The sequence below is a fragment of the Pteropus medius genome, unplaced genomic scaffold, assembly GCF_902729225.1.
Source record: "Pteropus medius unplaced genomic scaffold, Ma_sr-lr_union100, whole genome shotgun sequence".
NCBI lineage: Eukaryota > Metazoa > Chordata > Mammalia > Chiroptera > Pteropodidae > Pteropus > Pteropus medius.
Genome location: NW_024349801.1, coordinates 20,457,575 through 20,579,620, shown reverse-complemented (window position 1 = coordinate 20,579,620; position 122,046 = coordinate 20,457,575). Strand labels below are relative to the sequence as shown.

Below are 122,046 nucleotides of genomic sequence, written 5' to 3'. Positions count from 1 at the left end.
TGTGAGAGAATATTTCATCATATGTTATTGAATACATGGGCCAGCCATGATTAAGTGTGAGAGAATATTTCTCAAGAGAGTGAATACCAGGAAATGAAAATCATCAGGCTGACTAGCATACCACAGAACTCAAGGATTTTATCTTCAAGCATCAAGGGGCACTGTTTAGGTCATTCTTGTTCTTACCTACAGAAGTAACTGGCATTTCTACTCATGAATCTATTGTACCATCATACTGATCTTTATTTTTCTGTTGTTATCAGTTCTTTATCAGTAAAATATATGTTTTAAATATTGACTTTCCCAAGTGAATCCATTAGTTCATTTAAGGAGTTTAATACCCATGTTTTTAAATATTTCCTCTAGCTATGGAGACCTTACAGTTTTCTCACAGATGCCTAACAACTTATGCTCTTTTCTTCAGTTGATAGCAATGAAAGCCCTGACTCCCTATTACCAGTTTATTTTGCAAAGTCTATTACACTAAGCCTGAAATTGATGTAATAGCAATGCCTTCATTGCTTTTGAGTTATAAGCTATTGTGCTAATAATGTATTTTAATCTAAAATATCGAGAGAATGACCCCATTTCATTTATGTATTGCTATGTAACAAACCACTCTGAAAACTAGTGGCTTAAAACAGCAATGATTTATTTCTTATGCTCTGTGGATTGGGTGGGGAGTTCCTCTGCTGGTTTCACTTGGGCTCACTCATGCAGCTGCATTCATCTAGAAGGGTTACCCAGGATAGAAGGTCCAAGATGGCCTCATGGCTGCCACTTGATGTTAACTGTGCACCGTGGTTCCCCCGCCATGTGGCTTCTCATCCTCCATAGCTTAGATTGGCTTTCATAGCAGTGTCAGGCCCAGTCTTGAAGGTTACACACAGAGTCACTTCTACTACAATGCCTTGGTCAAAACAAGTCACAGGATCAGAAAAGACTCAAAGCCTAGGGAAATAAATTCCATCCTTCAATGAACAGAAAAAGTCACCTTGCAAAGAGGTATAGGAGGAATTATAGCCATCTTTGCAAACAATCTTTATAACAGACCCAAACTCTACCTCTGATGATCACTATGACCTCGGATTTATTTTTGCTTTGTTTTAATTAAGAATACCATTTACAGGATGAAAAGTTGATATATTTTCTGAGATGTCTTTCTCTGCTAGAGGCAACATCAAATTACTAATTTCTTGATGACTACACCTCAGAATCTTAGCTATTTAATTCACCCCTTAAGCCTCAGCCTTTTTGTCTCTAATATAGATGCACTGAAAACAGGGCAATTTTTAAAAACTTTTGTCAGGGGCAAGGATGGATCTTTATGAATCTTATAAGCAGATGAATAAAGTAAGTTTTGATCTAGTTGGATTCTTGTTGCAGGCAAGGAAAGCAGCTACCAAAGTAACACTCTTGGACATGTTTGTGTCTTTCCACAATGCCAGGTTTATGGAGTGGAACATTCTCAGATAATCTAATCAAGTATCCATGCAGATTAACACACAACGCAAAGAGAGGGGAAGTACAGAGTCTTATGGGACAGAGCAAAGAGATGAAAGTCCTTAGCGTCTCCAAAGCCAGCAGATTGGTTTGCGTCCCAAGCCAACTACATACAACAGGCAGAGGGTCAGGGCTTCAGCTCTCACTGTACCTATTCATGATACTCTCCACCAAGCTTGAGCATTGTTTGTCTGAGGTGTTCAGCTTGTATGATCCTTATAAGATGGAATCCTTTTGTTTATCAGCTCCTGCAGTATGGCTTATGGACTGCAGTCTGGCTGACATGTCTGTGGTTTGGGGCGGTCCTGTCATACCCTAAGGGAGTTCCCATCATGTGAATTGGTTGTTTACCAGCTGACATTACTGTTATGACTCAAAATGAAATCTATTTTGTAAAGTCCAAAAAGTCCTCAATTCTTGATGCTTTATACAATTCTTTTGCTGCTAGGATCTGAGAAGACTGATCATCTTTGAGGAAATTGTAGCAAATGGTTCATATCTTTGCAGATACTATTTACGATTGTGCTATGAAAAGTAAGATATTCTACAAATATAACTGATTTCCTTAAATATCAATGTTTAGTGGTTTCATAAACCCATTTAAGTGAAAGGTTAAATAGGAAGTAATTTTTAAAAATATTTTGTCATTTAAATAATTATTACGTAGTAGACCAGATACAAGATGAACTGACACTTAATCTTTCCAACTTAATCTTTTGGTGTTTTTGACCTCTAAATATATGTTGTAACCACACTAAAGTGCTAGTAACTTCTTCGATCTTTCAAACCTCTGGAAATTCACTACTTCCCCTATACAGAAACTCCCTCCCCACCATCACAGCACCACCACCACACCCTTTGCCTGAATAATTTCTGCTCTTTCTTAAAAATTCAGTTCAGAAGACCCCATCTCTGGAGAGCTTCACCCAGTGTGAATTAGATCTCTTTGTTGTGCGCACCTACATGCATTCCCTTCTCTTTTTCTCTCTAGAAAGCCGGGACTGGGTCTTGACAATTGCCAATTGCCTTCTCTATTATCTGTTTTCTGCTCAATAAGATCTCCAGTTTTTAGCTGGTAAATAAATGCCTGAAATAAAGTCTACATTTCCCAGCTTACCATGTTGCTATTTGGTCATTGACTAAGTTCTGACAAATCAGATGTTAACCGAAGATGATATATACAGCAGTTTCTGGAAATTTTCCTCAAAAGATAACTATCATACCCTTTACGCTGTCAATGAAAAGAGACTGAATCTCTGAAAATTTCGAAAGCAGTTTTTTGGGTCTTGCTGAGTACTATAGTCTGAGAGCAGAGCTTCAAAAAGCCTTAAAACAAAGCTTTAACTCTGGGAAAATGAGGAGCACTTACACAGGCAAGTAACAGAGGGAAATACTCAGCCTCTCTGACTCCTTCTTGTCCAAGCCTGCTGTGTCTCAACGGACTTCAGGCTAAGACCTCCTGCTTTAGACATGGTAATCATTAGAGGAATTCTTCTTGGGGGCTTGAGGTTTTACAAAAGCAGCCCCTCTTGTTTTTCTTTCCCTTGACATAAAAGAAGCCTGAGCTCTGTACTTTCTTAAGATGAATTTGAGGATTAGGGCTCCCATTTTCTCCATTGGCCCCTTCTTGATCAATAAACTTTTCCTTATTCCAAATTCTGACATTTTGAGTTTAAGCATTTCTAAGAGTCCACTGGGCACACAAACTTTGGACCAGTAATAGGCAGAGGACTAAGTGAAGAAAAGTACATGTGATGCATCAAAAGTCTCAATTAGGGTACATACATTTCAATGATTAAGTTTTACATCAAATGAAAGAAATGTATAGGAAAGATAAAGTTGGGTCATTGTGCCCCCTGGCACCAGGAATTCTGGGGATAGGGTATGGAAACAATTATACTACTTTGAAACTCCTTCAGGTGAATTTTTATTAGGATGTAGAAAGAACAGGCACTGTTTTCTGTAATTATTGATCTTTAGTGTAGGCCATTTTGTGCCTGCGGTTTTCTCTTTAACAGTTACTAAAGCTAAATGTGGCCTGCTAAGTAAACAGACCATTCTGTGCCTCTGGAGAAATAAATTAGGTTTGCTGGCATAGTGCATAAGAAAAAATTTTAAATTGGGAGTAATAAATTAATCTGGTCCTTGACTTAGAGAATATAATGAATTTACTATTGTTAAAGAGAAAAACCACAGGCCCAAAATGGTGTCATTAACGTTACCGTTTGGGGTCGATTTGAATTCCTGTGCCCCCACCCCCCACCCCACCACCCCGGCAGCATGGAGGGAGTAACAATGCAGAAGTGCACTTAGCATTTTTCCTTGGTTCTTCACCGCTGATGCAGCTAAGAATTACAGGTCAGTGAGGTTTAGAAAAAGATTTATTAAAGGTAATTTTAAAAGGAGATGGGTCACGCTAAGGAAGGCTGTAGTCCTATGGAATTGGGGAGGTGAAGAGATACAAGAGTACACTCCAAGGTAGGAACAGGTTCTCAGAGAAGAGGGCTGTAACAGCTCAGAAATGGGAAGGGCTATATTATATTAGGGCTGAGATGGGTGGTTATGAAGGTGTTCGTAAGCGATTGACACATGAGGTCATTTTGATTGACATTTGGCTGCTGTATAACTCTTTGCCTAGTGTGCATGTGCTTACCTAGAATTCAGTCTGTTATCATTAGATTCACAAACTTCCAGGCATATACATGGTATTATGATGATGGTATTATGAGGTTGAGGTTGTGGGCAGGTTAGGCTAGTACGTTCTCCGTAGGTGTCTGTGACCAGATTAAATCAACTATAGGTTTATGGCCCTCCAGTCCTTTGTCTCCCAGGATGCAGGAAGGATTCTTTAACTACCAATGGGGTGTTCTTTGTTCAGTCTCTGGCTGGGCTTCCATTCCTTTGTTCTCCTGCTGCTCATGTCTGACTACCTAACAGTATCACTTGTGCTAAAAGCCCATGATACCAAACCTAGATGTATTACCTCATCTAATTGCAGTTTCAGTCTCTCCCAGACACATAATCTTAGTCAACCAGTCTGGAATTTTCAGTTTAAACACCAGTAAGGTAATTCGTTACTTGGGCCCTCTCTATCCCTCCTCCCAAACCTGTAGAAAGAAGAGGCATTCTGCACAATCCTTTCTTTTGTTAATAACTCCCTTGTCCCACCCTTCTTCCTCTGTGCAAAACCTTCCATTTTGCACAACCCCTTAGAGTACTTTTCTAGATTGCTAGAGAGGATGCTGCCTGATTTATGAATCGCTTAATAAAGCCAATTAAGTCTCCAAATTTACGACATTGAATTTTATTTTCTAACACTATGTTCTTCTGGTTGCTGAGAGAAAAATTAATTATGCAAATAACCAGGCACTATGGTATTGAGATTACCAAGTACTGTACAGTACTCTGGGCTAAGACTGTCAGAAGACTGGGCCCCATAACACCACACTCCTAAAGAGAAGTGAGAGGGGACAGGAATCAGCACTTCTTGATGGCATCCCCTCCTTTGTGAAAGAATTCGTATCTGGGTGCAGAAACAAGAAGGAAAGTTCAGGGCAGTTTGGATTCAATGGTGATGGTAGTGATGGTATGTAGTTGCCTGTGTGTGAGTAGGGAGGGTACAATGTGAATTAGGTATTAACAAAAAAAACCAAAGTTCTTACTTGACTTTCCTTCTGATCTAGTTCTAAATGTTTCAAGCACATTTGTGTGAGCATATTCCTGTGACCATGTATAAAGCAAGATTATAAAAACTGTTCATGGACAAATGCAAAATATATTAAGATTTGGTTGTGTTTTTTAAAGAGTAGATTGTAAAAAGAAATAACTGTCCTCCAACAGATGAATGGATAAATAGATTGTGGTATATACTGTTAAAATAAAAAGAAAAAGAAAGGAAACAAATAGACCAAAAGAGTCACTTGTTAAGCCATGTCACCAAACCTAAATTTAACAAATTAACCTAATTGTGGTTTCAGCTTTTCCCAGGAGTGGAATTTTAAACCAATCAATCTAGAATTTCTTGACCAACCCTTATGAAGTAATTTGCCTGATAAGACCTCCTGCCTTCCTCTAAGAGAAGGCATCCTTGCTTGAAATAATCCACACTTTTAATTTCTTAGTCTCACCTTCTTTCTGCCTATGAAACTATACATTTTTTACAACTCATCATAGTGCCCTTCTAGTTGCTAGATGGGATGCTGCCCAATTTATGAATCACTTAATAAGCCAATTAGATCTTCAAATTTACTCAGTGGAATTATGCTCTTTAACAATGCATACACTATATACAATGGAATATTATTCAGCCGGAATGAGAACTGAAATACTAATACATGCTATAACATGAATGAACTTCAAAAAAAAAAAAAAAAGCATGTTCTGTGAAAAAAATCAGACATAAAAAGTTGCATATTGCATGGTTCCATTTATATGAAATATCCAGAATAGGTAAATCCATAGACAGAAAAGAGATTGGTGGTTCCCAAGGGCTGGAGGGATTAGAGAATAGGGAGGGACTGGTTAATCGGTACTGGGTCTCCTTATGTGGTAATGGTAATGTTTGGAACTGGATGTACTTGCACTGGCTAGGAGTACTTTAAAATGGCCAAATTTATATTGTGAGAATTTCACCTCAATGAATTAAAAAAACTGTGTGTGTGTATAACAAAAAAGATCTGAAAGGTATATAACAGTTATATGTCTAATTGATATAATTATGAACAAGTTTAATTTTAATCTTTTTGCAGTTTCTAATTTTTCTACAATGACTATATACATATATATATATACATATTGCTTTTATATTGAGAAAACATAATGATTTTAAATTTTTAAACAGTATGGCCTTTAAGTTTATGAAGAGGTTTAATCAAGAAACTAGGAAACCATGCTCATGATTAATGTCATTTATGTCAGTCTTCCTATTGCAAAATTAAATTTTAAGTACAAATGGAATATATTTCACTATTTTTAAAATATAATAATTTTCACACACTTATATATAAAATTTCAAATATGAATGCAAATATCTTGTCTAAATTTATTTTAAAAATAAGCATTTCAGTGGGTTCTGTATTCTGAATAAGCCTACATAGAGTATTTGTTGAGATCTGTAAGGGGTCAGTTCTTTGATCTTAGAGTTGATTATGACTTCAATAACACTGTCCTACAACAGTGTCAGGCAACCTAACTGAGATCTCACTACCTTTGAAAAGTGGTTGGTACAGAGCCAGTGGTAGTTTTAAGTCTTATGCCTCTTAAGCAATAGAGGCCAAAAAAACAGACCCATCTCAATTCCAGTAGCTTTTGCCTGTAGTTCTTCTTTCTCTTTCATTTCTCCCCCAACTTCAGCTGTACGTCAATTCAACTCTTTCTTCTAAAACCCCAGCTTTAAAAGTTACCTCCTAAGTGAAATCATCCTTCCCACATAATGTCAAATAAATTGATCTCACCTGTGCTCCCATAAATCCTTATGCCTCCATTATAGAATTAATCACGCCATTTCCATTAAAGTATACTTTTTCAGAGTTAAAAGTACTACTCTCATGCAAATATAAAATGAAATTGTGCCACAGATTTTATTCCACTCACTCATTAATGAGGAAACCTGTAAGATGTTAAAACTAGTTTAAATGAGAATTTGACTTAGAGATTTGTATTTTCTACCTGACAAAGTTCGTTTGCATTGTTATGAACATAAATTATCAGTATTGCCATCGGTTTTCTAACATTCTACTCTCACAGGGTTTTAAAATAGCTTAGACATCATCAGATAGAATCAGATAATCCATAAATTTCCTAGTCAATGCCCAACACTCTACTGAAAGGATATGCAATCATTTATTTTGCCCATTTCCAAGTCTTGGACTATATTTCAGGACATTTTATAGCTTTAATATCTGTCTATTGCCCTGCTAGAATATGAGCTCAAAACTAGATCTTCAAATACTGGTTCAGTACTGAGTTCCTTTATGCCAGGCACCAAGTAAGACTCTAGGAATATAGAAATGATACTAAGGCAGAAAAATATCTTCTTTGACTTCAGGGATATATTAAAGCTATATAAACAAATAATTTATATACAATATAGAAGATCTGTGAATAAGATTAATCTGTGACATCCACAAATGGAACAGTGAGAGAATTGAGAGGGTGAGGGCATAATTAGAATTGTTCTTAGGAGAGAAGTGATTCCACGTATCTCCCTAAGGCAAAACCCACTCATGACTTACCTACTGAGAATTCAATTCAACCACATACACGAAAAGTTTTTTGAGAACCACTTATATTGGCATGTGGAGAACAAGGAGACTAAAGAAGTTACAAAGAAGATGTGATAACAATATTGACAACTAATATTTACTGAGCACATTATCTTTAAGGCTTGCAACTACCTAATGACCTAAATGCTTTTAAGAATTGCTTTCTATAGATGAGGAAACAGAGCACATTGAGGTTATACAATGCTAAATTTTACCCTCTAGGAGTTGAGAGTCTAATGAAGTAGGAAAAAATATAAAAAGTCGCATACACAATGATAATGGTATTAAGAACTACAGATTAATAATTAATTATGACAAATATAATAGACATATTTTGGGTTGCCAATCCAAATCATGCTTCCTTCTTTGAAATTGCCTCCACCTACCTTTTATGTTAAAAGGGGGAAACTAACTGATCATGTTTGTTCCATCTGACCTCCATTAAAGCTTGCAGCAACTGGTTGCATCAGGGATATACACTTATTCAAATGAGTACCAACAAATAGCCTAGCTGAACCAATCAGATTCTTCTCAGAGCTGGGAATGTAAAACTGGGACACAGAGACCCTCAATTGAATTATGGTGGGTGCCTCCATAATTCAATTACAGGCTACTTTGTTTTATGTCGCTTCACTTTATTGCACTTCACAGATATTGCATTTTTTTTACAAATTGAAGGCAAGACCCTCCACCAGCAGAAACATTACAACTTGTTTTATTACAGTAGTCTGGAACCAAACCTACAATCACTCCAAGGAATGCCTGTGTTATTTTTTACCTTCAACTTTCCCCTTCCCAGAGCCATCTCAACCAAATTGAAATTATGTGAAAGAAAGGAGTAGAGATGAAGGAATATTCTGGACTCTACTATCTAGTCCTCTGGGTTTACAACATTTCTTTTCATTTTGTAATTCACTGTTCTGGTTTCTTTCCAAGTGAGAATCCAAGTCTACTGAGAAGGAATTTAGATATCACATTCATTCATTAGGAACCAAAAGGTAATTCTAAAAGACTAGAGAAACTTCTTTGTATTTCATCTCATCTAAGATGCCACTGACTCTAAAACTACCATTATTTTATAGACTGTGAGGAAAGAACAAAACCCGCCAATTAAAGTATGATACATTGCTGTCTTATTATTAGAGATATTTAAATTTATTGAAAGATCTTTTGATTTTTATCTAATTTAGCTCTCTTGGGCATACATAGAAGAAGGAGAAGGAGGAGGAGGAGGAGGAAGAGGGAAGAGAAGGAGAGAAAGAGAAAGAGGAAGAAGAAGAAGAAGAAGGAAGCAAGAAGAAGAAGAAGAAGAAGAAGAAGAAGAAGAAAGTAAGCAAAATTAGTGGGTGAAATTTCCTAAAACTCACTCTTACTTAGACTTCAACCCTACCGAATCACTCTTCAACTCAGAATTGTCAGTGTTGGGTTTTTCCATACCATGTCATTCTCTACACCATCAAAAGCATTAGTGTTGTAGAATTTCTACAACAGTGTTTCGTTATTGCCTCTTGGATTTTATATAAGCTTCTGACACCCATTCTAAAGAATTGATGCACATGCATAGGCAACAACAACTCTGACATGATGGTTGCCTGAGCAACAGTGGCAATAGGAAGCAAGAAGAACTTAGAGCCCTGGTACCTTCATCTCAGTCAGTTAACTGATGCTGGGCTAATTGGAGAAGCATCACCTGGAAAGCCTGTTAAAATATAAGATCATGCGTCCTACTCCTAGAGATTCAGGCTGAGTAGGCCAACATAGGGTTCCCCTGGTGTTTCTAATGAATGAAATCCCAAGTGGGAGGCAATGTAGGACAAAGACTAGTGAAACATGCTAGGTTCAAATCCTAGATCTACCTTTTGCTAATTCCATGATCTTGAGCACATTACCATGCCACACCCTAGTTTACTAATCTATAAAATGGGGGTGATAGCAGCACCTATCTCATGAGTTGTTGTAAGAATTAAATAAATGAATGCATTTGAAACACCTGAGACACTACCCAGCACAGAATAAGTGCTATGTTTCAGACCAAATTTAATTATGTCATTTTAATAATAATACCAAAAATAATAATTATTAAATTTCACCTAACAAATATATCTGCGTCACTAAGGAGGCACTATAAAGCCTAGAGAGAGAGTACTGGTGAAAGTAATCAAAAGACCATTCATTGAACATTTATTTTGAACCAAGTGCTCAAAAAATGGCATCTCCCTTTTGCCTCGTGTGTTTGGAGAATTTAATAGAAATTTATAATAAAGCTATAATCTGGTTCCCGTCTTCTAATTATATCAGTAGCAGAAGTATCCATATCACTGCACCCTTTTAGGCAAATGCTGTGTATCTTTTATAATGATAGAGCTTCACTTACTAAAGCATGTGATTGGAATGCTTAATTTCAGTCTTCTTAAATGAGATCGGTCAGTCCCCAGTACTGGATCCAGTGCTGCTGGAGGGCAGGGACTTTGTTGTTGGCTTTGAATTGGAATTGTTTTGTTTTTTGCTCACTTCTAGGTTGTTTTATTTTCATTTTATCTTGTGGTCTTTCTTTTATTTCTCCTAAGTTTACCTCACAAATGTTAAAGAATACCCCTTGATTTTAGTTTGCCACGGTTGGGTAAATAAGCCTCTTTTCATTTTGTCTTGTGATTTTATAAGTGCTTTTTGTTCACTCGTTATATTTTTACTGCTAAGCAATACTCTGATGTATGAATATAGTAGTTCACATATTCTGTTGATGAAACTATATTTTGTTGGAACAGACATCATTTTATTAATTTTCAGTGAGGAATGTAGCAGGCTGGTGGCCCAGACAGTGGAGTCAATCTTACCAGCCTATTCTCTCCCTGTGGATTTATTATATGAGAATCTGAATCTTCGGGAAGTGTCTGTATGAGTCTGGAATCAGGTAGAAAAAAAGGGGTTTCTTAGATGATTCAAATAGCCAGCTCTCAACAGAGATATTCTATCAGGAAGTTTGACATAGGGCCGGGTGAATAACACTGATATTTGCCTCAAGGATTCGCCTTTGTTTCTCCACAGCTGATTCCAGACCCTTATGATTGACACATTCTCTCTTTTGACATATTAATACTAATCTTAGGCATTTCTCTCTTTAAAAATAAGCTTTGACTGTCTGAGCTATTGCCATTAAGTTGAATTATCTGAAGTCCTCACTTCTTTCCACTTCTTGTGTGAAAGACTTCTCTGTTACCCTAACCTAAAGGATCATATACAGGATATACACCACAAGGGTGGGTTAGTGGTGCTCCAGCCACCTGGAGGACTCATGTGGAGTCAGCCCCCTCTATGCTTTACTCTGAAAGAAAGACATTATAAAAGTTGTCAAATTTGTAAATGGCAAAGATAGCTGATGAAGGAGCTAACATAATCAAAATGCAAAAAATAAAATTTGAAAGATTTTTTGACATGAAAATTAATATGCAACTCAAAGGTCAGTGTCCAAAAATAAAGATTTATTGGAACACATCCACACCCATTCATTTATGTATTGTCTATGGTTGCTTTGGCACTATCACAAGAGGGTCGAGTACTTGCCACAGAGATGATATGGCCTGCAAAATCTAAAATATTTACTGTCTGGCCCTTTATGGAAAATATTGACCCTGAAATAAGGCAGCAAGACCTGCCAATATCTAAGGGGAAAATGTTCTGGCAAAGAGAATGGCAAGAGCAAAGACCAGGACAGTGGTTGGCTTGTGTTCAAAGAATTATGCAGAAGACAGTGTGGCTGAAGGGCAGTGAACAAGGCGAGTGGTAGGAAATGGTAGGAAATGAGATCAAGAAGGAAACTATGGCCAGGTCTTCTTAGAGTAAGGGTTTTAAGTGAGATAAGAAGACATTTAAGGGATTTGAAAAGAGAATGACATAATCTGACAGCTGGCTGGATAATAGACTGAAGGACAGGAATTTTTAACCTATATTTTATGGATAGGAAAAAAATATTTTTATTGTCACAAAGTTTTAGCTGCAATTTAACATTTACCCCAATAATGAACGTAGCCAATAAAACACAGTGACTTTGTCATCAACAGAAATCACAAATATTTTCATATCATATCACAGTAGTTGTAATTATATTGAAATATTTTAGTAATATCTCTACTTAGTAATTGCTACTACACCTTCTATTACATCTTATTTAATGCACTAACATAGTATGTAGATATATATTACTCTATTATATATCTATATTATATGTCTATAATATACATACATATTATTATATCACAAATTTGTTTTTTAGATATTTTAATAACTATATTTCAATGTAATTTTTCCTTAATGCAATGTGTTTTATTTTATGTATTTAAAAGCATCTTCCATATGCTTGACTAGCCTGCTAAAGAAGTCCAGGGCCCAAGAAAGGTTAGGAATGGAAGCAGAAGAAATCATTAGAAAAACCAAATTGGATAAGAGAGCGCTAGGTGTGTCCAAGATAACTATTTTAATCTTCCTGGCACATAGTAAGCACTAAATATATGTAAATTATTATTGTTATTAACATTTTGATGTATATCCTTATGGTGTTTTAGCTGTATATGATATAAGCTACTTTGTGATCTCCATTTTTCACTAAAAAAACACATTTTACCCTTGAATAGCCTGGGTTTGAACTGCTCAGGTCTATTTATATGTAGATTTTTTTTTCAATAAATATGCAGTCGGCCTACCTTGTTTCTGGGTTTCTCATCCACAAATTGAAACAGTATTCTCGATCCACAGTTGGGAATCCTTGGATGTGGAGGGCCCACTGCATGCATTGTTCTAGGCCTTTTTAAATAAGGGAGTTGAGCATCAGAAGGTTTGGGTATCAGCAGAGGGTCCTGTATCCAATTCCCACTGGATACCGAGGGATAACTACAGTTGAATCTTCGGGAAATCAAAAGTTACATGCAGATTTTCAACCACACAGGTCAGCACCCCTAAATCCTCGTTGTTCAAAGATCAACTGTATGTCGTAAACCTCATTCCTTGTCACTACACAGTTTTAATATCACTTTAATGGTCAACGAGTAGTTAATTGTAGAGACGTACCAATATCATTCAATCAATCCTCAATCATTGGACATTTACATTCTTGTTTTGATTGTTATGAAAAAAAAACATGATAAACAGCAGCATTAAAACTAGAACATTTATGATTATTTCCTTAGGATGGATTCTAAAATTGGAATCATAATGTATTATTCAGTGTACAAGATACACAATTTAGTCTCTTAAAGATTTCCATTCCAGCTTCCTTCCTAGTTGGCATTTCACCTTTCCTCTTTGGCTCACATATACATGAGCAACTCTCTGAGTTAACCCTCCTGGTTCAAACCAAGCCCCAGGAGTTTCCCCAAATGTACACACATACTCTCTGTCTGGTCTATTCTATTTTGACTTTCTGCATAGAATTAAATCAACAGTAACAAAAACTAAATTCTATTATCCACTGGGTGGCAGTATTTCCTAAATGTTGGTTAGACTATCCGGAAAGAAAGTACCTTCTGTTATTTCAAGAGTACTTTCCGTGTAAATCCAATCCCATAAAGTGATGTTCAAGTATCACATGAATGAGAAGAGGTAGGATTGTTTGAGCAAATACTTACTAGGTCAGTACAGTTATATGGTAATTCTAGAAGTTTTCGTTGGGGGTTGCTTCAACAAAAAACTTATGTTAGTTTTTAAGAGCATATGTTAATCTTTCTCATTAAAAAATATCAGATTGCAGAAATTTTCTGAAATAAAGAAAAGAAGTCACATATATTTTTACTATCATAACCTGTTATTATTATATTCCTTTCTAGTCCTTTTTTCTCGGAGCATATTTTTATAGTTATAATCAAGCTATACATAAAATTGACTTCTGCTTTCCTTCTAGCATTAGTCACATTGAAAAAAATTAATAGACTGAAATAAAATATATTAAAATGTTAAGAATACTAACTTAGGAGAGGTCGTTACAGGTGCTATCCCAGCTAGTTAAAGTCATTTTTCCTTATTCTCTATCAGATCACTTAATTTCCTTTGGGAGTTCATCTTTCTTCCTTTGCTCACATATACATGAGCAACTGTTTGAGTTAACCTTCCTGGTTCAACCAAGCTCTCAAATTTTCCCCAGACGTACATACACACTGAGTGAGTTTGTTCACATATCACAATCCATAGTTATTTAGCTTATATATTTTGTGTTAGTTCAAATTCTCTGAAAATAGGCTCTAGTGCAAAGGTTTATTTGGAGCTATAAAGAAGAAAAGAAGGCAGTATTGGGCAGAGGGAGAAGCTAGCTGCAGTCTGGCTGCTACTGAGGAGGCCTCAATGGAGCCTGTCAGAGCTCTGGAGCTGGAGTAGCTCTTAAGAGTTGTCTAAAATTGAGGTAAGGGGCCCAGGCTTCTGTAGGTCCACAAGAGCTAGCCATTGGACATGGGCCACCCCCTGAGAAGGCGTATAAACCTGGGTGAAGAAGTTCCTAGTGAAGGGGGTGGGTAATGTGGGAAGAGCACCGGTCTTCTCTATATTTACTGAGTTATTGTTTGTATTACCCCTAGAATGGGAGCATCATGCAGGCAGAAGCCTCATGTGTCTTGTTTAGTGTATTTCCAGTATTTGCTCATTAATATATAAAACTAAATACAAATATAAACAATCCTTTGTTAGAATATTGAATAAATGAAGGCATAGAGAGTTTAAGGTATCTGCCAATGGTTGCCCAGCTAGCGAGTCTCCCAATTTCTCACTCCAGTGCCCATGCTCCTAGCTCTTTACCAAAACACGCGGGGGTTTCTGTTCACATTTAAAGCTTTCAGAAGAAAGAAAGGCCTCTAAAAATAAGAGATCTTCAGAGAAATCTGAAATGCAAAGGACAAGAGTTAGACCCACTGAGCCCATTCAAGAGCCTCTACTGCCAACCTACAGATTGATCTTCTAATGTTCACCACTAGGGGTTCTGTGTTTCATTTTTAAAAGGAAGAAGTTCTGTGTTCTAAAAATGAGTTTTCTGTTTCCAAGATTGTCACTATTTTAAAAGCATGAAGATACAAAACCAACTTTGGGCAAATGAGAGAGAGGTAACATGAACCTACTCAACCAAGTATGAAAACAGAGGATGGATACAATATAATAAGAATTCTAGAAAGAGGCTCTGGGCATAACTTCAATAATTAGTGTGCAGCATTTCATATTTACAAGTCTATATAAAAGATTGAATATTTCTCAGAAGGGTTAGGTCAGAGATCCAGCCTCTTAGAATAATTATGCTGAACTCAATGCTCAGAATAATATGGCCTAATCAACTGTGAAAGCTGTTCAATTACATGTTTCAAATAAAATAAATGGTCTGACTTATTTCGTTTATTATCTACAGTTCATTCATAGGCATATGGGCAGGAAAGGAACCAGTTGTGGGGGGCGCTGAAGCTTATAAAATTGTTGAGACTCTTAAAAAAAGGAATAACAATACCAAATCATGGTATTGTTATAAAACAAAAAGATGAATATTTATTTGGTTGAGCAAAGAAATTATAACAAATTACATATTTTGAAAAGCTCACAAATACCGAAAACATAACAAAATTTTTTTTAAAAAACATAACATTTTCATTAACTCCCTGACATATCTATATATTATCTTTCTTCTCCATATTTTTGAGCTACAAATTTTCCACTTGACATTGATTTTATAGCATCAATTTCTATAGGGAGAATAGAAGGAAAAGTCGATCTTTTCTATAACACGATAATCAAAACCTTTTTTTATTTTTGATTATTTGGCTACTTAAAACATACAATTTCACACACATACACAGTTTGTAGTACTGCTACAGATTTATGCCTACAAACACAGGGATTTTGATAAAATTTATTGTGTGATTCTTATCAAAAAAAGAAAAAAGGTACATACTTAAAATTATTTATGCAGCATTATCAAGTACATTTCTGAAAATTTTAACTAGGCATGGAGAATTGAATCTTCCATTTATAATTTTCCATTTTTGATGATTGGAAAAATTTTCCACATACCAGCTCTGGTTCAGTATGGTTATATTTTTTTACTTTCAACCTTTCTATGTCTTTATATTTAGAGTATACATCTTGTGAGCGGCATGTAGTTGGGTTAGTTTTTTCACCCAGTCTAATCATCTTTGTCTTTCTATCGAAGTATTTATTCCATTTGCATGCTCTTCAGGTTGTTCTATGCAGCAGCATTAATCATCCCCCAGTTACTCTGTCATACCCTTGACTTTGTTTCTCCTCCACCATTGACATACTTTGGTGCCAGAAGCTGTAGGACACATTCATATTGAGATAGGACCTCTGGCCCTGCACCTTCATGCAGGAACACTAGATGAGTTGGCATAGCTGTCAGTAGGTATGTTTTTGGAATCCATTTCTATATCAAGCAGACTAGCAATACTGGAAGCAACTGAACTACTTAAATTATCCTACTACACCCAATTATCTCCAACTCAACTTTCCTTTATCTGGCCATTGACCTAACCATCAATGTGAGGGGAAGCTGGGTATGAAGTTGGGAGTATAAAGTCAAAGGTCTTAATCAATGTGTTTTTTTAATTTAGTTTCAAGTATATAGTACATTGATTAGACATCTATATAGTTCATAAAACGATCCCCACAGTTGCACCCTCCCTCCCCTGATCCTCCACCTAGCCAACGTATTAATGCTAACTGCATATCCTATGCCATGCTCCCCATCCCCATGACCATCCATCAGCTACTAATTTGTACTTCTTTAGCCCTTCACCCCATTCTCCCAGCCCTCACAAACTTCCCTCCCCTCTGTCCATCATCAAATTGTCCACTATATTTGTGAGTCTGTTTTTGACTCGTTTGTTCATTTTATTCCTTAGATTCCGATATAAGTAAAATCATATAGTGTTTGTCTTTCTCTGTCTGGCTTAAACACCTTCTAAGTCCATCAAAGCCATATCTTTTTCCTTCCCCTTCCTTTTCACATGTAGGGGTCTTGTTTTCTTATCCTTTCAGCCACTCTAACTTTTGGTTGGAGTACTTAATTGTTTTTCATTTAAGATATTTATTGATAGGAATGTAGTTGTTACCATTCTTTATTCCTGTTTTTGATACTTGTTTTTTTTTCTTAAAGAAGTCTCTCCAGCATTTTCTGTAATTCTGGTTTGGTGGTGATAAATTCCTTTAGTTTATTTTTGTCTAGGAAGCTCTTTATCTGTCCTTCAACTATTAATGATAGTTTTGCTGGATAAATTATTCTTGGTTGTATATGATGGGTCTTTATCCTGTTGAATATTTTTTGCCAAACCCTTCTGTGCTGCATAGTTTCTTTTGAGAAATCAGTTGCCAGTCTTATAGATGTTCCCTTTGTAGGTAATTATTTGTTTTTCTCTTGCTGCTTTTAATATTGTTTCTTTGTATTTAACCTTTGGCATTTTAATTATGATGTGTCTTGGTGTGAGCCTCTTTGGATCCCTGATTTTTGGACTCCTCTGAGCTTCCTGAGGCTTTATGTCCATTTCTTTCACCAGATTAGGGAAGTTTTCCATTATCATTTCTTCAAACAGCTGTTCAACATCTTGATTTTCTTCACTTATGCCGATCAGACGAATATTTGGAGCCTTAATAGTATCCCATATCCTCCTTAAATTATCTTTATAGTCTTGGCATCTTTTCTCTTGCCATTCTGATTGAGTGTCCTGATTGGCTGTTCTGTCTTCTTCTTTATTCACTTTGTTTATTCCTTTGTTTATTCCATTTAATATACTTATGATCTCAGATAATGTGTTCTTCATTCCAGACTAGTTCCCTTTTATAATTTCCACTTCCGTTTTTATGTTTTTTATCTCTTTGTTGAAGTTCTCACTGAATTTATCTTCACTTCCCAAAAGTTCATTGGGCATCTTTATAACCAGTGTTTTGAACTCTGCACCTGTTAGATTACTTGACTGCATTATATCTGGAACTCTGTTCTGTTCTGTCATATAGTTTCTGCTTCTTTGTCTTCCCCTTTTGGCTGCCTTTCTGTGTCTGTTTCTATGTACTAAGTCTCTTGGTCTTATTAGTGTGGATTTGTGAAGTAGGTGTCCAGTGGCACAGTCTTGAGAGAGGTTCAGCTGCAGACCAAACTTAGCCCAAACCTCTACCCCTCTGGGGCCACCTGTTAAGATTCAGTAAGCAATCCATAGATGCTGTACTTACAGTTGCCTCAAAAGGCCACACCAGAAACTGAGGCTGCCTCCAGTGTGAGTCTTAGCAAGGAGCACCTGACTCACTGAGGATACACCTGGATGTGGCTTAGGTGGGGACATGAGTTGGGGGAGGCAGGGTTTCAGGGAATCCTATGGGTTGAGTAACCTCTGTTATCCAGTTTGATGACATCACGGCTATGGTGGCACTGGGAGTGGGGAGGGCTCTACAGGGAACAATGGATACTGCTGGCACCTCTGTACAGAGCAAGTCTTGCTTCGGCCCTCACTTCAACACTGTCTCCCTATATAGGTATAGAAATTAAATATTTAATTATATATATTTTAAATTTCTTTTAAGAAGAACAAGATTCTATGAAATGTAATATAAAATTCACTAATATTTGGGTTATCATTTTGTCATACACATGTGTACTGCAGAAGTTGATAGCACCTGTACTCTTATATAGAACTCAGAATTGCTAAAATTTGTATTCCTTAATTTATTCAAATATCTCTTGGAAAAAATATTTCGAACCCCAGAATTACATTTTTAAAAGATCATTATGGTTGTTTTAAAGTATGAACCAGAGGAATGGAGGTTTCTGACAAAAGAAAGGGAGGCAGAGAGATTTGACAGTAAAAAAGTAAAAACTAGGACTGACTTTTAAAATCTCAAATGTGTGAACACTGAGAAACACAGGACTCTGAGCTCCACTTACTTATTCCACTTTTTCAATAACTATTTATGTACCTAATACTATTATAGACATGTGGGAGAGATAGATAAATAAATCATATATTTGAAAGAGGTAAGTGGTAAGGAATAATGAAAAAGTAAAGCAAGGTAATAGGGTTAGGAGTACAGGGTGGTAGAAGTGTGTGCAATTTTAAATAATTAATCACTAAGATGGTGACATTTGAGCTAAGGCTTGGAGAAGGTGAGGGAACAAACCATGGGGAGACCATTACAGGCAGTGGGGAGTAAAGGCGCCAATACAAGGGCATGTCTGGTCATGTCAGGAGCAGCAGAGGCCAGTGTAGCTCAGGGGCCTTGGGGCCAGTGAAAGGAAATGAAGTCAGAGCAGCCACAGAAGCCATATCATGTGGGGCCTTTCTTGGAATTTGGGGAAGAGGCAGCAGAGAAGTAGAAAACTGCTTCTCTCTTCTCTCTCCCCTACCCTATGGGTCAGCCTCCACTTTGGGGAGAGGTGACTCTCACACAGCCTCCTTTTACTCACGGTTCCATGACTGATGAAAAGGGAAATTCAGTAATCACTCTTAGTTTTTCAGAATGTATTGGTCTTGTCTAACTCTACCTATGCAGTGTCTAGCAAGAAATGCTGGCCTAATTCTGCAATGTCTGTAAAATATTGGCATCTTAGGAGAAGAGAGCTGAAATTGCACCACTAACCCTGCAGGGGCATTGGCAGCTAAGTTACTTGGGGTTCCCATGGCAGCGGCATGCCTACAGGGATGGCTGGAGAACAGGCATTGGAGCCCCAGAGCAAAGCTATTGATTTTCTGTTCCACTGAGGATAAGAAGATGTTTAATTGTATTTTCAGAATACCTTTGGGAGAAAAAGAGGAAAGAAAAATAGGCTCTCTTGTTATTTTCTTCACCTATGAGTAGTAAATTTAAAATAAATCTTTTTTTAAGCTTTCATTATGAAAAATTTCAAGCATATGCAAAATTTGAAAGGATAGTAGATTGAATCTCTGTGTACTCATTACCAAGATTCAATAATTATTGACTAATGGCCAATCTCATTTTTTTCTACTTATCTAACTATATATTTTTTTCTGGGGTATTTTAAAGCATATTCCAGGCATCAATATGTGTTGAGAACTTATTAGACACTATTCTAGATGCTCAAATACAGCAATGAAAAAAGTATATAGACAAAAATTCCTGTCCACAAAATTCTCACAGTCTAGTTAGGGGAGAGAGATAAAATCCAAAAATGAATTATATGATATGTTAGGTGATGAGTGCAACATAGAAATATAAGGCAGAGGAGCAGAGGGAGACAATAGAGGTTGGGGTTACAACTTTAAATAAGGGGATCAGGGTACATGTGATGAACGTTGAGATGCACTGCTCAGATCTCACTTCAGAACCAAAGAACTTACTCTCCCATCTGCTGAAAAGAACCTCCTCATCCAAGGTTATGACTCCTTCCTGGGAACACCTAATACCCAATGAGTAATCTATGCAGAAGTGTAAATGCCTACACTTCTTGCCCCAACTCAGGACAGCTCTGAAGGGTCATCTCATTGGCAAAAGTTCTTATAGAATTGGCTAAGTCTTCCATTGAAACTATGTTGCAGCTCAGCTTCCACCTCTGCTAAATCCTGCATCTTTCCCATTCTTTCTCTTCCATAGCTGCTGATTCAAAAGCATACACTAATAAACTTCCTAGCATGCAGGAAGTTTATTAGTGTATGCTTTTGAATCAGCAGCTAGCATGCAGGAAGTTTATTAGTGTATCAGTTCCCAGGGTCTGTTTCCCAGGGAACCCAACCTGAGACAGTAGATCTTCCTAAAAACATGACTTCTTAGTAAATATATGTATGTAAATGATTGAGCCTGAGAATAAGGCATTGCAGTGGAGGAGAATCACACTGACAGAGTGGCTAAGAGCTCTTTAAGGAACTGGCAGCTCCTGGTACTGCAAGACAGTCATGATCCTCCAGTGTGGGATAGTGATAATATTTTCAGCATTTGAAGACTAAAAGTAAACAGGTAACCCTCTGTTACTTCATTAATTTAAGCAAATGGATCCAGGTGCTGTAAGCAGGGCTGAGAAGTGAAAGATGAGTAAGACAAGATCCTTTCCCTGGAGGAGTTGACTGTTTAGTGGGATAGATAGCTAGTTATGTAAGCAGATAATTACAGTGAGACATACAATTTTATAAATATATATATAATATTTTCTTAGAAAGAACATGCACCAGGAAGACATATACCCAAAGTTAGCAGTGGTTATCTCTGATGATTTTTCCCCTTCTCATTTACCTGTATTTTCAGAATTTTTCCTTCAATGTATATTTATTATTTTTGAAATAGGAAGAAAAGAAGCATGTACAAAAACAGCACAATGAGATACACACAATATTGGAAGTATGTACAGTATTCTGAAGAAGCAACTAACTTCTCTGGAGAAGTCAAAGAAGACCTGGCAACATCTACCTTTTTGGTCTTACACCCATAAGGGTCTCTCACATGCCAACCAAATACAACACATGGCTTTGTTTGGATCCTGGTCCAAGCAAACCGAGTGTAAAAATATTTATGAAGCAAGTGGGGAAATTTGAACTCTGACTGGATATTTGATGATATTAAGGTAGTATTCTTATTATGAGGTATGATAAAGTTATTACAGTAATGTTGGGAAAAAAGAATACTTATCTTTTAGGTAAATATACTGACAAACTTATGGATGAAATTATATGAAGTCCAGGATTTTTATGGGTATATAATCCATTGGTGGTACAATGTGGTTGGGAATATAAAATAAAAAGAATGGTCATGAGTTAATGAGTATTGAAGTTGGATAATGAATTCATGGGAGTACATTTCAATGATTTTTTCCTACTTTTCTGTTTGTTTGAAATTTTCTATAATAAAATATACAATAATAATATAATAATACTTTCTATGCTAAATAAAAACATTCTTCAAATATATCTTCAAGTCTAAGTTCAAAAGGTATCTTCTCCACTAGCAAATGAATACACGACAATCAATCCATGGGCATGCTGATGCATACACAAGCAGCATTCAACTCATTGTACATTGTATGTTGTCAATTTCATGATCATCTGATCTGTGTCAGTGACACTTGTCCTATAATTTCAACATATATTTTTATATTATTTAATGTTTATAGTGCATTTACATACAATAATCAAATATTTTAATCTTTTTATTATTAACAAAAGAGGCATCTTCTCTTTGAAACCTTTCCTGATTATTCATTTCATTATTTGCATCCCACCTGAACTCCACACATACAACAGGGGACCCATAGCATACCTTTGTGCTTATTTATTCGCTTATATTTAAATGACGTCAATGTGTAGCACATGAAACCTATTCAGTAAATAGTTGTGGTTGTTATTCTAATTGTTGTTATAATCACAGTACTTTCTATTAGACTGTATGACCAGCAGGGATTATACCCAGAAATTATCTCAATACTTGGTACATTTCGAGTGCTCAATAAACGTGTGTTACATGAATGAGAGAATAAGTAAAACTTGGGATTACTCTATTCATAGACCTATACTAAGTTCAGCAAAAACATCCTTAAGACTGATGAATGTAAACTAATTTATGCCTTACTATTACTCAATGCTCCATAGCTCATTTGATTGGAAACATAACATGTTGCTAGATTTTGTGCCCATTTAACACAGTCACTTTGAATCCAGATGGCAGAGAAAAGTCAAATACCTGTCTTATTTTTGGCAAGTAATGCAATGTTCTCAATAACCATCCCTTACCTTTATTCCATTCTGTACCTCTCTTAATTGCAAACATATATTGAGGGGAGAGGTGAGTCAGGAACAAGACAAAGAATGGAGTGAGGCTGAGGAATGAGGTCAGCAATAGAGTGAGTCTCAGAATTGATGAATAGATATTTCACATAATACTCAGTAATGTTTTTTAAAAGCTGAAAACATTTCATGACTTATTTTTTTAGGTGGTGTCAAAATATTCCTAGCATCAAAATTACTTGATCGAAACATGTACCCATTTGATCTCATAATAACATTTTGAGGTAAACAGAGTCTGCTATCTCCATTTTGAAGAGGAGGAAACTAAGGAAATTTACACTTTACTAAGCTAGGATTTTAAATTGTGATTTAATTTTTTAAATTTAGGATAGTGGGATAATAATGCTATGTTATCTCCACCAAAAAACAATTATTTGTTTTGAAGTACCCGTTAGTTTAAAAAGCACTCTTTATGTTCCCCACTGTTCAGTTATAATCTGGTACCAGCAGGTTTTACAGGGAATAAGGAACTGTTCCAATTTTTTTAAAAAAATACTCTTTAGATTATTAAAGAAAGTGTTTGAGTGACTTCCAAACTCAAAAACCTCCAGAATGAGAGAGATTTGTCGGCTTGTTAAGTTAGTTTTTAGGTACTTGAATGACAAATTTGCTCCTTGAAAAACAGAGGTACAGAAATCAAAGGCTTGATTGTGCTGAATCCCTCTCTTTGGTTCCCAGCATGCCACAGTCCAAAGGAAAGGATCCAAGCTCTGTTAAAAAAAATCAGAGAGGAAAGGGCTTACTCAGCACCCTGCTCACATTAGTGTTGCTTGCTTTCATCATTTAAAAGTCTTTTGAAAATTCTTTTTATGCAATAATCTTAGGCTTTTGGGAATATTCTCAGAATATAGGAAGCACCTCCTTGGCCTATTTATGAAGAAAAATGCTTTTCATCACTATCCCCTCTCCAGGATCCCTGGAACAGCCAGGTTTTTAGGCATAATAGAATCCTAGAGAATTTTGTGAAAGCGCAGCTGTTTTTTTGTTTTTGTTTTTGAGTTGTTTTTGTTTTTGTGTTTGGTAATGGTGGTGATGAAGGGAGAGCTTTACCCTTGGTGGGTAAGGAAAAATTTTAGAATGAAAGTGGCCTTTACTGCTGACCTACCCAGGACCGATGAAGACGTTCACTGTTAGGGGTACAGGCAACGATTTTTTTAGGTCTGTTTCAGCATCCAGGAGAGTGATGGTGTGTTGCAGCAATCTATTTGAAAGAATGTTCCTTAAATTTCCCAATTCAAAAGACTTCATAGAACTGAGGCACAAATAAGAGCACCAAGGGACGCTCGGTATGTCAACTCAAATCACAAAAGGCAGGGCTTTTCTAAGGATTATATCTACCTTTTAGGTACGGAAGACGGAATGGAAAGGAGGGATTCTGGAGCAGATAACTCAGAATACTCCCAAAGCAGAACACTTCGCACAGGTTATCTAGCTTTCCTTGATGGGAGAACGAGTAGAGAAGGCATTTGGTCCTTGAGGTAATGTTTACTTGGAAAATTACGACAATGATGTCCAAGCTTACGGCAATCCAGGTGACCCTGAGAGCTGAAGCAGCCCTAGGACTGCGGCACAGAAAATACGCTAGCAGATCTGTTGCCCCTCCCCCTTCCATTCCCAGGGGATTGGAGTGGAGTTGGAGTCGCTGACGCCATCCATTCCCGCCTCTGGCTCGCAGGGAGCATGCGCTTCCTTCCTCACTTCCTCTCAAGGAGGGAGCGAGAGTAAGGCTACGCCCTAAAGCACTCGCGGCCGTCTTCACGTCATAGGAACTTCAGCACCCACAGGACGGACAGCGCTCTTCTCCACCTGAAGATCTGACTGCCCAGCGCCTAGAGCCTTTCTAATCCCTTTACTCAGGAGCCGCGTTGAGCTCCACCCGCAGCTGCGTCCCCACCACCCTTCCTCCCCTCGCCCGCCCTCCTAGCTCTTCCTGTTTTTACTCCTCTTTTTCATTCATAACAAAAGCTACAGCTCCGGGAGCCCGGCGCCAAGCTGTTTCTGAAGCCAAAAGTGGAAGAATGGGGTTCCTTTGGACCGGTGCTTGGATTCTGGTGTTGGTACTTCAAAGCAGCCCAATTCAAGCTTTCCCCAAACCAGGAGGCAGCCAAGGTACGTGAACACTTTCTTTGCCATCTCCCTTTTATTTCGCCGCGAAAAGGTAAGGCTTGGCATAACCGTGAGCTGTAAATCACCTTGCTTAATTTTCTGATTAGATCATATCCGTGCATATTGACAGAGAAATCAGTTCGTATTTAGAGACAGAGTCCCTCTCCCCCCTCACTTTTTACATGATAGAGCGATAACCTGGATTGTTTTGAAAGATCTTATTTTGAAATTGGCAGAGAGTGGCTTTTCCGTCTAATAAAGCAGCTTTTTCTCCCACAGTCTTAAAACCTTTCTCAGATACTCTATTCATAACATAGGCAATGTATGATAAAAGAGCTTTATTAGTGTGCTAATAATACCAATTCAAATCATGCTGTCTAGTTCAAAACAGCTGGCAGACCAAGTGTTAGAACTATATGTTAGATTTCTGGTCAGGAAAAAAACATATAATTCTATTACTCAGGAAATACAACAGGAAAATAAGCAAGGCAACATAATAATCATTGTTATTGTATAATCTTGATAATCTTTGTTAATATATATTTTTGTTTCACAGCCATCCAAAATTATTTCTCCTAATGTTTTTTTATGAAGAATTTATTTAATAAGAAATATGTTGTGTCTTTTGAATGCACAATTAAATTTATATTTGTGTGTTTGTTCTAGACAAACTCCTACATAATAGAGAATTAAGTGCAGAAAGACCTCTGAATGAACAGGTAGGTAAAAAATAAAATTATAAATGCTATTTCATTTTATTTTAGTTATTATAATTTAATGTAATTATGCTATGACATTTTAGCCATTTTGAATTCACAAACTTCAGGAGATTAATAAAAAATTGACAGAAATTAGGATGGGAAATATAATTTTGGTAATATCAATGTCCTGACAGTTATATAGAAAGAGTTCTGCATAATACATAAAACTGACTGTAAAATAACCCAGCAAGCTCCACATCGCATCCATTCTATTGTAAGACTGCTTAATTTATCAGAGATTTACCTTTCATTATACTATAGAAGAAAAAAATTAATAGACCATCTGCCCTTTATTTTATCTCATTTAATCCTTATGACAATGCTTTGAGATAGAAATTACTATCTACATTTTACAAACAAGAAAACTAAATCTCATGGAGATTAAATTATTTAGTTGTTATATTTGGTAAATGGTGGAGCAATGATTTAAAACTAGGTCTATCTCCTGTTTGTTTCACAGATTGCTGAAGCAGAAGCAGACAAGATTAAAAAAACATTCCTTCCAGGTAAAATAAACTATATGATATTAATTTAAATAATGTAAGCTATGAGAATCTTAACTAAAATAGATGTTTTGGGTTTGGGGGCTTTTCTTCCAGAAAACAAGCCAGGTGAAAGCAATTATTCCTTTGTTGATAACTTGAACCTGCTAAGGGCAATAACAGAAAAGGAAAAAATTGAGAAAGAAAGACAATCCATAACAAGATCTCCATATGATAATAAATTGAACGTGGAAGATGTTGACTCAACTAAGAATCGAAGACTGATTGATGATTATGATTCTACTAAGAGTGGACTAGATCATAAATTTCAAGGTAAATGAGGAAAAAAGTTTTGATACTCATTTTCTCTAATTTGTAGTTTCCCATTATGGGTTAGAAGAAAGTCCTATATTTAAAAATTATATCTCTTATACATTCTTAATCCTTTATTAGTCAGGTCCAAAACTGAGATAAAGCCCGAATTTACTTATAATGTGCAAAGCCCCAGCTCCACAGAAGCCCAGATTTTATTTTCTCTTTAAAAATACCTTTGCTGATGCTTTGAAAAACTTTTAAAATCTACTATCTATATTTTATGTTACTGAATTCATTTTAACATTCTAATTTTTAACTTTTAATACAAACGAAATATCATAATTCTCAAATAATTAAATTAACAAAATATCCCCCCCTTCCCAAAGGTGAAACATTATTCCCCTTTCAGTGTTCTCTTTCTAGCTATTGCCTTTTCCCCTAGGTTATTCCAACTTTTCCATGGCTTCAGTTACCATCTATATCCTGATGTCTCATATCACTAGCCCAGACTTTTCTGAACTATAGACAGATTTATACATATTGTCTACCTACTTAACATCTTGTCTTAGAAGTCTCAGAAGCATCTCAAACTTAATATGTTCAAGATTAATCTCATAATCTCTGTATAACTGACAATTTAGCCTCTTAATGTGCTCTTTCTCTAGGAAAGGCACTACTACTCATCTATTTTTTCAAAACAGAAATCTAGGATTCAAACTATTTCTCTTTTTCCTTACCTCTCAAATTCTAATCTACCAGTCTCATCAATTTTACCTCCTATATATCTCTAAATTTTTTTTCTATCTCTAATCACCACCATTCTTTTCCAAGCTCCAATCATGTCTCACTTGAATTTAACAAAACCTTCCAATAGATCTTCCAGCTTCCACTCTGTGCCTCTCCAACTCATTCTTCATGTAGCTGCCAGAGTGATCTTTTCAACATGTGAACATGAGCATGACACTCTTCTGCATAAAACCCATTAATAAATTCCCATTTCTTTTAGGATAAAAACCAAAGTTCTTAAAATGGTTTCCACATTCCTATAAGGACTGGTTCCTGTCTACTTTTCTAGGTTCATCCAGCACACAGGATGTGATGGAAATCTTGTTCCCTTCCTTCATGGCACTTAATGCAGTTTGTAATTTTACATTTCTAAATATGATGACTTCTGATTTAACTTTTTCTCCTAAACTAAACTGAAAAACTCATGAGAACAGAGACATTCTAGCTCCACTGTTTGGATGCTCATAAATTGATAAGTTGATAAGTGAATGAATGAACAAATAAGAGTACACAAGTGAATAAGTGAACTATTGTACCTGGGCATTGAGGAAGAGTGCATGTTTTCCTTTCGGAGGACAAGTGCTTAGGAGTGACTTCAGATTTTCTTATATGTCTTTATTATGGCCACAAGAGAATTATGCCGATTATCTCTGCCAGAAAACAACTGCCAATTAAATTTGACTTTTAAAGATATGGCCCAAGGAAATTTCATAAGTCTGCTGTGCATGTAATAGAGTAGGGGAGATGGTTTATATTTTGACACATGTCATATTCCTTACTACTCAGGGAATTTTTCTTTCTCGAATTCAACTTTTTAACCTATTTGTGCTAGATATAGACACTGGGCCTAGCTGCATACAAAATGAATTCAACCACTTTGACTGAAATGACCATTTGATTTAATAAAATAAAATTGTTTGTTTGTATTTTTTGGTCAAACTGGTTGTACTTTGCAGGTAGAGGCACAGATCTGTTTGCAGTCTGACCGCTGACTTGAACAACTTATTTTAAAATTATTTAAAATTTTATTACCATCCCAAGTGGAGTCCAACTACCAAGTGCTAGTCCTGAAGGCTCTAAGTTTCTCCTAGAAATCATTTTAAGTCCACTTGAGGTTATAGAGAAGATTCTTGGAGAGAAATTATTTATGAGTGAATTGCTGATCTCCTCTCAGACTCTAAGAGTCCTGGAACCAGAGCATTTGGTACCACCAAGGTGACTAGACTTCAGAGGCATGCAGATGGGAGAGTGAGGGAACCTAACTAACTTCTTCAGGGTGCTTTCATGCCTTTGGAAAACCTCCAAATGGGCTTGTGCTATAGGACCATCAATTCTCCTGTTTAGTGTTTTCTGCGGTAGGTGTGACTCAGGATTATTTTTAAGTTTCTTTTATGAAGTAGTGCTTTCAGGCTCTTATGTGCATTCACCAAACAAATATTCATTGAGCAATTACTATGTATCAGACTATGAACTAGACAATAAGTTCTGTGCATTTAGAGACCATGCTTAAATTATTCATCACTCTATTTCCAGTTCTGGTCCATATTAAGACCTTAATAAAAATATATTAACAAATGAATGTCAAGGGCCATGTTATACACGGGAGATTCAAAATATAACTAGGCAAAACATAATCGGCAGAACACATCCCTTTTACATTCAGTTAAAACGTTGTAGCTACTTTAAAAATGTTATAAATGTTGAACTACTGGCTTCCCCTTAGCGGTCTATATAAGATAGTGAAATACCCCTTCATGAGCATTAAGTAGGAGATTCTGAATAATATTCTGTCCATTTTAGAGGAGCCATGAGAAATCAGTGGAAGGTAAGGAGCAATGCCCAAATGCTCAATTATTAACCCCATTTAGTAAAGCTCTGCTAGGGGAGGCCTAAGTCCCTGGTTTAAGACAATATAGCAATACAGCAGAGGAAAGAGGCTATTTCTTCAGTATTGCTAATGTTCTCCTTGTTGTGAAGTAAATGATCTGAAAAACAGTCATCTCGGTTATTTATTTCCCTTCTCAATTATCCCTTAGGATCTGAAAAACGAAGAGTATTGGTAGCTCCAGCAAGCAACCAATAGTCTTCTTTTTTCAAATCCTGAGGGATAAGTGGGAAGGGAAGTAAATTCTTCCACCTCTGCATGGACCAGGGCAGTTTCTGCTTCACCTATTCTCAAGGGTCTGACTTGCAACCCACTAATGGAAAAATCAGACCTACATGATAGTGAGTTTCTGCTCCTTGGGGGGATGGGGGTGGGGACAGATGATAAACTCAATTTTCAGTCAGCTAGGAGAGGAACTGATTTAATGGGATTTTTTTTAGGGCTTTTGTGCTCATTGGTCACTCTGGTTCAAAGGGCTCACAGCTCATGGGTTGGCCAGAAGCTTAGCAATAATTTACTGTAAAAAAACTTCCAGTCCAGCTGGAGGAAAAAAAAAGGCATAGATGATAGAGGCTCTGTTCATCCTTCTGGTGACCAAATCAAAGTTGTGACAGAAAAAAGGAGCAGCAGCAAGGAAAAATAGCCTGGGATTTAGATGAACAAGCCATACAACTAGGGAGATATCCAATAAATCACCCTGCAACAGAAGGTAGGACAGGGTGAGGACGCGAGGCTGCCTAGTCTGATTGGCTGAGTGAGATGGAGGCAGCAACAGAGGCAGCAGCAGAAGCTTCTTAAAAGGGCTGCATCTGGGAGCAGATTTTCACAGTGACGGACCTGCTCACTCTGAGCACCAGTGCCTGTTCGGATGCACAGGAGGCACCAGAGACTTACAGGGAGGAATTGTCCGAGCGAGAGTCAAAGAGAGACTCACTCGATACAGAAGTGCCATGCGGTATCCATTGTTCCCTGTTGAGCCCTGCCCCTCTTAAAGAGCAGGACACAGCACCGCCATAGCTGTGAAGTCATCAAACTGGATAACAGAGTTCGCTCTGCCCAGAGGATTCCCTGAAATCCTGCCTACCCCAACTCGAGCCCCAACTCAAGCCACATCCAGGTATATCCTCAGTGAGTAAGGTGCTCCTTGCTGAGCAGCGCCTAGACTCACACTGGAGGCAGCTGGCCTCAGTTTCTGGTGTGGACTTTTGAGGCACCTATAAGCACAGCATCTGTGGATTGCTTGCTGAATCTTGACAGGTGGCCCCACAGGGGTAGAGGCTTGGGCTAAATTTGGCCTGCAGCTGAGCCCCTCTCAGGACTGTGCCACTGGGTTTGTGCCTACTTTACAAATCCACACTAATAAGACCAGGAGACTTAGGAGCTTTGCCTAGTACATAGAAACAGACACAGAAAGACAGCCAAAATGAGAAGATGAAGAAGCAGAAACCATACGAGAGAAGAGAACAGAGATCCAGATATAATGGAGTCAAGTAATTAACAGGTGCAGAGTTCAAAACACTAGTTATAAAGATGCTCAATGAACTTTTGGGAAATGTAGAGAACTCAACAAAGAGATAAAAATAGGGATGGAGATTATAAGAGAAAACCAGTCTGAAATGGAGAACACGTTATCTAAGATGAGAAGTATATTAAAGGGAATAAACAAGGGAATAAACCAAGAATAAAGAAGAGGATCGTGTGCTCTATCTAGAGGACAGGAAAGCCAATCAAGACATTCAATCAGAATGGCAAGAAAAAAGATGCCGAGACTATAAAGATGATTTAAGGAGGGTATAGGATACTATTAAGGCTCTAAATATTCGTCCGATAGGCATAAGTGAAGAAAATCAAGATGTTGCACAGCTGTTTGAAGAAATGATAATGGAAAACTTCCCTAATCTGGTGAAAGAAATGGACATAAAACCCCAGGAAACTCAGAGGATTCCAAAAATCAGGAATCCAAAGAGGCCCACACCAAGACACATCATAATTAAAATGCCAAAGATTAAATACAAAGAAAGAATTTTAAAAACTGCAAGGGAAAAACAAATAATTACATGTAAGGGAACACCCATACGACTGGCAGCTGATTTCTCAAGAGAGACTGCAGGACAGAAGGGCTTGGCAAAAAATATTCGATAGGTGAAGACTCAGGATCTACAACTGAGAATAATTTATCTAGCAAAGCTATCATTTAGAGTTAGTTGATGGACAGATAAAGAGATGGACAGACAAAAATAAACTAAAGGAATTTATCACCAACAAGCCAGAATTACAGGAAATGTTGGAGGGACTTCTTTAAGAAGAAAGAACATTTATCGAAAATAGGAATAAAGAATGATAACAACTACATTCCTATCAATAAGTACCTTAAATGAAAAAGAATTAAGTGCTCCAACCAAAAGATAGAGTGGCTGAAAGGATAAGAAAACAAGACCCCTACATATGAAAAGGAAGGGAATGGAAAAAGATATTGCTGTGATGAACCTAGAAGGTATTTAAGCCAGACAGAGAATGATAAACACTATATAGTTTCACTTAGCTTTATACATTGCTTTGGGCGGAATTTAAAGAATAAAAAGAACAAACGAGTCAAAAACAGACTCTCAAATATAGTGGTCAATTTGGTGACAGACAGAGAGGAATGAGGTTTGGGGGGCTAGGGAAATGGGGTGAAGGGTTAAAGAAGTACAAATTAGTAGCTGATAGATGGTCACAGGGATGGAAGCACGGCATAGGGAATGCAATTAGCATTAATACCATGGCTAGGTGGAGGGTCGGGGGAGGGAGGGAGCAATTGGAGGGGTCATTTTACTAACTATATAGATGTCTAACCAATGTACTGTATACTTGGAACTAATTAAAATTTTTAAAAATTTTAAAAAATTTGAAAACTATAAAAAAATAAAAATAAAAAAAAACTTCCAGTCCTCCTTGCATAATCACCCTACTCATTTTCCTCAGCTTCTTTCCAAACAACAAGAAAATAGTCTGCCTGAGGCTATATGTACTTCCATCTCCATAGAGTTTGGAAGAAAGACCATGGAAGAAAATTCTTGTTTGAATCCCCTGAACCTGTGGAAGAAAAGGACAGCCTCAGAATAGAAATAGCAGATTCTTCTTTCTTTGAGTGAATACGATCAAAATTATTGGAGCAGAATTTGGCCAAGGAGTCAATGTCTATTTTCTCTGGAAAATAATTGCAGTTCCTTTATTTCAGGTACAAATCCGCTGTCTGCTATATTAATACTACATTAACTTTCATATAATACTTTGCAATTTAAAAAGTGCTTTTAAATCTTATTTAATCTGATCCTGAGAATCCCTTAAAATAGGTACTCTTATTATCTTTCTTTATAGTGGTCCAAGGTTATATAGATAACAAGAGATGTCACAGGAGCTAAAATTCTGATCTCAGTCTGCCTAGACATGATAGGGTGAGTTAAGTGCCTTGTAAATATGCTCACATGAATATTCCACTCCATGTGGTATAGATTGGAAAAGACCAGTTGACTCCTGGGAGCTCTCCAAGGACAAGGTGCAATGCTTTCTTGCCACAAACCCTATTACCTTCTCCCTTTCTCTCAGAATGGGCCCATGCTCCAGTCTGAAGTAGTGCTGTTAGATGTACTCCCAGGAATGCCAAGGATACATATTTGCAATCTTCTCTGCAGAGAGTTAATAGCTTTATACATTGCTTTGTGCAAATCTGTTGTCACATTTTAAAAGTTTAAATTCCAAGCACATAAAATTAGGTCCCTATTCTCTGGTGGAGAAAGAGGCTTGTCACATTAAGCTGCCTTATATAAAGGCACTCTGACACATGTTCACTTAGAAGTAAACATTTATTCCAGGTAAGTCATAAAATCTTCAGTACATACTCTCTGATTCTGGGTGCGAGGTAGTTTCCCTTTCCCTCCACCCAGGAATTTGCCTGCAAAGGGAATACTTGTGTGGATACTACTAATCTCCTTGAGTGGAAATGGAATATCAAATTCTATGATATATAGAAGGGATTTTGAACAACATGTCACACTATACAAATATGGCATACTATAAAAAGCATAATATTTTTTGTATTATTAGTGATAATAAAAAATGAAGAGGGCTTTTGTGTTGACTTTAGATCTTCCTGCCTCTTACAATCACATAAGAAACTTCCAGAATTTCCATTATCATCCTAGGTTCTTAATTTGAAGTCAAATTTTATTTCAAACCAAGAGTTTGAATATATTCCAAACATATCTAGGTGTACAGGAGCAAGGTACATATTATAAATCTATAATATGATCCAAGAAATAGTTCTGTGTTTTCACCATGAAGTGAAATTGTGATTGCTCTGTCTAGATGATCCAGACGGCCTTCATCAACTAGATGGAACTCCTTTAACCGCTGAAGACATTGTCCAGAAAATTGCTACCAGGATTTATGAGGAAAATGACAGAGGAGTATTTGACAAGATCGTTTCTAAACTCCTGAATCTCGGCCTAGTGAGTTGTATGCATGAGAATAAAGCAAATTCTTAGTACAATTTGGAATATGCTAAGAAGCCAAGCCACTACATTCAAATAGCCAAATGTTTATAATGTATCTACTTTATACTAGCACCATAGGTTCCGAGGACAAATAAAGCACCATTCTTTCCCTCTAGAAATGTATAGTCCATAAGAGGAACTAGACAAGTACATGCGTGCATATAATGCAAGCTGTGTGAGAACCGTAACATCTGTTCAGTGTGCCAGAGGAAGGATTATATCCAGTTGAGCTATAAGGGAAAAGCTTCAAAGGAGGAGGTGTTTGAAGTGAGCTTAGAAGGATAATTAGAATTTAACCAGCAGAAGTAAAAAATGTGTGCGAGGCGAGAAAGAAATAACACGAGCAAAGGCATGCAATATTTGGGAGACTCTAAGCAGACCAGTTGGACCCTGCCTCAGCTTAGCTCCCCAGCCCTACGCAGCCCTGGCAGGCTTTAATAGAGTTCTAAATTCTCAAGTTTCAAAGGTTACCTGTCCATGACCTGAAGCTGAGGGTTGAGAAACAGTCCTCAAGATGTGTCTCAAAGTAAGTGTTCTGTGGATTCCAACAGATAGAAGTGACCACTTGCATGGTGAGCCCAAAGATACTTCTTCCCAGGAGTGCTGGTCAGTCACTATGATAGCCAGCATGTATGGAGGCATAAAGAAGTGTTGTCCAGAAGAGGGACCAAAAGAGTCTCTTGTCTTCTAAAAATATGTGTTCAACTACAGAGTTTATCTAGATTTTTTTTTATCATAAAAATGGGAATAACAGTTATATGTGTTTTGACTCTTTATAACAGATCACAGAAAGCCAGGCACATACACTGGAAGATGAAGTAGCAGATGTTTTACAAAAGTTGATCTCTAAGGAAGCCAATAATTATGAGGAGAAACTCAGTAAACCCACAAGCAGAACTGAAAGTCAGGCTGGAAAAATACCAGAGAAAGTGGTATGTATATGTGAATATATATGTGTATGCTATGGATGTGTGTGCATGGATGTGTGTATACTTTTATTTGTATATAATTAATATAATCGATGTATAATTAGTACCTCACTTGGTGCCAAAGAAAATATGGGGTATGTGACACTTTTAGCCCTCTTAAAAATATATCCGGAGGAGAGAAAGAGCAATTAGGGGGATCATTTTATAAACTATATACATGTCTAACCAATGTACTGTGTACTTGAAACTAATAAAATATATATATTAATGAAATAGCAATAAGTTAAAAGATATACATAAACTCTACTTTGAAAGTAATTTGATACATGTTATATCATATTGCATAGTAAAGGTTTCATAATACACCCCACAATATAACACAACATTATGTGAAATGGTTATTGCACATAATAACTATTTCTATGATCCCTGTGCATCGAAACCAAATATTTTACAACTCTTTTGGTATCCAACTTCTGTTCACCATATATGTCATCATCTGCCCCCAAAATCCAAAAAAGAAAAAGAAAAACTTAGTTGATTTGATCCTCTGCCACATCAGCTTTTATATTCCCCCAAAATAGTTACCTGATGCTGCCTCTCTGTTCTACCCTGTGTTCTTGCATTTGCTCCTTTCTCTTTTCATTGGTTCAGAGATCCATCTGTCATCCTTTATTTAGACAGTTATTCATTCTTCCTTCTTCTTGCTGAATTTCTTGCATCCTCATCTTTTCTTTAACCTCAGTCAAGTTGCTGAAATTTTTCTCTCTTCCTTGAATTTTCTTTAAAACTCTAGCTGGAGCTGACCATAGGAACATAGCAAACTCCTCATCTTTTCTTTGATTTTCTCCACCAGAGCACCCAGACCCCATGGCTTCTTATCCCCTTCTACATCCTATCTCAAATATAAGGGAAAAGAGTACATAGGCTTATATACTCTTGTTTTAGAGGAGGCTAGAAACAGAAATGGGGTCTGGATTTTCTTTACGACATAGCCTAAAAGTTCTCCTTTGTTCTCCCTACTTCTAATCCCCACCAGCTGCCATCTTTTTTGCACAGCTTTTAAAGATCTGCCCACTCTAAAAAAACTTTCTGGGTTTATCAAAGAACTCGTGACTTTCACTCAAACTTATCAGTCTGAACTGAAACTGACATAGCTATTTTAATGATACTTCACTCCAATTAATGTACACTTTGTTTCCCATATCTAAAATGTCCATATTCTCTACCTGTTCACTCATGTTACCTAAATGCATCAATGCAAATGAAATATCCTTTTGATAAATATTTATTGAGGTATCAGTTATGTACCAAGCACTGGAAACATAATGCTCATTTAAAAAGACATAATCCCTGCTCTCATCAAGCTTAAGGTCTAATGGAAGAGGTAGATGGTCTTTAAATAGTCATGTATTTTAATTATAACTGCATTAAGTGCTCTGAGGAAACGTACATGGTTCTATGAGCCCTTATAAAAAAAGGATCCTGTCTTCCTGGATGTAGGCTCAAGGAAGGCATCCCAGAGGAAGTAGCTTAAGCTGAAAACTGAAGGCTGAATAGGAGTTAACTTGAGATCATGAGAGACAGCAAGTAAAGAAGGATATATGGAGTATCCAAGTAACTGAAACAAGTTGAGAGAGAGAGAGAGAGAGAGAGAGAGAGAGAGAGAGAGAGAGAGAGAGAGAGAGAGAGAGAGAGAGAGAAATGAGATTGGCGAGGTGGACCCAGGCCAGACCAGTCAGGGCTTTATGAGCCATATTATGGATTCTGATCTTTGTTGTAATGATGGAAAAACAATGATGGACTATAAGTGAAGGAGTTACATGATCAGTTTTTTAAAAAAGATAATTCTGGCTGCAAATGTGGAAAATGCCATATTGAGAAGAGATTGGAGGTGGGTGGTATATCAGTTAAAAAGTAAGAGATGAAGGCAGCTTGGACCAGAGTGGGGTAGTAGAAAAGAGAGAAATGTACAAATTTGGGGTAAATTTTGAAAGTAGAGCCAAAAAGACTACTGATAGATTGAATAGAAGGAAAGGAAAGGGGAAAGGAAAAAAAAGCTTGTTGATTTCTGTGTAGTTCACTGAATGGAGAAAGGATCATTAAGATGAGGAACACTGGGCATAAATCAGGTCTGGGGAAGTCTTTTGTACCCTTCTAGACTACACTTAAAATATCACCAAGAAATCTCCAGATGTGACTGCTGTACTAGTGTAGATATTCTGGCAAGCTTTCTTATGCTTTGCATCATCTCTTTCAGTAGATTCTGTGAATGCAAAACTCCCCTCCTCCATAAAAGGCAGTTTAACAAGGAGACACTCATGAGAATTGATGGAGGGGAACTCTGTCAGAGCAGCAATCTAGAAATTCCCTGTGTATTCTCCCCTGAGCAGGATCCAGGGTCTTCAGGTCGAGCACCTGTCTCTAAGTCCCAGTGACTTACTCATGTGACTAGATGCCCACCCATGTGCCTAGAAAAGGGTTTGATCCTGCAGGAGCTAGCAAAGGAAGAGGTATTCTTGCACTTCACATTTAAGGACACCTCAGAGGAAAGAATCAAACTGGAGTATCATCAGTTCTAACAAAATTTTATTTTTTTATTGATTTTTCATTCCTACTGGAGACTTCAATGGCAGCAATTCAAGATGGTTTTACTAATGGAGAAAATGATGAAACAGTATCTAACACCTTAACCTTGACAAATGGCTTAGAAAGGAGAACTAAAACCTACAGTGAAGACAACTTTGAGGAACTCCAGTATTTCCCAAACTTCTATGCACTACTGAAAAGTATTGATTCAGGTAAAAACTGTGTTTTCTGACCATGTGGAACAGAAACAGTAATTCCAGGAAATGTGTGGGTGTTTTTTTTTCTTCCTGTTTTCAGTTTCCAAATGAAATCCTCGATGACATATATTGTGGCCTTAGGGAAGGTAGTTCACATCGATTTTTTTCAAAAGAAGTATACTAGTCATGGAAATATTTAGGAAAAGATAATCAGGAAGGGTGGAGTTTCTGGACAATTTAATCTTCTTGTTGCTAGAGGGTTCATTTATTTGTTCAACAAACAGTTATTGAACATGTGCTACATTCGTGGTACTAGAGTAAACCTTGTACAGGTGCAGAAATGAATCAGATAGTGTCCCCACTTGACCCAGTTCAGCCTCCACTCCTAGTGCAAATCTATATATATACATATAAGCTTTATTCATTTTCCTCTCCTAGCGGGAATAGTGTATGGAACATAATTTATTATTCTATAAATGATTCGGAATTTTGCTTTTTAGACATATCAGCTTCTGTTTTTAAATGTGTTAAAGTGGCATAAATATTGAACTAAAGGACGTCAGGAGCCCAAAATACACTTGGAAAATGATTTGTTTAAAAAAAAAAAAAAGTCCAGTACTCTGTCTTGCTCTTTTCTCTATATGTAGGCCAAAATAAATTTACTGAAGATTTCAATTCATGTTTATTTTTGGTTAATCTATCAGAAGGATAATAGTGGGCAAATTTTCTGTTATTGTTGTCCAGACAGATGCCCTGCACTGCCTTACTAGCTTTTCTTCTCCCCGTTCAAGGATTCAACCCCAGATTGAATGTTTGTAATAAAGATTTCTATAATTGTAAAAGTTACCCAAGAAATGACCTTAGGGTAAGCTTTCATTTCTGGAGAACATCCTTAGTCCTTCAATTCTAGACATTGGCCAGATGGCACCTCAGCCCCTCTGCTGAGGTCTGCAGGGCTTGTAATCTTAAGGTCTATTCTGAGCCATCTTGCTCCATTGGTTGGCAGATGCCCAGCTCATGACTTCTGTCATCCTGGTGAGTCACTTCTTGTTAGTGAAGAACATCAGCATGATACCAAATATTTATATAGATGTGATCTTGAGCAAATAATGGAGTGGCTGAAGATATTATTTACCAGTCCTTTTGCAGGATCTCTCCTCTACCTCTTCTCCTACCTTTCCTTTCCCTTCACCTTGTTACTTTCATGGTATTTTAAAGATTCTACTGTATGGAATGTTTCTTATTTGATTTGTTTTTAATCTTTCAGTTCCTCTGACCCCAACCCTTAATGCCTTTATTTTTATGGATTCTTAATTTAATACTCACACCGAGGTCTTTGACTGTACCTATCTTTCTCACCCAAGGTCTGAACCAATTGAGGAATAAAGCAGGTAGAAAATCAAAATATCTCTGAGACTGATAAAGACTGGGTTATAGAATGTAGTTTAGTATGAGAGCCAAGAGTAGGCTTGCTCGCTCTCAGTCTAGCTCTTCAAACAGCCAATTTCAGGGATAGTTTGAGTCTGCAGATCAGGCGCTTTTCTCAGGTCTCTGCCTTCCACTGTTCCAGGGGAGTGGAAAGAAGAAAGATTCCAAATCCTCAGTGGCAGAGAAATGTAGACAAATGTCTACTGCTTGCTAACCTCATGTCAGTGGGGAGGATGAAAAGATGAGGAAAAGCCTAGAAGTATGTAGAGAAAATCCTTCATAGTAGCTAAAAGACTAGGGAAAATGGGTTCTCCTTAGTTTTTTCTTCAAAAATGGAAATAGATTTTTTTTTCTGGTTTTAGAATTAATACATCTACTGAACTACTATGGAATCATTGGCCATCTTGTTCCATCAAGATACAGAACAGTATGTCAAATATAAAGAGTTCTCAAGGAACTGTTACTAATGGTTACCTACAGAGAGTAGGAATTGAGAGGAAGAAGAGAATGTTACTTTCACTATTATTTACTTCTGTACTGTTGGAACATTATTACTATATACATCCATTCTTTCATATGAACTGAAGTGTATAAAGTAATATATGCTACTGTTAAAAATCAACTTTACATTAAAAAAAAGATACATGTGTGTTCTTATTTAAAATATTAAGCTTAATTAATGAAACCAAGTCATTCTTACCCTCAAAAATGTACAGCCCGAGTAAAGAAAAGTTGTCAGGTCATCAATCTTCTAACTTTCCTTTTGTGTTCATATTATCTCAGGTCATAAACTATCTCTATTATTTACTCTATTAATAAAATACTTTAAAGTAAATCTTTTTGAAGAAGCTATAAATGTCCATTTCTGAAAAAGTATAGTATACCTGTACAATGTTCTGTATTCCCAATAAAGTCTTGGGATTCTTGTAACTTTTAGCTATAAATGTAGATAGAAATATTTCAATAAGATGCCATGCTTCATAAATTGACATTGAAAGATAAAGCTATGCTCCATTAATATTTAAAAAAATATTTTGTCTTTTTATATAGAAAAAGAGGCAAAAGAGAAAGAAACACTGATTACTATCATGAAAACACTGATTGATTTTGTGAAGATGATGGTAAAGTATGGCACAATATCTCCAGAAGAAGGTGTTTCCTATCTTGGTGAGAGTCCTATTTGTTTTGTTTTTACTGTTGTTAGTTTTCATTGTCCAAAGTGAATTAAAGATTTGGCAATAAATACTTTACTAATTAGATAACTTACACCAAAATAGCCAGAATCATCTGGGTAACCAGAATTGCCCCAGCTTGATAATGCAAGCAAGTCGAATTAACTGGAAGTTTTCAACTCTTTATCTTTACAGATCCAGTTTGAGTAGAAACATTTCACATTTGTTATATTTCGTCTTCCTGATATTCTCTAATAATCTTCGCAGAGACAATTTTATTAAAATTTGACATTTTTTTCTCAATCGTGTTGGAATGGTCAGGACTAAAAGGGTCTTGACTTTAATCAATAAGCTCTGTATATGATAAGAAGGAAAGAGCTCTAGACTTGGCATCAGAAATTCTGCCTCAGACCAGCTCTGCCTGAGTGCAGGAAGGCATTCACTATGCCTTGGTTTCTACATCTGTAAAATAAAAGACTTCATTATCTACAATAGGGGCCAGAAAACTATTGCCCATGGACCAAATCCAGCCTAGTACCTATTTTTGTATAGCACACAAGCTAAGCATGGCTTTTACATTTTTAAGTGGTTGGAAAAAAAAAATCTTAAGACAAATAGTATTTTATGACACAAGGAAGCTATATAAAATTCAAAGTTCAGTTCCATAAATGAAGTTTTATTGGAATACAGCCATGCTCATTTCTTTTAGTGTCTTTTATGCTGCAATTACAGAGTTGAGTAGTTGAGACAGATACCACATGGCCCAAAAAGCCAAAAATATTTACTATCTGTCACTTTATGGAAAAAATTTGCCAACCCTTGATTCTTGGAACTTTATAAATAAGCTTGGACATTCTTTGATCTTGCATGTAAATTTTTGTTGTTGTTTTAAAGCCTTTTGTTTTTCTGCTTGGTTGAGTTAATTAACAAATACCCTTCATCCCTGATGTCCTTTGGGCAAGATGACCTCATGGCCCCTTACTCTGTTATCTGATGGGGGAAGGGGAATTAGAAGAGAAAATCTCATAAGACAGTAAACTAGAATTATTCTTTATAAACTTTATATTTTCCCACATGAAAATAGTTTTACTGGTTTTTTATTATAAAAGAACATTTATTTTTAAAAACAAGTCAATGCAAAAAAGGAAGCAAAAAATCACTCATAATACCAACATCCAGGTAATATTTTGGTTTATATCTTTCCAGATATTTTTCTCTGTGTATGTGTGCACACACGTATACCTACATCATTTCTTTATCTTATTTATTTTATTTAACAAAAAATGGGCTCTCGTTATACACAGTGCTTCATGGCCCATTTTACTCAGTTAATAGTAGATCAAAGACGTTTAAAATTAGTCATTGTTTCATACCAATACTCTGTGACTCAGAACCACTACACTTAAGTACTTATCTTATGGTAATAAATTAGAGTTGTCACAAGGCTTATGTACAAGGTAGATATTTCCACTATTGTTTTTGGCTGTACTGTCCAACATGGTAGCCATTAATCACATGTTGCTATTAAAATAGAAAGTAACTAAAATTAAACAAAATTGAAAGTCTAGTTCCTCAGTTACACTAGGCACATTTTAAATGCTCAATTGTCTCACGTACCTGGTGGCTACCATATTGAACAGTACAGAAATGAATATTTCCATCATTGCAGAAAGTTCTATTGGACAGCACTGGTTTATAGGACAGAAAAATGGAAATAACCTAGATAGTTCACAAGAGAAAAATATCTAAAATTATTTAATCTTATGTTAGACTATTTCAATTTTATTTTGAAATGTTTGTATTTTAATAATTGTATATGTTTATTACATATACAATATAAGTATTATTTATAAGGATTAATGACAGGAAGAAATATTTATGATATACTGTTGAATACTTAAAGCCATTTAGAATGTGACCTGAATTTTGGTGGTAAAAATGGACATATGTATAAAAAGTTAAAAGGAAATATATCAAAATACTATCTGAAAGAAAACAGAATGCATCACACACAGAATATACTGGATTTTCTTCTTAAAAGAGGCATGGGGTAGGGTAGAAATAGGAATTTACTTGGGGAGAAAATAGTACAAAGTAATAACGGAATCTTATGGACTAATTGCAAAGAAATGCTTGTTTGCAAATAGCAAAAAAAAAAAAGCCTGCCTTATTAGTGAGATTGATATGTAGCTAGGTGAATAACTCAATAGAAAGAATGTGGATTCTAATGCATTGTCTACCTTGGGGTGTTTATAGGCTAGGTTTCTGTCTAGTCACACCTGTATGATGTTACTCCAAAAAGCCAAGTTAGGACAAAGATAAGGATACAGATTTCATCTTGATAAGAATAAGGAAATGCTCACCCTTAAGACCACCTAACGATAGAACTGGCTGCCTCATAAATTAATGAGGACCCTAAATGATGGAAATCCAACACTTAGGCTTGAGCGAAAAGGAAATTTAATTGCCTCATGTAATGAAAAGTTCAGGGTTCGCGGTGGTCTGGCTTCAGGTTTGTGAAGTCCACCTATTGTGTGAAGAGTCTATTCCTCTCCAACTTACAGCTCTGACTTTCCATGTATTGATTCATTGGAGATAATCTGCTCCCTTAGAGGAACAAGATGGCTAGCACAGCCCCCAACCTCACATCTCCATGGTACAATGATCTTAGTGGGAAGAGATCCTGTTTCTCCCAGTGGTTCTAGCATTGAATCTCATTGGCCTGGCTTGAGTCATGTTATTCTCTGTGAACCAATCACTATAGCCCAAGGATTGGAAGACCCTAAGGAGCCAGGCCTGGACTAACTGCAGCTCCCACTTGAGCCAACTGTGCTGAGAGTGGGAGCAGTCTGTGTTCTCCAAAACAAAATCAAGGTGTAGTTACCAGGTGCTGAGTAGGCCAAAACCACAGGTATCCATTGTAGGTTTCAACCTTGGATGTGTTCTAGCAGTGGCCACAAAAATATGGAAGGACTTCTGCAATTAATTGACCAGGAGGCTAAACTTGAGAATCTCAAATAGCATACCTTTCAATCCTGAGAGTCTATGATTTCTAGAAATAAAATCCATGTCAACATATTTTACTAGCAGTATTAATATTGTGAAATTGTTATTGTGATATTTCTGGTGAGATTTAAACATTTTTAGTAGAAGTTTGATATCATATTTTAAGAAATAAAATTATATTTCTTCTCTTCTTCCTTCCAGAAAACTTGGATGAAACAATTGCTCTTCAGACCAAGAACAAACTAGAAAAAAATATAACTGACAATAAAAGCAAACTTTTCCCAGGTATGATTAATTTAACTTTTTTTTTTTTTTTTTAGCTTTTATCACAAGAACTCTGTTGTGTGGTAAATAATAAACTTCAGTAAACACTGATAAAGAATTAATAGATTTCAAAAAGTTTTAACATCCAACCATGGGATTAAATAGCTGTACCCCTGGCTATTTTGTAGCCAGTCCCAGCACAGAAACCTGATCCCAAGAAGTACTGAAAAGGAATGCAGGTCTTTACTAAAGATTCTCAAGAGGTGGCTGGTGGGATAAGGAGAGGGCTACATCATAAAATTGAGCGATTTTCCTAAAATTTTCCTTTAGATATCTTTTTTTTTCCCCCCAGATCACCACTTTTCCAGATTATTGTCCCTGGTCATCTGTCCACTCTCTGCTGCCCCTTCCACTTGCTCTCCCCTCCCAGGTCTTCTCTTGCCTCTGGGATAGTCTCTGCCCCTATGTAGTATGATTTATCCCCCTCTCTTGGTTTCTTCATTTCTGTATCTCCACCCATCTCCCCACTGCGCAAGGCAAACCCTACAAAGCCAAGCTGTGCAAGGAGCCTCCTTTCAGAGGCGAGGGAGGAGCGAAAAGAGGAAAGTTCTTATACCTTAAGATTGTGTCCCTGCCACGGAAATTATGCACATATATTTGATGGCATAGTATACAGCCCTCTAAAATGATGTTTTGAAGTAGTTTTTAATAACCTATAAATATCTTTCCATAATGATGTTAATGAACGACAAAAGCAAGGAACAGAATATTACCACAAGTAGGAAAAATTTATGTATCGAAAAAAAAAAAATACAGACCACAGCACTAGTAGTGGATGTTTTACATGATGAGACAATGATTGATTTCTTTCTCTTTTTTTCTTATAGTAACAATCCTTTTATTAAAAGAAAAAAAGAAGAAAAACAGCTTATTATTGGGCTGCTTGAGTTTCCTTATTTTGTTGGCGACAGAAATGCATTACAATTGTTTTCAAGAGATTACTTACTTTAAGGTTTATGATTTTTTAATTCAATATAGGAGTACTAGAAGAAAATAGTTTTTTAAAAAATATATATAGTTATTTTTACATGAGACGTGAACAAGGGTTATCTTTTCTTGACAGCAAGGCTCCAACTCTCTTCCTTGCCTTGGGGTGAACAGGATAAGGGAGTATGAAAAATGAGACAGGAGAGAAGTCTTGCCATGGCTTCTGAATTCTTAGGTGCTACTCTGAGTAATAGAGTGTTCTTCAAAATGGGCAACTACAGAGTTATTTTCATTTGGAATCAAGACTCAAATTTATTTTGGGACCTGATATATCCCACTTGATTGCCTGTGTTAATTAAAGCGAGGAAAAAATTTTATGTTCTAATGATATAGTGCGGCAGAGGGAAAGAACACCAAACCAGAATCTGGAAAGCGGGGGCGTTGGCCCAGCTCTCCTCCTAACTCAGTAAGTGACCTTAGGCACATCTTTCCCCTCACAGTTTCCTCTTCCGTGAAATGGGGTGGGGCGAGGGAGTTACACTAGATAATCATTAAAATCCCTTTCAGCTCAAAAAATAACTTGACCTCAAACTGTACCTTTTCAATAACGTTTATTTCTATGTTAGGAATTAATTAATAAGTAGAAAGTAGGGTTATAATAACCATGCACAATCTGATTACAGCACCATCGGAAAAGAATCATGAAGAAACAGATAGTACCAAGGAAGAAGCGGCTAAGATGGAAAAGGAATATGGAACTTTGAAGGATTCCACAAAAGATGATAATCTAAGAGGAAAAACAGATGAGCCAAAAGGTATGGAATGGATAGCTCTAGGTTGGCAATGAAACTGAGGAAGCAAAACTTTCATCACACCTGGAAGGGTGATCTGAAAGTCAAATCCCACCAAACATGAGGAATTAACACTAGTGGTATAGAAAAGATTCAGCATGTGGTATCTCTATTTGAATAGCAATCTTTTTTTTAATGTTCTTGAGTTTCCTGGGATGGCAAATTGGTTTTATCTTTTTGATGGCCTTTAGTATACAATGGACTTTAGTGCTTGGGGGAGGAATACTTATAACCATTTGTGCATTGTTTAATGTCCAATTTATAACCCTAGGAATTTATTAAGCAATATTTCTTTAAACACAATTCACACTCCTCTAATAGTCACATACTACTTATTCAACAAAGTTATCAAAATGTATGGATTTAATAAAGCAAATTTCCTTAATCATTTACAGCGATTGCAACCTGACAAACACTTTTAAGGACTTGGTTAAAAATCATAAATCAAATATATCAAATTTCCTTAAATGACCTAAATACTTTTAAAAGCACATACTTAAAAAATCACATATTATTACAAAACATATGTTTTTATCTTTATTCTTACACATTCCTGTGGTCTGATTTTTACTCTACCTTAGTGAGTCTATGTGATATAAAATTTATAGGATTTTAGAAACTTTGTCATACTCTGAAAGAAAAAGACCCTGTGAGGTTGCAAGTTCTAAGTTGTTAATCCTTTGATTTTAAGCCAAGATGTAGGATTTGGTTGCATAGTCCTGTGGTTCAAGGCCCTTTTATTACAAAGTGTGCTAATTATGTCATGGAAAGTTAATATTCCTGTCTCTCAGACAGATAGTCTTTTACCGAAACTCAGTGTTTTTACCAGAAGTTGTGAACAGATGGCTTAAACCTACCTTATTTTTCTGTCATTAAGATACATTAGCCTCTCTGGTATAACTGGAACTTATGTCTTATCAGTGTCTTATCAGTGTCTTATCAGTGGGGTCATCTAGAGGATTTTTTTCCCCCTAGCAGCTGGGGGAGTGGGTCATTGCTCTCTCTTGGAGAGTGGGCATGACGTTCAGCTAATTTGTCATTTGAAAACACACCATCGGGTTCTCTTTTCAGTGTTTATTATGTAGAATTATTAATGGCAATGAACTGATAGACTTTGCTTATTCCTTACTATAGTACGATTGTGTTCACGGTTAATTTTGAAGGGACTGCTTGGCCCACTTGCAGATCCCCAATCTTTCCTGTTCAAACAGATAGAAACAGGTTCACATTATACTTGATAGACCCAAAATTAACATTAAGTAGAAAAGAAACAAACTAGCTTTGTACTCATGCTTTGTAACTTAATAACAGCAATAAAATTACAAATTATTTCCCTTTTATGTTACTACTACCTTTGATACTTTATATTAACTTTTTATATTTATGTATATTGTGCTGCTTGATGATGATGATGATGATGATGATGATGATGACGATTTTATGCTTACATGGGTATAGCTTGGGTATCCACCTAAGTTTCTCTTTTGTCCTTTCAGCAACATTCAGTGGTTTTTAAAAGCATCTTTGCTCTCTGGCAACAATAGGATATTCTAGAATCACTCTGAATTTTCCTGTCCCAAGACTTGAAATCAAATCCCCTTCAAAGAGTTCTGGTTCTTTTTTGTAGAAAATAGAGAGACCTGAACTTGGGTTATATGGGTTCAAATGAGTTGTGATGTTGGCCAATGGTTATGCTTCTGTGTCAGTTACTGGGACATTTTTGAGACAGAGCATTAAAAGAAAAATTTTTAAATACGTTGAGTTCATATTGATTTTTCTTATCTTATAAAGTTTCATGCTATTGTGCTCTTTCTTTCTCCAGCATGAATTGTAAAGACATTCACAATTTTCTCCTATGTTGACAGAGCTGACATATCAACTCTAATTTTTTTGGTAGTGGCCTATGTTAAGAAAGATTATGATGCTGCGTAGTGGAATGATTAATTAATAATGTTTGTCATGGGTATGAGAAGGGGGAATTGGTGATATACGTGCCGTGTTTGCTGACCCTATAGGCCAGTCACATGGCCTTGATACCTCCACTCAACCCTAAACCCGCTTTGGATAAGTGATAAATTTGTCTTTAATATCTTTGGGGAGGAAACTGTGGTAAAATACACATAACATAAAATTTACCATCTTAACCATCCTTAAATGTACAGTTCAGTGGCATTAAGTACAGTTCAGTGGCATTAAGTACATTCACAGTTTTGTGCTGCTACCACCACCACCTTCCATTTCAGAACTCTTTTCAGGCAAAACCAAAACGCTGTACTCATTAAATAATAACTCCCTATTCCCCCTCCTTCTCCAGTCCCTGGCAACCACCATTCCATCTTCTGTCTCTGAATTTGATAACTTTAGGTACTTCATTTAAGTGGAATCATACAGTATTTGTCCTTTTGCGGTTGGCTTTTTTCACTTAGCATAATATCCTCCAGGTTCATTTATGTTGTAACATATGTCAGAATTTCCTTCCTTTTTAAGTCTGAACAATATTCTGTTATATATATATACCACATTTCTTATCCGGCTATTTGCCTCTGGACTGTTGAGTTGCTGTTACCTTTTGGCTATTATGACTAATGCTGCTGTGAACATTGTGTTACAAATATCTCCTTGAGAGCTTGCATTCAATTTGTATGTGGGGGTGGTGTGGTGGGGAGAGATTCTCAGAAGTGAAATTTCTGGATCATATGGTAATTCTATTTTAAATTTTTTGAGGAAACCCTTACCGTTTCCATAGCAGCTGCACCCTTTTACTTTTACATTCCCATTAACAGGGTGCAAGTGTTCCAATTTGTCTACATCTTCACCAACACTTTTTATTTTCTGGTTTTGTTTTTTGTTTTTTGTTTCCCCTCCCCTTCCCCGCAAAAAACAGCCATCCTGATGGATGTGAGATGGAGGGTGAGGGGTAAACTTTTAAAAGATAGCTAGTCAGGAAAAGAATGGTCCTGTGACCTGAGACAGAGCCAGGAATTGGGCAGCACAAAGCACTGCACATCACCCCAACAGAAACCTGAATCATCTCCTTTGCAAGAAACCCATATATAATAAATCTATTTTTCTAGAAAACAACAAGCTAGCATCTAGGCCCTTTGACTTGCTGAGGTAGCATGCCCAGTGCTGAAAATGACACCTTATATCACTGTGCAACTATCCTTAAGAATGGGTGCTGACAGGTCTCTTTGTTTGTTTTAGGAAAGTATTATGTAAAAAAAAAAGAATAGAAGGAGTTGATTCTTGGTAGGTAGCCCACTATTGCCTATTTAGGATGTGAGTGGAAACTAAGGATGAAGTTAGATTTCTTTTCTCGTTAAGATTTCCATCATATAAGAATGGGGAGAGAAGAGAGTAAAACTCCATTTTTTGGTGGTACTCTTTGTAACAGCTCTCCTGAAACATTAGGAAAAAAGTAGAGATTTGGGGCTAAAATTAGTCCGCCCCCCTCATTATTTAGAGATTTAGTTAGAGGTAATAGCCCAGCTATCCCTGACCCCCAATTCTCTGAGATAAGGAAAACTGATTCTGGTACAGTTTAGAAAATATCAAACCGAGCTTAAGCCAAGGGTAAACATTTCTTTGGGGGAAAAAAAAATGTAGTTAATCCCCAAAAGGACATTATAACATATACCTTTGTGTTCACAGTTGCTTTATTTGTACTTTTTTCAAAGGCTGCTTTGCTTCTCTATTATAAAACCACTAAGGAAACACCTGTTGTCTCTAGGCAGAAAAATAAAGCATCCATGTGGATTAAGGTAGGATTGACTGGATTTTCTGAGACATTTATTCAGCAACAAATAAACATTTATTTTGATGACACATCTGGCACTGTGCTCAGGAAGGAGAGCTACAGAAGGAATATAAGAACCAATGTCTGGCTCTGAGGACTCAAGCAAGCTTTGAAATGACCTGAATATAATTCTTCTTTATTTTTATTATTATTTATGCCTATAGCACCTGGACTTCCTAGGTGGTCTCCCATCCCAGTACTAACCAGGCCCAACCCTGCTTAGCTTCCAAGATCAGACATCAGGCTTGTTCAGGATTGCATGGCCGTAGACCATGGACCATGGCTCCACTGGGGTATGAACCCAGGACCTTCTGCGTGTAAAGCAGATGTGCTAACCACTACACTATGGAACCACATCTGAAAATAATTCTTAATTTATGTGTGGGCAAGTGTAATACAAGCCATATACATGAATGTGTATCTCCTATATTGATGAATCAGGAGCGTGTAAAACAGGCTCCCTTCAGAGAGAAAGTTGGAGGATATTATGGAATAGAGCAAGGGACGAGATAATAGCCCAACTAAAACGACTTAAGGAATTAATTATAAGCAATATACATTGGCAGGATTATCTGTAGGGAGTATATTTCGGTCTTGCAACGTGAGATTGATGGCCCCATCCAAATACAGCAAATATTTCTTAATCATGCCAAGCATATGCTGGGTTCTTGGGGAATAGGAATAATAATAATAATAATAATAATATCTTACATTTATATTATTCTTTAACTTAACGGAGCTTTTTTACATGCATCTCATTTCAGGCAGACAATGTGAAAAAAAAAATCCAATTTAATTACCAATGAGGAAAAATGACACATTCACCTTTGACTATAGTTTAGTTAAACTATTTAAAATCTTGCTTTCTACAGGGACTCACATTAAGAATAATATTTTAAAATAGTGATTTTTAGTTGGTACAAGAATTTGAATGATTCAATAATTATTCCTAAATTTAGGAATGCGCCGATGAAATCAAACTTATTCTGATTTCAACCTTATCTATAAACTTGCTTAACTTTTCAAGTAAATTGCTCTCTGGAAACCAAAAAAAAAAGTACATTAAAACTTCATTCCATGATCTAAGTGTGGCTGTTTTTGCCAGTTTGATGTTTACTCACTGACTTCTGCTCTATGAGTCACTGAAAATCTTTTTTCAAAATCATCCAAGGGATGAGATAAGTACTATAATACCCATAAACTCACCCCCAATGCTATCATTTGTCAAGTTTATAGCCAGATAATGGAATTAGGTTTAAAAAAGTGATCTCTAAGATACCTTTTACCTAAATATCCTATCATTCTTGTATCTTCTTTATAGAAGCCAGAAAAGAGAAGATAGCCTATTTAAATAATAAATTGATAATAAATTGACTAACTCATATGGATGCTCTTATTTTCAAAGCAACATAAGAGGAGAAAATGCATGCCTTTATTCAAATCCCAAGGCATTCTTCTAGAAATGTCCAAATATAGTGAGTCCCGTCTTCTCCCCTGTGAGTCAGCAAGTGTGCCAGGAGCTAAGCGCAGCTATGGGAGACCTGCCATCAACACAGGTTTTTCGAGGACAGCAAAAGAGAATTTCTTCCTCTGTGTAGAAACTTTGACTCTTCTTTTTAGGATTCATACCTTAATTTACAAAAAATAAACCAAGGCTCAGAAAATAAAGCAACTAGCACAAGATCTCATAGCCAAAGAGTGGCAGAGCTGAGCCTTGAACTCGTGGCCCACCATTCAGTGCTCATCCCAATATTCCATGCTGCATTTTGGGCATGTAAAATGTCATCATTGGACAGATATTCTTGAACTGAATGGCTCTAGGGCCCATGTTGGCATCTATGGTATTGGTATCAGTTCCTTGGTTTTATGCAGTTCAAAGCTAATTACACAATCTTTACTACACAGAATTTAAGCATTATATCAAATTTAATTTTATAAGGTTTTAAGCACTATGGCAAACTAGTTTTTCTTTAGAAGATCTGATATCTTTAGTATATCTAGTATTCAATAGGTTAACTCTTGATTTCTAGTTGGTTTTTTGTTTGTTTGGTTTTTTAAGGGATCATGGATCAGGAAGGATAGCATATCAGGGTCAGGGCAAATTCATGTATAAAAAAAAGGATATTTCTTTTATAGTGCTGAAAACCAGAACAGCCAGAAAAGCAGGGCTGCCTCTCGACTCTGGCGCTCTTCCCATCTGCTTCAGCATATGTTTTAAGGCTTGTGCCATATTACCTCAGCCATAAGCTATTTTTTTCCAAAGGAAGCAGAAATATATTTGAATAAAATAGTCCAACTTTCCAAAGCAGACTTTCATGGGCTTTCAGTGTTCCCTGTGTAAATAAAAGATTTGCTTTATAGCTCCTGAGAAGAGAAAATGTAAATAGGAACCAGCTGTTTCTCTCCAAGAGCAGAGGAACACCTGATTTTATTCTTGTTGTTACCAGTGCTCCTATAGTTGTGTGCATGTTCCAATACCAGTGGCAGTGGTTCTCAAACTTTACTCCACATTGAAATTGCCTCAGGATTGTTTCGGGGGGTAGGGGGTGGAAATGGTACTTGGTTCCTACCCCCGGATATTCTGTTTTAATTGGTATTGGGAGTGTCCTGGGCATCAGGATTTTTAAAAGCTCTCTGAAGTGATTCTAATGTGCCTTATTAGCCAGTTAGGTAACAACACCAGGCACTAAAATCACTCCGATCTGAAAAGTGGATTTTACCCAGCTCCACTCATTGGAGGCTCCAGATTCATTCTGGTTCAAGACCAGGCTCTGACCCTTACTCAGTTGTGTCCCCACAGGCACATCACTTAACCTGTCTGAGCCTTAGTTCTCTCATGAGTAAAATGGAAATAATAACGCTTATTTTATAGAGCTCTGTGAAGATTAAATGACAGATAGATATAGTATATTTATAGATATTTAAAAGTGCTTCTGACATAGCCATCATTTAAATTCAGAATTTATTAAATTTCAAGTCTTTCAAATAAAGTTTTGTGGGTTTTTTTTTTTTTGTAAAAAAAGAAAAGAAATCTATACCATTTATACTTTAAAAATTCTATTTTCTCTAGATTTGAGTCCATGCTCACCAAGAAATCTTCTGATTATGATTTGGCTACTATATAAAAAGCTTTCATCCATTCACTCAGTTAGCTAATATCTATTGAAAGCCTAGAGTTAGGCTTTATTCTAGACATGAGAGTACACTGGCAAACAAGAAATACTTCTAAGGGAGGAAGTTGAACAATAAAGTTAAATTATATGATATAATTTAATAATTATATAAATTATATAATATAATAAGTATATATAATTTATAAATTATATAATATAATAAGTGCTACAGATAAAAATAAGGCAGAAAAGGGGGATGAGGATTGTTGAGGGGGTTCTATTTTAGAGAACTTGCTAATTACATATGTTATGATCCACAAGATAGTTTTTTAATGGATTGCAGTCTACTTTTCTTTAAGCTGCAGTAAAGTCATTCTCCATTGTGGGTTAATAATGTCAATATAGTAAATAAAATTACTTTTCATGCATTATACTTTTTAAAATTCAACACCATTTTTATAGGTAATTTGCTCCTGCACAATAAGCAACCTCGCAAGATGATGCTGTCTTAGGTTGGTTTCTCCCCAAAGCAGACTCTGTGAGAAGGATTTGAGGTCAAGTAGTTGAATAGGGACGTGACCCCAGGAAGCACTACTGGGAAGTTAAGTGCATGAGACAGGGAAGGGAAAGAAGCCAGTATAAGCTGTGTTAATGAGTGGGATTTAGCTATGGACAACTGGGGCTCAGTCCCACTAAGGACTCTTGGGAGACTGAGGAATAAGGAAGCTGGGGGTATTAAACTACCAATTTTGTCCATCATCAGTTGAGGGCCCCTCAATTAACATATTTGGAATAAGGGAGGAGTGAGTGTAGGGAATCAACATGTTTGCTACACTGTGGCAGAAACCTCATATTTCTTTTTTGATACAGTATTTAAACAGAGACTAAGCTCTGGTTTTCTTTTACTCAGATAAGCTCTCCACATATCATAGATGAGATTGTGGGAAGAATGCTTAAAACCATTTAAAGAACAAGACTTTTCACACATTCTCAAAAGTTTCAGAAGGCCTAATTACCTATTGTACTAATGATAAATTTTTATCTATTCATTAAAGCAAGCTTTACGAGAGCCAGTAATTTGGTTTAAACTCTTTAAAAATTATGAAATTGCATTCTTTAGAAATAGTCTGCACTAAGATTTCTTTTCTTGTTCAAAATGCCTTTTCTAACTGAATTAACTTGCAATAGAGAACACTGTTTTTACGTCACCAAATCCAGTTGACTTTCTCAGCAAAAAGGAAACAGACAATGAAAATCTCGATGTTTGTTGTGCTATAATTATATAACATCAGCCAGGGGAACATTGGCCTTTCACATGCTCTAACATTTTTAAAAACAAAGCATTGAAATCAAGGCCTTTTCTACACATGCAATTAAAGTGAAAGGATCTGAAAATTGTAGATCTCATCTCTTGTCCACTTTTTGCGCAAGAGCTTCTCTATGCTTCTTTGGGGACCAGATAACATGCAGTTCCAGTGATGAGGCCGGAGTGGGCTTATAAGATCAGGAAAAAAGATGCGCAGGAAGTCACTTAGGTAAATGCAATGGTGGAAATTGGAACATCGTCAAATCTTAAGGTAGTGTTATTATCCATGGACTGTAAGCAGATGTACCCAGCTGGGTTCAGACCTGGATCTACTACTTACTAGTCATGTGATCTTCAACAAATCACTTTATCTCTCTATGCCTCACTTTCTTCATCTGTAAAATGGGGATGAAATAGAGCTGCCTCAAAAAGTCATTGTGAAGATTACAAGCGATAACGCATTTTGGAGCACAAGCCACAGTCCCTGACACATTAAAAGTACACAGTACAGGTAGTTCAACCAAGAGGTCTGGGAAGTAGACTAGAGGTAATAGGATCAAAGGGGGCTCAGTGGTCACCACACTGAGCCTTGGCAGCTATTACTTTTACAGAGGGCCTGGACTTTGAAAGCCTCTTTTCTTAGGCCATCTTGTACTCTCCAGACTAGCTGTCCTCTTGAGGCAGACTCTGAGCATTGGAGACTTCACTCAGTTAAGGGAATGGTTGATATCTTTGAGACAAAACAAGGGTACATGAGCGTTCGTGTCTGAAGACAGTGTTATCTTTCAGATAGTACAGGTAGCAGCAAGTTGGCAAGACTAGAGTTCAAATTCCAGCTGTTATTTCCTGTGTGGCCTCAGGCAAGTCAGTTAGCTTCTCTGAGCCTTAGTTTCCTCATCTCTAAATTGATGATAATACCCACTTTTCAGGCAACAAGGTGTACAAAGGCCATCAAACAGCAGGTACTTCAGTGATGCCTAGTATTCTCTCATCACTCTTGAGGCCTATCGCAGAGTGTTTTACATCCAGGGGAATTTTACTAGAATGAGTTCTAAGGTGCACCATCTAACTTGAAATCTAAACCTTGAAAGAGGATCCCGGGTATCCTCCTCATTTGGGTTTTTATACACTCCCTACCAAAACAGGGCAGAAGACTTGCATAGCCACTTATATAAAGCCACAAATTTGGAGTTACTTAACTTCACTTATTTGGTGATGGATTCTTTTAAGAATCTGCCATTCTGATTCAGGTCTTGACCTAACAGGGTTTCTCAGTTTGGAAAACCATTCCTAACCAGAACTGTAAGGACCTACCTATCTAGTAAGTTGAATCAATACTCTGCTCTGCCAGGACATCAAACTAGTTGTTTGTATGGGGGTTTAATGGCTTTTGACACTTACCAGCTTGGTCCTTTCTCCTGGAATCTTATTAGGGATACCACCTGATATGTGCTTGATAATTCCAATATTTGTTTATTGTTTTAAAAATAAGTGTGGCCTTTAAAAAGAGATGCAATGATATTTTATGAGTTTCTGATATGGGTTCCCTGTCTTTTCCAGGAGAAACAGAAGCCTATTTGGAAGCCATCAGAAAAAATATTGAATGGTTGAAGAAACACAACAAAAAAGTAAATAAAGAAGGTAAGGCTTTAGTGTGGTTATAAATTGCAAGCTTCACTCATTTGGCAGGGGCTCTTATTAAGTAAAGATTCCCACAATCAAATGGGCCAAAGTCTTCTTTCTGAGCACAGAAAGACTCTAGCGCTTCTTGGATGCAGAAAAGAACAGAACCTCCATTTGTCTTATTTTTTCAAACCAGCCTTTCAAACAAAAGCCTTTTTTTTCTTTTCTTTGACATTTTATGATGCAAACATGTCAAACAAAAGTAAAGAGACTAGTATAATGAATTCTCATACATCCATTATCCACCTTCAATAATTATCAACATTTTGCCAATCTTATTTTGCCAACCCTCACCCCTTTTCTTGCGGGTAAAAAAAGGCATTTTCTGAGAGGTGCACCCTGCAGTCACAAAAGCAGCCTCCCTCTCACTTAAAACACAGAAGGATTTTCTGTTTTGAGTGCCAGAAATGTGAACCACAGTAAAATGCAGCCGGCCTCCAGTCCCCCCTCACCATCTCAAGTTGCTCACGGCATCAATAAAGCACTGTTGGCCCTGCTTGGTGCTATCATAGAGGGGTGTGGTGGTGCAAAGGAGGCAAGAGGAGAGGGCACATCTCCTTACAGAGACAGAGATCACTGGGAGAAAGGGCTGCGCAAAAGGTAAGAGAGGAGAGATGGAGGCAGAGGGAAGGCTGTGTGCCAAGACATAAAGGGACAAAAGAGAGTGCTACATTCTGAGAACTGGAGCAGCCACTCCATTTCCCAGGAAAACTAGGTGTCTGGGGAGGACTCGCAGACAGGGCCGGGAAGGTGGGCATAAGCCAGGTCAAGAAGAGGTTTGTGTACCCTGCAAAGGTTTGTTTTAGCCGGAGGAGCCTAAACGAGGGCTTACTTAAGCTCTGAGAACTCAGATAAGAACTGAGAAATCTATCTGGCAAGCAGTGTGGTTACATATTGAAAAAATAAGACCCCAGAAGGCTGAAGAGAGATAGGAAGTGAAGATCCAGAGCAGAAATGATGGGGCTTAAGCAAAGGCAAGCAGAAAAAAAATTTTAAAAGCAGGAAGAAACTCGAGAGCTACGTGGAGAAAAAGGAGTCTAGTATGATTCTCAGGTGTCTGGCCAGAGCGGTTGTAAAGTGATGCTTTTAAAATGAGACGAGCAGCGCTTCTCAAACTTTAAAGTGCATTCAAATCACATGCGGAGATTCTACATGTCCTGATGCCCAGGTGACACCACTAAATCAGAAACCTGAGAGGCAGAATTCAGGCATCAATATTCTTTAAACTCCCCACCTCTCTACTGTGCAGCCAAATTTGAGAACCACTGAGATACAGCACAGTGGGAAGAAGAGGTATTTTCAGCACCACGTTAGCCTGTGGCCTTGCAAGTTGAGCAAGATGGAAGTAATTATCAGATCTTCGCACATGTCCATTTTATTTCACTCAACATGAAATGAATTTCCAGGCTGTCAGTGCCATTAAAATTCACATGAACCATATTTCATCAAATCTGTCATTGATTGGGAAATGTACCATTGTTTCATGTACTACTAAGAAAGAAAAATTCTAACATGCCATCAATGACTGAAAGACTTTAAAATCAAAAAGATGTGTATCTTAAAATTAATGTAATACAATAGGTGCCAAAATGCTTTCTGAAACCAATGTAAATTGTATGGTTCAACAATATGGACTGTTTGTTATTTCTTTCACTGATGAACAGGTAAATCAGACTTCTGGTCATAACTAGCAACATCCTGCAATTCAATCTTTTACTTCCAGAAGTGATCGACCTAGTGAAGTGTGGGACTCTGGTGTTTGCTTATCCAAGGCTCTGTGAGCAAACCTCAGAGTGACAGGGTTGAGTTTGCTGCTCCCTTCTGCCTCCAGGAATTGAGGGTGACATGCAATACATCCTCCCGAAGGCAGGAGCAGAGAGCTCTTCCTCCACTGCCTTCACATGTGCTCTGGTAGACTCAAAGCCCGTGGGGATAAAGGTCCTAGGGCCATACAGTGGCTGCAGCTGTATGAGCAGAAAATCTTACTATTAGTTCTGATCTTTCTTAACCTCTGCTGATGCCCTTTGTTTTGCAGGAGACTAGGGTACTTGAATCTCCCTCCTAAATCCAGGAAACAAAAGTCTATGTGATGTGATAGAGAGGATGATGATAAAATCTTGTGCAGCCATAAAATAAAAACATCTGTACTTTTAAAGAAGTGAATCACAGCCCTTATCTCTTTTGAGCCTAGCAACCCTAAAACCTCTTTTGAGATTAACAAGGTGGTTACTGATGTATACTCTTACAATCAGCTAAAAGCCTTTCCTCTGCACCAACCTGGTTTCCCTTGTCACATGGTGTCATAAAGATGCAGTTTTTCCATTTCAGAAGAAAGCACAATATTTTCCTATTTGTCCATTCAAATCACCTGGACCTCTTTACATCTGTCCTTGGGAGTATGCCTTTTGTTCCACTAAAGATGTTGACCCTGCAACCAAGTCTGAAGGGAGATTATTAAATGTGAACCAGTGACAATCAAGTGGTGCCTCTTTGTGCTCTACTAGTCAGTCAGGAATCAGCTTGTAAGTTGAGCTTTGTTCTCTATTTTGTGCCAGAAGAAAGGGAGAGTCAAAAAACAACAAAAAACCCAAGCACTAACTGAACGTGTGTTCTGCACATGTTAGATGCTCCACGTGCACTACTTCAAGGCCACAGGGTAGTCAAAGCAATGACTGCGGACAGACTTGGGTTCAGAAGCGGACCCTACCATGACCTGAGCATGTGACTTATCTCCTCTGTCTTGTTTCTACATCTCCAAAATGGGGATACTTCATCTCTCATGAGGTTTTGTGAGGAGCAGAACAGATGACTGTTGTAAAGTGCTCAATGCCAAGAGTTCTCTCTTTAATCCTCATGGCTGTGCCCTAGTGGGGAGCAAACTCTCTCCTTGGCAGAGAGGAAACAGCTCTCTATAAGCCTCAGTTCACCTTCATATGATAAACACCTGGTGCTTCTGGAGAGTCCATCATACTTAGTATTTCTTTCATGCAGGGGCTTAAAGATTCCTAAGGGACCCAGATTAAGGTTATATTCAGGCTAACTAAAGGAGTCGTGGAATGTTATGGTTTGTACCCCACTCTCTCCTTTCTCTTCCCTTTACAAACTGATGGAAGGCAGGGCTCTGGTCCAGGGGCTGCTAACAGCCAAGACAGATGGCATTGTCCTCAAGGAACACAGCCTCAAGCAATTTGCAACCTGGAAAGTTCTCCCCAAGTACTCTGTGGTGTGGAAAACACACATTTCCAACCATGAAGGGGTGTGTCATCAATTTTGGTACTGCCATAGGATATATTGTATGTAGCCATTAAAATAATTTTTCTGAAGAATATTATTAATGCTCACTGTGTAAAGTTAAGTGAAAGGAGCTAGTTATAAGGTTGTTTACACACTGATCTCGATTCTGGGGTGAGATATATATTTGAAAAGCTAAAAGGATATAGAACAAAATACCAGCTGTGGTTATCTATGATTAATAGAATTCAAGTGATTTAAATTTTATTTTTATGTTTCTGTATTTTTCACTTAAAAAAATCATATAATACTTAAAAGAATCAAGGTAAGACGTGGGTTTCTTTTTAAGCCTTCAGAAAGATGCCACAGGCAGCTTCTTTTTTTAGGGATCTCTTTGTTTTGGGTAGGTGGTTTGATGGTTTACACAGACTTTTGTTTGTTCAAGTAGGACAGAGGAACCACAAAGAGGTTATGGTTTGGCTTTTCATTCCCTGTATATAATTCAGACAACGTGGAAATTAAGATAATTTTCAATTTGGAAAAAATTTTAAAAGTAGGTTGTCACTTCAACAGGGACTAACCAATTTAGAAAGTCAAAACATCTGGTTCTGATCATAACTTTTACTACCTGTGTGACCTTGAATAAGGTACTTAAGCTTTAGGATCTTCTTACCATAAGCATGATTCCTAGACCAGAAGCAGCAGCATCTCCTGGGAGCTTGTTTAAAATGCAGAACTTAAGGCACCACCTTGAACCTACTGAATGCAAATCTGCAGCTTCCCAAGAGCCCCAGGTGACTGGTATAAACAGTAAAGTTTGTGAAGCCATGGTCTCCGAGCCTGTTCCCTCCGTGGTCAGATGAGGGTGGTACTCCCATACTGAACAACTTGCAGGTATGATAATAGAGAGCAGATAAGCAAATAAAATACACATACAGGTGATTTTAAACGGCAAAGTACTACACAAATACCAAGACCTGAATGTCTTCCAGTGCAAAAGACGGGGGCTGGTTGTGGTAGTGGCATACAAAAGGCTTCTTAGTTCATGGTGGTCACTGTAATGGGATTGCTCTTTCCTCATCTTGCTCACAATACTCTAATGATGTTTTCCAGATTATGATCTTTCAAAGATGAGAGACTTCATTAACCAGCAAGCTGATGCTTATGTAGAGAAAGGCATCCTTGATAAAGAAGAAGCCAATGCCATCAAGCGTATTTACAGCAGCCTGTAAAAATGGCAAAAGATCCAGGATTCTTTCCACTGATTCAAAAAAACATAACATAGCTTAAAACTCTTCTAATTCTGTGATTAAAGTTATTTTGACTCAAGGATTATTAGAAAGTGCTAGATTTACAGAAATTAACCTTGAAAAGTGGTTAAAACATAGCTTTCTTGCCATAAAAACTATCTGAAAAGTTCTAAGCTGAGATTTTCATATATAGAATCCTTACTTCCTTGTAGATTGACATTTTATAATCGGAGCTATGTTGCTTTGGAAAAGCCTATAATTGACTGAACTTAAAACTGAACCTTTTCCCTACTGTGTCACATGTATAAGCACCCCCTGAAGAATTAGAGTTCTTTTGTCTAGGCATGCTGAGTACCAAAGCTCCTCATAGTATATGTCTGTTATAAGATGTCGTTTCCACTATCAGTTCCCTTTTGGTTAAAATAAATTTGTGTTTCACAAAGCCTCTATAGATTAAAGGAAGCTATTTGGTGTTTTGTGTTTGTTTTGTTTTGTTTTGTTTTTGGCTGCTCCTGCTGGCTCTTTATCAGGCCCAAGAGCACAAAAAGGAATCTGAAAAATGGGCATAAGATTTGCTGGATTTATTAACTTGGAGAGTACATATGGATCCCTCTTAACATTTTCTATTAGTGAGTTTTCCAACATTGAGTTTGTTCACTAAGAGGGATCCATATGTACTCTCCAAGAAGAAAAATGAGGTCATAAACACTACAAAAAGCAAGGTAAAAATATGTGCCCAATCTGAGTTATCTAAACTGGACTTGATCCAAGCCGAGTTTTCTCAACAGAAAACAAGAGGGCCAGGCAATATGGTAGAAACACAGATAAAGATCACTCAATAGAATATTATTCAGCCATAAGAAAAGATGAAATACTGCCATTTACAACAATATGAATGGATTATAAGAATATTGTGTTAAGCAAAATAAGTCTAATGGAAAAAGGGAAGAACCATATACATGATTTCACTCCTACGTGGGATACAAAACTGAAAGCAGCAAACGAACAAGACAAACCAAAACTCACAGACAACAGTATAGTGGTTATCAGCAGGAAAGGGAGGGAGCCAGGAAGTGGTAAAGGGGGTCAAATATACGGTAACAGAAGATTTGACTTTGGGTGGTAAACACAGATTGGAGAATACAGCCAATGTATTATAGAATTGTATACTTGAAACCTATATAATTTTGTTAACCAATGTCACCCCAATAAATTTAACAACAACAACAAAAAATCATTCTCTTCCTTATAAACCAAAGCTGGGAGATGAGCTTCCTTGGAAAAAAAGGTTAATGAACTGCAGGTCCCTGCAACTCGTCTTCCTCAGTCACCACCACAAACAGGGCCCTAGAAACAATAGTCACCCAGGGTCCTCCTGAAATGTTAATGGACAACATTCCCAAACCAAAGAATGCTTTAAATATGTGTTATTCAGTATAAATTCTTACTTATTTTTCTACATATTTCAGTTGAGAATCATAAAAATAATATAATGCTTTGCATTTTAGCTGTCACTATATAAAATGGCCTTCTGATACCTGTCTTAAATGCCCCTACTTGGTATTCGCTTTTTGGTGAGGACTGGGGAACTTACAGGGAAAATGTAAGAGGCTGTTTTTCATAAGTAAGTAGGAGACTACTGCTGCACCTTCCATCCCCAGAGTTGCAAAAATAAACTAAAACCAAAGCCTGACACTCAAAAAACTAAACTCTTAATATGTTCTCGAGAAGCCAGTACTCATTGGTGAGCGGTGAAGAAACTAAAAACACCTTTGCCCAAACTATACTTGCCAAAGCACGATGGATTGGAATTGTTTTAATCAGTCATCTTTGATAACATGTCCTGTAGTCCCAATGGGCTGCTTCTATATCAGAGAGAAAAAACTGGCTGTGACTAAAGCATTTTATTCATTTGCTATAATTTATCTCATATGTATGCAGAATTTTTAAAAATAAGAGATTTATTTAGTGAGTTTATTGTAGCTTTCTGAACACACTGACATTCTTTAGCTCCTATTGATAACCAAGACAAGAGAGAGATCATCAGTCCTGTTTTGTAAATGAGGAAACCGGTCACCAAAACAAAAAACAAAATGACACACACACACACACAAAAAACCAAGGGCACAAGATATGCTCAAACTCACATGACCCAGAAGTGTTAAAGCTGAAACTAGAACCCAGGATTCTTAACGCTTTGTCCATTCCTCCACAGTGATTCTACATGCAAGGCAAGGACTAAAGAACTCGAATCCAGGACAGTTTAACTGTAGGCACGATGAATTTAAAGTTTGGGCTAGAAACCGCTAAGAAAAACCTTAGGCAAAAATAAAATACTCAGAAAAATGTTTTTGAGATTGTGGTCTTAATTTCAATTTTCAGTTTATGTCTTTCGGATAGTGTTTTTAAATTCACATCTTTTGGATTACTCTGAAATTTCAGATTATTTATGTTAAACAGCATAACTTTACATTTTTTTTAAGTTCCTGGGCCTCCACAGAGGCCTGAGGCTTTTCTTATATACACAACTGTTTCCTTTCCTTTATTTTTTTCTTTTAGTTTTCTCTTCTTCCAACTAACTCCCCATAGTTCAGATAATAATAGATACAAGAAAGCAGCAGAGCATGATCAAGAGATCACCCTCTATCAAAGATGATAATAACATGAGAAAAAAAAAAAAACCGAGAAATAAGAACATGAGATGTTGTAATTATGAAAAAAAATGAGGAAAAAATAACAAGGAAAAACAAAACAAAACAAGGGATTAAATATATTATGAACAAACAGGAAATTCAAGACAGGGCAGACAGCTTCTGTTTCCCATTTACGCCTCAAGGGTTGGACATGTGCATTTCTGGTTTCTCAAGCTCTGCTGCATTAATACCTAAGGGCACTGTTTCCTGCTTAATGGAAGACCTGGAGGAACGAGGCAGAGAGAAGAAAATGAGGAAAGAGAAAAAAGGGAGAGAAAATGTGAAACAAAAGTCATTTTTGCCCCCATAGAAAGCAGACCCCTTTTGGGATGTTGGGGAGGAATAAATAAAACGAATTTTTGTGGAAGCATAAAGATTTAATCTGGCTCTTGAACGGAAGTTGAGACAAAAAATATTTAACTGTAAACAATATATTGCTTAAAGTTTCTTGCTGTAACATACATATAATAAAAGTAAGACCAATGAAATTAATGTGAATAAAAACCTAACACTCAATTCAAATAAACATAGTGACTACAAAACACTCTATAAAGTGACTTGTCAATGAAATCTAAACTATAATCCACCAGTGTGTCGTCAGATCATGGCATTATTTCTTCTTGTGATCAGATTCCATGTTTTCACTGTATTTGAAATGCATCAAGTCAAATATTATGAAAATGCAAACATTACTAGTAACTGCAATCGATTTACATTTAGATTACTGAAGCTTTTTCAAAATTGCAATTAAAATAATAAAAACCATTAAAGAGGAGGAGGTGCCACTATTTTAAAAATATAATTTAAAAATTCATTTTTTCTCATTTGTTGAAAAAAATTGAAGACTCGAATATAAAAACATAGTTTATTTTTTCATCCAGACTTTTGTAGTTTATTTTTTACAAAATAGCAGACAAAATTTGGTTCTTTATATTAATACAGAATATGTAGCACATATCGAAATATATATAGCACTTAAGTTATAAACACATAGCAAAATCAGCATCACTTAAACAGCAACCACGTTTTTCATATAATTAGGATTTCTCAAGAGATAAACGTTGCTTTTTGCTTGACTATGCAAATAGTCTTTGATGCTTTTGTCAACTAACATTCACAAAAGCAAGTCTAAAAACTACCACCACCTACAAAAGTGATGAGCTTTAGGATACAATTTTGTTATCATGCCATAATGCAGACTTAAAAATATAGAAAGCCAGAGCTAAATAATCACTTCAGTGCAATTGCAACAGGTGGGACTACTTAATTGTGATTTAAAGATGTACTATGAATCTTCAGTTGTTGGTTTCTTTATGATTCAACCATCTTTTAATCCAAGTGAGATTATGCCCCATGATTAGCTAACTGTGATAGAGTGAAGTTGCATAGGGACTTTCTTCATCTCTGAAAAAAAGAAATACGGCATAAACCAGTGTTTAAAAACTGTACTCAGACAACTAACACATACATTCATCATACAACTTACTATCCATTTGCCAAAGAAGTCCAGGAGTATACCAATTTATAATATCACACACTCCTTAAAAGTTGTATGAAATGCAAATATTCATTTGAATGTACTTTACTGACTCAGTTTTATTGGCATCTCAGTTACAGAAATAAAGAATGGTACTTGTTATGTGTATTGATATCTGTTTATATAACATTTAAATAAAGTATGTGAAATTTATATTAAGTTATAAATTAATTATATTCATATTTATATTTGTTTGTTTTTACTATTTTACCTCATAAGGATTTGAGGTGCCTACAACAAAGGGGATACATATAAGATGAAAAAAATAAAAATTAAAAATCAGGACTAAAGAAAAGAGAAGGATACAAATATATTAACCATAAGAAATATTATAGTAGTTGAACTGAGTATCAATTTTAGTTACAAGCTTTCTAGTAGCTGGGGCAAAAAAGGGAACACAGTAGGCTATGCCATTCTAAGAGTCATAAAGGAAGAAGGAAACCAATATTATAGGAGAGAGAAAGGTTTGCCCTAGTACCAAATTAAAGAACAAAGAAGAAAGCTCACTTGAGATCTTATATAGGAAACAGCCAGGAACAAATAATGGACAAACTCTTTGACAAATTTTATAAGGATCAGTATTTTACAAGTATTCTCTAGGACATTACTTCCTTTGAAGGTGTCAACTAGATGTCTCTATTTGGCTGTTTTCCGGAATTGCTAGTTGGACAGTTATACTATTAAAGCAGAGAAGCAAACTTTTTATAATAAATAACAGAGATAAAAGCATTGCAACAGATAAAGCCTTATATGGAGTGCAGTGGCTCTGTTTAGACTTCATATATTAAAAATGCCTTTCTGGAATTAAAATATAGTTTTTAAAGCAAAAAAAGAAAAGAAAATTTACCCAAGTCAAAACATCTTAACAGTAATCTATTCAGCCTCTGACATTTCACTAGCGTATTTTTACCTGCTCTCTTCTTTTAGTTTCTTGGCTGCCTGTGTTGATAACTTAATCTGCAAGTCTAGTCTCTGCAGGAAATCTCTGGCTGACACCTCCTCAGGTGGCACAGACTGAACATCAGATTCCTGAGGACTAGGAGGAGAGAGGTCTTCCCCAGCCGCTACCAGCTCTTCTTCATGAGAAAAACTGCTATCAACAGTTTCATTTTCTGGAGAATCAATTGAGTTAAGTCCATTAAACAGCAGAGGCTTCTCTGATATAACTGGGATGTTCAAAGTTTTCTTCAGAAATATACAATCATTGGTAAACAGTTTATTTGCCCTTTTAATCTGTTCCATCTAAAATACAAAAAAAGAAAACAGAGTTACATATAAATAAATCCAGAAGTAGGACTTATTACACAACACAGAACTAAAAATACTCATGAGCAAAATGCGTGTGATGATTTCTCTGGATTCAAGATTCTTAATTTGGGTTTTGTCACCTCCCCAGACGCCCTCAGTTATTTCAAGAGATGTCAGGTAATTAATTCTGTTTCCCAATTTTGAAAAAGAAAAAACTAATTTTTCTCCCCACTATAATGATGTACCCCCTACCAGGCAGCTTTTACTAAGCAGCCTTAAATCTCTAAAGTTAAAAATACATAGAATTTTTAGCAGTAATTTAATAAATTCCATTCTTATTTTAACATTTCTATTATTTGATTTTTTTAAAAACTTACTAGTGCTATTATTTTACTTATGTAGTGCTTCCTATACCTCTAGAATTGTGTTTGATAAATATAATGGATGCAGGAGGTGGTACAGAGATAAGCAGGATGAGAATTTGGAAGAATGGTATAGGCTGAGGCTGCAGTCATTAAGAAAGGCCTCACAGAGAAGGTGAAGTTCTGCTTTTGATTCTTTTAACTTTAGATGGACCTTGAAGAATGGGTAGAAGGGGGACATGTAAGGAAAGGAAGTGGGAAGCACTTTACCTAATGGATCTCATTTTTTCCTACTCAACAGAGTAGATATTTGAAGATTCACTTTACAAATAAAAGAAACAAAGTTCATAGAGATTATGTACCATATAACTGGCAGATTAGAAGCTAGAATTTATACAGGTTTCTGTAACCTTAAATTCTTTCATAGCCTGTGGATGCCTTCTCCAAACCACAGAGATGGGAATGAAAGGTAGAGGGGAAAGGGGAAATGGAATTTACATATGTTATTTAACTTCATTTAAACTTCATAACAGTTCTGTAAACTAGATATTAGCATCTCCTTCTTACCAATGAATCAGTCAAGAGAGTTAAGACGCATGCCTAAGTCCACAATGTTGGTATGTGCATGCAGGACTCAAACTATGCTGGCATCCAGCATGTTGGAGAAATGCCTACTCTTATGATCATCACGCCATATTACAATGTATCTTCAGACTTCTCCCCACAACTAGCCCAGGACTAGCACCATGCTAGGCTCTTTATGTTCACTGTACCATCTAATTTTAACCACAACTCTTTCTTGTGAGGTATGTAATTGAGACAGTTTGGTACCAATAGCTAAGCACACAGGCTTGGGAATCTGACAGACCTGGTTTCTAATCCCAGCTCCACCAACACCAACTACATGAATATGAGCTCATTACTTGTCTCATTGAGCCTGCTGCTTCATGTGCAAGACATTATCATCTACCCTTTCACAGGGTTGTTGGAAAGATTAAATTAGGTTTTATATACATACTTATATAGAGGAAATAAGTAGATAGGTAGATGACAGACAGATAGACAGACAGACAGACAATAGAGACAGAGGCTATTTAGCAGAGCACCTGACAGCAGATGGTATTTACTCTTCCAGATTTCCAATGAAAAAATTAAGGCACGCAAGAGATGACTGATTGGACCAAGTGCATGTAGTTCTTTAAATGTATGAGCTGGAATTTCTGTCTGACTCTAAAGTCCACATACCACCAGGATTAAAAGACATGACTAATGGGACCAAATTATGGTGATCCTTTAATGCCAGATTGATTGAGTGAAAGAAATTAGATTTCTACTTCAGAGAGCCTGAAAAAACAATAGTTAAATAGACTGTTCTTTCTGCTTTCTTACTATAAGCCGAATCCACACAAATAGTACATTTAAAGCTTTTTTTTTTCCCCTTTTAAAGACATTACATAAAAGTATCTTTTGTGTAGGGTGGAGTGGTCTTTTGTGCTCTAGTTTTAGTAAAGGAGAGAAGGCAAGGATAAGAAAGAAAGAACATGAATAGGCAGTGTATTTTAGAGACGAAGTTAAAATCTAAAAATACTAAGTATCTCTGGCTAGTTTAGGCTTAGATTTGGGAGAGTTAAATAACTTGAATACTTTATCCATAGCAAGTTCAGGTATATTCTAATCTGCCTTTAGTGTTCCTTGTGTTTATCACCTACCATCCTCCTCTATTTCTCTTAGTATGTGGGCTTCCAATGGCACTGAGCTCTCCTCTGGCTTGAAGGTGAGCATGTGAGTCATTCCTGTCCTTGAGTGCTTCACAGTGCCCTGGCTTTCATGATAGGTCACAGTCTCATTTAAGAACAATTCAGAGATGCAGGATCTGGAAAAAGAGAGGTCCTCATTTTTTCTGCTGGAAAGAGATGTGCCTAGAGCTGCTAGCAACCATCCTTCTACCTCATAGAACTTGACAACAAGGACACATTGGAGGAGAGCAATCAGACCTCTGAATCAAAGCCTCAAGTCAGAATACCCTAAGACCTTTCAGTTCCATGAACCAATAAACGCCATTTTTTGGTTTGGTTTTGTTGTTTCGATTTGTTTTTTTCCTTAGGCCAATTTGAGTTAGGTTTTCTGTCACTTATAAATAAAAGGCCTTAATTGATACAGTGCCTTTTGAAATGCTTATTGGCAGGGACCTACAATCGTTAATAATCATTGTTTTCTGAGAATAATCATGGAGGACAGAAACAAGCAGGAACACCAGAATCTGATTGCTGAAGCAGGGTTGGAATATCAACCATAAACTGAATTCCTTCAGGACAAGAACTGTTATTTCTATAGCTTCTCAGGGTCTAACAAAGATCTGACATACACTGAGTGCTTAGGATGGATGGACGGACAGGCAGATGGGTGGGTGGGTGGGTGATGGATGGGTGGGGTGGGTGGATGGATGGATGGATGGATGGATGGGTAGATGGGTGATGGGTGATTGGATAAGTAGGATGGGTGGATGGGTGATGGATGGATGATGGATGGATGGATGGGATGATGGATGGATGGATGGATGGATGGATGGATGAATTAATGTAAGTCAGAAGAAGAGGCATAAAAGATAAACCCAGAGCAGTAACCAGAAAGGGGTAGTAAGTTATCTGTTGTGTTGGCTATTCTCTAAACCCACTCTGATATCCCAATCCATCCCCCACTCTTCTTGAGCCTATTCTGAACCCCAAGAAGCCGACCTCTTAAGAACTTCACTACCCAAGTCCTTTTGTTCTTAGGATTCCAGTTGGTGTTCCACAGGAAGTCACCAGCAGAACGACTGCACCATGACTCTGGTGGTCGTGTCCCTCTGAGGCAGAGTTCTTGCCAGGCAGCCCTTGTCTATCGGTGTCTGGTACAGTGCTCCTTTCCCTGGCCCTTCAGGCCTAGGAGTAATATCTCCCTGATGTTGCCAGTCTTGGGTGCTTCACCATCCCTTGGTGGTTCCCTTAACCCTGCTCATATTTCTGTAAATGTCCCTTCATTAAACTCTCTTTGGCTACACCCTCTGAGCACACTATCTGTATCCTGCCAGGACCTTGACTGATAAATTTAACATTCAGAGCAAGACAGGCCATTACAACCAGGCAAGGGGCAAATGACAGGGAGCATGAGACAAGGTGACCGAGTCAAAAGCTAGGTATAGTCAGAGAGTCTACAAGGATTGAAAGGCAGGCCTCCCTAGCTCTTGTACATTCTGTTGTACAATTCACTGGTATAATTGCCTTTCCACAAGCTTCCTGATGTCAGAGACTGACCTGGCTCCATCTCAGTATTATCAGCAAGCATTTAAGTTGTATGTTGACCCTTATATCCAGAATCTAAGATAAGATGTGGGATGCCAGCATCAAGGACATCAGGGGTAGCCAGACATAGTTAGCATCAAGGTACTGACGAATCTAAGGATGGGCAGATCTGAGTCTGAAGTTGAAAACAGTAAATGAGTCTATTATAAGGTAGTAATTAGAAATGTGTGCTCTGGGGCCAAACTTTCTGGGTTCAATTCCTGGCTTTGCCACTGTCTATCCATTCTCTATGTCTGTTTTCTTTTCTGTAAAGCAAGAGTAATAATAGTACCTTCTATATAATATGATCATTTTGAAGATTAAATGATTCGATTCATGTAAAGCGTTTAAAACAAGGCATAGTTCACAGGAAGCAATCAAAAATATTAGCAACTCTTACCATCAGATTTGGTGAGAGCGAGAAAGCAACAGGTAAGAGCGGATCCTAACATGTATTCAGCAAATGAGAAGGAAGGAGGTAGGAATTTTTCTCAATAAAAAAATATTGTTTCCCATGAAGTAAGAATACACAAAGAAAAAACAAGCCCAGATGAATAATATTATATGTTGTCAATGCCCTGAGGTGTGAAATTTAATTTTGTATTCAAAGGTAATTAATTTGATCTTAACTTGTTCTCCTTTACAAGCAATGGCTTGAACTAATGACGTAGGCTCCAAACTCTGTTACCTACTCGATAAAGTTATAGAATAAAACCAGTCATGCATAAAGCCGGCGGTGGGGGCGGTGGGGGGTGGGGGGAGCATGGTTAGCATTCCATCCAGAAGGAGAAGCTGCAAATACCCGGGAACAAGGGAAAATGGTGTAGCTGAAATGCAGGGAGTAAAGAGCACATTCCAGACCATGCGAAGTATTGGGTGCTGAGGTAAAGAATTTGGATTTTATTTTTAAAGTGATGAGAAGCCAATGGAGGGTGAAGAAAGGGAGTGACACGATCTGATTACAGTTAAAGATTACTCTGGCAGCTTTGTGGAAAATGGATTGGCCAAAAAGTGGCATCAGTGGCAACAGGAAGCCCAGTTACGAAGAAAATAGCAGTAGCATAGAAAAGAGTCTACAAATAATCACTAACAGTGAAATGATGTTTTAGGAATGTTTTATCTTTTTATCTGAATTCAGATGGGTCTAATGTTCTGGGAAAAGTCATGATCCAATCCATGGAAGAGCCAGAAAACGCTAACGCTGCCCCACCTGCCCTCTGTTCAATATTTCCTAATGCCCAATTCACGCTGAGAATAGAAAGTGTGACCTTTTCAAGGTGACGCAGAATCACCCTCTGTTTATAGGGGGTGGATAAATAAGAGGGAGGTACAGCAATCAAACGCTTTCACTTCAAAACCTTTTTCTAATCAGGATTGAATAGCATGACTCAATAAATTGACTGTCAGGTCACTAAGAAACAGATTATAAAATAATTAAGTAAGAAGTAACAAGATGATCACAAGGTCCACCACAGTGATGAGTGCAATCAATAACTTAAAAAAAACTTATTTAAAGTGACTCCCCTGTAAATAAATACATTTTGTAGAGCTGAAGTCACTCTGGGGGAAATCACAAACTTATCCTCAAAAGGTATCTCAACAGCAGCTGCTGGTCACGGCCAAGAACTGTCCCCAAAGGCAACTCTGGTCAGCATCATCGGGCCACCTGCCTAACTGTGAATGTAACATTCAAATTTTTTCTCTTCATCTTGGAAACAATAATATAAATGGAGCCACTTTAAAATGGAGCTAGAGTTGCCGTGCCAAAGAAACTGCCTTGCATGTCTTACATCTCTAACCTTGGAACGTTAAAAATAGGGCCTAAGCAATCTCGTTTCCCAAAAAACTGTTTGCAAAGATAACAAAAAAGCAGTTATTATGGCTCTTGGACTCATGACTACTGGACTAAAAAATTAAAACATGGTTTAAAACTAACATCACTATGTTATGTTATCTGCACTAATAGAAATGCCTTCTTTGTACTGATGTGATTATTCCCCTTCCTTTTCTCATAAATATCCACTGCCTTGTCTCCTAATCAGAACATAATTTGGGCTTCTGCTTGAATTAATAATTTCTAAATGGTTATTCTTATTGGTCTCAATAAATGCTTGTTTTGAAAGGCCTTTCATTTTTAGGTTAACACTCTCCACTCCTTAAAAAAAGGCACACCCTTCCAAAAATATTTCAGGATACATAATAACTATCATTTGTACAGTACTGTGTGGCTTGCAGAATATTTTCACATACACACAACTCGCATTTGATGATCGTTTTACACAAAAGAAAACAGACTTAAATATGGGATTCTCTCAAGATTATTTTCTAGTATGTGCTGGATTCACAAACCCCCTGTCTCCTGATAAGTTCTAGGTTTGGGCGGCAATCAGACTCCTCCACTGTCATGTGCTAATGGGGAAAAGGATTTATTCCTTCTCCATGCTATTTCAGAAGAATACGTGAGATTCTATTTATAGAAAATGTCCAGAAAAGGCAAATCTATAGGTTAGAAAATCAATCTGTGGTCGCCTGGGGCTGGAGAGGTGAATAGGGAGTAACAGCAATAAGCACAGGGATTTTTTTCTGGGTGGTGGAACTGTTATAAAATTGGATTCTGGTGATGGTTATACAACTTTGTAAATTTACTAAAAGTTCTTGAATCGTACACTTAAGATGGGTGAATTTTGTGCTATATAAATTATTCCTCAATAAAGGTGTTTAAAAAAAAAAATACATGAGAATCTATTAAAACTCCCAACTACTAAAGGCTAGTTTACCATACCTCTCATTACAGAAGGTACTATTTATTTATGGTTCTCTTCCCTTTGACCTGCAAGGGTCAACAATTTCCATTAGCAGCGGGGGCTAAAGTTATCATCATGAAAGATTTACATACACTTAATTTCTAACTCCCAATACTGTTCCCACTAAAATGACAATCGTTTCACCTTTTCTCAGCAAGGTAACTTCTGATAGGGGAAGTGTAGAGAAGTGACTGGGCTTAGCAGCTCATTAGAGGAGAAAGAGAAGACCCTGGGAATAAAATGGGACAGGAAATGTCTGAGGGCACTGGAAACAATTTAGCCTCTAGAGAGGGGAGAGGACAGGCAAGTTGTCAGGGGGAAATAAAAAGATGAAGAAAGTTTATGCAAATAATAAGTAACATCACTGCCTCCTACTCACTTTTAGTTTCTATACTGTTCTCTAGATGTGTTTCCGGTTTCCAAAAAAAAGTTTACAGTGACTGTCTGAAGCTGGTTACTTTCCTCTAGAGGCATGCATCTAACTAAGAAGAACAGGATTACTGCAAAACCCATAACTAAATTAGAATACTAGGTTAGGTAAGGGACATACCTAATGACTTAATGTCTCAGTGGAGATAAGCATAGCCAGGGAAATTCCAGCCCAAGAAAGTACAACTCTGAGACCCGAACTGTTTTTAATAGTTACAATTTCAGTTTCAGTTTCCCAGACCTACTTCTTCAAATGCTTCTTACTCAGATAAAGATGCTCATATCTAAACCTATATTTAATTACATGTAAAGACCTATTGCTGGGGGAGGAAAAAAGGGCACCAAGTACCAACTGAAGCTGCAGTCTTCTTTCTGTAGGTTGGAGAGCTAGCCTCAAATCAAACTTTGTAATTCAAGTCAAGCAGGCTGCATCCTCTCATTCAAACTGTGCCCTGGGCCTCATTTTTAAGGGTCTGCTCAATTCCAGGGCCTAGTGACATCATACTAGCCAGGCTTTCCTGTGGATTGGATCCATACCTACGTGAGGGCCTATCATGTGCCCAACTCAGGCCTGGCTCAGAATATACAGAAATGAATCAATCACTCAAGCAGCTTGGCTTCTCAAGTAACTATAGGCTGGTGGAAAGCAGTAGCTGATAAATTCACCATGAATAAAAGAGGACAGCATGCATTATCTTGTAGCCCCAGCATTATGGGGCCTCAAATAAACCAGGCTCAACAAAAAAGTAGGTAAAAAAAAATAATGAATGCCAGATATTAATAACTATGAATGACTAAAAGGCATGGTGGGAAGAGTCATTAAGATATTTTCTAAGTCACTGGCAGAAGAACTAGGTCCATCGGGTGTCAGACCTGGCCAGGTTCTTGAACGTACACATTTTTCTTTCCCATGGAGAAGCTTCCTGAATCCCAGGGCCCATCTCTAAGGCAGAGATACTCAAACAAAACAGTAAACAGGTAAGCAGAAAATGTATAGCATATCAATAAATCATCTAGAATCCAACCATTCTCACCACTTCCTTCTCAACTGCTTTGGTCCAAGCTACTATCCTCTCACCTACATTACTGCAAAGCCTGCATCCTATCTGGTCTCCCTGCCGTGGCACTCACCCATCTATCTGCACCACCCTCACCCCACCCACCACCCCACACGAGCCTATTCTCAAAGCAGTGGCCAGAGTGGCCCTTTTAATGTATAAGTCAGATCATGTCACACTTCTGCTCAAATTTTCAATTCACTCAGAAAAGCCAAAGTTCTTATAATGGCCTTCAAGGCCCTAAGTGATTCGGCCCAAATACACCCCTTTGCATTCTAAGCACCAGCTACACTATACCTAAAACATGTCAATTATGTTCCCACCTCAGGGCCTTTGTACTACTTGCTGTTCCTTCTGTGTAGAATGTTCTCCACAGATACCTGCATGGCTCCCTCCCTTGTCTTCTTCTCAGTGAGGTCTTCCACGGCCACATCATTTTAAATTGCAGCCACTTCCACCAGCCCTCCCTATCTCCTTTCTCTGCTTAATTTTTTTTTTATTTTGCTTATCAATACCTGACATATAACAGTTTGTTTACTTACTGTCTCCACTGACTAAAATATAAGCTCCATGAGGGCATGGATTTTTATTTATTTACTAATGTATCATCAGAAAGATAGAAGCTGGAAAAAAGAAAAAAGAAAATTAGATGAATGATAAATACGTTTAGGAAAACAAGGCAGGGGAAAGGGTGAGGGGCACCAGTGTAGAGAAGGGTTGAAATTTGATATAGAGTAGTCAGGGAGGTCTCATGGAGAAGACATTTAAGCAAAGACCTGAAGGCAGTAAGGGAGCAAGTCTCACAGCCAAGACCAGCTACATAATTTGTAGGGCCCAATGCAAAAAGAAAATGTGGAGCCCTTGTCCACAAATTATTAAAAACTTCAGATGGTAATAGCAAGGCATTAAACCAAGTGCAGGGCTCTTCCAAGCATGGGGCCCTGTGTGACTGCACAAGTCACGCACCCATGAAGGGTGCTTTGGAAACAAGCGAAAAGGCCATACGTATATGTATGAAGATTTCCGGGCTCCGTTTCTGGATAGGCTGATTAAGTAGGTTCAAGGTCAGCCAGAATCTTTTCTTTTTAGTCTGTCTCAGGGCATTCTCCTGTGCAGGCAAGTTTTGGGGACACATCTATTTCCACACGTCTTGGGATATACCCTGCTCCTGCTAGCTGTTGAGTACCACTCCAGGTAACCAGTTTCCAGCTTGTTCCCCTGGTAACCGAGGACTGGCAACCAGATCTCCATCTTCACTCCTTGTCAGAGTCTCTGTTCTGGGAGCTTCTTTGTATTTAAAATACTACTGGCTCTTACTAGTCTCCTCCACCAAGGGACTGAGGTCCTGCCTGGACTCCCAGCTGGGTGCTGGGGAACTGTGATAGGCAGACAGCCTCCCCTGAGTTCCTGCTCCTTTAAGTAAAATTGCAGAGCTATGCTCTGCTCTTGCCAGACATGGGATGTTCAAGTTAAATGTTTGCCTGGACTGACTCAATTTCCAGGTGCCCTGCTGTTTCAAACATTTTATCACCTATGCCTTTAAACAATAATTTAAATATGTTGATGATCTTGGCAGTCAATATTAGAAATTTAACTCACTCGACTGCTTTCTGTTCAATCAGAGCAAGTTTCCACCTAAAATCTCAATTTATAATGAGCAAATTCAGTTACTATCCATAGATATTAATTAAAGCAAGAGTATCACTTCACTGTGACAGTATGATCACTTTCACTGGTTCTACATAAATTCATAAACTATATAGTTCAGGGCCCAAAGTAAATGGTATATGTGTAGTAAACCAGTGGTTCTCAACAAAGAGTGAGTTTCTTCCCTGGGAGCATTTTGCAATGTCTGGATGGGGTAGGGGTGCTACCAGCATCCAGTAGGCAGAGCTCAGAGATGCTGCTACAATGCACAGGACAACTTCTCCCTCCGCCCGCCCCTCCCACCCTCCCGACAAAGAATTATCTGGTCCATAACATGGATAGTGCTGCAGGTGAGAAATTCTGTAGTAGCCTATTTGTGGCTATAGATTACAGTTCTCAATTCATTATACTTGAGCTTAATATCTTAAAATCAAGTCTTTATAAAAGTAATGAAAAATCTAATTTATACTTTAATGGAAAGGGATGATAAGATTATGAATAACAAGATCTATATTCCAAAAACAGGGGTTAAAAAGCATTTGATATAAGGTAGAGAACTATAGTGAGCAGATATTCAGGAGCCCTAAGCAAGTCAAGTGAAACCATGGAGGGTGGTAGGTTACAGAGAGACTGCTCTGGGCAGGGACCAGGCAAATACTACTTCTCTGGATTTCATGGATTCCTAGGTGCAGTCACCTGGCCTAGTAGGTAAGACACACAGAAACCAGTCAGAAAAGGCCTTTCTTCTTCAGTAACCAGGATGTTACGAGAGCTCTTGACAAGATTAGGATAAAAGTGAGGGTGGAAATCGTTAAGTAATGTCTAAGAAAAATGAATGCTTTATCACTATGACTATTTGAGCTGCTCTCAATGAATAAACTTACTTGGAAAATATCCTTACTTCTCATCCATCTTCTCGTCTGTAAAAAGATTAATTATACCTATCTCAAGGCTTATTAGGAAAATCAAATTGAATAAGAATAAGATGGGATAGGACAAATGCAATGCCAGCACACAGCAGGCATTCAGCAAAAGGTGGCTACTAATATTTGCCAACCCTGCTTTCCTCTGGCTTTGACCCAAACCAGGCCCCATTAATGCACATAAAAATTGTAGTTCTAAGTTAACTCCCAAGAGGGTAGAATGGGACTACCCACAGCATAATAACATTCGTACTGGCCTGCAGAGCAGGATCCCTGCTCAAAATGTTTAAACGATAGGATCTGCTAGGTAAACATATACCAGCTTGAATGTGCAAAATAGATTACTCAGTCTCTGCCATTTGTGAAGGGCCAGAAAGAGTTTCACTTTAAGAGAAAAATATAGACAGATAAGATCACCTTTCTTCCCACTGCTGTCTAAGGTGCTTCACGAAAAACATTGAAAACTGACACAGATGCAAATGCAAAAAGGCCATCACACAGCTCAGAGTTAATTATAAGTATTTTTAATGATACAATATGTTCCCTCAGGTTTCCATGTTCTTCCCAGAGGTGTAATGCAATATGCCCAAGACAAACACACTTATAAATTTATAATAAACACAGCTTTCCAGCTCACCTAGACCACAGTTCTTGGCTGCTGCTTAGCGACAGGTGTCACATTCACAGTTGCCAGTGAGCCCAGGGGTGTAATTTCACTTCTAAATAAAGAAGCATAATCGATAGAACCAGAACATCCTGAGGGAACAACTACCATTCCTGACTCATCACAGGGCTTGTTTACATAGAAAACCAAATACTCTGCCCAAGTCCACACGTCAGACAGATTTTGAGTAAATATACACGTAATGGTATGAACGAGACTGAAATTCGGGTGAACGTGGCCCCCGGCGGTGACAAAGCCCAGGTCCTCTTTGAACTTCCTCACGCGACAGATCTGATCTGCGTCTGGGCAGGACACCGGGAACTCGATGCACCCACCTGGGGAGGGAGCCTTGGAGGCCCCGCCTCTCCCCGCCCCACCCCCCATCCCCCAGCTGCAGGACCAGCTTTGGCGACCACCGCTGTACCGGCACCACTCACGGAGTGAGCGCTTGGGGCTCCGCCTGCGGGGGACAGACGACAGCCTCTTCGACCCCCACTACTCACGTGCCCCGCCCCAAGCCATTCTCTCCCCTCCTCCCCTCGCCCTATCTTCCTGCGCTCCCCCAACCACCGCCGCCAGCGCAGGCACAGGAGGCCGCCCCTGCTCACCGTGACTCCGTACTTGAGCGCGATGCCCTGCAGCGTATCGCCCGCGCGGACCCGGTGCTCCACATGGCGCTCGGTGACGCCGGCGCCCAGGGGCGCCCGCACGCTGGCGGTGCTGCCGTAGGAGCGGGTCTTGGTGCGGGCCAGGCTCAGCGACAGCTCGGCCTCCTCGGGCTCCGAGCCCGAGCGCGAGCGCGGCGGCGGCGAAGGGGCCAAGGACCGGGGCGCGCGGGGGCCGTCTTCCCGCAGGGCTAGCGCGGGCGAGGGATCCGCCATGGGTCCTGCGGAGGCCGCCAGGTCGGGAAGCCGGCCAGGGGGGCGGTGCCTCCGCCCCGCCACCGCCACCGCCTCTGCTTCCTCCTCACCGGGGCTGAGCCTGGCCGTGCCGCGGGGGCGGCGAGCTAGCGGCTGCGGCGGGAAGCTGCGGGCCTGTCGTGGCGCGTATCTCCTCCTCCGCGCGGCGTGAGGGGGAGCGCACCCAAGCCCGCGGCCGCGAGGGCTAAGAGCGGCCCATCCTTAGGTGTCGTCGGCCCTCAGTGTAACCCCACGCTAGGCGGACAGAGCCTGGTTAGAGCCCTGCCCTGATCGCACCAAAACACCAAAGCTTCGCTCTGCGCCCTTTATTGATTCCCCAGCAGGCACCAGCTTTCTCAGACCTTCAAACTCTTCCATGCTACGGGTACTTCCCTCTCCCCACTCGGATGACCTCTAAGTCTATATCACAGAAAACCTTAACACGATGTGTTACTGGAGTGTACAGCCCTTTCCATTATACCAGGAGGATAATACTTCTAAGGCCTGGTGGATGACCTCAAACTAACCTCCAGGTGTTTGCGTTTCACTCTTCATTGCACACCAGAACCGATTTTAGTCTTGGGTTGTCTTAAAAGTCTGACTCGCGACGGTCTATTCTCCTGTTCAGGATATACTATCTGCATCCAGCTTTATTGGTTTGGTTTCCTCTTTAATATCCTGAAATTATAGCTCCCCGAAGTATTATAATTAAATCTACCAATGACCTCTTATCTGTGTTCTTCATCTGAACACCCTCTCCTCGACATTCTGGCTTGCAATAGCATTCCACAGAGTGGGGCGCATTTACTAGACTCTAATGCCCAGATTTCTGTTGTACTCTGGACAGCTCTCAAAGATGAGATACCCTGTAGGCAGGTTAGGAGACTGGAAGTTGATTCATTGGCTGAAGTTTCGATATGTTGCTGTGCTGGACAGAGGCTCAGGAGCCGAGAGAAAGGATGGGAAAGGAGCAAGCAGCCCCCACATCACCCTCCCACCCAAAAATTCTTCAGTGGTTTCCTGTGAACAACAGCATTAACATAATACACACTGGCATTTAAGCTGCTCTTTCCATTTTTATTATTCATGCTCTGGCCATACCCCATCTACAATCATCCTGTACACTCCATATGCTCTTGCCAAACAGCCACTTAAACTTGACCCTTTCCCTATCTTCATGCCTTGTATGTGCTATACCCTCCACCCGTAATGCTACTCTTCTAATACTCTGTCTACATTTTTTTAAAAATTAAGGCTTATTCCAATGAGATTGTTCCTGATTCTTCCCACCTGTCCCCTTCCCCCAACTGCCCAATTGTTTCTCCAATGAATCCCAAGGTTGTCTGTTTAGCATTTAACTTGTGTTTTGTGCCATGTATTTATCACCCTATACATACTCCTGGGAGGTATAACTAAACTTTATTCATCTTTTTAGCTCAGAAGTGCCTATGCTCAGAGCCTCGAATAAAGCATCAAACGTCGTTGAGTTGAGATATAGTAAAAAGATCCTGAAAAAGCCCTTGAAGAGTTTACAGTCTAGTAATGAGACAGCATATAATGTCTCTTCCACTAAGGAAAAGTTTACTAAAGAACCTAGAAATTTTTATTTGAAGATTAATGAACTAGATTATACGAGGTGTTATTAGGTGTGCTTTGGAAGATTCACAATGCAGAACCCCAGATTTCAATATATAGATGCTTATTAGAATACTGAAGACTCTAAAAATCCTGCAGTAAACTATTGGATTTTGCTCAACACCATTATTTCCCAAACTCATTTGACCATGAAACCCCTTTTTTCTCCAGTTTGGGAAATGCTGAATTAAGGGTGAGGGGAGACAGGCCTAAATAAAGGACCAGAAAAATGACTTAGTAGAGTGGCCAGATTGGGGGGGAGGGGGAATGTGGAGGAATGGGTGAAGGGGGAGGGGATTAAGAGATGCAAATTGGTAATTACAGAATAGAAATGGGGATGCAGAGCACAGCATGGGGAATGTAGTCAGAAGTATTGTAATAACTATGTATGGTGTCAATGGGTACTGGATTTATCAGGGTGAATCACTTTGTAAGTTATATAAATGTCTAGTCACTATGTTGTACACCTGAAACCAATATAATATTGTATGTCGACTATAATTTAAAATATAAAAATAAAAAAACATGACAAGCTAATTCTAAAGTTGATATGGAAAAGCAAAGACTCACAGAGAGCAAAGATACTTCTGAAAAATAAGGAAAGGGAAACTGCTCTAGATATCAAAAATTATTACAAATCTGTAATAGTCAGGACAGTGTAATACTGGTGCCGGGTGACCAATGGATACAAGTAGTGCACCCAGAAACAGAATCATAAATGTGTGAGAACTTCATCTATGACAAAGGTGGCATTACAGATCACTGAGAAATGATCTATGAAATATATGATGTCAGGACAATTGGTTATCCACATGATTGGATCTCTAACTCCCGCCATACACAAAATTTAATTTCAGATGGATTACAGACTTAAATGCGAAAGATAAAACTTTACAGCATTTAGAATACTGTATAGAAAAATATCTTTATGATCTCAAGATAAGAATGAACTCCTTTAATAAGACCAAAAAAGAAAAAAAACGGATTACTCACAAAAGATTGATAAGCATGATAACATTAAAATTAAGAACTTCTGCTACCCAAGGAACATTTGAGATCTTGCTTCCTGGCCTATATCATCAATTTGGCTCAAATAAACTCATATGCAATTTAAAAAAGAAAAAAAGAACCTCTGCAAATGAAAAGATACCTTAGGGAAAAATTAAATTAGGAACTAAGAGAAGATACAGGTGTCCTAGGAACCAAAAATACTTGAATAAAATGTTTGATTTATCCCTCATTATCCAAACACCAGCTAACTTTTATATGAAAATCAGGAACCAACTGATTCTAAAAACTAGATATTCTTCATTATTGAACTCTAGCTATTTGAATTCAGAAACAGCATAGATTCTGGTAGGAAAGAATGTTTTATTTGTAACATATACAACCAACCAAAGATTAATGTCTGGAATGTTTAAAGAGCTAATTACTATATAACAATAAGAAAAGATGAATAATCCAATGGCATAACTAGAATTTTATAGAAGAAAAAAATCCGAATGGTAAATAAACATATGAAAACATGTTCAACTCATTGATAATCAGAAAAATTCACATTAAGACCATGAAGAGTAACCATTTTACTTTCAGCAGATTGGCAAAATTTAAGTTGGGCAATACCAGTTATCAGTGAAGACAGGAATTCTTTGCACTGCTGGGAGGAGTACAATTTGGTACAACCACTTTGAAAAACACTCTGCCATTATCTTGCAAAACTGTACATGTGCATCCTCTACAAATCAGAAATTCCAATACCAGAAGCTGTATATTCCCTGTTGTAAATAATGTACCTATATACCAGGAGACAGGTGAAAATGGCCATTGCAGCATCATTCAGAATAACAAAAACTAGAAGCAATCAATTACTCATCAACAGTAGAATAGATAAGTAAATTGTTCTATGCTTATATGATGGCATATTTTGATAGATTTATGGAGAAATAACTCACGTACCATACAACTATCCATTTAAAGTATACAATTCCATTATTTTTTGTATATTCATATTACATTATCAGTCTTTTAATTATGGTAAAACATATATAACACAAAATTAGCCACTTTAGCCATTTTTAAACATACAATTTAGTGACATTAATTATATTCTCAAAGTTGTACAACCATCACCACTGTCTTTTTCCAAAACTTTTTCATCGTTCCAAAAAGAAACTGTAACCACTGAGCAGTAACTCCCCATTCCTGCCTCTCCCAGCCCCTAGTAACTTCTAATCTACTTTCTGTCTCTATGAATTTGCCCATTCTAGATATTTGATATAAGTAGAAACTTATAATATTTGTCTTTTTGTATCTAGCTTATTTCACTTAGCATAATGTCCTCAAGATTCATCTATGTTGTAGCATGTGTCAGAACTTCATTCCTTTTTACAATTAAATAAGATTTCATTGTATGGATACATAACATTTTATTTGTCTATTCACCTATTGATGGACACTGGGTTGTTTCCACCTTTTGCTATAGTAAACAACGCTGCAATAAACATTTATATATAAATATCCATTCAAGTCCTTGCTTTCAGTTTCTCTGAGTAGATATCTACGAGTAGAATTGCTGGGTCATATGGTAATTCTTTTAGCTTTTTGAGGAACCATCTGTTTTCCATAGCAAACACACCATTTTACATTCCCACTGGCAATGTATGGGGGTTCCAACTTCTCCACATCTTTACAACCATTTTTTCCCAGTCTGTGGCTTGCTTTTTCATTCTTTTAACAGTGTCTTTCTCAGAGCAAAAGTTTTGAACTCTAATAAATTCCAACATCAATTTTTTCTTGCATGGATCTGCTTTTGGTGTTGTATCTAAAAAGTTATCACTGAACCAAAGTCACCTAGATTTTCTCCTATGTTTTCTTCTAAGAGTTATATAGTTTTGTGTTTTGCACTTAGGTCTATGAGCCGTCTTGAATTAATTTTTGTGAATAGTGAAAAGTCAGTGTTTAGATTCATTCTTTTGCATGTGGATGTCCAGTTGTTTCAGCACCTTTTGTTGAAAAGATTATCCTCTCTCTATTAAATTGCCTTTGCATCTTTGTCAAAGATAAACTAACTATATTTGTGTAAGTCTATTTCTGGGATCTCTATTCTGTTCCATTGATTTGTCTATTATGTCACCAATACCACATTATCTTGATTATTTAGCTTAATAGTAAGTCTTGAAGTGAGATAGTATAAGTCTTCTGACTTTGTTCTTCTTCAGTACTGTATTGACTATTCTGGGTCTTTTGCCTTTCCATATAAATGTTGGAATTGGTTTATTGATATCTACAAAATAACTTGCTGAGATTTTAACTGGGATTGCATTGAATCTATAGGTTAAATTGGGAAGAATTGACATTCTAAGAATATTGAGTTTTCCTATTCGTGAACATGAAATATCTCTCCATTTATTTAGGTCTTCTTTGACTTCTTCCATCAGTTTGTTGTTTCCGTCATAGAAATATTATAGATATAAATATCTAAACATTTTTCTGGGTTTTTTTTGTATTAATGTAAACAATGTTACATTTTTTATTTCAAGTTTCAGTTGTAGGAAAGCAATTGACTTTTATACATTGACCTTGTGTCCTACATTTCTATAATCACTTACAGCAACCTCATTCCAGGAGGTGTTTTTAAATAATTATTTGTGATTTTCTACATGATTTCTAATCATGATTATCTATGTAGAAAATGAATACATAGTTTTATTTCTTCCTTCTCAATCTGCATACACCCTCTCCATCCCCACTCCCCACTTCTTGTCTTATTGCATCGACTAGGACTTCTAGTACGATGTTAACTAGGAACGACAAGGAGAGATGTCCTTGCCTTGTTTCTGATTTTAGGAGGAAAGCATCTAGTTTTTCACCTTTAAGTATGATGTCAACTGTAGAGATTTTACAGCTGTTTTTTATCATACAGGAAGTTCCTCTCTATTTCTAGTTTGCTGGGAGCACTTTATCATGAATAAATGTTGGATTTTGTCAAATGCTTCTTCTGTATCTATTGATTAGATCATATGATTTTTTTCTTTAGCCTATTGATGTTATTAACAACAACATTAATTGATGTTTTGAATGTTGAACCAGATTTGCATACCTGAAATACATCCCACTTGGTTATAATTATAATTCTTTTTATACATTTTGATTCAATGTGTTAATATTTTTGAGGACATTTGCATCTATTTATATGACAGATGTTGGCCTGTAATTATCCTTTCCTTTAATGTCTTTAGATTTGGTATCAGGGCAATGCTGGCCTCACAGAATGACTTAGAAAGTGTTTCCTCTGCTTCTATTTTCTGGAAGAGAGTACAGGGAATTGGTATCATTTCTTCCTTAAATGCTCAGTAAAATTCACCAGTAAAACCATCTGGTCCATGATAAAGCTAATAAAGATTAGGGCAGAAATAAATGAAATGAAGACTAGAAAAACAATAGAGAAAATCAACTAAGTCAAAAGTTGGTTCTTTGAAAAGATCAACAAAATTGACAAAACTTTAGCTAGACTAAACAAGAAAAAAGAGAGAGAGAAACCTCAAATACCAAAATTAGAAATGAGAGCGGAGACATCACTTCTGACCTTACAGAAATAAAAAGGATAATTAATGAATATTATTAACAACTGTATGCTGACAAACTAGATAACTTCAAAGAAATGCATAAATTCTTAGAAAGACACAAACTAATGAAACTGACTCAAGGAAAAATATATGATCTAAATAAATGTAGAACAAGCAAAGAGATTTAATTAGTAATTTTTAAATTTTCAACAAAGCCAAGGCCCAGATGGCTTTATTGGTAAATTCTACCAAGCTTTTAAAGAATTAATACCAATCTTTCACAAACATCCAAAAAAAAATAGAAGAAGAAGGAACACTTCCTAGCTCATTCTATAAGGCCAGTATTACTCTGATACCACAACTAGTTAAAGACATCGAAAGAAAATAAAATTATAGACTAATATTTCTTATGAGTATGGACATAAAAGTTCTCAACAAAATACTAACAAACCAAATTCAATAACATCTAAAAAAGATTATATACCATGACAAAGTGGGATTTATCCCAGAAATGAACATTAATTTAACACTTGAAAATCAATATAATATACCTTATTAATAGAATAAAGGAAAAAACCCAGATGATCATTTTAACAAACACAGAAAGTCTTTGATAAAATCTCATACCCTTTCATGACAAAAGCATCAAACAAAGTAGACAAGTACTTCCACAAACAAAACAGAACTTCCACAAATTGATAAAGGGTGTTCATGAAAGAATACCATCAAGAAAGTAAAAAAAAGAACAATCAATCACAAAAAGGGAGAAAATATATGCAAATCGCATGTCTGATAAGGGCTCTATAACCAAAACAAATAAAAAACTTTTATAAATCAATAAAAAGACAAGTAACCCAGTTAAAACTTAGGCAAAGGATTTGAATAGACATTTCTCCAAAGAAGATATAAAAATGGCCAATAAGCACATGAAAAAATGCTCAACATCATAAGCTATTAGAGAAATGTGTATCAAATTCAAAATGAAATAACATTTTATACTCACTGGGATAGCTATAACTTTAAAAAAAAAAAACAGACGTTAACAAGGGCTGGCAAAGACATGGAGAAATTGGAACCCTCACACATTACCAGTAAAAATGTAAAATGGTTCAGCTACTTTAGAAAACAGTTTGGAAATTCTTCAAAATGCTAAACATAAAGTTACTGTGTTACCCAGCAACTCCACTTCTAGGTATATACCCAAGAGAAATGATAATATATATCTATACAAAAACTTGTGCACATTCGTGCACAGCAGCATTATTCATAATAGTCGAAATGTGGAAACAATCTAAATGTCCATCAACTGACAAAGAAAATATTGTATATCCATACATTGGAATGTTATTTGGCCATAAAAAGAATAAAGTACTAATACATGCTATAACATGGATGAACCTTGAAAAAATTGTGCTAAGTGAAAGAAGGCAGGTCACCAAAGACCACGTTTTCTGATTCCACTTATGTGAAAGCTCCAGAATAAGCAAATCCAGAGAAGACAGAAAACAGAGTACTGATTGCCAGGGTCTGGGGTGTGGTGAGAAGGGGGAGTGACTGCTAATGTGTATGGCATTCCTTTTTGGGATTTTGAAAATGTTCTAAAGTTAGATTGGGTGATAGTTACTTACCTCTGTGAATGTACTAAAAAAAAAATTGAATTGTACAATTTAAAAGGGTTAGTTTATGATATATGAAATATATCTCAATGAAGCTGCATTTGAAAATGCAGAAATGGTTTAATAAAGCTCTATCACTCAGTTTCAACCACTATTAACTCATGACCAATCTTATTTTATCTATACTCCTACCCTACCGCCCTACCACCATTCTCACAATGGATTATTTTAAAAGCAAATCCCAGATATTATTTCTTCCATAAAGATTCAGTATTTTTTTTAATAACATTCAGTTGTATCTCTCCAAAAGAACTTTTAAAAAAAAATAACGATATCACTACCATATCCAAAAAATCTAAAATAATACCTTAATATAATCAAGTATCCTGTGTACACATTTACCTCAATTGTCCCATAAATGTGATTTTTTAAACAGCTACTTCGTTCAAATCAAGATCTACATATTGTAATGGTTGTCTCATGTTTCTGTGTATCTATAAACTCTCCTTTTATTTTTCTTGCAATTTATTTATTGAAGAAATGGGCTGTTTGTCTTGTAGAGTTACCCACATTCTGGATTTTGTTGATGGCATTGCTGCAATGTCATTTTACATAATCACTATTATACAGTGATTCATTTAAAAGTGCTTGCTGCTAATTACACTTAATTCATGCTTCATCAATATAGCCCCCATACTTACTAGGCACCATATCCTTAGTAGCATACCTGACACAAATTATCTAATTTAATCTGCATAACAACCCTGTATGGTAAGTATAATACCCAGTCTAGAGATGAAGAAAATGAGGCTTAGAGAAGTTAAAGAAACTTGGTCACAGTCCAGTGGGCAGTAAGTATTTGGGTCAAAACCTAGGTCTGTTGAATGTTAAAACCCATACCTTTATTACGTGATGATAACCCCATCTTTTGCCTGTGTGTTGTGATTCTTGTTTTTATCAACTCTGGGAAGTAGTCCTTCGGTCCATCCGAAGAACTTTTACATTTCATCTGTAGCACTTAGGATGCTTTCAGCTACAAGTAACAGAAAACTCCATCTCGAATTGACTCAACAATGAGGATATTTATTATCTCATATAACAAGAAGTCCAGAAGTAGGACAGATCAGGGCTGATTGACTTACTGACTCCACAAGAACATCACAGACCTAGGTTCATTCTATCTCTTTACTCTGCCATCATCAGTGTTGGCTTTGTCCTAAGGCTGGATCCCCTGATGGTTCTAAGATGGCTAATCCAGTCTCAGATAACACAGCCAAATGCAACAACATCCAGTGGAAAACAGTGACATGTTTCCCTGTACGTCTTTAAGAGCAAGGAAGTCTTTTCCAGAAGGCCGTCAGCAGACCTCTCCTCAGATCTCACTGGCTAGAACTGGTCACATGCTCACTTCTAATCTCTCAACAGCCAGTCAAGAGGATCCTATACCCTTTCCCCATGATAGATTTAAGATTGTACCTCTGAGATGGTAATAGGGTCATCTTCCCTACTGGATGAACAACTGTGCAGGCTTCTGTAAAGAAGGAAGAGCAAGAAATAGGCAAGCAACAGTATCTACTACGTTTCTAATGAGGTATGCTACATTTCCCATTGTGAATAACTAAAATACTTTATTATAATAGCCACATAGAATTTTTTACTTTCTACCAAGTGACATTTACTGTTTAGGTATCAGCTTTTCTTCCTTAAAAACTCTGAGACATAGAGAAAAAATGGTGTAGACGATAGAGGCTCTGTTCATCTCTCTGGTGACCAAATCAAAGTTGTGACGAAAACAAGGAGCAGCAGCAAGGAAAAATTGCCTGGGATCAAGATGAACAAGCCATACAACTATGGAGAAATCCAAGAAATTACCCTGCAATAGGCAGAAGGTAGGATGGGATGAGGACATGAGGCTGCCTGATCCCCAGTGGCTGAGAGAGACGGAGGCTGCGGCAGCAGCAGACGCCTCTTAAAGGGGCCACGTCCGCGAGTGGATTTTCCCGGTGACAGACCTGCTCGCTCTGAGCACTGGTGCTGATCAGGCTGTGCACAGGGGGCACCAGGGACTTACAGGGAGACTTTGTCGGAATGAAGACCTAGGCGAGACTATCTCTGTACAGAAGTGCTGGCGGTATTCATTGTTCTCTGTTGAGCCCTCCCCCGAGTAGTGCACAGAACGCAGGGCCACCATAGCTGTGACGTCATCAAACTGGATAACAGGACACTCCGCCCAGAAGATTCCCTGAAAACAAGCCTACTCCAATTTGAGCCCCACCCAAGCCACATCCAGGTGTTTCCTCAGCGATTCAGGCGCTCCCTGCTGAGACTCACACTGGTAGAGGCAGCTGACCTCGGTTTCTGGTGTGGCCTTTTGAGGCAACTATAAGCAGAGCATCTGTGGATTGCTTGCTGAATTTTAACAGGGGGCCCTGGAGGGGTAGAGACTTGGGCTAAATTTGGCCTGCGGTTTAACCCCTGTCAGGACTGTTCCACACTAATAAGACCAGGAGACTTAGGAGCTTTGCTTCGTACATAGAAATAGACACAGAAAGGCAGTCAAAAGGGGAAGACAAAGAAGCAGAAACCATATGACAGAACAGAACAGAGATGTAATGCAGTCAAGTAATCTAACAGGTGCAGAGTTCAAAACACTGGTTATAAAGATGCTCAATGAACTTTTGGGAAGTGAAGATAAATTCAGTGAGAACTTCAACAAAGAGATAAAAAACAAAAATGAAATGGAAATTATAAAAGGGAACTAGTCTGGAATGAAGAACACATTATCTGATATGAGAAGTATATTAAATAGAATAAACAAAGGGATAAACAAAGTGAATAAAGAAGAGGACAGAACAGCCAATCAGGACACTCAATCAGAATGGCAAGAAAAAAGATGCCAAGACTATAAAAATAATTTAAGGAGGATACGGGACACTATTAAGGCTCCAAATATTCGTCTGATCGGCATAAGTGAAGAAAATCAAGATGTTGAATAGCTGTTTGAAGAAATAATGATGGAAAACTTCCTTAATCTGGTGAAGGATCCAAAGAGGCCCACACCAAGACACATCATAATTAAAATGCTAAAGGTTAAATACAAAGAGAGAATTTTAAAAGCAGCAAGAGAAAAAATATATATAAGGGAATACCCATACAACTGGCAGCTGATTTCTCAAGAGAGACTATACAGGAGAGAAGTGCTTGGCAAAAAATATTCGACAGGATGAAGACCCATCATATACAACCAAGAATAATTTATCCAGCAAAACTATCATTTAGAGTTGAAGGACAGATAAAGAGCTTCCTAGACAAAAATAAACTAAAAGAATTTATCACCACTAAGCCAGTAATACAGGAAATGTTAGAGGCACTTCTTTAAAAAGGAAAAACATGTATCAAAACCAGGAATAAAGAATGGTAACTACATTCCTACCTTAAATGGAATAGAATTAAGTACTCCAACCGAAAGATAGCATGGCTGAAAGTATAAGAAAACAAGACCTCTACATATGAAAAGGAAGGGAATGGAAAAAGATACTGCTGTGATGAATCTAGAAGGTATTTAATTCAGACAGAGAAAGATAAACACTATATGATTTCACTTATATGCGGAATTTAAGGAATAAAAAGAACAAACCGATCAAAAACAGACTCGCAAATATAGTGGACAAGTTGGTGACAGAGGGGAGTGAGGTTTGAGGGACTGGGAAAATGGGATGAAAGGTTAAAGAAGTACAAATTAGTAGCTGATGGATGGTCAGGGGGATAGGGAGCATGGCATAGGAGACACAATTAGCATTAAACATTGGCTAGGTGGAGGGTCAAGGGAGGAAGGGAGCAATTGGGGAGATCATTTTACTAACTATATAGATGTCTAACCAATGTACTACATACTTAAAGCTAATTAAAATTTAAAATATAAAAAAAAAATTTGAAACATTCACATAAGATTTAAAAGAACAGACTACAACGGATAATATCTTTCCATTAAGTTTTAAAAGTAGAAAGGTTACTTCCTCACTCATCCATTAACACCTACTGGCTTCTAGCACTCCTCGCATGGAGATTGATAAGACGCTCCTTTTCATAACTCACTTTCCTTAGTTTGGTGTCAACATCCTCCCAGAGCTTAAACATGGCCCTGTGACTGTCAGATTGCTCTTGTATCTCTGCTTTGGCTGCCAACTATGACTTTAACATAAATCATTTTTATGCCTGTTTCCTTTTACAGCCTTCATCTGAATTATGCTCCAGTCGTTTCATCACACACAGACATTTTACACCACCAAGTATCTTTACTATATCAAACCCTTGCTACTCCTACTAATCTGAATAGAATTGCTTTATTATTTTCAGTTTATACCTACCATCAGCTTTCTCTGGGAAAACTGCTGGCTTGATCTGTCCCATTATTTAACAAAAGGCTATAACTTGTGACAAATGCACAATGTAAAAAAGTCAAAGTTACCATGTCTGTCACACAAGACATTAGGAATAACGAATGTACACGAAAACTAGGGAATGTGATTAGGAAAACAAGGGAACTGATCTGGGTCTTGACAAGACTTCCACGCAAAGGTGCTCACTCACCCAACAGCTCCTCGCAAGCTTGAAGAGCCCTAGCCACCCACCCTACACGTAGCCCCGAGCTTCTCTAAAGAGCCTGCACAGCTAGCTGTTTCCCAAGGTTGTGATTCCCCTCGCCTTGCAGAGCAGTTATGGGGTCGGGCCGCAGATTCCAGGAGAGGACCCCTGCAAGGGAGAGCGGGGATGGGTACCCCAGATCCCGAGGACCAGGCAGGGGGTCCCGCCTCCGCGCGGCCGCGCCGCGCCGCTTGAACTACGCTTCCCAGCCTGCTCCGCAGCAGCCGCGCGCCCCCGCGCCGCGCCCGCCGGCCGGGAGCCGCCTGTTGATCGCCCGCGCTCGCCCGGCCACGGTGCCGCCCCTGTTCCTGGCCCCGCTACCTCGGGGCTGACGCACTGACTGCCCGCACCGCCGGCTCCAGGATGGGCGCACTGAAGGGTGAGCGCTCGGGAGGTGGGTGGCGGCCCGCCGGGGCCAGGCGCTGTCTGCAGCTGCAGCCCCAGCCCGCAGTGCGGGGGCGGCCGCGCCCTCTCTGCAGCTGGAGGATGCTCTGCAGCGTCGGCGTTCAGCCGGCCGGGCGCGGAGAGCGGGGCTGCCTCTTGCGTCCGCGGCCCGGCTGGCTTCGCGGAGCAGAGCGCTGCAGAGAGCGACGCGGCGGGAGGCGCCCGCAGGGTGTGGGTCCCACGCCCCGCAGTGCGGCTCCGCAGCCTCTGCAGCCCGCCGGGCCGCTGCAGGGAGGGCGCGGTCTCCTGTCCTCCAGTGCTGCGGGGCTGGGTTTTTCCACGCCGGGCTTTGTTCCCCACTTTCTCTTCTGTGAGCGTTTGACAAGCTCCTAGAATCTAATGCCTCTCACTGCATCGTCAAAGCGGGCGATGGGGAAGGGTGGGGTTGGGTGGACTCCTACTGGCGTCTTTTTCTAAGATCCGTGGAGCTGTCACCCGCAAGGCATTTCAGCCTCCGAGAAAGCAACATTCAGAGAGCGGCCTGATACAGGTCCTCGAGACCTTATAGATTTTTCCTGATTAAGGTAGTGGTTAGCAGATGCTCCCTTGAATCTTCCTAAATTTTCCCTGTTGACCTGATAGAAATGAAGATTGATTTTAGAATGTCGTAATAATAATATTAATAAAAAGCTCCTAATGGGAATTTTTACTTAAAGTGTTCAAAAACGATGCAGACAAAATGCAAATTAGCTCTGAATGCTCCGGTTTCATCTTTCCCATTAAACATCTGAATCACGTGGCGGGGCGCTTGGGAAGGGACCGAATATCAGAGGAGGTGTTTTTAAAACCAGGTTCTTGTCCTAGCTCTACCGTTAAGGAGCTGAGGGGACTCTAGGCACCTCTCTTAGTTTCTTTCTCCATGTAAAATGGGGCGTTGGGGTAAATGATTTCTAACCCTCTCTTCTTCCAAGATTCTCATATCGGGGAACTAAGGAGATGAGAGGGTGCTTCTATTCAACACCATTATGAAAAAGCCTGATTGTGACAGATAAGTGGCTTTTCCATAGTGAGGAGGAAAAGTTTTTCAGGGCTTAGGCAATCTAATTTTTAAAAAAATAAAACTGATTTTTTCTACTCCCTTACATCAAACCCAATAAATATGCATTATGACCATTTTAACTTTTGTTAGATTACTGTAAATTTGTCGGCAACGTGTTTTTTGTTTGTTTTTGTTTTTAATTTGCCGAAGGTAAAGTGATGAGATCAGCTGGTAAAGGGGAAAGCAATGGCTCCCCACGGCTAGGCAGAAATGGTCAGATGTGGTCAACCAGGAGGTGGAGAGGAAGCACCAGCAAGAAGTAACCAGAGAGTGTGTACACTGAGGAAAGAGAGGGGGGTAATGATTGTTTGAATAATAAATAGTACACAATAGAAGGAAGGAGAAAACCAGAAAACCAGTGCAGTGCAAACCGTAGTATAACTGATACGGGAAAGGACTCATTCACGGATACAAAACCTTTGCATGAAAAGTTGTCAGAGAACAGGATTTTAACATCATTTCAAAGTATCTCTCCACAGATTACTTAGGGAATATGTGTCCTTACAATGGAGAGGTTAAGCATCACTTTAACTTAGTGATAAAGTTTAACAGCACCTAGAATGAGTCTCCTGTTGGGATGCAGTAAGAATGCCATAACTTCACCTATGTAGTGTTCCTGCCAAAAAGACTGGGGTAAGGGGTTGGGGGAGTGTTGTAGATTAAAATACTCAAGTGATGTAACAATCAATGTGGGATGTGAACTTTGTATCCTAGATCAGCAAAAAAAAAAAAAAAAAAAGCTATAAAAGATGATTTGGAGACAATTAGAGAAACTGGGATATGGATTCCATGTTATATAATACTATGGAATTACTTTTAATTTTCTTAGGTGCATTAGTGATGCTGTGGTTATGTATGACAATGTCGTTATTCTTTTGAGATGTGGGTATTGGCGGCAGTGTCATGACATCTGCAACTTTCAGCTGGATCAGGAAAAAAGTATAAAGTCAGGGAAGCAAGTTTAGAAATATAGCAAAATGATGACAGTTGGTGAATCAAAGAGAGTGGTATACAAGTGCTTATTGTACTGTTTTACCTTTTTTGTAAATTTGAACTTTTTAACCCATTTCTCGTTTAGTAAAAAAAAGTGCAGCTCACTGCCAGCATTAATTTAATTTTACATAAACATGCTCTTTGAGGCTGAAGCAAATTTGACTGGTTTTCAATGTGAAAATAAAATATAAAAACAGTTCTTGGAGTTATTTCTAAACAGAACTTGTCTCTAATCTTAATTTAACAGATATATATATGATGATCAGTAATTAATAATTTTTTTTCGAGTGGTAAATTTCAAAGCACGGAACAACACAAAGTGGAACATCCAGGATTTGACATCTTCGGTGATGGAGAATTACTGTATTTTGTAAATGGAAATACCACTACTAAAAACAGAATGCTATAAATAGAACGATGTCATTTGTTGCCAAAGACTATCGATACACTAGAGCGATGCGAAAATAAAATCGAGAAATTTTGTGGCAAACTTAGGGAGTAGGTTAGCATTATAATCTGTGAGTTATCTCAGGATAAATGCTGTAGTCGCAAGCGCTGCCAGTGAGTATTCTTGGGGCAAACTGGAAATGAGTTAAATTAAAAAGTTGGAGGAGATCAATAAAATAAATAAGTAAATAAAGAAAAAGCAGTCTAGAGGACTGTGTAGTTAGTGATAGACAGCTGCAGTGAATCTGGGGAACTGAAAAGTGAACCTGTGGCTTCAAGTTCCCAGCATTTAAATCCTATTGGTGGTGTGAGTGGGGTCAGAGAAAGTTCCCTTTTTTGGTTCATCTTGGCTACTATCAGTTATTTTCTTAAGACATCCCATTCCCTAACTCCAACCTCAAAATATTAATAATTTCCAAACCTTAGAAATTCTAGCCCTACCCAAGAACTATCTTGAAAGCACTGTCCCTTTCCTCTCTACATTTGAGATCTGCGTCAGTGTATTAGGAAGTTCCACGTGGTGCTTCTTTTTATTTTGAGTTAGGAATGCGTTGGGGAAAGAACAGATCCAGCTTTTTGACAGAAGAGAAGTTGTAGGGTTTCCTCTCATTCCTTTTATTTGTAAATCACATGCAACCAAATGTTTCCCTTATAGATTATAAGTGGTTCAAAAAGGTGTGCAGGAGAGACTTCCTGTTTCTAGACCAAGAAAACAGAAGTAACTTTTAAGATACAACACTTAATTTTATACAAAACCTTTTGCTGAAAGGATATTTTTGCTACTCCTGGGAGATAGATAGATCGATCGATCGATCGATAGATAGATAGATAGATATTTTCTTTCTGTTTTTATATTTTACCTTTTTGTTTTGACATCAAGGCTACCCCATCTCTTTCATGTGTGTCTCCAGTATTCCTGGATTCCCATAGTGACAGCTGGGTAGAGTGGGAATGAGAAGGTCAGTTCTAGGACTGTGGATAACAGGAGCTCATGAAACAGGGCACAAGGCCTTGACATGATGAATAAGAAGCAAATCTGAGACCTCTCATCAGAGTGATTGGAGGGGTCTAGAGTCTAGTGAGCTGGGCTACTGTTCAGCCAGTATGTGCAGGGAAAGCCATCTCTGTTGTGTATAGCTGACAGCCATTCTAATTGGCCAATGCCCATTCCATAACAGTTGCTTAATATCTTACTTATCATCTTGATAAGCAGTCGTGAGTCAAGGTATATATAGTACCCATAAGTTATAACAAAGCTTTGGCTGCTGAGATACAGGTGACAGAAAAAGAGACAAGATAGATTGGTCAAAGACTACATAATTGGCAGAAGCCAGGAGGATATGTGAATCAAAAGACAGAAAGTAGGGAACTCATGGTACCAGTCAGGAAGTGAAAAGCCCATAACTTCCCAAAGGCAAGATGAGGTTCTAGCATCAATAGGCAGTTAAAAACTAACAAGACAGATACACAAGTGGAAAGCAAGAAGTCAAGAAATAGGAATAGGGTCTTCTTAGAAAACAGAGAATAGGTCCAGATAAAGGGATAAGGCAGCAGCAGGAAGTAGAACCTGCCAAGAAAATTAGAAACCAGGTGGCAGTCTGGGCAGACGGTAAGACTTCCATGCTAAAGAGCTTCTTCCCCAGCCAAGAAGCTTCTCAGCTACTTCCTGTACATGCAAAACCTATCCCGTACTTTGGCCAGCCTACATAATGGTAGCTTGCTATACTTGGTAATACTGACCCACAGCTCTAATAGGATGCTGCCTCTCCATATTCAGTAGATCTTGAGAAGGATAACAGAGGGAACAAATACTCCAAATAGAAGATTATCCCCAGACCAAGGACAAATGAGAAATAGCTTTGACTAAAGGTTTGTATGTGCTAGGCACTGCACCTAATATGCACACTATGATGTTAAGCATCACCTCTACCTACTGAGATAAGTACTGTTCTTAGCCTGTTTTACAGAAGAAGGAACAGAGGCTTTGAGAGGTTGTCACTTGCACACAGATCTGTAACCATCAAACCCAGGGCTAGTTGACTTCAGGGCTCATGCTTTTAGTATTCTGTGCTCTTCTGAACCTGGAGGCAGGTAATCACTAGTGGGCATATTCTTTTAAAAGGAGACTCTTTTCACGCACAATTTGAGGTTTGGCAACTTTTGTGTTATAACGTTGGCAAGTTAGGAAAAAATAATCTTAGATAAAAACTCTTCATTCTGGTAAGATCTGTTCCTCATTCCACTTTCAACTTTCCCCATTCCAATTATCTTGTAACTTTTTTTTTTTTTTTTTTTTTTTTGCCTACCCCATTCTCTGTTCTTGATCTTCTGCAAGAATTGTCCAGAATATGGCAGGTGCCATTTGGCTGTTTAAAAAAGAAACAGACTTGACTGTGCTATCTTCAAATAGCTAAATTCCAAAACACAGGCTATGTGTTTTGTGCATATCTTTGTATTTACCCATAGCTAGAAAGGAATTAAATATATAGGATCAATTCAAGTTTTATTGGAGGATATATTGCTATGCCAGTTTTGTTCTAATTTATTCATTTTAGAAAATGTAGATTTTGCTCTTGTGCAGATTGGTTCACTAATTGTTTAAAAACTATTATGAAATATTAAAGATATGATAAAGAATAATACCTTCTCACTTACCGATTATCCCACTTGGGAGTAAATCATCACTAATACAGTTGAAGCCCGAGTTCCCTTTCTCCAGTCAAAACTCCCCTTCTCCCCCGCTATTATGTGGTGTCTATCCTTTCTGTGAGCAGTCCTTTGTATCTTTTCTAGATAGGTGTGTACTCCTAAGCAATCTGTGGCACTGTTTTGTCCGTTTAAAAACCTTTCACTAGGTTTTTATCGGTAGTTTTTGTTTACTCTTTTGTAAAAATTAGTCTCAGGTTTGGATTAGATTTAATATATACGGCTACTTGTTTTGGCTTTGGTTGTAAGTCTTTGTGCATAGGCAAGACCAAAGCTGAGTACTTCGTGTTGTATGTGATTTTTCATTTTTATGCCACAGTTACACAAAGAAGGTAGTGCAAAGAAAAGCAAAGAAAGACACTTTGATTTCCTTCTCAGGGTTCATATCTTTGAGTAATAGGAAGAATTATCTGAGGGCCTAAGTCATCCTTCCTTCAGTTCAAATCCTAACACCTGTTTTCCATTTTCCTAACTAGATTGATTTTGTGCCCACTAGGACTCCTGAAGCTTTTTTTTTTTTTCTTTAGCTTTGCTTCATTCTACTGTGCAATTTCCGTATCTTCTTGTCTTGTTCCATGTTGAATGCATGCCATGGGACAGATACTCTGCTGGAGGTGAAACTCTTGCAGTGCTTTGGCAAACTTTCCACTATGGCATCTTTAACTGGAGGAGAGGACAAATGTGAACCCTTGTGGAGCTTGGGTGGGGCTAAAGTTGGCTAGCCATGAGCCAGAAATCTATGACTTGGTTTTAAAAGCTATGTAAACAGTGCATTCTTCCCCCATGGTATACCTGTATTTATTATTTAAAATTAACAACTAGCTTTCCCATAAATCTTTAAGTTAAAGTTGTGTTCCAGGAGGATGCACCATTTTTTTCTCCTTTAGCTTAGAGACTCCTCCTCCCCCCTTACATTGGCACAACATACACAGTTTGGTTTAACAAGTACTGTTACATAGTATTAACATGTTATTATAAATACTTAATGTCTCTTACTGCTAAACCAGGAGTTCAGTCGAGGCACAGGATATCTGTTTTGTTTACTGCTTTTGTTCCAGCAGTGTCTGACAAAGGTGGGCTGTCAGTAGATATTTGTTGAAATATCTGTTGACATATCTATTGATATTTCAGTACAAACCTGGGCTTAGGAAGGAAGATAAAGAATTTTGACACTGTCTCTGTCCTCTGAGAGTTAGTGGTATAGTTAGAGAGAGAACTGTATGTGTAACATACATGAAAAGATAATGAGAGAACAAGGAATAAACAGCAAATTATAACATAGGCAACTCGAATTTGGAAGCAGAGCAACTTCTGTGGGCTTGGGTGGCCTCAGAAAGGTCCCTGGTAGAGAGTTGAGGCAGCAGACACAGTGGAATGAGCTCTGGACCAGTGGATCGATCCCTTCACCTCTCTTAGCTCATCTGACATTGGTTGCACAATATTTGTTGGATGCCTATTCTGGGCCAAGACTGGGAGCCAGGATTTTAACAGTGACTAAAACTGATACAGTCCCCACCCTCACAGAGATTAGCAAGGAAGACAAAGATAAAACAAGCAATTATACTAAAGTCAAGGAAAGCTCTGATCAAGGGATGTGCCAAGGGGGTGGGGAGTGACTCAGACCTTATCTGGGGGTCCCAACAAGACCTCTCTGAGGAATTAAGCTTACAATGAGACTGGAAGATGAGTAGGATAGCAGTGAGCCAAGGGAGGAGGGGGTAAGAGTGCTCTGAGCAGAGGGAACAGCATAAGGCATGATCCAGGAATTGGAAGTGGTCCGGGAGGCTGAAGCCAGGAGGACATGGGGAGTGCAGTGAAGGATGAGACTAATGAGAATGACAGAGGCCAGACTGAATTTGAACCTTATCCTCAAGGCAATGAGAAGCCAATGGAAATTTTTAAGTAACTAGAGCAGAGTTGTTTTAAAAGATCACTTTGGCCATTTGTATGTTGAAGGGTTTGGAAGGGGGTAAGGGGGACGAAGCAGTGCAATCAAGTGAAGTAGGTGGATTCTTAACGTGTTTAGGTAAGGACAGGATTTGCTGATGGGGGGAGAGGAGTTAGGAAAGAGACGTTGTCAACAATGGCTCCCTGGTTTCTTGGCCAACTTCCTGAAATTAGAAATTCTAGAGAAAGAGAAGCTATTTGGAAGGAGAGATGATAAGAGTACTTGTGACATTTGAGGTGCCTGAGGCAGCCAAGTAGAGAAGTCAGTTTAGCAATTGGAAATACATGGATCTAGCCTTCAGGGACAGTCTAGATCTAAGATGGTTTTGGGGATCTTTGGGATGGATATTAAAACTTTGGAGGCGATGAGTTCCCCCAGGGAGAATGTGTAGTGCGAGAAAAGAACTTCTAAGACAGGTCCCTGCTGGTATTTAAGGTAGAGGAAGAGGAATTACCAAGAGACCAAGAAGGAGTGAGCAGAGAATTAGAAGAAAAACCCTCTTATGTTGCTAGACTGGGTGAGCTTTAAGGTCTCGGTCAGTGCAGACAGTCTGTGGTCTTGCAGAGCCAGACTCTTAGCCAGGTCTGAAAGGCAGAGTATGGGTAGATAAGCCATGAGAATAAAGAAAGGCATTCCAAGTAATATTACTGTATCAGCCAAGGTCTCAACAAGAAACAGAGGACACACTCAAACTGAGTAATTGGAGGGAATTTTAATAAAGAGGCCATTTACAAATATGTGGAGAGGATTTAGGGAATTCAACAAGGCAGAAATCTGGCCCTAGCCACACAGGGGCCCTTCACTATCCCAAGGCCTGAAGTCAGCAAGGGGAGGGCAACTGTATAGAAAAAAAGCTGCCTGACTGGAATTGGGGCTTTACTGGAATTGGGGCTTTCTGAACTACCCTCCTACTCTGTTCCCCCTGCCCTCCAGTTTCCTGCTAGTGCCTCTTGTTGGCCAAACAGAAGCCAGAGAGCAAGGGAGCCCATTGATACAGTGTAAACACATCATCTTCCCTGGGCACAGAGCAGGGTGGGGAGTGGATGTCGAGAGGCAAACAAGATATCCAGAAAATGAAAGTGTATAAATAAGAGGATATATTAGTTACCTATAGCTACTGTCAGAGTTGGGTGGCTTAAAACAACACAAATTTATTATCTTATAATTTTGAAGGTTAGAAGTCTGAAACGGGTTTCATTGGGCTAAAATCAATGCATTCCTTTCTAAAGGCTATAGAGGAGAATCCACTTCCTTACCTTTTCCTGCTTTTAGAGCCTGCACACATTTCTTGGCTCTCCGCCCCTACCTCTATCTTCAAAGCCAACAATTGCATCACTATGCTTCTGTGGTCACATCTTGTTCTCTGAATCTTCTGCTTTCCTCCTTCCTCTTTTAAGAGCCCTTGTGATTAACTAAGCCCACCCAGAAAATCCAGGATAATCTTTCTAATTTAAAATATTTGATTTAATCACACTTGGTCCCTTGCCATGTAAAGTAACATAGTCCCAGGATCTGGGGATTAGCCATATGGACATCCTTAGGGGGCTATTATTCTGCCTACCCCATAGAGGGAATAAACCATTTTAACTGGATTGTGGGGCAGGGTGCTGCCCTAAGAAAGTAAATAAGGCAAAAAACGGGAAATGCAGATCAAAGCCAAATTATGGGAGCTTTAGATGCTAAACTGTCTGAATTTCATTCTGTAGACAAAAGGGAGCCATTATAAGTCCTTCACCAGGCAAGTAGTTTGTTAGTTGCATTAAGAAAGATGATCTAATCGTGGTGCTCTGGGTGACTTAGAGGGAAAAACAGAAACCTTTCAAGATGCAATTAGAGTAGTCCAGGCCCAAAGGAACAAAGGCCTAAAACAAGAGTGATGAGAAGGGATGATATGAAAAGTACTGTGCAATAAGACTCTACAAGAAGTGCTAACCAACTGGACTTAGTAAGACGGAGAAAAATCTGAATTTTGGAAGTGACTGGCAGATTAATGGTATAATCTAGAAAATCAGGAGAGCAAGTCTGCTTCAGGGAAAGATGAGGAGTTGGGGCATAGTAGTAGAAGCTCGGAATAGAAATACAAATAGAATCTTACCAACTCTAACACACCAATATTTTATGTACTATTAAGAAAAAATTAAAATATGGCACATACCTTCTTAAATATATAATTTTTACTTTATTGAAAGAGCTGTATTAGATGTACACATTGATTTTTTTGAAGTCTTTTAATTGACATGCAATAAATTGCATTTGTTTAAAGTATACAGTTTGATTAAATTTTGACATGCATGCATCTGTGAAACCATCACTGCAATCAAGGTGGTGAACATATGCATAACCCTCAGGTTTCCTCATGCCCCTTTATAATCCCTCTCTCTGTCTCTTCCTACCGCTCTTTGATCCCTAAGAAACTACTAATTTGCTTTCTGTCATACAGATCAGCTTATATTTTCTATAATTTTAGATAAATGGAATTATACCATATACATTCTGTTTGGTCTAGCTTCTTTCATTCAGTATAATTATTTTGAGGTTCATCTACATCATTGTGTCTATCAATAGTTCATTTCTTTTTATTTATTTATTTCTGAGTAGATTCCATTGTGTGGCTATAGCACAATTTGTTTATCCGTCCACCATCTAATGATCATTCAAGTTGTTTACAATTTTTGGCTATTACAAAAAAGCTGCTATGAGTATACACAGATTTTAAAAATAATATGTCTCCCTTGTGCAAACATAAAAAGGGAAAATATAAGTGAAATAATTCATTAATATTAAAACTTCTTCATGTTCAAATTCCAACTTTTTGAATCACTTTTGACTCAAAGTCATCGGTGTCTGGTTTTTTTCCCACATAATATCTCCTCTACCACCAATTAAAAAAAATTTTGAAAAAACTAAAATTTCTAGAAGAGAAAGAGTTACATTGTATATAGAAAAGAAACCTAAGTAGAACATCACAAAGTTGTACATGGTAAGCAATTGAATTAGTAAAGAAAGGAGAACAATGTTTTTTCCATGCCAACCTGTTCTTCATTCCTACTTAAAAATTTGTAGTGGCTCCTTATCACCCAACAGAAAATAGCCCCGGTTCCTTGGCAAGGCATATAGGGAAGACCCTTCAGTGATGTCTTTAGTTCTTTTCTCTCCCCTCCTCACAACCCTCCCATCTAGCCACACCAAGCATTCACCAACTTATCCTGTACTTTCTTATCTTTGTGCATGTGTTTATGCTGTTCCTTTTTCCTAGAATGACCCATATCTATGACCTCTTCAAGTCTCAAACTCAACCTGTTTTTCAGTGTCCCCTCAAGCCCTGCCCCCTTATCCAATGATTATTTCTTCATGTGTTTTAAGCTTCTTTTATTTATTACTTCTGTTATAACACTTATCAAGGGTATTATCCTATTTTTGTGTCTCAATGAGCTGTCATCTCTTTGAGGAAGAGGTCATATCTTGTTTGTCTTTCTATTCCTGTTTTCTAGAACTCTCCCTGGCAATTAGTGGGTATATAGCAAATAATAATTGCCTCAAAAGATCTGATTGATATTATACCTCCTAAGGAGAAACACAACCAGCTAAGTACATTGCTATTTCCTGAATGCATTATTATCTTCTAGGGAAGATCTTTCTAGGAAAAATCTGTAAAATCCTCTGCAAGAAAGAAGAGAGCAAGTAAAAATTTCATTTTGAATGGAAGTTTAGGAGTAAGGTAGTATAAAAAAGGAGGGTTGAAAGGAGAATGGACAAGGGGTATAAAGAATTAGTGAGGATGGCTCAGGAAACAATAGAGAAATGGGACTAGAAAGAGAGTGGGAGAGGAGGAAAGAAGAAAAGAGAGAAGAGTAGAGAGAGTGACCATGCAGCCAGAATTTTAGAATCTTACTTTGTTTAATGGCAGGAGAGTTACTGGACAATGCTTTCTCACACGGATGTTCCAAACTCTTTACTGAATGAACCCCATTTTGTATTCTTCACATCCCTCCCTCTCAAAAGACACAAGTGTGCTTCTTGCAACTGCCTTACAATTAGCGCATTGTTCCTCACTGTTTTCTGGGAAAGGCTGGAGGAGGCAGAGTAGTATGGTGGAAAGGCACTCACTACACGGAATCAGAAGGCCTGGCACATCCCAGCACTGGGGCCTTAAGCAAAGCACTTAGCCACTTTCACCTCAGAATCTTCATCTGTAAAATGGGTTGTTAATATCTGTGCAGGCTTCCTTTCCAGGTTGTTGTAAAGATCTAAATAAGTGAAATAATATATATGAAAACACTTTGTAGGTGGTCAGGTTGCTCTGCAAATGAAGGTAACATTACCTTTTTTGTTGAGTTTTTCATCCAGTAGAGAGACCCATTGGCAGCCCTGTTTCTTGTTAATAAGTCTTGTTTACAGAAAGGAGATAACTGTTTTTTTTTCTTATTAGTAGTATTCTGAAGTCTCAGGAAGCTGACTTGTTTAAATGTTCATGGCCCATGAGAAAGGCATATAAGAAACCATGGCACTCCCTTTTCAAAAAGAGTTGGAAAAATACAAGAACATTGATGAAGATGAGCTTCTTGGCAAACTCTCAGAAGAGGAACTGAAACACTTGGAAAATGTTCTCGATGACCTAGATCCTGAGGTTAGTGACGTGGAACCGAAGCAGTATGGTTAATGATAGCATGAGATAAATGGCATGGCATGGTCCTTAAACAATAGTGTAGAAGGCCCTCAGCGCCAAAGGCAAATTCTGTGTTCTTCCTCTGATAGGTTCTGGGTCACTTTTACAAATTCTTGAGAACCTCCTTAGCCACATCTATAATAGGATATGGCAAATCTATTTCTCAAAAACCAATTTAATGTAAATGGGAAAAAGCAGATTCCATTGATTAAGGAAGGGCCAGTCTAATGTAGAGAAAAAGAAAAGAAAAAGGGAAAAAGAACAAATCTTACCAGTTTCTTCCGAGTCACGCTTTCTGCTGGGCACAGAAGCCCCTGAGGTAAATGATATTATCCCATTTCATAAATGAGGGGACAGACTAGGAGAAGTAATTTACTTAAGATCCCCTACTAGTAAATGTCAGAGATGGTATTTAAACCAGGTCTTTAGCTCCAAAAGCAGATCTTTTATATATCATTTCTTTAAAATGTATAAATAACTTGAAACCTTTGGCGATCCCACAATAGGTAGAATAACTCAAACCAAAATATCAAGTAACTTTAAATGGAGATTCTAATATTTTTATGAGCTCTTGAAAAGCTAAGTAACTCATTATACTGTTCATTTAACAAACACTTTCTTCAGTCCTGCTGGTATTATCTTAAATTTAGGATCAGAGGCATCCAAAATGATTTTATTATAAATAATTATGTCACTGAAGTTATTTATATGATATTCTGATATGCCAGATACTTCGAATGTTTTATTTACTTTTTAAAATTATGTTTTTATTTTTTAAACTTAAGGAAGGAGTCTCTAAGTTTAATCAAGCAGATATCAACATCTACCATAATATTTACGTATACCTGCTTGGATGTTTCCCCAGGAGAGGGGTTAGAAATAAGAGAGTGTAGTCGCATTGGTTCCTTCTTAGAGCCTTCATATGCCTGCCTGGGAGAACCATGGGTGCAGATTTGGCCAAGGATCTGTAAGGAAAGAGGCCATGAAGGGTGGCGGGCCTTTTGTCATCACTGCAGAAGACCCAGGGGCTGCTCCAGCCATCGATATTCTGCCTGCACTCATTGGGAGCCCTCATCTCAACACAGAGCAAGTAGGGCCTCAGATATGCCAGGGACATCCACCCTCAGCTCACACCCACATCCCCACGTCACTGCACAGGTATCCTTCTCCATGCTTCCCGCATATACAGCCGGGGAGGAGGGTAACAGGGTATCAGTCAGGTAGACATCTTCCTTTCTGCTCACACCTGTATATCGACAGAGTGCACTGCTGCCGGCTGGATTCCGACAGAAGGACCAGACACAGAAAGCAGCCACGGGCCCATTTGACCGCGAGCACCTCCTCATGTACCTGGAGAAGGAGGCTTTAGAACAGAAAGACAGGGAAGACTTTGTGCCCTTCACTGGAGAAAAGAAAGGTAAGGACCCCAGGTGGCATGTCTCGGGAGCAAGGCACTCCTAGTGTACTGTCACGAGAGGTCAAGCAAGGGAGGTGGGAAATGAGCCCATGAACTGGATTTTATATTAAAGAGAATCCTGGCTGATGGATACATGTCTGTATAGACATTTGTCCAGACCCATAGACTGTACACCACCAAGAGTGAGCCCTAATGTATCTATGGACTTTGGGTGATAATAATATCAATGTTGGTTCATTGATTGTAATAAATGAGCTCTGCTGTGGGATGTTAAAGAGGGAGGTTGTGAGAGTGAGACCAGGGAGTATATGGGAACTCTCGATACTTTCCTCTGGGAACCGAAAACTGCTCCAAAAAAATGAAGCTTATTAATTAAAAAAAAGATGGCAGAGTATGGAAGCTAATTCAATTAATAATTAGAGTGAGCTGGTACTCAAATTAGTTCAGTAAAAAATAATCTTAAGGCCCAAAGAAAAAGTTTTGGAAATGTGAAGTAGTGTTGTGTCTGAAAGAGGGTCCCATCGGCATGGGTATGTTTCTCTTAGCCCAGTGCTTTACCCATGGCAGAAGTCTGCTCCGTGTTTAGACATTGTCTCTGTTCCCTCAGATGCTACCGTTAGAGGTCAGTGCAGTCAATCGTTCATTCATCCAGCACCTCTTCTGTGCACAGCTACTTGCCAGAGACTGGGACCATAGTGAATAAGACCCAGTGAATAAGACCCCGCCCTGCCCTCAAGGACACTATGATAGACCTGCAAAGGCTGTGAAGAGCAAAGGGATGTTTCTCCATGCCAGGAGTGAGCTCAGAACTAAGACAAGGAAAAGTCTCCTCCTTAGCTCCCGACCCCGAGCCCCTCTTTGGACGAAAGGTGGATATCAATTACCCGATCAGATTCCTCAGCCATGGATGGAAACTTGGGCCCATGGATACTAATGGAATCATTGATAACCTCATGGCAACCACAATCTTTTAAAAACAGATCAGATCATGTCACTTCCCTGCTTAAAGCCCCAAATCCCTGCTGTGGTCCTCACAGTCTGGGGGAGCTTGCCCTGCCCACCTCTTTGACTGCCTTCCCTCACTAAACCTCAGCCACAATATTTTTGTTTAATTCCCCAAACCTGCTAAGTTCTTTTCCCATCTCAGTGTCTTCTCGTGGACTCTTCCCTCTGACCCACATCCCCATTTTTTCCATTCTAACTCTCAGCTTAAGTGTCAAGGCCTCTGGCTTTCCCAGACCTCTCTGTCTAAAATAGACCCCTTCTCTCTGCCATGACACTCATTTATTGCTTTCACAGCACTGACAGTGTTCATCCTTTTGTTTATTTACTTTGGGTTTTGTGAGTGTTCCACACTAGATTGAGAACTCCACAGTGGGACTGTGTCTCTCTTGCATTCTGGCACAGAAACTGACGCAGGGGAGGCACTCGATAAATACGGATTTGAATGAATGCCATCTCTGAGCTTCTGTGCCATGGCTGCGAGGAATAGGAGGAGCACAGCCCCCCTCTGCTGCCATGAGTCAGAGCACCTCTGCCTTCTCTTACAGAGCATCTGACTCTCCCCTGAACCATGCACATTCAATGGATCATGCACCACTGATAATGTCATTTTATTAAGAAAGTAAAGTTAAACAGTGACGAACTGAGCAAATAACCAAGGATTACCATAGAAATATGGAGTTCTTTCTATTGCAGTATAGTTGCTATTAGACTAATTTAATTGTCAAAGGAAAAATAATTATAATGTCAAATCTTCAATAAAATCCCAATTAACATCCAGTATTAGGGTAATGACAGAATAATAAGAGGAAAGCTGTTGTCTTTTGTTCTTAGATTAGAGGTCTGAGGAGCAGCTATGGTTCACGAGGGGCGAGTGTTAGGAGTGCAGGAGCTGTCTGAGTAATAAATGGGGATACAGACGGGGTATACAGCAGCACATTGTAGCTTAGGAGAAGACTGAGAAGCAATACAACTGAGCAAAATGATCAGAGAGCAAGTTTTCCAAACAGAGCAGAGGGATCAGGGTGAGTTGTCGTCAGGGCCTCAAGAAAGACCAGCAGATGACCTGGAAGCAGGGGGAGGTTATTGTGAAGACCTCTGGAGACAGGCCCAAAATCTCATTTCTGAATGCCACATGGCTTGGGCCCTTGTTTCCTGAGCTGCATTTAACTCTCCACTATGGATTTATTTACTTAGAACTTGTTGTTTGGTTGGACCCTCAGAAAAGGATGTGCAGCAGCAGTTATCCTAAATACTGATAGCTGTGGGCCACCTGTGTACCTAATGTTTCAAGTACTTCTAAATAGTACCAGGAATTAAGATTTCAGAAATCCTATTTTAACTCTAGGCCCAAGATCATCTGAGCCAGAAATAAAATGCTTAAGGCTGCAGATATTATGAAAATTAAGTCTGGGATGAGCCCCAGTGTCTGAGATGTTATTGATTGATTGACATATTTTTTTCCCTTCCTTTTGACCATTCTCCTATTTTTTTTCCCAGTGTATTTTCCTTCTTTCTGGGAAATGTGGCAGCTCATATAATGGTCAAATGTAGAAACCTTGTGACCAGGATACCCCAGCTTGACCACAAGCAGTGGTGCCTTCTTGGGAAGTCCAGCTCTGCCTGGCCCCCATTTCCTTATCCTGGTTATTTAAAGATCTGGTGAACTATCAGGAAATATGTAGCCTCTGTAACCAGGGACGTCTTCTGGAGAGTTTTCATGAGGGAGAGGTACTGACTTTGGGTTGGACCCTTGCCTTTCCCATGGCAGTGGGTAAGGCCAGGCCAGCCAAGGGAGACCTAGAAAGGTCCTGGGTCCCAATTGGCTGAACCTGGAGCTAACTACCTGTTTTACCCACGGTGACAAAGAAGAGAAGCCATGGGGGGATGAGTCTTTAAAGAACTCCAAAAATCAAAATAGAGGAGACCAATTTCAAAGATCATGCCAAGAAGTAAGAACAGCTCCATGATAGAGAAACCAAGAGTGAAAGCTAGAATGAATTGGAAAGAGTGTAAGTAGGTCTGGAGTATTGCTATGAGGGCCCTGGAGTGTCTTGGGTTCACATCTTTATGAGCCATTGCCCATGTGAGATGTGGGTGTGCTGGCCTGGCCAGAAGTTAGGAGCAGGAAATGTGCCATCTTTCCAGCAATGTGATCATTAGCCAGAGGTTTGGGTTGGAGAGGGGGGTGTGTGTGGTGTGGCGTGATGGCAGTGTGGGGTGTGGGTGGAGGAGGTGTGTGTGTGTGTGTGTGTGTGTGTGTGTGTGTGTTTGTGTGGTGGTGGCAGGTGTGCATGCATGCACAACAGGGCAGATATCAGACATTTTTAAGCTTTATTGGGCAAAAATAAATCCAGCTGACAGGATGAAGTAAGAGATGGTGGCAGAGAATGCGTGTGTGGGAAGCACAGAGTGCCCTGCTACTTAGACCTCACAGCTCTGAGTATGACAGCCCTGATGTTGTTTCTTTTAAATCAGGTTTGCTTTGGTATGCTCTAGAGAGGTGGCTGTGTCCCCAGGTCACTATCTAGTCGAGTGACCCCAGATGTAGCATCCTAGTGGTCTACAATCTCAGTTGGTAGGAGGAAAATTCTGAATGATCAGTTTGTCCCTCAGGAACCCCAGGGGCCAGTTGGATGAATCTGGCCCAAACATTTGCAGGGTCCAAGGCAAGAACACAAGTAGAAGCTGATGTGCCATTTTTTATAAATCTAAAAACTAACAAACTGTTAAAATATGTTCTGTCCTCCCACAGATATACCTAGGCCTGTGCTCTTGGACGTCCAAGAGTCCCACACAGGGAGGTGGATCTGTCCTATACTGCTAAGGCCTCGGCACACGTGGTCAACACCCTAGCCTGCATAGCTAAGCTTTGCCCATGCTCACCCACAAACAACTTTTCCTTGGCCTGGAGGTACATACCCCAGCAGTGTGACCTGCCCTCAGGAGGATGGCATGGGAAAGGGACTCATGGAGACCCTAGAAGCAGGCTCAGGGCTCTTTAGGCAGAGAATTCCAGGGTCCTAGGTATCGGGTTTAGTCTAGCAGGCGGCCTCCATTTTGGGTATGAATGGTCCCATGACTCTTCCTGCAGTGGGGCAGGAGCAGTGGGGGAGCCCAGAGTTGGGCTCTCTAAAGTGTGGGGTCCACAGTCTAAGTGCTGCTGGTTGATGAAAGGGAGGAAAATAGAAGCCACCGTTTCCCTCTGTTTTTAAGAACTGTAGTCTCCTTGGATCTTGGTGTGGCAGAATGCAGGATTCCTCCTCTGACCTTTTTCTGTAATTGCGGATTATTGATATTGGCATCACCCCAGCAATCAAGGAATCCCAGTTGGACGTGCAGTGGCTCAGTGACTCTACTCTTAATGGCCAGAGCTACATTCTCTGGTCAGTCCACTTATCCTACAATAAGGTAGCAACATGTGTTTGTTTTTCCCTCTGATTTAAAGGGAGAGTCTTTATTCCCAAAGAAAAGCCCATAGAAACTCATAAAGAAGAAAAAGTGACCCTTGACCCGGAACTGGAAGAAGCTTTGGCCAGCGCCTCTGACACTGAACTCTATGATCTTGCAGGTTAGTCCTCAGCTCTGGGGCACTTTCCTCTCTGGCTCTGTGACCTCCAGGTTGGCAACCATAGCAGCAGCCTTTGAGCTTCTCCATAACTACTGGTTACTAATGTGATACCAGGTCAACTTCAGCCATTATGTAGCTATAAGACAATGCAGATGGCTTAACTCCTCTGAACAAACATTCTGCAGTATTTCAGCTGTAAAATGCCACAATAATGCCCATCGCTACAAAACTCAAGAATTTGAGAAATTAACGAGAATAAAGATGGAGTGTCGAGAACTTTAAACAATAAACTAATATCCCTTATGCTTCCTAAAGAACTTTCACATTTGGCATTTTACTACATTTTATTCTCACAAAATTTCCATGAACTTCTTGTTCTTCTCGCAGTTGCTATTCCATTTTTATTCCCACTAAGGGGTCCGTTAGCCTCTCTATGGAGCAGGAATAATTTTCTGTTATATTCACCCAGTAAAGTGAATCCATATTTAGTACAATCTGCTTATTTTTTCTAGTTTTCTTAACAATAGCAACAATATAATAATTATTGTTATTATTACTTAGTTATACATGCAGATAGAAATAGCCCAAATAGTACAAAAGAATATGTAATGAAAAGTAAGTCTCTCACCCTAATTTCCTGAGCTTCCTTCCACTTCTTGTATAGTGCATATTTGTGCACTAATGGGATGCATTTTTTTCAAATGAGATGGAAATTTTGATTATTAGGGTCATTAGATCACCACAGGGGAGAAGTGCTTTAAAAAACTGTGCAACCAGGTGCTGTAGGCATAAAAAATAAAAAAAATAAGGGGTTGTAAACTGACAAGGTCCTTGCAATCTGTGAGGTCAACCAAGGGTTGCCTCGCCTTAAAAAAAAAAACAACTCCACAGCTTTAACAAGAATTCTCACATTTTTTTAATTCCATTGGAAGACATATGTTATTATAATCTCCTTCCTCCCAGGAGAATCAGCTATGCCTTATTCTAATAGCCTGCAAACCATTTTAGCTACATTTTCATTCCTCTGTGATATCAATGGTTGATATTAAGGTCACATATTTGAACCCCTCTCAGAAGTTACTGCAGGAGTTGAGGCACCTGTATCACTAGTTAAGAAGTCACTTTGCAGTGACCAGTCTACTTAGCCCAGTGGTTGCTATGGAGGAATCCTGTTATGGTCACTGCCCCTCCCAAGGGCTGCCTCCTGGTCTCTACTGGAATTGCCCGAAGGGAGAATGCAGGGCTAGGCCTGAATTCCCAGGAAATACCTAAGCAAAGAGAAAGAGAAAATCACCAATCACTTGGAAGATACTAGATCCTGAAATTCACACAATAAAACCAGAGAGATAATTCCAATAGAAAACTGTTTTGTTCATCTTTACTCAGCCTTCTTCCCTCATCAAGTGCTCCTTCCTTCAGCACTCAGGAGGAAAGCCGGCTGAGGGCGGATGGCAGCATCTGCTCTAAGGTGGCTCTCTCTGGAAAGATTAAGAGCAGTGTAAGGAGTGAATGGGCTTCCAGCCATTTGAGGTTTAGATAAGAAAGAGTGTCAACACCCTGCCCATGTTACTGTGGCAGACTGAGAGTAGAGAGACAGTTCATCAAGGGAGCAGCAGTCAACTTCCAAAACAGCTCCTCCCAGAATAGTATGGTTACCACCCAGAGTCTAGTTCTCAGCTCTGCTGGTCTAGAGATCTGTAGAGATCTGATCTTGTCCGCGCACACCATATCAGTCAGATTGGGGCCAGGTGGTAGGGACCGATCCACTAGCCAGATTCACAGGAAACAGATAAAACAAAAATTAAAATTTGACAATGGGAATCAAATTATAATTAGAAGTTAGTGAGTAATGGGGCCAAATCAAGTCATATTCGTTGGATGGTCTCAGTGGCCTATGTTTATCAAATAGGGCATCTTCTCCCTAGACAATTCCAGAAACACAGTAACAAATTCTTATTTACTTAACAAGAATTCGTAAAGCACTTAGAACAGTGCCTGACACATAGGAAGTCATTTAATCTTTGTAATAGATAAAGAATAATTATTATTCCTATTTTACAGATGGGGAAACAGGATCAGAGGCTTTAGTAACTTCTCAAGTCACACAAGTAGTACGTGACAGAGTCAGGATTCACTCTGGCTGACTGATCCTGAGTGCCCTTCTTTAACCTTAGACTTGCTGGCTGTAAACATTTGTCCTTTCTCGTGGTATGCTGGCCTCCTCCTTCTAATGGGTAGATTACAGCTGCACCTCTGCCGCCTGTTGTCAGATTATCTATTCTGGGATCCTTCACCAGGTGGCCACCTATAATTTCTCACTTGCAATTTCATTAGCAAAGGGAAGTTGGGTGGGCAGTTGCAGCTTCAGCCTGCCCAGTGTTCATGCTCACCTAGTGCTGTTTCTTGCATACAGTGCTGCCTCCTGGTGCAAGTTCCATGTAATACAGGAGACTCAAAATCTCAACATGGTTATAGGACCTTTTATTGCTGACATCTTGTCTTTTATTGCCCACCCTGGGATGTTCTAGACATTGAAAGGACTACTCCTTTTGGTGAGGCTTACATTGAAAGAGGTCCATGATCTTTCTGTTCTTTGCCTCTAGAAAAACACATGCTACCATCTATATGATTTCAGACCTTAAAATAACCTTAGACTCAGTCCTACCCTTAGATTTTACAGATGAGAAAACTGAAAATCTGATTCTACTTCACTAAGAGGTCTCAGCAGGTTTTCAGCAATTTGGGGACATAACCAGACCATTGTCTCTCAGATCCTAAATGATTACAGATGTATAGATGTAGAAAGCCCTGTGAAGATTGCTGGTGGTCTTGGAAGGAGGGATTTTTTAATAAGCTTATTTAACTCTGTACATATACCATACAGTATGCAAAGCAAGGGGGGTCTGGAGACTTACCTTTATGGTATGAAGAATTGTTCTTTGAGGAGTAATTTAACAATGTGGATATCCTAACATGCTTTCCCAAACTTAATGTTTATTCACTGATTTTTTTGCTTTCAGCTGTTCTTGGAGTACACAATTTGCTCAATAATCCAAAGTTCGATGAAGAAACAGCAAGTAGTAAAGGTGGCAAAGGGCCTGTGAGAAGTAAGTTGATGTGGAATCTGTGGTTCTGTGAGACTTGGGAGCCTCCAGGTGTCTGGGAGGAGAGAGGCCTGTTGAATGGGCCTGCTAGTGACTCCAGACTTCCATCTTGCTTCGAAGGTGGCTTTTGTCAGTTCACCAAGGATCATTGGGCTCTGAGCTGTCAAACCAGAATAGAGTAGCTGATAATGAGAACTGTGTCGGGCAGTATAACTAGTAATAATCAGTTGTTTTGTCCGGAGCACACTCTCTTGGTAGGTCTGTTCAGTCAAAAGATAAAATTGCTGATAAAAAGGTTTCATAGTCAGCATAGGATGCAAACAGGTGCATGTTCCTAAGGCGTTTTAATCAACTATAGTATCTTAGCTAAGTTCCCTTCTCCATTCAAATGTCTTTTTGTCTCAATAATGGATGCTTGTCATTAGAATTTGAATACCCACTTCCGCCAAAGAGCATGAAAGACACACTGGCGTGGAATTACTGACACAGATAGTTCCAGACCACCATCTTCTATGTCAGCATTTTCTGGAGATGTATACAGTTCATTATACTCTCCAGTCATCAGTAATCTACTAAATACCTACTATGTGTTCCAGGCCTAGGTACAAAGATGGTCCCTGCCCAAAGGAACTTATCTTCTCATGGTAGGGATAGATCAATAATCAGGTAATTTTGGTGATCCAGGTACTGTGAAAACTCACTGAAGATCAGTTTTTCTAAGATTATTTATATTTTATTTTCTTTAATGAAAACTTGGGAGATGCTTTCTAGTCTCAGCGACATACTTGTAAATCATCACTTGTACCGGATAATTTAACCAGACAATGAGCAATATTCCTTTTATTTTCTTTCTGGTTTCTTAAGCATACGGATGAAAAATGTTCATCCTTTTTAACTTCAATATCAAAAGGTAACATTCTGATAATATGTTTGCAATTACATAACCTGGGCTTTTATACATATATATCATTAACTTTTTTAAAGACTTTTTTTTAGAACAGCTTTAGGTTTATAGTAAAATTGAAAGTCATAAGGATATCACGTATACCCTCTGCCCTTCCACATGCATAGATAGCCTCCCTCATTATCAACATCCTGCACCAGAGTGGTACATATGTTACAATTGATGAACCTACATTGACACATTATCACCTGAAGTCCACAGTTTACATTAGAATTCACTCTATGAGTTTAGACAAATGTATAGTGTCACGGATCTACTGTTATAATATCTTACAGAGTAGCTTCACCGCCCTAAAATTCCTCTGTGCTCTACCTATTCATCTTTCCTCCCCTCTAACTCCTAGAAATCACTGATCTTTTTACTGTCTCCATATATGACTGGCTTCTTTCACTTGATAATATGCATTTAATGTTCTTCCATCTTTTCATTGGCTTAATAGCTCATTTCTTTTTAGTGCTGAATATTTCATTATCTCATGTACCACAGTTTATTTATCCATTTACCTACTGGATGGCATCTTGGTTGCCAAGTTTGGGCAATTATGAATAAAGCTATTAGCATTTGTGTGCAGGTTTTTGTGTGGACATAAATTTTCAGCTTCTTTGGATAAATATGAAGGAGCGTGATTACTAGGTCATATGGTAAAAGTGTATTTAGTTTTGTAAGAAATCGTGAAACTGTCTTCCAAAGTGGTTGTACCATTTTGCATTCCCACCAGCAACGAATGAGAATTGTTCCACATCCTTGCCTGCATTTGGTGTTGTCACTGTCCCAGATTTTCACCATTCTAATAGGTGTGTAGTTGTATTTCGCCGTTTTAATTTGCATTTCCCTGACGATATGTGATGTGGAGCATCTTTTCATATGCTTATTTGCCATTTGTATATCTTCTTTGGTAAGGTGTCTGTCTAGATCTTTGGCTCATTTTTTAATCAGATTGTTTTCTTATTGTTGAGTTTTAAGGGTCCTTTGTATATTTTGGATAATAGTCCATTATTACATATGTCTTTTGCAAATGTATTCTCCCAGTCTGTGGTTCATCTCCTCATTCTCTTGACAGAATCTTTTGCAGAGTAGAAAGTTTTAATTTTAATGAAGTCCAGCCTGTCAATTCTTTCTTTCACGGATCATACTTTTGGTGTTGTATCTAAAAATTTGTCGCCAAACCTAGGTCATCTAGGTTTCATCTTATGTTACCTTCTAAGAGTTTTATAGTTTTACATTTTACATTTAGGTATGTGATCTATTCTGAGTTAATTTTTGTGAAAGTATAAGGTGTGTGATTGTCCAGTTGTTCCAGCACCATTTGTGAAAAAACCATCTTTTCTTCGTTGTGTTGTCTTTGCTCTTTTGTCAAAGATCAGTCAACTATATGTGGGATTATTTTGGAGCTCTGTTCTGTTCCATTGATTATTTGCATATTCTTCCACCAATGCCACACTGTCTTGATTACCATTGCATTATAGTAAGTCTTGAAGTCAGGTGGTGTCAGTCCTCCAACTTTGCTCTTCTCTTGCAATATTGTGTTAGCTATTCTGGGTATTTTGCTTCTCTACATAAACTTTAGAATTTGTTTGTGGATATCTACAAAATAACTTGCTGGAATTTTTATTGGGATTGCACAGAATCTATAGGTCAAGTTGAGATGAACTGACATCTTGACAATATTGAGTCTTTCTGTCCTTAAACATGGAATATCTCTCCATTTAGTTTTTTGGTTTTTTTCAACAGAATTTTGTAGTTTTCCTTATACTGATCTTGTACAAATTTTTTCAGGTTTATACCTAAGTATTTCATTTTTCATTAGCTTTTTTTTTCAAATTGTGGTTCTCTTATCAGTATATGTAGATTTACTTCATTCTTTCGATGATTGCACCTTATATAATTATACTATAACTTATTTAACCATTTTCATATTGATGGACATATTGTTTATTATGGTTTACTGTCACAGGCAATACATCTATGAACATCCCTGAATGTATACCTTTATGTATTCATGCTATTTTTCTGTGGATTAGACTTCTAGATATGGAATTACTGGGTCATATAGTACCCACATTTTAATTTTTGATAGGTAATTCCAGCTTACTCTCCCAAAAAGTGTGTACCAGCTTTCATTTCCACCAACAGTATGTGAGGATGCTTTTCCCTCTACATTATTGACAACTCTGAATATTATGTCTTTTTATTTATTTATTTGATAATCAAATGGTATCTTATTTTTTAATTTTAGAGTTTAAGTATTTTTTAATATTTTTTTAGTTGGGTGACAGAAATTCTTCTGATCATATTACTTGTTCATTTTTAATTGGGTTGTCATTGATTTGTAAGAGCTCTGGTATATTGGGATGTTGACCCTTCATATGTTATATATATTGGAAACATTTTCTGTTAAATGATTTTGAGAATTCTTTCATTCTTCTTTTCTATTCTTTTCTCTTCCCATACTTTCCTCAAAATTAACACTGTACAATGGACATCAGAGGAGGGTCAGATTTGGCCAAAAAGCCAGAGGAGTATTTAGGTTTGGGAAATGAAGAGATTCTTTTTTTTTTTTCATCTCAAGATTCTAGTATTTGGTTATTATAGTCTGAAAGCAGTCTTTATGGAGCAGCAATAACTGCTCAAAAGCATGTTCTTTTGAAGTTTGAGTTTGCTGTAGAGTCTTCTGCACTTTTGGTTCTGTGCAGTGTCAGCTATTGAGACTTCTCATTGCGGTAGAGAAACATCAATGTTTGAAACTATAACTCAGAAGCATACCATTCCCATGCTTGCTTTGCTGCGAATAAGCTTGCTGTTATTGATTTTAGAGTATTATTGGAATCAGAGCATATGAAAGAAAGGTCATTGGGAGAATGATTTTGATAAGAGAGTTCTTATATTTTCGTTGTAAAATTAAAACTTGTGTCTTAGATGTGGTCAAAGGTGAAAAGGTCAAGCCTATATTTGAGGAACCACCCAATCCCACAAATGTGGAAGTAAGTCTGCAGCAGATGAAAGCCAATGATCCCAGCCTTCAAGAAGTCAATCTCAACAACATAAAGGTATTTCATTATGATTTTTGTTAGTCACTAGATTTGTCATGAGTTCAGACATGAGTTCACCTATTTGCAATTCTTAGCATCACTGATTTTGAGGCAGGATATCCTATTCAAAAGAAGTGGGTTTAAAAAAAAAAGTGATTTCTAGAATTCTTTTAAAAGAATCACAATAGTTGTGGTAAACACAGTGTACTGGTTATCTATTGCTGAATAGCATATTACTCCAAAATTTAGAGGCTTAAAACAATAAACATTTTTTATTTCACATAGTTTCTGAGTGTCAAGAATCAGGGAGTGACTTGGCTGGGTAGTTGGGGCTCAGTGTCTCAATGAAGCTATCAGCCATGGCTACGGTTATCTGAAAGCTTGACTGGGGCAGGAGGATCTGCTTCCAAGATGGCATACTCATGTAGCTGTTGGCAGGAAGCCTCAATTTCTTACCACATGACCCTCTCCATGGGACTGCCTAGGTGTCCTCATGTCATGACAGCTGGCTTCCCCTAAAGCAAGTGATCCAAGAGAAAGAAAGCCAGAAGCCACAATGCCTTTTATGACTTATTCTCTGAAGTCATTTCCACTTTGTTCTATTTGGCAATAGAGAGAGGAAGAGAGAGAGAGAGAGAGAGAGAGAGAGAGAGAGCGAGCGAGTGAGCGAGCACGGCAGGAGGGAAGGAGGGAGAGAAAGAGAACAAGAACATTGACATCTGTTTTGTTCATTCTTGTTGGGCCAATTTCTAGCATTTAATAATAATAACTGACTTTTATTGAGTACTCACTCAGTACCAGATATTTTGCTAAATACTTGAAATTCATCATCTCATTTCATCTTTAATGGGACTTAAAGAGGTTAAGTTGCTCATAGTCACAGATCTAGTCTGTAGCACATTTAGGACTCACACGAGTCAACCTCTAGATGTGCTGTGTGTTGTCTCCCTCCCCAGTGGTCAGCACTGTGCTACATGCTGTAGAAGAGGGATTAAGATACATATGGCCTTTTTTTCTGAAGAACTTATATTAGGAGAAAAACACTAAACAAATCATTGCAACACATGTAAGCCCCCAAATATTATGGAATTGCAGGTTAGGAAAATTTTGATCCTGCCTAGAAAAGCTGAGAGACAAAGGAGATAATATTCAACTGGATCTTAAAAGATGAGTGGGAATTAATCAGAGAAAAAGACAAAGGAATTTCCAGGCAAAGGGAAAAGCATGTCTAAAAATATGGAGGAAACACCATGGTATATTAAAAGAATAACAAGGGGTGGTTCCATAGAGTAGTGGTTAGCACATCTGCTTTACAAGCATAAGGTCCTGGGTTTGAGCTCCAGCGGAGCCATGGCCCATACCCTGGGCGTGCCAGGCCCCGGGTGTGGACCGCAAGTGTGTAGGAGGAGACACCCCACCTTCAGAGATCCATTTCTTAAGGGGAGACAGCAACATCCGTAGGTCAGGGGTGGAAGTGGAGGAGTGGGGGAAATTTTTTAAAATAAATAAATAAAAATAAAAATAACAAATAGGTCAATCTGGTTAGAATATAGAGAATGAAAGAGAAGAGGGGAATGTGGTATATGCATAATTTCTTGGTTAGTAAAAAGAAGGGTGATACCAGAATGTCACATTGTGTTAGATCCCCTTATTGGACTGTAAGTGTTGTTATTGGCTAGGTGTGGCTTGGTTGCTGGAGAATGGGTGATGACTGTTTTAGTGGGGATATCATGCAATTAGTCATCTAAACATATGAAGTATTTGAAAGTTGCTGGTCCATAGCTTGGGGTGGGGGTGCTGCCAATTGGTTTATCAACTATCTGTATCTTTCCCGTCTTAGAACATTCCAATACCAACCTTGAAAGAATTTGCTAAAGCTCTGGAGACCAACACTCATGTACAAAAGTTCAGCTTGGCTGCAACCCGCAGCAATGATCCTGTGGCAATTGTGAGTAAAATTCTTAGAAATATAATATGAAAATATTTAATTCAGTAGAAACTCCTTTTAATTTGTTTGATTAACAATTTTTAGATCCGGTAAATTTATTTTCTACACCGTTAATAAACAAAATTAGTTAGAATGAGACAGTAAAACAGAATCCAGTTGTCAAGCACTTTGAATTAACTATAATTTTGTTAGCATTACACTTTTAGGAGAAAGAAACAAAATTAGATTAGTCATTTAGCTAAATAAATATTTGAATTTTGTTTTGGGCTTAGTACAAATTTTCTGAAACTTCTGCATCTACAGTAACATTCTTTCACAATCAGTGGATATTATGAGACCCCCAAATCCTGCAGGAACTTGGCACATATAAAAATATTAAAGTACATTTTCTTTTAGTCTTTGAAATGGATTAATATGTTTCAAAAATATTTTAACAACCAAATTTTTGTTTTCGATTCTTTAATGTCACCACGTATTTGACCCCCTTTAACCCATCTATCCTTCCCCCTTATCCTCTGGTAACCACTAGTCTATTGTCCATGTCCATGAGTTTCTGTTTGTTTGTCCTATTTGTTTGTTGATTTTAGGTTTATATCTCACATATAAGTGATATCATGTGGTTTTCAACTTTTTCTGTCTGGCTTGTTTCGCTTAGTATGATTATCTCGTGGTCCATCCATGTTGTCACAAATGGCAGTATTTCATCTCTTCTTATGACTAATATTACATTGTATATATGTACCACAGCTTCTTTATCCAGTCATCTATTGTAGGACACTTCTGTCGCTTCCATGTCCTGGCCACCATGAGTAATGCTGCTATGAACATCGGTGTGCAAATATCTTTTCGGATATGAGTTTTCAAGTCTTTGGGGTAAATACCCAGCAGAGGGATTGCTGAACAACCAAATCTTGAAATATTTTTTGTTTGACATTGTTAACCAGAACATGAAAAAGAACAAAAAACAAAAAGCCCTGTTCTTTCTATGAACATTAGACAATTCAGCAAAATAAGGAAGCCCCTTGAACCCAAGTAAATACTACTATCACCATCATCAGTGTTACTTCTCCTATTAATAGCTAACATTCCTTGAGCAGTCAGTAAATTCCAGCACTGATCTCTACGCTTTACACATGTCATCTCACCTAATCCTCACTATAATACTATAAGGTATGTACTATTGTTAGTTCCCACTTTAACAAATGAGCAATCTGAGGTTCAGGGAGGTTAATTAACTTTTCCAAGGTTACGCAGCCAGAAAACAGTCAGGATTCACCACCAGGTCTTTCTGGTTCCACAACCAGGAAGCTTAACCATAATGCTATGCTATATTTACACACGATGCCTCACTGTCTCAAACATTTGCTAAAATATGTCAGTTATCAGGAGCCTGCCCATCACTCTGTGGTTCTATAGCATCTAATGCTCAGCCCTTGAATCAAACTAGAAAAACAAAAATTTTCCTGACTTGATGATTTGATTTAAAGTAACATGCCTTTTGGAAAATCTAAAATACCATTGAAAATTGACAACATGAAAGTCATGACTACCTATTACAGTACTGGCACAGAGTAGATGTTTAAAAAATACTTGTTAAATAAATGAATGAATGTGCCTTCCAACCTCGCAGCAGTAGAGACTATTTCCATGATTATAATAGTAAACTTGAAATAAGCACTCATGTAAAAGAGAGACTAAGCTACAAAATTGATGTTTTCACCAGCAGTTATTACATATCTAAATTTGTAGGTTGAAAGCAGTTTTGAATTTGGAACCAATTATTAAAATAGAAAAAGAGCACAACTAGATCATTGGTAAGGTAAAATTCACAATTTAAAGATTCATATCTGTATACAATTTTGAATAACTCTGCCTTTTAGTAGACTTGTTTCCAATAAAGCAAAAATATTAACAGTATATTATGTATGTAAGTGACTAAAGGGATGAATAAAGAAATGATTTATTACTCCTATTTAAGACATTATTTACAATAAATGGAAAGGATGAGACTAGTAAGCACTACTAGTAAATAATCTTTCTTCTACTCTAGGTCAAATAGATAACTTGGTAAATGAACTAAATAAATTCCAAATATAAGAATCTCTTTGATACTGTTTTCAATGCAATAATTTTGTGTTGAATGCATACCATGTGACAAGTGCACCATAGAATTGGAGGAATAATTACTATCCTTAAGGGTGTGAAGAGAAAAGCCTCTTTCAGCCTTACTCAGCCTTATTTCTAGCAAGCCTAGCTCTAGAAATGATTCCTCTTTCAGCTATGCTGTTGTCAGGCAAGAACCTTTCTATACATTGAAAACTGGTTATCTCAGACTCGCTACTGAGAAGTAAAAATCAGCATTGAAGTAAGGAGCTTCAAGAGACTTTTCTTTCTAAGGTTTAAAAACTTATTCAGCAAGACACTGTGGGATCATTGTGAATGTAGACAACCTATGTGTATGTGAGATAGCATTATCCCCATTTTACAGATGAGTCAGCTGAGGCTCAGAGAGGTTGAGTAACTTAACTAAGACTACACAGCATGTGGCCAAGCCATGAAGTGAATTTAACTAACCTATAATCAACTTTAGTTCACCATCTGCCAAGTACTTCCATATAACCACATCTGTAGAAGTATTAATGGAACTCACCCTCACTGAATGCCAGTGTAGAGAAAAGGCCCAAATATGTAAACAATGCTGTTATTATTAACAATGATGTCCCATAAAAATCAAGAGTTTAGTACAATACTGTCCAATAGAAATCAAATGACAATCAGAAATGTAAGCCACATGTTAAAGTTTAAATTTTCTAGTAGCCACATTAAAAAAATAAGAAGAAATAGATTAAATTAATTTTAATTTTAATAACATTTTATTTAAACCAATATACCCAAAATATTATTTCAAAATGTAAGTTCTAAATATAATGAGATATTTTACCTATTTTTTTCATACCATATCTTCGAAATCCAGTGTGTGTTTTACATTTATAGCATGTCTCAATTCAGACCAGCCACTTTTCAAGGGCTCAATAGCCACGTGTATTGTGGCTACCATTTGGATGGCACAGGTTTGAACAGTGCAGAAAACTCCATTTTCATACAATACTGTAAAGTACAGAAAACAAAACCTTTTAAAAAATGTATTTCTACTCTAATGATTTCTATAACAGTTAAGAAATCTAGTCTTTGTTTTATTAATGTTATTATCCCCAACACATGTACTAGATGCTCAAATAGTTACTGAACTGAAATGAACTTGGGCCTACAGCCCAGGGTTATGTTTGGCTAGGTCTCCCCTGTTTTGTTTAGTATGAGAAAAGGGTTTTCTCAAGTTTCAAAGAAATTGGCAAGATTCTGGCTGCTTGCCAGGAGGTCCTGCAACTTTTTATAAAACCATAATTGCTCTGACGTTTTGTTATTCTAATAATGAAAGTAAATCCCAAAGCTTGGAGCATCCTTAAGGAAAAGCCTCATGCATTCCCTTCTGGAGCTTTAATTAAAATGTGTACATTTAATTCCAATTAAAGACCTAGTGCTGAATAGATGCACTTTAATTTACATGGTGTACAATAATGTTTTTTCAAATCTTTGCCCTTCCCTTGTAGTTCAAGCAACTTCAATAACACAGGATTATTCTTCTAGTCCAGTGGTTCTCAACTTAAGGCAGTTTTGCCCTCCAGGGGACATTTGGCAGTGGGTGGAATTATTTTTGGTTGTCATGACTGGGAGGGGTGCTCTTGGCATTTAATGAGTCTCAGAGGCTGCTAAACCTCACATAGTACTCAGGACAACCTCCCACAACAAAGAATTCCTGGCCTTAAATATCATTAGTGCCGAGGCTGAGAAACCTGTTCTCATCCCAGTTAGATCCTTTCTTCTTCCTTCTTCTTCCTGTTTTTTTCCTCTATAAAAACAATTTAAATAGTTTAGAAGTTCCTTGTTCTATTCCCCAGAGCAATCACTATTAGTTTGTTTATCATTTTTCTAGTTGTTGTCTTTATGACTTTAATTAAAGTGGCTGTCAATCCTGGCTGAACATTAGTCACCTGGAGAGCTTTTCAAAAATGCAGCAGTCCAGGCCACACCTGAGATACTGATGTACTTCATCTGGGGTGGGGCCCAAGAGTTGGTATTTTTTTTTTTTTAAGGCTTCCAGGTCACTTTAATATGTAGCCAGGATAGAAAAACACTAAAATACATACATTTTAATCTAATTTATCATCTTAGATAATTTTTGATCCTCTGTTAGAAATTATGGTTCATTTCTATACCTTCCATCCCTCCTTCCTCTTCTACCTCCAAATTGTACTTATTCTATTATTTTTATATGTTTGAAATTTCTACATTTTAGGTCATTTTATGTTATGTATGTAGATTGACTCCAAAATTTAAAACTTATCACCAGCATTTACAATTATCTGGCTATTTAAATATATAAATCTCTTTTCTCATGGGCCTTACAGTCTAGTGACTAATGCCGATCTGATTTTTTCTTTCTTTTTAAGTAACTCATTTTTTGTTAGAAACTTTTAGGACTCTCTTTTCTCTTGGAGTTCTGAAATTTCATTTGTATGTGCCTGTTTATGAGTCTTTTTATTCGTTTCTCTGAGCCTCCAGTAGATTCTTTCAGATAAAGACTTGTAGCTTTCTTCAACTCTGGGAAATTTTTTCGTTATTTTCTAGTGTCTTCCTTTCTGTTGTCTTTTTATTGTTGTCCTTCCAAAACTCCTATTAGATAATTGCTGACCTTCTGTATCTTTTCTTCATTGCTTAACATTTCTCTCAGGTATTCTATCTTTGTCTTTTCACTCTACATTCTTGGAAATATCCTCAGCTTTATCTTCTAGCTTACCAACTTGGTCTTTAGCCATGTTCATTTTATAGTTCTGGATATCTATTACTTTGCTTTATTTCAATGTATTATTTTAAATTTTCAGAATGTTTTCTTGTTCTTATTCTTTTTTGTTTTATAATAGTATTTATTTTATAGATACAGTGCCTTCTCTTTCCTTTGCTTTTTTTCGGGAGAAGAATAGCAGTTAGAATAAATACATTTGTTTATGTTCCCTAAATAATCTCTGTCCCCTCTTTGGCATGTTATACTGTTTGGTCAACTTGGCTTTTCTCTTTTATGACGTCGGTTTTCCTAGCATGTCTAGCAATCACTGGTTGCCCATTGATATTTCTGAATAGAGAACAAGTTTGGTTTGTGTAAACCAGGATCATTTGTGTAGATCTGACCACCCTTAGACGGGAGGCCCCTTTATATTTCTCCATTTGTCACCAACTGACAGGCTATATATTTTAATTAATTATCGATTCTGCCCTCCTCAAATATAAGCTCCCTAGGACAAGAATTTTTTATTTCTTTACTGCTGGCATACAGTAGAAGACCAACAAATACTCTTTTTTGAATGAATGAATGAGTGCTCTCGTAAGTAGGCAGGCGAATTGACCAGCAGCCTTCTCTGTTGTGTGTATATGAGGAGCTGGCAGGCAGCCTGGGAGTCCCTGCAATGGCTGCAGTTAGGAGGGT

General features: G+C 38.1%; 3 protein-coding genes and 1 pseudogene across 8 annotated transcripts in view; 2 read left to right on the top strand and 2 right to left on the bottom strand.

Moving 5' to 3' along the window:
- The first annotated feature begins 9,074 nt into the window (after nucleotides 1-9,074).
- SCG3 (secretogranin III) lies at nucleotides 9,075-59,363 on the top strand. 2 transcript variants are annotated; one of them, XM_039889044.1, is made up of 13 exons: nucleotides 9,075-9,095; nucleotides 24,479-24,622; nucleotides 25,286-25,338; nucleotides 25,841-25,886; nucleotides 25,980-26,195; nucleotides 33,196-33,338; nucleotides 34,166-34,315; nucleotides 36,936-37,113; nucleotides 39,577-39,693; nucleotides 42,906-42,989; nucleotides 44,639-44,770; nucleotides 54,582-54,662; nucleotides 59,049-59,363. In XM_039889044.1, the coding sequence occupies exons 2-13, from the start codon at nucleotides 24,532-24,534 to the stop codon at nucleotides 59,165-59,167; spliced, it is 1,410 nt and encodes a 469-aa protein (XP_039744978.1). In that variant the 5' UTR covers nucleotides 9,075-9,095; nucleotides 24,479-24,531; the 3' UTR covers nucleotides 59,168-59,363. The 2 variants fall into 2 exon arrangements, with proteins under 2 accessions (XP_039744978.1, XP_039744979.1); XM_039889045.1 differs by lacking the exon at nucleotides 9,075-9,095 and having other exon boundaries at nucleotides 23,867-24,622; nucleotides 25,841-25,879; nucleotides 25,973-26,195.
- Nucleotides 48,758-48,873, bottom strand: LOC120581073 (uncharacterized; annotated as a pseudogene).
- A 2,871-nt stretch (nucleotides 59,364-62,234) lies between the features above and the next one.
- On the bottom strand, nucleotides 62,235-76,924 carry LYSMD2 (LysM domain containing 2). 4 transcript variants are annotated; one of them, XM_039889049.1, is made up of 3 exons: nucleotides 75,844-75,861; nucleotides 64,326-64,657; nucleotides 62,235-63,282 (listed from the first exon to the last, which is right to left on the bottom strand). In XM_039889049.1, exons 2-3 carry the CDS (start codon nucleotides 64,655-64,657, stop codon nucleotides 63,240-63,242), a joined length of 375 nt encoding a protein of 124 aa, XP_039744983.1. In that variant the 5' UTR covers nucleotides 75,844-75,861; the 3' UTR covers nucleotides 62,235-63,239. The 4 variants fall into 4 exon arrangements, with proteins under 4 accessions (XP_039744983.1, XP_039744982.1, XP_039744981.1 ...); XM_039889048.1 differs by lacking the exon at nucleotides 75,844-75,861 and adding an exon at nucleotides 71,529-71,545; XM_039889047.1 differs by lacking the exon at nucleotides 75,844-75,861 and adding an exon at nucleotides 66,735-66,871.
- Nucleotides 76,925-89,473: 12,549 nt separating this feature from the next.
- The window catches only part of TMOD2 (tropomodulin 2), a 41,818-nt gene continuing 9,245 nt past the window's right edge, over nucleotides 89,474-122,046 (top strand). Inside the window, exons 1-7 of one of the 2 annotated variants that reach the window (XM_039889043.1) lie at nucleotides 89,474-89,608; nucleotides 101,239-101,433; nucleotides 102,733-102,889; nucleotides 107,340-107,462; nucleotides 110,483-110,569; nucleotides 114,447-114,577; nucleotides 116,400-116,507. In XM_039889043.1, coding sequence (XP_039744977.1) covers nucleotides 101,308-101,433; nucleotides 102,733-102,889; nucleotides 107,340-107,462; nucleotides 110,483-110,569; nucleotides 114,447-114,577; nucleotides 116,400-116,507 — 732 coding nt within the window. In that variant the 5' untranslated portion in view covers nucleotides 89,474-89,608; nucleotides 101,239-101,307. Of the gene's footprint in view, nucleotides 89,609-101,235; nucleotides 101,434-102,732; nucleotides 102,890-107,339; nucleotides 107,463-110,482; nucleotides 110,570-114,446; nucleotides 114,578-116,399; nucleotides 116,508-122,046 lie in introns of both variants that reach the window. The other variant, XM_039889042.1, reaches the window with a different exon arrangement.

Coding starts and splice junctions, on each gene's coding strand:
- SCG3 (XM_039889044.1), top strand. CDS start 24,532: ATGGGGTTCCTTTGGACCGGTGCTTGGATTCTGGTGTTGGTACTTCAA. Junction 25,339..25,840: donor AAAGACCTCTGAATGAACAG/GTAGGTAAAAAA, acceptor TTTGTTTCACAG/ATTGCTGAAGCAGAAGCAGA. Junction 54,663..59,048: donor CAAAAAAGTAAATAAAGAAG/GTAAGGCTTTAG, acceptor GATGTTTTCCAG/ATTATGATCTTTCAAAGATG.
- LYSMD2 (XM_039889046.1), bottom strand. CDS start 76,751: ATGGCGGATCCCTCGCCCGCGCTAGCCCTGCGGGAAGACGGCCCCCGC. Junction 64,658..76,478: donor CGCTCAAGTACGGAGTCACG/GTGAGCAGGGGC, acceptor TTTGTATTTTAG/ATGGAACAGATTAAAAGGGC. Junction 63,283..64,325: donor AAACTAAAAGAAGAGAGCAG/GTAAAAATACGC, acceptor TCTTTTTTTCAG/AGATGAAGAAAGTCCCTATG.